The following is a 109,729-nucleotide window of genomic DNA, read 5'->3' as shown; positions in this document are numbered from 1 at the left end:
GATGGTGGCAATAGGAATTGGAGGCACGTACAACCTGAAAACATAATGCCTCTGGCCCAAAGCTACTGGCGGCACAGAGGCAGAAAAAAATAGCCACTAAGAGAGCGCACGCCTCCGCCAAGGCAAAATGCTCAGCATTCAACATGCTCCTAACTTAAAATGTGTCTGACTGTGGTAACAGGTCGTTTTCCAGGTTGCCTGTCTGTTCTGATGTTGTCACTTTTATCAAAAGATAACACTGATAGCTTAAACTGTGTGTACACACACAATGTTGTGATATAGAACATTTAGCAATTCAGACAAAAAAAAAACAAACAAAAAAACAAATGCAGTTCATTTCAAAATCTCTGGACATTTAATCCATCATCAGGAGGTGTTGACAGATTAATGACTAACAAACCCACCAGGTGTACTCATGCCAGCAGAATTTGTGAATGTCGACATTATTCCTGGTCAGCGTTGGTATGTTAGCATGCTAGCACCAGCATCTACTCCAGCCTCAAAAATTCTAAATAATTCAATGAGTGAACTTCCTTCAGATGCTTTTAATCCAAGATTTCTGGAGCTGCAAACCCCTTTTCACAGTCACATCTCTGAACGTCTGAGAATGTTGTTCAGTTTATCATGGATGAAGCTGGAGGCTAATTCTTCACACTGACTGCTGTCAGTCTTAAGTATTGCCTACACTTATTCTAGCACGGGACGTGTCAAAGATGCAGCCCGGTGCTACAACTAATTCTTAAATTACAGCACAGCGCCGCCAGGCTGACTCACACCTCCAGGTCTCATTATCCTCACTTCTCTGCCTTTGCTGTGTTTTACCTTGTCATCTCATTTATCTGCCATTGTTTGTCTGTTATATTTTCCTTGCAGCTACAACTGACTCCAGTTCACCTATGCTAAACTAGCTGACTGTTCAGATTCAGGCGTGTTTGTCCTGAGTTAGCAAAGGGAGAAGTGGTCGCCGGTTCAACAGTTGAAGGACCTCAGCGGCGGCATGTACTGCCTTGAAAGACAAATACCTCAAGACTAGCAAACAGTCGCCTGCAACGAAGGCAAAATGCAGTCATTTCCATCAGAAGCTGAGGAATCAAGAGAGGGCGGAGACTCCTGAAGTCTCTGGAGGAAACCTGAGCAGGGTCGGCACCGCACTGGAATTTACTGCACTGGCATCTGCCAGAGCCAAAACCTCATTCTGGAAGTTTGGAGAGCCGAGTGGAGTGACAGCATTTCCTGCATCCATTTAGAGTCCCACAATATGGAAAACATTTCAACCTCTTCAAAAAGAAAAGCCAGTCACACATTGGTTGCTCTGAGATTTTTTTCCTGGTGGTATTTTGGGTTAATGCAAGTTTTGTAAAGGAAACCTTTTATCTGTGAACAATAACAAATTGAAAACTGAAGGGGAGTTGGTTTTACTCTTGATTGTGTGGTCTGGGGGCAGAATTGTTCTCTGTTATGTATTTTGTAAAATGAATTACATTAAAGTCTATGAAAGTATTCAAACATCCTGTGTGTCTCTGGAAACGGGCCTCGGCTATTGTCTGGATGTTGCGGCCCTGCCCAGGAGGCATGTTATTTACACTGACCACTATTGAAACACAAGTTGTACACTTTGTCTTACTTGTCATTGTTTTCAAAAATGTATCATTTCAAAAATATGTATAAAGCATGAAAATGACATGTTGGTCTGGACTGCAGGAACCACAAAGACGAAGCATTCCCACATGACACTACACAAAACACAATCAGTCTTTGGGAACTTTGAACAAAACAAATGTTTGCAGTGTCTGGCAAAGCGCGTCTAGATCCGTGCCCATGATCGGACGGATAAAGTTGAACATTCTCTGTTCGTGTCCAGAGTTTTCTCTGCGCTTTTTCTCATCGTGCTCACAAATGAAGAACACAAGATTCTCCTCCGCGGTGACGTTCTGCCCTTGTTCTCACACGCTGAAGCTGGCAACCGCAGCGAAGCATCGTCTGTTGCACCGTCATTTATTCTTGTCTGTCGCAAAAATAGCAAAGCCAGAGCCAACAGTGAGAGGTATGATGTGGAAATGAGACTTGCAAATCACGCAAAGCTGCAGTTTACTGTTAAAAAGATAAACATTCTATTTGTAGCAGGGCATGTTGTGTTCATTTTGCATTTGCTCTGAATTTCATTTGCTTCCTCTTTGTATCTCGCTAAAGCATGATCGCAGTTTTCACTGACCCCAGGGGGCGAATCAAAGAAGACACAGTAAGATGATAGACTTGATATATTTCATTATTTTGTTGGAGGGGTTTCAGCTGACTCACTGTGCTGGCCTCAAGGTTTTGGAGGCCAGATATTATCATTTTCTTCTTCAAATGAATATTAAAAGTTGTGGAACTGATTTTGTATATCAAAGGGTGTTTGTAGGTTTCAAGGCGTGCGAAAAGGTTGCGTGGAGCTTTTTGTGGTCACTGATGTCACTCGATGGAGAAGAGAGGAAAAGAGGCTCCTCGTCTCAGCTCCAGGCTGATTAGTATCTCCGATTGAAGAAAACTGCAATACCCGTTCCAATTCTACAAGAATAATAGTATCTATGAAGTTAATCAGTGCGGTTTGTACAACCTGTGTCAGTGCCTGCAACCGTCGGACAGTGAATGAGCCAGAATCAGAGAAATGACAGATTTTCAGTCAGCAGCAACCTTCAATTTGGCCAAAAAAAAAAATAAAAAAATCCTGTAGTCAAATATAACTCAGGAAGTACTGCAAAAATGATGACGATACTGGCACTCGATATTCAGTTGCAGGGAAAATTCCCAACAAACCCCAACACAAGGCTGCCTTAGAATTAACGATAGTTAATTTATATATGTATGTATATATATATATATATATATATATATATATATATATATATATATATATATATAGCATGTTTCCACTCAACTGAATGCAAAACATAAAATTGCTTGTTAAATTTTGCAGATGTCACTCAGACAAATGTTGACGTGACAACATTTTTTTTTTTACATTACTGAGTAAAGAATGCAGTAAACATGTAGATGACAAGCTTTGAAGCTGATCAGACCGATAACGAGCCAACCTTTAACCAGTTAGGTGTGCCATTCTTATAATTAAAAAGTTCCAACATGCACGATTTCAGAAACAAACAGAGGGAGACACCGGGTGAACTGCGTGGCGGAGCTCTTCGGGTGATCTAAGGGGTTAAATGGGAGTTGAAGAGTCTCTTGGCTGCTGTTCAAGGGGCGAGCAGCTTCAGGCTGTACTGGTCGTGGCTCACAGCAGCTGAAAGAGAAGGCTGTCTCCAGCGCCTCCCCCCTCCTGTGTCTCTGTCTCCATATAATTACACTATGGCTGACAGACATGGTGCTTAAAGTTACAAAACAAAGACTGGCTGGAAAATAAACAGCACCTCAGTCATTCATTGAAAAGGCCAGCTTGTGATGTGTAGGTTGCCAGGTTTTATACTAATAGTTTTGTGGAAGGGGGGAATAGTTTATAGTAAAAACAAAGCAATGTCACAGGAAACCATGAAGGTGCCAGTCATCCCGTTACTCATTTCCGTGTATTAGTGATGCAACATCAGGCCTTGCGCGCAAGACTTTTATCTCTGTTGAAATGAGTGATTCATGTTTCCTTCATTCTGTCTTTAGTTGGCTGTGATTTCTCGCTTTGGATTTTAAATATGATGTTGAGACTGAGTGTGTGTGTGTGTGTGTGTGTGTGTGTGTGTGTGTGTGTGTGTGTGTGTGTGTGTGTGTGTCTGCATCAGTCATGTTTGCTGGAGACACTCAGAAACAAAGCAAACAAAGGAAGAAGGTTTCACACATTTACATCCTAAATGAAATGTATCCAGTTCAATTAGACTTCACACAGAAGCGCATTTATATGGACAAACATTCTAGAGATGTGGAAAATAACAATATTTATTCATATCATGTTGATCCCACATTACCATGTGAGACGTGAGACAAATTTAATGAATGTAATTTTCATTTAGTAAACTACCATTTTAGAAAACATTCTAGGGACACTAAGAACTCAACAATCAGGCACCTTAATATCTGACAGCTCATAGTCCCTTGCTGCCCTGCTAGAACCCCCTGCTCCCAGGATGCTGTTGGTCCCTAGAGGCTCAGTCTTCTGCTATCAGGCTCCCCTCCTGTGGAACCGTGTCCCAGTGTGGTCCCAGACGCCGGCTGCCTCTCTACATTTAAGAGGAGACGCACAATTTTCCTTTTTGATAAAGCTTACAGTTAGGGCTGGCTTAGGTTAACCCAGATCATGCTGCTGCAGGCCTAGACTGAAGGGGGATTTCCCATGATGCACTGGGCTGCTCTCTCTCTCTCTCTCCTCTCCTCTCCTCTCCTCTGTCTTTCTCCCTGTCCTTGTCTGTCTCCTTCTGTCTGTCTCCTTCATGCTCATCTATCTGTCTGTTAATCGCTCTGTCCTTCCCTCTCTCCCTTGTCTCTCTTCATCCCAGTTCCTCTTTCCTCTTCTGTCTCCGTCTCTCTTTTCCTCCAAAGGATCAAAGATGGCCGCCCCCGTAGAGCCTGTACTTCTCCATGTTTTCATCGGCGCTGTCACAGATGTGCTGGTTCATGGAGAATTGTTGGGTGGAATTAATTGAAGGAGGGAGGTTTCAGACCTGCTCTGACTGTGTCTCCCCCAAAAAAGTCTTGCAAGTGTTTTATTTTAAGTCATTTCTGTTAAATCAAGCAAAAATGACAACTTCAAGATTAACAAAAAACAAACCAAAGCAGCTTCATCTGGTCATGAGTGTAGCTAACCTCTGAAACACTTCCAGTGAACAGCTGACATGCAGGCTTGTGCCGTGGTGGAGCCATGACTCAAGACACTTTAGATGGAAACTTAGGTCATAATCTCATCACATCATCATCATTTCTCAGAATAAATATTTAATAAAAATCCTCTTCAAACACATTTCAACAACAACAACAACAACAAAATAACTGTCAATATCTTTCTCTCCACATTAGCAGCTGTTACAGACTCCACTTTTTTCCCCCTCCATTATTTCTAAATTGAAGAACTGAAGTTCAGCTTGTACCAACACTCAATGATCTGGCAGCAGTATTTGGACTCGTCATTGGAGTCGTTGCATGTTTACTCTTCACCTCCTGATGACCTCCAGGCACCTCGCATGTTGACATGAAAGCAGGTCAGCCTGAGTTTTAGTTTTTTTCCAGGAGCCACACCAACAATCCCACTTTTAAACAGTCAACAGAGATCAATACTGCCTCTGTTGTTGGTTTCCAAGGCTACTCAGAAAAATGACGACAGTCAGCATTCTTTGGTTGCAAAGATGACGTTAATAAACGTGCAATTACTGTAGCTATGAGACAAGGAAGAGCTGCCTGTGGTTTCACACAGGCAGGCTCAGTGTCAGAGAAGATATTGATCCGAGTAGCAAAGAGACAAAACACTGTCGAGGCGACGACGACGATGATGATGATGATGTGTGGGGTTTGAGGCTTGAGGGTTTCCCTCTTGCGATCGCTTCAGCTGCTCCAGATTCCTGCCACTCATACGTTCTTGCAGGCGAAACAAAGGTGATAGGATTTATTTTGGCTCTGCTCCACTGAGGTGGGCCAGGACCCTGGTAGAGCACTTGCTGGCTGTGAGACCATCATTAATTTGATCATTTCCACCTGTGCCGCCCGCTACGACATGTCAGAATAGCCTATTATGAGTTGTCCCGAGACGGATGATCACTGGAAAAACTGAGGAAAACACTTTAAAATATGATTAACGCTGTTAGGTGATATGATTTCTGCTCCTGACATGTTTGGATGTTGAAACCAAGCCAATACATTTTCAAAACTGAGAACTTTTCCCTTCGTCCAGACTAATGTGAGAGTCATCCAGGTGGTCTTTACCTGGAACGTTAACTGGAACCATACATGGCATTTTGATAAGAGTGGCATCAGCCACAAAAAAACCAAGAATGCAAATAACGTCTGCAACCGAATGTTTTTATCTATTTTATGAATTGATTTGTAATTCCACAGCAGCATGGTGGTGCAGTGGTCAGCACTGTGGCCTCACAGCAAGAAGGTTCCAGGTTCAAGTCCCGGCTCCATCACAGGATCTTTCTGTGTGAGTCTCCATGTTCTCCCTGTTCCTGTGTGGGTTCTCTCTGGTACTCCAGCTTCCTCCCACAGTCCAAAGACATCAAGAGAGGACGAGGCTGATTGATACTCTAAATTGACCGTAGGTGTGGCTGTGAGTGTGAATGGTTGTCTGTCTCTATGTGTTGGTCCTGTGATGGACTGGTGACCTGTCCAGGGTGAACCCCGCCTCTCGCCCGTAGATGCTGGGATAGGATCCACCCCCCATGACTCTTAACGGGAATAAGTGGTAGAACAAGGATGGATGGATGGAATTTAGAATCCCTCGATGGTTTTTTTAAAAAAATTTGTTTCCGCAGTTTTGTTTCACATTATTATCATCAAATTATTGTAGTTTATCAAATACAAAAAAACCCCACAAAACAATCGTGTGATATTGACATTATGGCCGACCTGCTGTCTTAATATCAGCACAGGTCATTAAAAGAAACACTGTTATTTATAGTCGACCACTAATAAGTTACGAGTTGTGTGAACTCATTTGAGGTTTCTCAACCCTGAGATGCCTGGAGTCAAATTAACATGTATATCGTTGGCGTTGACCTGAAATCAACGTGAATTGAATTACAGAGGAATTTTATTTTTGTCTGACAAGATAAAGCCTGTTTTCTTTAATTAATCATGTACCATTGTTGTATTAACTTAGAGAATGTCAAGTTTGAACAACAAATAATTAGCAGTTCAAGAATTTCCTGTCACCTTCCTGTAACAGGGAGATTGTGATCGTGGAAATGATGTTTTCAGTGGTGTTTGTCCTTCTGTAAGCTATGAGACCAGTTTTCACCAAACATGGTGGAAGAGTAAATTATGGGTGCATTGGAAGAACCACTGAATTTGTGAGCAGATCCTTTTAATGTGAGCAGAAATGGCGTTTCTTTAAAACTGAGTTTGGACTGGCAGAGGTGTGGGCTCTCCTGGTCCTTCCGCTGAATGGGAGGCAGCAGGTGGACTGCAGATTTGAAGCCCGTGGATTCACGATGCGTCTTGATTTGTGTTGGTCCCTTGATACACACAAAGTGAAACAGAACGCAATCCTGCTGGTTGCTGTTCTCATGTAATGTCTTTAAAATAAAGTTATCAATTGATATAGCACCTGTCCACCTTCATGCCACTGAAAGCACATTCCAGCTTTGCCTCACGCCGTTCACACTCTCTTTCACACACGCTCACACACGGATGGGGGAGGCTTTGTACCCAGCAGCTCATCAAGAGCAACTGAGGCTTCAGTGTCTTGCTCAAGGACGCTTGAACACAGACGTTGTGATTGTGCTTATCATCCTGTTAGGTTTGTAGCAGGATTCAATTTTCAGGGGTTTTGTTTGTGGGTTTTTTTGGCAAGAAAGGAGACCAGACTGTAATTTCACCAAATGTTACATCCTGACAGAAGCACCGCTACAGTTGACGAGCAAAACTAAAAAGTAGAACTGTCAATTTCCAAATTACACAGCTGCAACACTGAATTATGTGACAAATGGCATAAAATGGGAAGTAAAAATACACTGATGTGTCACGAGCATCCTTGGAGGGACCTCATACTGTCTCAGCTACACTAAAACATATCTGGGAGCGGCGGGGTAGAGCTTCCCCTCGTGTATGAGGTAGCGGAACTCTCTGTAATGAGTTCCTTTTAGCAGATGCTGTTATTAAGTTATAGGTCAACATAATTTGCTTAAGCTGATAAGGTTAGAAAGAAAGAAAGAAAGAAAGAAAGAAAGAAAGATCCCCTCTAGTTGTGAGATCTAGCTGGGATCAAAATGCTGGAGACATCAAGCTCCTTCTGAGTGTTTGTGCACTGGAGGCTCCCAGTTTCCACAGAGAGGAAAAAACATCTTACCCAATAACAGCTGGCAAGCAAAGAAAGTAATCACAAGCATTTAAGGTCTAAAACAACCAAAGAAAATTAATCAAACCTGCAAATCAAATGACTGAATGGAGTATTGGCTCTTCTGGCATTTTGTTACATATCTGTGCAGCATGGAGGCTAAATTCAGCCACACCACTGGACCAGGATTAGCTTCCAAGTTATGATGCTGTCAATCATGCACTCGGGGCCCACACCTTAATCTCACAAATTCATTGAGCATTGAGAAATGTTCCTCTTTTAGCAGATGAATGTGAAAATGGAATTCTGGTGTCAAAACTCCGCTGCACATACACACACACACACACACACACACACACACACACACACACACACACACACACACACACACACACACGGCTCGCACAGCGAAGCTCAAACACTCAACAGTAGAAAAAAATACGCAAAGCACATTTTTGAGTGAAGGGAACTTGAAGTTGACGTGCCATGTTAATGTTGAACGGAGTGGGCATTTAAGACAACTCACCAAGACCTGAAGTAAACCTCAAAAACACACCTTTACATCTGACCACCTTTCTCGTGGCAATTCGCCCCCTCAGTATTTTTAAATTAAATCATCTTGTCAAATATACACGTTTGTCTGCAATTAATAAAGTTTGACTGGCCAAATAAACAAATGCGACAGGGCAAAACAACGGGCCGCTTAATTTGCTCTTCTCCTCCGTGCTTACTGTTTACAATTCCGCCATTGCAGCCCAGAAGTGTAATTACTCACAGTGAGATGTCTTGAATTTATAAAGTTCTACCTCATGTAATTTACAAATAATTACTGTTTATTTATAGAGCAATTTTTAAAATCAGATACAGAACTGTCTTCACATGCAGCAAAATAAAACAAACGAATCATAAAATCAGCAAAAGGAGGAAGTTTAGGTTTGTCAAAATAATTTGTGGTTAAATATGTGCAAAACCTGGGGCCGACCACAGGAAGAGGGAACGCTGACAGGTTCCATATCCTCCAAGAAATGAATCACATAATTCTTGAGTATCATTGACCCGCACAGCTAAAATGTGTAAATGATCGCTGTACTTGTGATTTTTGTCACCTTTGTTTCCGTGTAGAATCAAAATCTATAGTTTTTAAAGATGAGGAGTTGTTTTGTTTTTTTTAACAAGAATAACTTTTCAGTATAAAATGCAAAAGTCTGACTGTCAAAAACTGGATGTAATCAGCCCTTAGGTTTGATCCGAATATGATTTCTCACCGCCCCTAACAGAGAAAAAATCTTTTCATTGAGGAATGGAAAAGGAAAATCCTGAACATTTGATGTTTGTGTGTCACATAAACTCACTTGGAATAAATCCCTTCACATGAGAAAGGTTTGAAATCACAACAATTCTGTCTGACGGTTTGCTGGCGGCGTCTTGTTCATCATGGCGAGTCGTGCATCTTGCTTGTATAAAAAAGCAAATGTCCTCCATTAATTACATAACCTGGATGTATTCATTACAGTAATTATAACATCATGATGTGGAGAGACATAATAAAATGTTGGGGAGGAGCTTGAGAGCTGCGGCAGAGCGAGCCTGTTTTCCTTCAGTTCACCGTGAGGTCAACACACACCGCAGCCCTGAAGACGAAGGCTAAAGCCTCGTCCACCGCCGCCTGGATCCATTTCATCCTCCCCCTGACTTTGAGTTCAGTCATAGGAAAACAATGAAGACAGGAGATTGGGCTGATATGACAACTGAGATGGAAATGGAAGTGTAACATGGGAGGTTTTGTTCAACTCCCGCCAGGGGCAGCGCTCCCACCTCAACTCCTCCTCTGAATCCTTCCATTGTATCCTGACCACAAATCCAAAACTTGGACTGGTGGAGCTGAGAAGACACTTAACTGTAATATGCGCTGGATATTTGGGGGGAGAGGGATTGAATGTGGCTTCTCAGAGCTTTTATAAAGGGGTCATTAGCTTTCTGTAAATTAATACACGACAGCAGAACTCATATGGAGATTATATGGCGTTTCTACGTGAACTATAAGCTCAGACAGCAAGTTTCCTGTAACTGTAGAAAGACCTGTCCTTCAGTCTTCTTCAGGGGTGTTGCTACTTTGTAATCAAAGCTCCTTTACTTGTCAAACTAAAGTTAATTACAGGTTCCAGCAAGCAGCCTGCAGAGGTTCAAGGTCACAACAAAAATGTCTGCCTGCCTGAGCGAAGTGCTGTTGCTTCCTCGACAGACGTCTCCAGAAGTTATTTTTTTGACTGCTGCTGCTTCTGACATTGCACTTTGTTCTTGCTCTTCAACCTCTTCCTCAAAAATAGGTCTCCATAAATACTTGTGTTTCTGATGGACTCGAACTGGAAGCCTTGACACTGTAACTACAGCTCAGAGTGTCCTGCTGTGGTTTGTTGTGTAATCTCTCAGTTACGCATTTTATTTTTCATACGACCGGCACTGAGACGCCTTTCACTGGTTTCATTCGCCGCTGGTTCCTTATGATGCCATAAAAGATAGTCAATTATATCTGTACAGCTTGAACACACTTTCTGCAACACCAAACAAACAAACAGCGAGACGCTTGAGCGTTGAAGCTCGTTCTTGACCTTTGTAAACAGTACGTGCATTATCACATGACCTGCTTTATAGATGCCACAAGGGCATCTGGCATGATTTTTGTACTCAAGTGTCAGATTTTACCTCTTGATAGCAATGATGGGGCTGTTTTCACATTTCCTAACAGGCTCTGTTTACATCATTTTAGCAACTTTGTAAAGTAACGCTTCTATCATCATCAGCCTCCATATTTGGTGGACTTGTTGATCAAATACTGTCAGGATTTGGGGGTTGAGGATGGTGAGGGAATGATGGAGACCCAATTGCAGACAGTGTAGGGCACAAAAGAGGTTTATTGAGAGACGGGGAAACTTGAGACGGGGGAACTTGAGACCTGACGACTGTAATCGGGGTGTGGTGTGAGAGCTGAGGGCGTGGCGCGGGGGCGAAGGCTTGACATGGCGAGAGGGCGAAGGCTGGAGACATGGCGTGAGGCTGGAGGTTTGATGTGAGGCTGGAGGCTTGACAACAAACGGCTTGACAACAAACAGCAACATCGACAATGACATCGACAGCAAACGACAACAACAATGACCCTACAACCAAACCGAGGAAAACACACAGGTTAAATACAAGAGGGGAAACAAGACACAGGTGGTGCAATCACCCAGGTGAGACACATGAGGTAATCACAGGATGGAGGTCAGGAAGACAGGACATGACTACAAAATAAAACAGGAAGCACGAGACAGGGACCGTGACAAATACGACAGCCTTTACAAAAAATCATCCATCTGTTTTGATTGACACTGTCAGAGAGGTTTAGTTTAACCACCCATTGAGTTTATTGCCTCCGAAAGTTAATCCCTCATTCTTCATAATATTAAGCCCTTTCACAGAAAATGTCCCGTCCTCTAAAACTAACAGACATGCTGTTGATCAGATGATTATCACATTCCTGACAGTGACGACAAAATGTGTGCCGTTGATAAGGAGAGAAGATATGGGGGGTTTAGATGGATGAGGTCTCACGACCTCGCAAACACGCAGCCCAGCCGGCCAATCGCAGATCTCCACATAGTATCTTTCTAGCACCATGAGCATCATTGAGGAGCTGCATAGCTGTGTCACCTGCTTTCTGAATCTATACTCTAATGTCATGAAACCCACATTGGGAAACTGATGTTACATCACTGGTGATTTTTTTTTTTACATAACAAAAATCTGTCAATCAAAGTCTCCCATCAGAAAATGAGTCAGCGGTTAATGGTTTTTCCCACCTGCTCCTTCTCCTTCTCTGACCGGAAAAGTAGGCACCAACTACTAGCCCGTCGGAAGAGGAGGGTTGCAGGCGGGTCTGACGGGGATGCACTCCCAGTATGTCCAGTTCCTACTGGGTTGGAACATATCAGACCATTTGGCACCCAACATATTGGCTAAATTGTTCAAATATGGAGAAATGGTTGAGACAGCCTCACCCATGCCCCTGGGTGCTGCTGCTGCTGCTGCTGCAGTGGAACAGCCGGAGACAAAGTGGATATTGAATGTTCCTGGGGAGCAGTAGCGAAGAGCTCTGGAACCACAGCTCTCATGGGCTCACACAACTATACGCCTGCTCACGATTGACTTCGGCACAATTGCATCCCAACTTGAAAGCCATGAAGGACGTCAATGACATCCATGAACGCACACAAGGGAAGCTAATGTACCTCCCTCCTTTTGGGACATGAGTGTGGCAGCAAAACATCCTGCGCTGAGGAAGATCACGCATGAGATGAAACTGCTGAACGTCAACAGAACCCTCATCGTTCACACGGTAGAACGTGGCTCTGAGAGGCCAGAGCAGTGCTTTACCGACGCCAAGGAGCGTGCATGCCATCAGAAATCCTTTGATAATTAGAAACGACCACAGAGAAAATCACTTAGAACCAGCAAAGCAATCTTCATTTAATACAAATGCTTTATTGAGTGTGTATGGCATATTGTTTGATGGAATTGATAAATCATGAGAACATGAATCAAGTTCATTTTAATTACAGTTTATATTTGCAAAATGACACTGAGAAACTCTGTAATGCATATATAGAATCAAAAGTGCATATTCTTGTTCCTTTTTATCTTGTCCATATACACATTACACTATACATAAATAATTGCATTGTAAAATGACTCAAATATTTACATGTATAATATATTTTATAAAATATATAAATTTTATATTAAATCTAGGTAGATTACAATTGGGATAGTGGGTCAGGAAACCTCCTGTGTGTCTGCAAGTGTGTGTGTGTGCTTTCTGTGGTTGTTGAGCAGCACCTCCAGCCAGCAGGGGCAGGAGGTGATGAACTGTCTGGAGTAGCAGGGGCCCCACCCCTTAGCAAAACTGATGCGAACACTGTGAGGGTCCCAGGGCCCTTCCTGGCTGTCGGGCTTCATGCCATGCTCCTCCATCCAGCTGGAGCTCTCATAGTCAAAAACCTTTAGGGAGAAACCCGGCATCACCCTCTTCACGCTCAGCCCTCGAGCACTGAGGAGGTCCAGCGTGGGGGAGTGGACAAACACCGGGTGCTGGCTGCGGTTGTACACCCACACACCGTCCGGTTCCTGGCTCAGCACAATGCCAAAGCCGATTTTACTGCGGATCTGCTGTACACTGCTGCCGCTTGTCCCTCCATGGCGGCCGTGATGTCCTGATGTGCCGTGGCTGCCTGTGTCATCACGGCGACTGTGGTTGGCGTTGGCATTGAGCTGGCCGAGGCAGAGGCCTGTGCCCTGAGGTAGGTCGTAGAAGATGCTAAGCGAGGGCTCGTAGGCTGGATAAAGGCGCCCCACGCGTGTGCGCTGTTCCCAGTAGGCGACACTGCACCAGTGAGAGCGGTGTCCGCCGGACGTGGAGGAGCCGAGGGAAGTACCGGTCTCTGGGGCCAGAAAGAAACAGAAGAGTTTGTTACTGCAAATTATGGATCCTCAGTAAAATTCTCTTCAGCAAAGCTGGCGAACGAGGGGAGGATGGAGGAGTAAGTCATGGATATGATACAATCACGATACAGTACTTTTCCTACGATAACAACAATGGCACAACACAGTGATTCAGCAATAATCGAGAATGCACATTCTGTGTCAAATTATTTCACATATGCAAAATGCATAGATGCGTCAGTAAGAAGCTGTTTAAACAGGCAAAAACAACCATAAGGTGAAAATAAGAAGTTTCTGTAAATGGCAAAATAAAAGTCATGTATAATTGAAGGAGGAGCTGCATGGTTTAGCTCAGAGACCAGAATGAGCACCGGGAGACTGAACACCAAGTGGTGCATCACAGCTGGTAGGAGGTGATGGTGCAAGGGAACTTGTGCGACTTGCCGGAACTCATGTTTACGACTGATTCAAAAATGTTAGCTTCCAACAGCAACGGCTAAGGGTGTGGGAGTTTCAAACTTTCATACTGAAAGACAAACTAAACAAATCTCTCCCACTGTTTGATGACAATGTAACCGTCTGACCTATGAGAATTAAAATTAAAAGGTGAAACAACATTCGGTGATGCTGTGCCACAAGCAACTTGTATGACATTTCTATTCTTTGTGTTAAGCCTTTCAGTTGAATGGACCAGCCTTGCACTGACAACATTCAGATGGGGGGGTCCAGTGTGTTGGAGCGCCTCTGTGACACACACAGTTATGTGTGTCTTTGCACAGGCGTAATTGCAGGTTTGCCCACAAGCTCTGCAAAGGCCACATCACATTCATACTCATCAAACAATCCAGTGACCCCTCATGCACTGTGCGGAAGTGTGCATTTGTTCCATTTCTCTTCTCATTTATTCAAACTTGTCCTTTAATTTGCCCCCCAATCTGTACATTGAAAAGGGGGTTAAAACTGTCAACACTTCCTGAGATGACATCCCTGAGCATTTTTTTCCCCATAACACTCCTTGATGGTTAAAGAGGTGCAGGGCCACAGAGAGGGGTTGAGGGGTGGAAAGCATTCAGCTCTCTGTCAACCTAGTGCAAGCCCGTGAACCCTTGACCCCCCAGCCCTCATGCTATCAGCTCACATTAACTCCCACACAGAGTGATGCCATTATTTTTCTCCAGAGACTCTATTGACACAGAAGATTTAAAGACCCATGTGCCTGTGGCCCCATTCCTTTCATATTCTATTGAGCACCCCCTCTTCATCCAGCAGGGGCCAGGATGGCTGCCCTTCTCCCATTAACAAGCTGTGTTTGGGTGAAACCAAGACTGAGATTAGGCTAGGTGTGCTATGTTTGCACAGCGGCCATTTTCATTTCAGGGGTTTGGGAGAAAGGGGGTGATTTGGGAGGGGGAGGAGGAGGAGGAGGAGGAGGAGGGAAGTGTGTATGTGTTTGTACACAAATACAAGCACACACACTAGATGATGAGATAGGGCCTCACACATGCACAGTTGCACACAAAAACTGAGCCTTTCTGATCCAAACAGTATGAGTGTTGAACACACACACACACACACACACACACACACACACACACACACACACACACACACACAAAATGCATGCACGTGCATGCACACAAACACATGCACGCATGCGCACACGCACACAAACACACACACACACACACACACACACACACACACACAAATGAAATTGCACTTCTCATCTGAGGCCCACGTGTGTCATTAGTGAATTCCAGGCTGGCAACTCCTGCGGTCTGGAGTTTTTACAGCTCTCCAATAAGAGACCTTGCAGTCTCTCTCTCTCTCTCTCTCTCTCTCTCTCTCTCTCTCTCTCTCTCTCTCATACACACACACACACTAACACACACACTTTTACAAGCCATGCTCTTCCCTGTAATAAGGCAACACAAACATGTCTGGGGAAACAGAAAGACTTAATGAGCTCACGATCAAATTAATTCCCACAAAAGACATAAAACAAACTGGGACTTTTTAAGGGTGTTTTAGACATAGTACACTTTAATTTCTGTCATATAATCAAGAGTGCAACCTCATATTAAATCTCAGCTTTTAAGTTTCTAACACTTTAAGTATACAAGAGTATAAACACATAGACAGAATGCTCATTTGCTTAAGTCTGTATTATTTTTTCTTTATTTGAAAGTATTTTTGCTTCAATTACTGGGCAACATATGATTATACTACATCTTATGAAAATAAAATGCCATTATTTCATAAAGAAAAAAAGAGGGAAAGTATGTTGAAAAATTAAAAAAGCAAACATAAATGACGACTGCATTTAACATGAACCATACGAGCTGCACAGTAGTGCACCAGAAGGCAACCCACAAAAGAATACAGCTTTACGGGATAAATCTTTACTTCCAGATATGTTAGACAGCCCAAGCTGTGCAGCATGTCATGTTTAATGTTTCTGGCATGGCCCTTAGTGTCATCAAGCTCAGCCTGGCCATCGTCCAACTAAAGGTATAATGAGCTTGTGTGAGAACAAGGGAGGAGGAAGGAGCTGGTGGGCGACCGACTTCTTCAATGGAATTTTTAAAGACGGGTTCAAACTGGAGGTTATCAGTATGTTTATGTTTGAGCCGAGGAAGTCGATAGATGGTGTGTGTGTGTGTGTCTGTCTGAGAGAGAGAGAGAGAGAGAGAGAGAGAGAGAGAGAGAGAGAGAGAGAGAGGAGAAAAGGAGAGGGAGAGAGAGCGTGTGTGCGTGCCAGCATGAATTCATCTGTGTGAGGGCTGGCAGCAATTACAGCGCCCTGCAAGTATTTAAGCCAACCACCATTTAACAGCACTGTTTACCAATTAGATAAGTAGCCTTTGTTATTTCATTTCAGAAACACTGTCTCTTAGTGCCAATCTCATCGAAACATCACACTTACTTCACTGTTGCTTTTGTCCAATGCCTGGACAACAGAGCGATAGGTACACAGAGATAAAAATAATAAGTAACCGTGAAAAATATTAAAATCCACACTTCAGTTTAGTTTTACAACTCCAGTGGTGAGTGTCAAAGGTCAGATGCACCCTTCTCATCTGTCGGTACCTTCTATCGTACGTGTAGAGTTTCAGGAATCATTAACATTCTGGCGTGATGAAGATTACCACCATGTTCACGTCTGACCGGTGAATATGAAGCTGCAGTCACCAGCCTGTTAGCTTACCTTAGCATAACAAAAAAAATATAGACTCGTATAACAAATCTGCAACCGTGCATTAAGCTCACTGCTTAGCATCAGGGTGCTAAATTGACTTTTTTTTGCTGAAAGTTGAAATTTGACCAGTCACTCAACAGATAACCACAGTTATTGAGGCTAATCTACCAGACACATGCTTTCGCCAGCATTTGGCTGGAGGCTGGTGCTAGTTTTGTTCCTTTCTGAGTAAACCGCAGTTTGGTTGTAATAAATGAACATAATTCCAAAAACAAGTAACAACAATTTAAATCAAAGCGATACAGTGCATGATGATGTTTCGTCTTTTGTTTTCCTTGAGAACCAGCTTAGCTTAAAGCTAATGGGGCCACACAGCCACCAACAACAAACAACAGTAAAATTAACCAAAAATGTGCTTTTACAAACGCTAAAGCGAATCATCTGGTGTAATCCTCATCTCAAATATCCAGCTGTATAGACACAGTAATCCAAAAATACTTCGATTTGAGCTGAAAACCATAATACTTTTGGTTTAGCATTGCCACGAACAAGTACTGACAAGCAAGAGCGTGTTGGTTTAACTGAATGCGCAACGCTGATCACAACCTGCACAATCACGAATACGCTGAAATGGACAGTTTGGGTGAGCTGTCGCTTTGAGGTATCACAAAAACGTTTTACGCAATTTCATGGCAGCGAGCAGCCACTTGCCTGGCGTCTACAAACTATTTCTATTTCCATTTCAGGATCTTTATCAGAAGACGGCGGTATAGTCAACGTTCCACATGGCTGTAACAAGGAGAGTAGAAGAAGAAGACAAAGACAAGACACTTGGCCATCTACAAACAATGACCATCAAAAACAGAAAGAGGTCTTGAGGAATTACTAAAATTGTAATGTTTTAGGATGTCAGCTAATATTGGCTATGCTGCATGCAGTCTGGAGACGGCCATTAAGTTTGGGAATTTCTGAATATCTGAAGATGAGTCATCTGAGTTCAAGATTCGCTGGAGTCTGTTGGAAAAAGGTGTTTCCATCCATCGTTGTGCACTTTTAAACCACCTCAAGTGAATATAGACAGGTTGTTATTTTTATTAATATCATGCCAATGTGCATTGAAATATGATAGAAAACTGGAGGAGTGGTGTTGACACACCTGAGCGTTACAGTCGGCTACTTGCTCAGACATGGATTCTCCCCACTAACACTGAACTAGACCCTTTAAACCCTCAACTTTCTTCCTTCCAGGTCAGAGAGAAGTAGAGGCTTCCTCCTGCCAACCTGAAGCTACAGGGGAGAGGAAGAAAGTTGGGGAGAAAAGGGGGAAATGAAAAAGAGAGACCAAGTAAAAGAGTGAACAGGAAAAATAGAGGAAGGGAGAGAGTGAGAGAGAGAGAACCTGCCAAGCATAACCAGCATCCGCGGAAAAAATGAAGAGAGAGAAAGAGACTGTGAGAAAGGGAGGGAGGGAGACCCTCATCTTTCATCCAGTGCCAAGGATTAGATTCCCCTCCAGTTATTAGACTCTTCCACTGTGCTGAAAGAAGTGGGTGGTTTTGGGAGAGGGAGGCGGGGGCTGTGGAGGGACAGAGGGACGAGAAGGGAGGATAGAATTCGGCTACTGACTATTGTCAGTCGCCTCGAAGATGCTTTGTTTTGATTCAGTGTTCTCAAATTTCCTCCAAAAGCTTTAAAAAGGCAGAAATTTAAAAAAAAATAGGGGAAAAAGGAAAACACCCCTCACAGGCTACAAATGGTAGGTCCTGTGTTGTTTGAGACAACTATCATTACAGGGCAAGTTCAATCCAGAAAGCCACTTTTAAGATGGCGTCTGGGCTATCTCTGCCATCAGAGGGCTGCCTTATCGCCAGACAGAGGCTTTACAGTCCAACACAACAGAGGCTCTTGCTCACAAACACACACATTCTTGTACACATACACACACACACACACACACACACGCTATTTCCTTCTCCTTGTTTTTCTTTTGTGAAGTGGATCTTATGATGTCGCCTGGCGCTGCGCACAACTAAGCATCATTCTCTGCTTCTTGTTTAGCAACGTAAATGGATTCAGTTCTCGACCACCAATCTAGATTACTTCATACAAACAGCAGACCTCATCCCTTGAACCTGCAGGCCAGAGGAAAGATCCTGAGCGTCCTTGTAAAATTCCTCAGAAGAAGCGTTTAGGGGCTTTTGAGAGAGCTTCTCTGAGAGGAAGAGCGAATGTTAGCAGTTTCCTGCATTTCTGCGGCTACTTCAAAGTAACAGATGAGTCAGATTCTCAGGTTCTGAGTACATCGTTGCATCCTGGATAACTGAGCTGTCTTCTATCATCCACCAAGAGACAATGGGAAGTGAACTCCTGAAGAGTTCATGGAAATCTCCTTTCTGAAAACTGCTAAACGCGATGACTAAAAACATGACGTTCAAGAAACACAGAAACGCAAATAAACTTGAAAGGTGACAGGAAATGCAGGTGATTGTGCTGCCATCACGGACCACATATATGTCGCTGAAACAGTTCTCTTTCTAGAATCATATAATAATACATGTGTTTCAGAAGACGGCAATTATGTGCTATTTTTGGCGAAAAGTCTCATTCCCAGATTCATGAGGTTGGGTAGAAGAACAGAACAGCAGTACATCTCAAACGCTGGAAGCAAACAGAGAAATAAACCCGGACCTCTGATCACTCCTCACCAGGGCAACGATGCTTGGAAAAAATGTTCCTGCAGAGTGAAATATCACTTTACTTGCCATAAATCTCCTCTTTCAGAATGTGCACAAAGATAAAATTGCCAAGCAGAACTGGGTCAGTAATTCCTGTTCAAGAAATAAGTAACTGCAAAGAACTGACCTGACTTATACGCGGTAGCTCTGCGTGTCTGGGAAAATGTAGCTGTTGAACGATGACGGCGCTGTGGAGATCTCCATCTTCTCAGTGTGATGGTTTCTTTGAGTTGATGCATGTTTTATGCGCTTTCTAAAATATGATGCACTTTTCTCTTATAATGATAAAGTACAACTTCTGTGACACTGACGCCGCCTCCTTTTGGTTGATTGGTCAAGCTTTTTAGCTCACAAGGATATTACAGATGCAGAAACGTGAATGACTATCAGGATTTGTCCTCATTTTGATGTCCTGTGGTTCAAAAAGAGAGTCCATTATTATGTGATCTTGTTGGGTGTAGCCTTCCTCTCCGTCTTGCTCAAGGTCAGATTCAGGCCTTCGCTCGTTCCTCGGTCGTGCAGCTCGCCATGCGTGCAGCACATGTCATCATCAGGGAGACCGACACGAACCAACAGCCAGAGGCAGATGTGCGCAGTGCAGAATGGGAAAGTCAGATTCATGCAAGCATTCGACAGACTGACTTTGTACCTGTCAGATACTAAAAAGATTTATTCAATTTCCCACGAAGGTCAAATGTAAAAGCATTAGTCCCTGAATGATTTTTTTTTAAATGACTGCTGGAAAGTTCTTAGCAGTATGTGTGTGTGTGTGTGTGTGTGTGTGTGTGTGTGTGTGTGTGTGTGTGTGTGTGTGTGTGTGTGTGTGTGTGTGTGTGTGTGTGTGTGTTGTGGAGGGAGTCTCAAACACCAACAGATTCCTCATCGCATCTTTGGTTTCCGCAGCTTTTTTACCTGCAACCGAACTGAGCAAGGGGCGGGTGGGACTGATGCCTTGAATACACCTCCACCCAAGCAGCAGCATAAAGGGGCTTGTTACTCTAAAATGTCTGTTGCTGTTGGATCGCCAGCACAAAAGGAGATTGTTTGACAGATTGTTCCCTCCAGACCTGGCGGAATCACTTTTGTTCACGCTCAAAAGCGAGCATTTGCTCTGGAAATGTCTCCGCTGGAGGAGGGTGAGCTAATCAGCCTCTCTTCAGCCTGCTCCCTGGTGACTTGGGCACCAACAAAAACTACCAGCAGCTCAAACAAAGGTCATGTGCACCGCCTTCGCACAAGTGGTTAGTTTGAGTCGGTGCACTTGTATGACTCATGCTTCACAGACGTCCTATGCCACTTTAACATATCACTCTCTCGTTTATGTACACAAAATTGAAATTAAGTTGTTGTTGTTGTTGTTTTTTAAAGGGAATCGACAGAGAGTAGAAGAGAGAGAAAGGCAGAGCTCGCAAGTTGACAGGCTTCCCCTCCCAACACATTCCTGGACAGGCCCTCTTCCTCGACACTTCCTCCCCCGCTCCGCCAGTCACAGAGGTCAAGTTGACAAGTGTCTCATTAAGGCTCACATGGTCAGACTATATGGCCTTCACTCCTCACAACATCATTACAGACATTTATTGGTGGAAGCCATCCATTTGTTCCACCAGGGACAAGAAATTCTTACTAAAACCTGATTAGGGTGAATTCTGTGGATTAGAAATTCCAGCAGCGAGGATATTCTGATTCACAGCGACAAGAGTCAGACACTGCTGCACATCCTGGACACGGAGAGGAGGAACGATTGGCAGTAATGGAGGCAGGAACACATTTGAGCGTTACTGCATCTTCTGAGGGCTTTAAGTATAAAATCATCTGTTCACATGAATATGCAGCTAAGTGCCCCTGCAGATTAAAAGTGTAAACATGTCCTCTATGTTTAGGCCTTACAGTTCAGATACTCTCACAGTATGTTACACATGGGTGAATAAACCTGGATTAATGTTTCAGAGAGCAGAGAGAGTTTATTCCTTTAGGTTCTACACCACTTTTCCCAAAAAAATGCCTTTTCCAAAAAGAAAAAAGAAAAAAAAAACTAGAACCATACATCATGTCTTATATAACACAGCAATAAATATAAAAAATATATATTTTAGTGGAACCACAAGTTTTCCTTGATTAGGACCCACTCTGGTGGATCGAGAAGACATTTATCTTCAGTGGATAAAAAATCTTAACAACAATAAAAATTCATTTTCGTGCATTCTGTGCACCGCGGGATCCTGCGGCAACTTTGACCTATTTTTTCTCTTTTAAATGCAAATGCTACGTCACCGCCACTGTTGAAACTACCTTGTCCTTTGAATAGCATTCCAGTAGCAAATGGTCATGTGATACATGATGCAAAATACTCGATGAATTACAAGAATAACTGAGCAACAAACCAAACAACAATCTTATCAACACTGTGAACTCTTCAGAACTGAGTGTTGCTTTTCATCCAGTGTTACCCATCATTTCTGGATAAATGGAAATATTTTTTGGATAAAAATTCTGAATGGGCTTAAGAGCCATGATCTTGTTTTGAAGTATATTAATTATACTTAAATATAGGAGCCAACTTGTATTTCTAGTCAGCGTGGAGGCGTGTAGTTCAAAAAATTAAAATAGACGGAGGGAAGTTTAACATCAAAAAGCATCAAGTAGCTCTTCCTCACCCTGAGCTGGCAGGGACTTGGTCGAAAATGAAAATCAGGTGGATGTTGCAATTCAGTGTTGGTCTGATCTCAAACTCACTAAAACCAACAAAATATCAGTGTCCGCCTGCGCGAGCGTTAACATCACTTTTACCCGTGATTCTGCAAAGCTGCAGTAATAACAACCCCAGAATTATGTCACTTTTCTTGATGACACATCTCCAGCGGAGGAATGTGTGAGCTGCTCCCCCTTCCTGCTGTTACTGATGATGTTGTGACTTCTGGTGAGGCGTAGTAGCGGCACAATGTTCCCAACTCGCTGAGTAAAAGGGACAATAAATCTACATCATCATGGCAATGATGACATGAGGGGTTTGGACGACAGAGCTGTATCAACATCAGCTTTCATCGGCGCTCTACATCAACCTGCATTTAGCATTGGACGGTTTTAGTCACCTGACCTCACCATTTGAAGCACAACATTGGTGGCCACTTGAGAATGTTGCACATCTACAGTATATCAGCTTGTCAGTGTGGAGTTCACTGAGCTTCAATAACATGGGTGAGTGATTGTGAACACACGCATGCACGCGCGCACGCGCGCGCACACACACACACATCTAAAAACAGGCAGCCACAACTTTTTCAGCGAGGTGAAACTTGCTCTCCACAAATAAACAATTAAAGTCTTAGCTCCCTCGGTGTTGTGCTCACTACGCACAGCCCAGGCGACAGCGTCCTACATTTGACTGAGTCGGAGCCTGTCGACATCTGCAAAGAATCTTTAGGTTCAGCAGCATGGCAGGATTCCATTAAAAGCCAAATTGCGAGTTGGCAAAAACTCTGAGGGAACAACGGAAAGCCACAGCCAGTCCTGTAATTTAAACCTTATTTTAAATTGTGATGGTCTGAAAACATGGACTAAAAGAAAGTTAGAAAGACAGAGAGAAGGAGGAAGAGAGAGAGCAAAAGAGAGAGCGCAATAAACAACAGAGGCAGAAGAAGACGGACAAAGATGAGCTCGTTGGCTAAAAGGAGGAAGGAAATAAGATAAAGAGACATCCAAAGAACATCATTAATGCAACAAAAGACATTTTCTACATCAAAGTCATGATTTCATCTGATGCTTGGATATACATCCGCTTGGAGAGGTCCAGGAACTTTACAGCAGTTACGGTATAAATGCCAAAAATTCCTTTCTGCATCTGCAAAACTGCAAACTGCAAATGTACATGACAATGAGAGGAACACAAAACTACAGCGCACAGCATCAAAACAGGCGATAAATACAGCAATTCTTCTTTGCTCCTTAAATTTCATGTATCTGCAATGGTGGCAGATATTTATGATCATTTGTTTGAGGCAAGAGGACCGAGACACCTTCCAGGTAGTAAGTATGAAATCTAGCAGAACGTTAGACGTGACTAGATTTTCACATCAGCTTAATGTGTGTGCAAAGATACTGCAGTGTCACAGCTGCTTTGGTAACTGTTGGTTGCCCGCGCACACACACACACACACACACACACACACACACACACACACACACACACACACACACACACACACACACACACACATTTCTGTGACAACATTCACACAAACGCATCTGTAAGACTTCATCTGCTCATCTTTAGCTTGCTAAAGGACGGCGTCTTCGAAGAATCTCATATGCAAGTTAAAGACCTCTTTTGGTCACTCGATAATTCAATTTGATAGGCCGAGTTTTCATGATGTTAGCTGATTGTTACTCGAAAATGAGGAAAACTACATACTAGAGTCTATAATTCCACTGAGGTGATGTGACATCATCAGATCTTGATCCAGTCAAATGTTTAACTGATTGTTCATCAAACTCAGGTCAACTATTTTATCAAATTTGTTCCAAATCTTCCAGCCCCATTTTGAGTTATACTGCAAACAGTCAAACCACCGATGGTGATCACTGTGAGTGAGAATGGTTGTCTGTCTCTATGTGTTGGCCCTGTGATGGACTGGTGACCTGTCCAGGGTGAACCCTGCCTCTCGCCTGAAGGCTGCTGGGATAGGCTCCACCCCCCTGCAACCCTTAACAGGATAAGTGGAAGAAAATGGATGGATGGATGGATGGACTGATTGATTGGGTCAAGGTAAAATAGAATACTGATAAAATGTCATAGATTTCACTTTTTGGTTGTCTTTTTTTCGAAAATCAGGAATCTAACTTTGCTCCTCTCCTGCCTGCTGTGACTGTAGTTTACTGGCAAGTAACAAGGTACCCATTTACCATAAAATATGAAAAACATTAAAGATAAAAAAGGAGGAGACGTAAAATGCAAGGAGGGCACATGTGGTGTGTTGTGTTGCAAGTATCACTTCCTGTGTCCACTAGGTGGTGCTAGAGAACACACACACACACACACACACACACACACACACACACACACACACACACATACACACACACACACACACACACGCTTTCTACAAATTGTGTTGTTGCATATGAGAAGAAAACACATTGCTATTTTGATTTTGATGACAATAAATATTTACATCAAGCTTAATTCCTGCCACCACTAGATGGCACTATGATTATGAATGGCTATTATCTGGGCGGGATCTGGGCGGGGCACCAGGAGGACTACATTGAAGTGCTAAAATAACAAGTCACTCCTTCTGGCCACTGGGTGGAGTGATGATTAATCCATCCATCCATTTTCTACCTCTTATCCTGTTAAGGGTCACGGCGGGGGGGGCTGAAGCCTATCCCAGCAGCCTTCAGGTGAGAGGCAGGGTTCACCCTGGAACCCACACAGGAACATGGAGAACATGCAGACTCCACACAGAAAGATCCTGTGATGGAGCTGGGACTGGAACCTGGAACCTTCTTGCTGTGAGAAGACCACTGCACCACCGTGCCACCAGTGATGATTAATCCGCCCAAAAATTGAACGAGTTCTTTACTCATAGTACTTATAATAAACTGCCCCCTCACCAAATTTTGAGAAATCCTGCCACATATTTTTTGCATAACCCTGTTGACAGAGGAACAAACAAACAAAACAAATGCCACTGACCCAAACATCCTTGGGGGAGGAAAGAATTAGACCACATCAGAAAAAAGAGGCCTAACCAACATAACAGTCTCAGATTGAGTCATGCTCGGCGTGCTCTGCGCCCTCAGCTGCCTACCCTACTTGTAGTGAAAAAGAGCCGTGATGGAAAATATTTGAGGAAATGGCAAACGGTTAATGGGCCGGCACTTGATGTTGAATTCCATAGTCTAATGTGTCTCGGTCAGGCATAAGAGCAAGTGTTGTACGCGTGCCAGCAAATACGCCAAAGGTTCAGGTCACTGAGAGGACCCATCCAGACACAGTCAGACTCGCACTGGTCGATGCAGAGTTTGGATGTTTTCTTTTGTATTTGCACCATCTCCGGACTGGAATCTGCAAAGGTATCTGGTGTAATATCCCTGCTTGTCTGAGCCTCTAAAGCCTCAGTAGATCGTTTACAATCCTCGTGCGACTGTTTAAACCTAAACAGACTTGGAACACACTTACTCTCTTAAAACTGTCCTCCAAACTTCCAAGAATGTCGCTCCGCTCTGTGTCTTAACTATTAAGGGCGATATGTTCAAACATGTATCAGATGTCACTCTCCAGAGTCAGACCCCGCCACCCCCCTCCCACCTCTTTCCCTCTGACACCCTTACTCCCCTTCACCTTTCCAATTTCCCAACATTCCTGGGCCGTGCCCCATCAGTCAAAGGGCCGATTCATGGGGTTAATGCTGCAGCAGCGAGAGCAGACAGGGCTTTGAGACAGGATGTTTGGCTGATACCTCGCTCTGCATAGGCAAATAAGCCCACAAAATATGATGACCGAGGGCAGCGAGCGAGCAGTCTGCTTGTCTTCCTTCACTACCTTTACTCCATCACTTTTCCTTTAGTCAAACAAAGATGGAGACAACTGTATCCTCAAGAAGAGATAAACAGGCACAAATATGTATGCGGCGCTGGGAGTAGATCCCCTCCTGCAAGAGCTTTCTGAAATTAAAAAAAAAACAAAAACCCACATATGATACTACACAATAAAGGCCTTGTGTTGAAGTGCTGAAGGTTCTTGTGTGATCACAACATTGATGAATCAAACAGAAAAATGGGTGGGGAAATTATGCACTTTTTTTTTCCATTTCAGGCAGTTGGATCCTCCAAATGTGAAGACATTTCACACTGGAGGTCAACAGTAGAGGTCCCACCTCCACCGAGGTGAACTGATCCCCTAAGGTGGGGGTCTGGATCAATTCCACAATCGAATTGATTCTTCGAAACTAGTTGGGACAGTTTCAGTGGCCGCAGATTTAGGCGATATTGGCAAGATTAGGTTTTTAGTTAATTTAGTTATTTGCAGTGAAAGTACAGTTTTTTTGTCCCACAGCGCCTTCAGTCAGAGTGTCGTAGTTTGTTCCGGTCACATTTTCACCAGCTGTGACATGCACAGTTCAGGCAGGCCTTTTGGACAGTTGCATGAACCCAACACGAAGGATCCACAGATCCAAAGGAGCATGTGCAGAAAGCCTTCTTTGGACCAATTCAAAATATATAAACCTCCATAAATCAAGCCTCAGCCACTTTATCTAGGTAGGTTAGTCCAAGTCCAGTTTTAGTCGGACTAAAAGAACAACGTTAAATTTAGAAACATGGTAATGTGGCAGCGTAATAGCCTGTAATTTCCTCATCTTTTAATGTTTGTTTATATTTTAACATCACAGTTTACTGAACATGGAGCTTGAACCTGAGGTGAAGTTTACTTTCTGCTGTTTTAAATGTCATGTTATAATCTGAATCCAGCATAGGTACTCAAAATAACACCTACATAAGAACGTTTTTTAGTCAGAACCAGTGTATCACCAGCGATTCGTGTCACGTGAGCGAGCCAATGAATGCAGACGGAACTTGGCCATTTATATGAGGAAATTTTCTTTTTGTCTGTCTGACTTCATGAAACAATTATGAAGGAAAAACATGCAACTTTCTTCCATGTAACAAAGATTGTGTGTGTGTGTGTGTGTGTGTGTTTGTCCTGATAGAACCCCTATGTGAGCACACTGAGACGATCTTATCACTGAGTCATGACAGACATTCCTCCCTGTCTGTCGCTGTCGCTTGCGCGCGCACGTGCGCACACACACACACACACACACACACACACACGCACACACGAGCCTTCTTAACTTCCAGTAGACATTTCCTTTTTCAAAGCCGGGCTGGTCGCTGTGGTTTAAAGGGAACGTTAACTGATTGAATGATAAAAGAGGCCGGGGCAAAGGTATGCAGTGTCCACGCCCTGCTGCTGTTGCTTGTTTTTAATCTCGGGTACATAGCTTTTTAAAAAGAAATAATAAAAAGATGCTATAATACCACGACACACATTCAATGCCTGTATTTGTTCTATAGAAAACATCAGAGGCTTTAGATGATGCCAGAGGATCAACCTATACAAAAGAGATGAACCGACATCAAGAGCTTTGAAGTCCTCTCTTTGATACAAGCTTCAAGTTCAGCTTGTTTCCTCTGATTAAAGCAGCTGCAGGTAAGAGGAAGAGCAGCCCTTAGAAAAGCTGCATGCACATTTCTTCATCACTTCAGCTTAGACGAGTCTCGCTGTTACTCCTGCCCTTGGCCTGAGCTCCAGCCCTCGCCTCTGGTGCTCTGGCAAGGGGGGGGGGGGGGGGGGGGTCTGAGACCACCCACACACACACACACACACACACACACACACACTATGTCTTGTAAAACAACTGATCTATTCCTACATTCTCTTATTATAAGAGGTACGTCCCTTCACTGCTCATCTTAAACACAAAGAAAACACGGCTTTGTTTTGTTCGTGAAACAGGCTTTAGGACACTGATGTGTTTTCATTTCAAACATGCAATAAGGAATATAAAGCATGGCGGTTATTTGTTTCAATTATGCAGTCTACTTATATCCTCTGATAGAGCTGTAGCTGCACACGCGGAGGGGGCCCAGGGGGTTCGGTCCTACAGATAAACAGATTCACATGGCAGGTTTTTATAAGAGGATTCCAGACCGTTCAGACTCATTATGTTTGTAAAGTAAATGAATGAATAAATAAAAAGATAACACTCAGGGGTGGCAGGAATGAAATAGAGATACTTTGTTACTTAAATATCTCGAACAAAATTTGATTAACTCCAGCATGGATGAAGGGCTTTAACTGGTGTCTCTGTCTGTTAAGCTCGACGGAGGGGGAGGTCACGGGGCAACGTGTTACCTCAAAAGTAGAATGTTGCTCTTCAAGAGGCCAGAGGGAAGCCATTTCATCGACAGAGAGGGTACAAAGTGAACTGAAGGCTTCATAAACGGGGACTCCTTCAGCAACGAGCACTGACAGCTCTTCTTGTGAGTGTGTAGCAGTTGTGCGTTATAGAATTCTTGCGAGCACATCTGCCTCCTCGGGTCGTGAGGTCGAGCCTGGCAGGGAGAGCTTGAAATACTTTTTGTGCTCAAAGACGTTTGATTGGTCCGACTTACCAACGCTACCTCGTGTAAATTCCGTGACTGGAAACCGATGCTTTAAGTGCTGTATTGTTAACTAAACAGGGTATAATGTGAAAAAAAATCAAGCTCATATGATCGTTTCTTATTGCATTCATCATCTGTAAGAACTATTTGAGATTCCGGCCCTCTGACAGTAAAGAGGTGTGTTGACGATGCAGCTACCACGAACCTCTAAACATGAGAAACAACACAACACAACAGCAGCCTGACGAGTGAATCAACTTCAGCAAAACGGCTCGTCGGTGGGGCGATGTCTCCTCAGACTGCCGTGACTTCCCTACTTCGGAGGTGCCCGTTCCCCTTTCAACACCACCCTCAGCCGAGTCCGGGGAGGTTTGATCGAGAGGGTTTGTGGGTTTCTTCTAACGCTACGAGGACCTCTCCAACCGACCCCAGCACTTAAACAAATAAAGCTCCAGTTTCATCATCTAGAGGGGGCTGTTTCCTGTCCAAACGCAGCCCACCTCCCACCCCCCCCCCACACACACACATATACACACTCCCTCACACACACACACACAAGTCTACACCTCAGCCTCATCAGAACCGCTCAGCTCCCCCGCCCCCAAAATGCAAGCCTCTTTCCACTGCTCAATTGCCGAGAGGAATGGAGGGATTTGAGGGAAGAAAGAGGGAAAGAGGGGGATGGGTGCTTCCAGAGGCAGAGGGGATTGGGTGTATGCGTGGGGATCTTATTGCAGCTTCATCCCAGTGAAATATTTTACTGTGGAGAAAGTGTATAGAGGGACAGACAGAGACAGGGAACAGGGACAGATAGTGAGACCCACCACCACCACCACCCTTTTCTGACAATAGAAGCTTTATGCCGGCAGGTTTTTGATTATCCTCACAGCCTTTGAAAATACACAACATAATAATGCCAGTAAAAGTCATTTGTGTGTTGCCTGTCATGCAAATCAAATAAACACTTTCTCCCAGCAAAATGTCCAAACTTGTTCGTAGGGAAACTTTATTCTTCCGGAGAACTAGAAACTTTAAAGCTCATGACAAGAGGAAACAACCATCTGCCTGGTGGCAGTGTTGCTTTACCTCTGCACTCAGAAACAATGCAAGCTACTCACCTGTGTAGTCTCTTGGCGTAATGTGAGGCGGGTTGGAGTAGAGAGGGAGCACGGTTTCAGTGTAAGACAGAGTAGAGTCTGGAGAGACAAACAAATCAGAGAGCGAGAAAGTTCTGAAGTTATTTGCCATCAACCAATTAGCAGACTTCTATTCAAAGAAATGTCAATCGGCCTCTACGTCCTGTTGTGTAAAGCTATTCGGATGAACAAGGCCATCTGCACTTGTTGCTTCTGTCTTAAAAATCTTTGTTGAAAGAGAATCCAACCAATCATCAGATATCATGGGAAAGATGACGAGTTCTAGTTTGAACCCAGTTTCTCAAACCGTAGAACAGACAACCTGTTATCACCTCCAGGCGTCTCACTCCCGACAGACTCCAGATAATGAGTCTTCAGCCAGACGCTGGGACATGGTAAGTGTCATTCACGGTAACGTGTCTCTGTCCAACTCACCCAGTGGCTTGTGTTCATCTGAGCGGTACGGAGGAGGAGGTGATTCTGGGGACAGACAATCAGAAATTAGAGCTGCTTCACAAAATGTTGTTATGCTTCGTTGAACATTTCTGCTTCGTAACTTTTGACAGCAGTGCTGTCGCTTACATGTGGAGGCTGCCGCTGTAGCTGTTGCTGCTTTAATAAAGCAACACTCCCCCCCCCAAAAAAAGTATGCTTTGCTTTCAGTAGCTCTTTTGTCTTCACACAGACATTTCCCCCTCATCTATCACTTTGTTGTGACTCCAGACTACAGAAAGAGCCAGTCACGTATATCTAGCTTGTAGCTAATGGAGGCCAATGACAGGAATACTGCTCAGAAAGGTCTGTTTACATAATCTCATGAGCCTCGTCCAGTATAATACACATCGTGTCCATCCAGCCGTATGCTCAGTACTCCACAAACACTTTGATTTAAACTAAACACAAACCATATCCACCGTAGCGCTGAGCGCCGCCCTGGAAGAGTCATTACTGAGCATACGGCTGGATGGATTAAACCAGACCAAGTGCTTGAGAGTTTGTAAACAAACCATTTTTGGCTGGGTTTTTTTTTTTTTGGTTGTTTAGTTGCTGCAGCTGTTGTTCGCTGTCAGCCGCCGTCAGCCTCAAACTAAATGATGGTGGCCGGCTCTACATTCTGAAGTGAAAAAGAACGAATGCAGTAGAGAAAGAGTGTCTTGGTGAGTTCGAGGCACCTATTTGTGAGTACTTTCAAGACAAAATACACATTTTGGGTGAGGTGCCACTTTAATACTCAACCAACAATGAAAACTCAGACCCCAGACACTGCATCCAGGGACTGCTTTGAGAGTCTGATCATCCTAAACGCCCTAAATGATTATTAAGATTCTGTGCATGCAGTTTAACTCAAACACACAGGACGAGTTCTCAGAGCCAGCAGTACTGGGATAGTCCCCTCTGCAGAGTCAACACGCGCTTGTGGCCGCGGCCCCTTTAAGAGCGGAGCCAGTAATTGCTGGAGTCCTCAGTCAGTCAGATACCCAGCGAGTCAGTCTGGCGCCAGCACTATGCAAACTGTATATTATCGGCACTCCTTCACCTAAATAACAAGAGGAGGACCTCCTTGTCGGAGAAAAAAAAGGAGCCTAAGTGCAACTTGAGAGCAACCTTCAATTGGACGATGTGGGAAACAAGGTTTTGCGCAGATTTAAATGAGTGTGTAATGTGTTTGGAATGTGAAGAAGACGTTTAAGTAAAAGCTGATTTGTGGGAAGATGATAAAAGTGTTGGGCCAGCGATAAAGCGCGGTGTGCAAATGCAGTTCAGTGACATTCTCGGGGGTGATGCTTTAGAATCACTCGACGTGTCAAATTGGTGGCGGGGAAAGCGCTGAAGAGGGAAGCTCTGGAGCTGCGGGCCCATGAGAACTTTAAACTGTTATTGGAGATTCCGCTGATTTCATGCTGTCTTGTGGGTCACTGATCTTCATATTGCTTAAAGCCAACCCTAAACCATGACGTCTGTCCTCTCAGATAGGCATCTTGCAAATTCCCAAACGAGGTCTTGAAATGTGATGGCTTAATTTTAGTGACGCTCGTGTGCTCTTTAGAGCTCAACCTAATGGTTTCATCCGGGCACTCCCCGCCCACCCGCGGTGTCCTTACCTGGCCCGCACAGGCGGCTGTAGTGATAGGGGTTGCAGCACACCTTAGCTCCGTCCTCCCCCCCGAAGCTCTGGCAGTGGCTCAGCGCCTTGAGTCGGCCTGAGGGCGGCAGGTCGCTCCAGCGGTACAACCTGCACAGGAGATACTGAGGGGAGATGTGATGGGCGCCGAGCCGCAGATCAGTGCTCGGCACCATCACGCACTCGCTCGGTATCCCTTCTTTGGTCTCCACAGCCTTCACTAAGGCGTCCAGACATCTCTCCGTAAGTCTCTTCAGAAAAGCATGAACAGTACTCGCAAGCTCTTCCTCCAGGCCCGCGTGCCTCGGTGCGCACTGACACGGGCCCCCTCCGTCTTTTCTCGGGGCCCAATGAGGGTTGCGAGGTCTCAGATCCCATTCCCCAAACAAACAACACGTCACCGTCCTACCGTCGCCCTCCTGTCCACGCCGAGAGCCCCTGTGCTCCGGAACGCACATGGCACCCCGGTCATCGTCAGGTTGTTCCTCCTCCTCCCTCTCCGCACTTTCCGTCAGGTCTCCAGCCTCCCCCGTCAGTCCAGGAGCCGGGTCAGCGCGTGTCACCGACCGCTGCTCAGTCCTGTGGATCTTTCCTGAGTGTCTGCCGTACGCACCGAGCCGTCCCCCCTCACCTCGCCTGCCTCCATCGCTCTCGGTGACCAGACGGCTTCTCCAGAGTCGCCGTACAAGACCTGAGCGTCTCGACTTGAACATACGACAATTTAGACCGTTTTGGATGCGCGGTGCCAGGCCCGTTCGGGTCCTGAGAAATGCCACATCGATTTAGACTAGTCGCGCAAAACCTTGGGATTGTGCACGGAGCGCACAACTTGCGCAGCCGGTGCTCTCCGTGTTCTGGCTCTCCCGCAGCATCAGAAGGTTGCTGGTGTTCACTCAAACATCCCTAAGCGCCAGAGGCGGAGGCTCCACGCCGCCACCGGGCAGTGACCTGCTGTCGCCAACTCAATTAAAACACAACTTCTGTCTTACTTACTAAACCTTCAGCTCCACAAACGCGTGGACCTCCAGCGCACAATCCCTGAACCATAGTTGGACCATAATCCGGGAGCGGGATCAGTTTACATCAACCAAACAAACATGTGCATCACACAGCATACATCCAGAGTTTCTGCTTCAGCCTCGGGGATCCCTCGATCCTTCAAATCCTTCAACATCCACCCGAAACAAAATCCCAAATGTCCCGAGGTTTGCTTTCGCTGTCAGAGAAGTTATAATCCGGCTACAGAGCCCCGCGAGGACGCAGAGATGGTCGGGGACTCCGGAGCCAAACTCCGGGTCGGCTTCCGTTCAGAGAAGTTGATTTAAAGAGAGCTGGAATTACTCCACTCTCCACTCCCCTGCTGGAAGTTCTCTCTCTCTCTCTCTCTCTCTCTTTCTCTGTCTCTCTCTCTCTCACACTCACACACACACGCGCGCGCGCACACACACACACACACACACACACACAGAACGAAAGCCAGTGTAATAGAACTAGTCTATTTGGCCTGGTCTTTTCAAAATAAAAGCCGTAATAGCGACTACCGTGAGGGAAGTGGAAGTAAATGTCAGAGCAAATGTTTGTTTTGAAGTGCAAGAGCGCTTTATTACACAATAGGTAGGGTATAGTTTATCGATTCGAGTACAATCAATAATTGTACTCGATACATGTTAATTTGGCCATAAATACTTACTGTAAAAGACCATGATTATAATAATCCAACTAATTTGTGAGAAAGAAAAACTAGGAATTCAGTGCACACACCTCGCCCTGAGAAGAACATTTGTCTCAAATAAATGGCTTTGAAAACATGAAATATGAATATTTATAAGGGCTGTAAGTGAGATATGAAAATATTAATGGAAGCTTAATTGCTCCTACATGCAAGTTTTTGCTTACTTGTTGGAAGTCTTCTGTTGTTCACTCGCTGAAGGACTCAGTATTATTACATGACATGTTTTCTTTTTTCCCCTAATTAGTAGGTCGTGTCCGTGGCACGTATAGAGCAGCGTTTTTACGCCGAGTCTTTCAGGCTTTTATTTTGGAACACAAAATCATTCACTTTTCCGTTGTAATCGCGGCCACCTTGACTCTCTCTCTCGCTCTCTCTCTCTCGCTCTCTCGCTCTCTCTCTCTCGCTCTCTCTCTCTCTCTCTCTCTCTCTCTCTCTCTCTCTCTCTCTCTCCTCGGGCCCCAGAGGAAAGCTCTGGAGCCATTGGTTGATTCCCGCCATCATATGCCAGTCTAGACACTTTGGCGGCTGGGAGCCGCACTGATTGTTGCGCAAACACAGTTTCAAGTTTCTTAACTCTTAAAGACGCAACATCCTGCTGGAACTTGATATGTTCGGCAGAGGTGATCAAAGTGAAAGTCACTGTGATGGATGTTTGCTGATAATAACAATAATAATAATAATAATAATAATAATAATAATAATAATAATAATAATAATAATAATAATAACTACTACTACCACTACTACTACTAATAATAATAATAATTCTGAGTCTAAATAATCCAGAGATCATTTCAGATAAATGCTCTACGTATGCGACATACAGTTCAGTCTCTTTCCTACTTTAGATTCGTTGAAACCTTCCTGATGTTTTTTCAATTTGGGGCCAGAAGTTGTCAAACTTTCCAACATAACTCTTGAGATCTGCGTCACTCACAGATACTAAAAGCTTTTGTCATGAGACCTTTTTATCTCAGGAAACACTCCCGGTCATATTGGTCTGTATTGTTAGCTGCTAATACTTTTAACCACACAGAAAAATCCCTCTTCTTCTTTGTTCTATTCTATATTCGAACAGTATTTTGCCTTCAGCACGTTCAGCAGTTGTTTGTATGGATCTCTATGCACACGTTTTTTTTCTTTTTAAATTGTCACTATTTATTTCTTTTTTTTGTTGTTGTTCAATTGATGTTCATCTTCAGAAATAACTTTTCCTATTTGATACGGAGTTAAAAGGAAGTGCAGTGCTTAAAGATACATATTAAGATAGATGCAGAACTTTAGAATAAGACATTTCTATAATAAGTTACAATATTTTTTCAATGCATGTCTGAACAGCCACCTCAGGGTGTGATGTCATGAGGTGAAAACGGGCCTTTTTTTTTTTTTTTTTTGCAGATATCCGAACACTAACTGCTAAAATCCGAATGCACACAATAGCTGGACATTCTAAAGCCTGTCTGGGGTAGAGGGGGGTAATATGGGCTTGAGTGTTTCCCAGTAGCATCATACCAGTCCTCCCAGTGTACATCCCTGTGCCTCCGCCACTGAATAATAACTTGTCATGGTTCCAGTGGAAGATATTGCAGCGCCTCATTTCATTCGCGTTAATCCTGTGTGTTGGTGGTATGTCCAGTTATTTGTGCTTCACGCAGCAGACCTGAACTCTGCCGGGTGCGTGAGGGATGACATGGCTGGCTGAAGACGTGGGAGTCACTTGGGGAGTCATGTTGCAATGACAGGAGGAGAAAGTCAATGAAGAGGGAGAGGAGGAGAGCAGCGGGGTTCACTGGGCACCTGTTCAAAAAGTTTCCCCTGTGTAACTCAATCAGATGTCGATGCAGACAGAGGAGAGAGAGAGACGTTTGGAGGAACTTTGTCCAGACTTGAATGTTTCAGTCGCCACATAAACACCAAGGAGACTTACAGCTATGGTAAATTGGATCTATAACTGCTTCAGGACCTTTTTTAAATAGATCACACACATACACACACACACACACACACACACACACACACACACACACACACACACACACACTTGTACTTATATCTTTGTGAGGACTTTCATTGACATAATACATTCCCTAGCCCCTCACCCTAAACCTACCATCTCCACTGACTCCTAACCTTGACCCTAAACCTAACCTGAACCTGATTCTAACCTTGACCCTAAAACCAAGTCTCGACCCTCAAACGGCCCTTTGAAGAAGTGAGGACTGGCTAAAATGTCCTCTTTCCAAAAATGTCCTCACTCTGTTGGTTAAATATGTATTCTAGTCCTCAATATGTAGCAAGTACAAGAACACACACACACACACACACACACACACACACACACACACACACACTTCAGACATGACAGACTGATCTAATACCACTTTCTTATGAGTCACTATCTTCGTACTAAAATGAAAAAAACAAAAAACAAGATGATGGTTACTGAATTGGCTTGACCAGCAGTGTAGATGGAGGTGGGTGCACCGTACATCACTGGTAGCCAACGCTCAGTCGGTCCATCAAGTCACTGTGAAAGTTTAACAGAGACTGATCACCAGGCAGGAGTGGTTCCAGAGCAAGATGCATTCACATGAGTTTTATTTATAATAAGGTCCTGATACACTGTACAGACACGACAACCCCATAAAGTAAGCAAGATGTTGGTTTATCAGAGAAATAGAGGAATTATTGTTTGGGACTCATAAAAGTGGGACATTTAAACAAAAAAATCTCAACCCAACATCCAGTAAAGTCAAATTAATGAGACAGAATGTAGCTGATGTTCCCTCCCTATCTCACTTGTTCCTCTGGAAAATCCTGTATGCATTCATGCGCAAATTCTGTTCACACAGTTTGCAATATCACAACTGTGTGCATAGTGAGTGGCTAATGTGTGCAAAGGCCAAGGGCAATACGTTTACATAATTCCCAGATTGTGCAATACAAGAATTAAGAGCAATAAATCAATTACGCATTTTAAGTCTGGAGACTTTTGGAGAGTGCCTAGGGAGTATGGAGTACGGGGGTTGTTGCTAAGCACCTTCAGGTCTCTATATAACTACAGTGAGACCGTATCCGTAAATCAAACACACTCCCACTGGGTGCAGGGCTCCGCCAGGGTTGTCTCTCATCACAAATTGTGTTTGTAATATTGGTGCAGGATCTGAAGGTGCAGCCAAGAGGAGGAGAGAGTTAGGATGTCACTTCCCTGCTGTGTGCAAATCATGTGGTTTTGTTGGCTTCATCGTACTGCGGGACCACCAGCAGGCCCTGGGGTGCGGTTGTCTCCCTGCTCCCATCGGGTTGGGAGTGAGTTGCTACCCCAAGTGACAAAGTTCAAGTATTTCAAGGTCTCATTAACAAACGAGGGAAGGACGGAGCCTGAATCTAGGCCAGTTCTCAGAGTGACGAATCCACGCCTTAGGCCACAGTTGAGTTACAGCAGCTCAGCTGTGCACCTCCCTGCAACGACACGATCGCACAGCTTTGACTGGTCAGCTTTGACTGGTCAGCTTTGACTGGTGATCTTTGACTGGTCAGCTTTGACTGGTCAGCTTTGACTGATCAGCTTCAATCTCCTCCTACGCAGCTCCACACTCGCGTTCACACCATCTCCTCCTCTGGCCCGAGCTCTTTTCAGCATTTCATTTATTTCAGTAAATGTGAATGTTGTACAACTTTTATCACCTCAAGAATGATTTTCTCCATTTCAACCGCAGCATAGAAGCCAATTTTGTGTCAAAAATGCTGCAAGGTTTAAATTGAGAAATTATGATTGGATGACGCCTCTATCCATCCACCTACTGCGGCCAATGTGACGTAGCAAATTCAGAGGTGGCGATGCTTTCAATGTCATCATATAATCTGACTTCACTAGCCTAGCGTGTCGCAAAATGGCATCTGAGAAAGTGATGCTGTGCGTCAGCGCAACCTCTGACAGGTGAAGACCATTAAAATGCTGGTTGGGTTTGAACATTTTAGACACACAACAATATAATTAGCACCTTATATGAACAGACCTCGTAATTTTAGGCATTTTGATGCGGAAATGTTGAAAATAATACTTTTATTTCACAGTTGTCTTTTCTTGATCTTTTTTCTTGATTCGGAGAGAGGCCGCTGCGATCAACTCTGTCCCTCACTTTTCTTTAATTTTTGCAAGAGTTTCCAAACACATCAGTTTGGAAAGCAGCAGAACTGTGGCACAGATGAGGCCCAGAGAAAACAGTTAAGAGATCATAAACCTGGGAATCACATGCATGGAATAACTCAGGCAGGAATGTCAAACAGGGGAAATACACTCGAGACTAAATACAGTACATTATGAGGGGAAGGATAATGAGAAATACCAGGTAAATCACATGGGGGCGGGCAACAGGTGATAAAGGCTGGTATACACGAGGACAGGGACTGGATGAGCAGACACATTCCAGGGAGCCTACTTGAGCTGTTTCAATGTTGTGAGCACCACACATAAAATGTTGTATCACTCACTTATATTGTTTCACTTCTACAAAAATATCTGTTTTCTTTTTTGATTTGGGTGAACTGGGTTTACAGAATCTGTGTCATTCCAGCCGCCAAATAAAAACATTGTGCCCCGTGTGTGTTGGTGATAAGGTGTGTGTGTGTGTGTGTGTGTGTGTGTGTATGTGTGTGTGTGTGTGTGTGTGTGTGTGTGTGTGTTTGTGTGTTTTCAGTGTGGGAAGAAGGGGGTGGGGGTGTATGGAGGTTGGAGGGAGAGTAGACAGGGTGTCCGGCACCAAACCACCTCCCAAAATAAACGCCGTCCGCGCGTCTCTGTGTCTGTCCAGTGGCAGACCTGCGGGCTCCCACAGCTCCAGCAGCTCCAGCAGCAGCAGCAGCAGAGACGAGTCTGGGGCCAGCCGGCCTGTCCCAGGAAAAGCATGTCATCAGCTTCATCATTCCTCTAATGGCTCTCCTCAAGACCAGAGACATGGCAGACAGTGTGTTGCCCCACCAAGGCGACAGTTTACCCAGCACTCACACACACACACACACACACACACACACACACACACACACACACACACACACACACACACACACACACACACACACACACAAAGCATACATAAACAGTCATGAACACACAAACAGTCCTGCTGCCCACTCCCAGCCACTTAAAGGCCAGCACTGGAGAGACGAGGAGGCCCCCTTATGAAAACATGCAGGGGTGCTGGAGATAATGTCTCACCAGACCTCTGGACTCACGCCAGGCTGCCCTCTTAATCTGACGTCTGCAAGATTCACTGCAGAAACGCTGCCAAGGGTTTGAAACACTGGCCAGCTAAAATATTTATCTGTTTTGGAGCTGGTCCCGAAAAGAATAGTTTGACATTGGGAAAACACTCCCTTTATTTTTTAGAGTTGGACCGAGAGATCAATAGGACCCTTGTGATTTAAAGCAGCTAAAATCGATACTTTTAATAATAACATTATTTCAAATGACCGTGTGTTCTCATCAGAAATGTTCCTTACAATATGAATTATTAGATCACTCTGCTGCATCTGTCAGCTTGAAACAGCTTTGTAACGCTTTCAGGTCATTTTCCACAAAAAAAAAGAAAGCTAAAGAAAACCAGCTTTGCAGTAACAACAGATTTTAGGATCTAAATGGTGAACGTAGTGGAGCGTTTAGCAGCTTAGGAGCCAATTGTTGCTGTGAGGTGTTGATTGACATCATGGAGAGTAAACAGATGGACAGAAACACCACACAAAACTGCTTTAAAACTCCTTGATATGTAAGCTGCTCAAAGTATCAACAGAAATACTGCCCCCGTGTGGCCAAACAAACCCAGACGCGCAAATTCACATAAGAATATACAACTAGCAAGAGGCCAGCACTGCTTAACATGCAAAAAGCAAAAATAATGAACCAAATTAACCTGTTAAATCATCATGTTCTGACTGAAAGGACCAGTAGGAAGGACATTTATCAGTAAAGCTGAAACCCCACGCTCCTCCCTCCCTTTTCAAGCATGAAGGAGAAGCTGCGGTAGCCTGCAACAACTTAGCCGTACGATCTGATGTTTGTCACGATTTTTAAGCACAGCATAGTTTGCTAGGAACTGCAACCAATCATTCAGAATCAACATCTGAAAAATGATCGACTGTAGGCAAATTCCCTTGTAGCCTACAATTGCTCAAAGCTAAGCTAACTCAGTGATTCTTTGTTGCAAATGGATGTGCAGTAGTTATGTTACACACAATTTCTGCCAAAAATCTAAATTAGTTGATAGATTTGTTCATTCTCAACATTCTAAGGGCACTGTTTTAGCTGTTTTCAGCTACTCACTGGTGAAACAAGTTTTCTTCTGGAATTTAGCGCTAATGTTGCTGCTCTGTATCGGTTTGGTGTGTAAATGCATTTTTTTTTCCTGTTTCCCAGACGTGGTCAAAATAACAGTCATTCGGTTTGTATGTCTCTTAAAGGAGGTTTAGGCACCGCCAGATTTGTTTTTTTTCTCTTTTTTGATGTATTCTTTTATTTTCTTTTTTAATTTTACAGAAGAAACATGATATACAAACAATATGGCATAAATCTGTCTAAATCAATCATTTTTTGAATCATACTCTGATCATGAACTCTCCCACTCACCCTCCCCGGTAAATTGTGTCACTACGTAGATCAGTGACCGTTCACAACCTACGTTGACAAAAAAATTAACGCAAATATAGCCTCTCTAGCTCGCTAGCCAAGTCAAAGCAAACGGGTTTCTTACCAGTCCAAAAGAAAGGCTGCTACTCGCGCGTCAGTAGCTAAACCTTTTGATTCTTTTAGACTCCTCCAGCGAGCAAACGAATCCCCAAGAATCACTCGCGTTGCACTGAGCCTTTTATCCTTCTCCCTCTTATTATTGATTGTTCTATAAAAGACCTTTTTCTTTTTGAAGAGTTTTCCTCTGGATCCATGCTCGTCCTCCCTTGAAACTGCTCATTAAACACCGACCTGACAAGGTGTTGATACTCGCTTTAGGCTTCCGGGTCTCAGCATTTTGATGGACAGCTAAGCTGCCCAATCAGTGCAGTGTGGTTTCAACTGTTGATGGAAAGCAAAACGGGCCAACCAATCTAACTGGTAGCGGTTTTTGATTGGGTGGAGGTAAATTTGGTCCTGCATCCCTTATGTATTATGGATTTTGATGCTTCCTTTTTTAAACGTGATAATTTATTGATTGCCATCGAAACATCACGACAAATTTAGGGCTTATAAAAAAAGTACATAGAAATCTGGGAGCCTACCACTCCTTTAAGGAGGCGGTGTTTTTGGGGGCTGTTTCTGTTTGCAGGGGCACACAAAAATAAAAAGGTGGCCAATTTTCACCAGTCTTTGCGACATCTGTAACATGAGCCAAGGGGGAATCTGTTGAATTTGGATCCATTTAACACAGCAACATTTTTTCTTTACATTGTTTGGCTGAAGTTGCTTTGATGAGGTATGTACAAAAAAATGGACTTAGCTATTGTGAGCAATTATTTTTTTTGATGATCCAGTTTCATAATATTACCAAACTTTTCCATCTACGTGTCCCTCAGTGCAAAATATACTGCAATATTTCTTCCAAAAGTTCCGCAGAATTAAACTCAGAGCTCAAGAGAGCAAACGACGTCAAGAAACTGCTTTCTTGTTAGCAGGTCTCAGTCGAGCACACGCCCATCCTCGTCTGCTGGACCTCTGGCACCAGAGAGGGCGTCATCCAGCCTCGCTCTGCCCTCTCACTCACAGTTCAGCTCTAATGCTCCTCCATCCCTTTGAAACTACACTCAACTACCCTTTCAATGAATTTCCATGCAGGTTTTTTTTTTTTCTCTTCAGGGGCCACATATTTATTTTTCTTCCTCTCTCTTTGTGGGTCTGACTCTCACGCTTGCCGCTGGGGCTAAGCGAGCTGCTGGCTGCACTATTTTGCTCATTAATCACTCTTCTCCTCTAGCCCTCCGCTCTGGAAAACATAGTCACTAATTAATGGAAAGCACTTTATGACAGAACGCAGGGCTTTCCCGGAAATTAACCATTAATCGAGACTTCCATTATATGTTTAATAGCACAAGGTGGGCGTGGATGAAATGGCGGACAATGGCGATTGCAGCAACATGAGCTGTGTAAAAAAGTGTGTCATTAATGTTAATGCATTAGCCAAGTACACAGCTGCGCAGGATGATGGATGAGATTGTTTATGGGAAGAAATGTTGAGGAATATTTGGATGTAATATCTCCAGCCACTGGATGTGTCTTATGTGCAGTTTCAGGCTCACGTGTTGACTGTTTTTTTTTTTGTTTTGTTTTTTTAAGTTTTACTGACGAAAAGCAGGGATGACAGATCCGACTCAGAACATCGTAATTACATGGTATATTGGTGCTAGAGACCATTAGACCGTCAGGACATGATTATTATCATTGGATCCATCTAATTTCTCCATGCCTGACAGACTCACTGTTTGTTTAGGAGAAATTCCTCTCCATTTAATATCCTGTAATGGGCCTTTGAAGTACAAGTCCATCCCTCCCTACCAACCAATTCATTGGACACACTGTTGCTAGAAAACACAAGGAACACAATTGCACTCAAGACCATATTTTGGTTGCACAAACAACTGTTTTGGTAGAGTTTAAACAGCTTTGAGATCGGGTTTAGCCAATGCAAAGGACTGTTCCGGGATGAAGAATGAGATAAATGCCCACCAGTCCTAAGCTGGTGTGGGCAGAACAGCAGACACTTGTACTTTCCTCTGGTCAACACTCAACCCGTCACCCAGTGGGCAGTTTACTTATTTAATGATAAAACCATTGATAGATACTAAATGCTTGTGACTTTACTCCGGCAAACTGCCAGCCGAGCCACACTGTAGTTTGGCTGCTCTGACACCAAAATCCTGTTTGGTATCCCCAGACCTGCATTTGGTAAACGCCAAGGCTCTCGGACATGATATTTGTGCATTTGTTTACTTTCACAGTATTGTATTTTGTTTAGACTTCCATTGGGGGGAAGAGTATCTGAAAACGAGGAAGGAAACAGGATGAAAACAAAGGAAGAGGAAGGGAACCCAGTGTGATGGAGCCTGACGTCTTTCACTGATCCTGCTTTAGTCATGCGGACAGTGGCGCCACTGCTGCAACTAATGGCTGCAGTCGCTCACGGAGGACCTTTATTTATTCATTTTACAGTAAGCACAAACAACCAAACAAAAATAATGAATGGCTGAGGATTGATGTGATCCCCGTCAGTTGTTATCACCAGCTGACATCAGCCCCTGGTACTCATGGGGTCTAAGGACTACTGGAATATTTGGAATCGTGCTGCTCAACAGATGCATGGCTCTCACTCTTTCCTTCAAAATCACCAAATAGTTAAACAACAAGGTTTTTTATTATAGGTTTTTTTATGTTTTAATGGTTAATTTATTGTCACCGAAACATTCTCAACATCACAGGATTCAAAGAAAGAACCAAGGAACCTACAAAAGTAAATACCTGAAGAGCTTTGGATGACGTGAGGATGTTTGGGTGCAACTGTTACTGAGCAAAAATACGCTGTTTTTCTGCAACGTTATGAAAAGCACAATGCTTGTTTGTGGATGCAGCACAAATAGAGTCGTGAACACTACCGTGCATGACAGCCAGGTCACCACAGGGTCAGCGGCTCCAGCCCTGGGCTGAGCTCTGATATTAAAGCAAACCTTATGAATTAGATTCAGATTCAGATGGATGGATGGATGGATGGATGGATTGATTGACCATAAACTAATGGATGGAATTTAAAGAGTGATTCACTTTTGGGAGCCGATCTTGATCAAGTTGAAGATCCTGGACCCTGAGCTGTGTTCTAGGCCACAAGCAGGATGCTAGCAACACTCATGGGATCATGTTTTCATGTGAAATGTTTTGGTGTTTCAGTTTCTGGAAATCATCCCGTCATTTTTCAGCACAAAGCCTTTTTACAGCCTCACAGTGGCGGGAGAACAAATGGCTTAATCTTCCCTGTTCTGTTTGTAATGTGACACGGTCTACAACTTCATGGCTCCATGACAAAGCTTGTCTGCATTAACTTCTATCTATTATTACATGTGTACAACTGTATGAGCTTGCTAATTCAGGCAGATTCCTGTCAGGCAGCCTGGGTCTTCCTGCTTGAATGTTTTTACTCACTAGTCAGCAACTACTAGGCAGACAAGGTTTAATCAGAATATTAAACTGATAAAGTAAAAGCTCTAGAATGTGTGTATGAGAAGTGCGTGTGAGCTAGCATCTATGATTTGCTCGATCACGATGTTCATAGACCTGAATACCATCCATCCATCCATCCATCCGTCCATCCATCCATCATCCATCTTCTGCTGTTTATCCTGTAAAGGGTCACGGGGGGCTGGAGCCTATCCCAGCTTCCCAGAGCTGAATACATTCATTGAATTTTGTGTGAGTCATCGTACAAGTTGAGCAATGAATTTCAATCACTAAAAAAAAGTACTTACATAACACCATGATAAAGTTAAAATATGTATTTGCTGCTCATGTGCAAAACATGCAAAACACTCCATTTGGCTCAGCTGTTTTTTTGTTTAGAGCAGAAAAACAAATATGGTAAAACAAACACACGCACGCACACACACATACACACACACACACACACACACACACACACACACACACACACACACACACACGCGATGGTGAATAATGGTAAACATTACACCAGGAGTGTGTATGTGACTCCTGTGAGACATCGAATCTACATTATTGAGACGTACTGATTTCACTATCTCAGACTGTGTGTACTACAAGTTATTACTCACTCTGAGAGTGTAAGGATGTAAAATAAGCTTGGGCGTGAATTATTTATGACTGATTTAGCTCCAGAACAGGACATTCATCATCAACCGCTCTGCTGATTCGTTAGTTTGTCCTTGAAAGACCTCACGAGTCCACAAACGATGCACAGCCCTGATGATATTTGTCTAAATCAAGAAAAAAACACGAGGGGGTTCTTTACATATTTCATTACAAAATGGCGGTCACGTCATCTCGCATTCACCAGAGATTTAAACGTGCGCCTCAACCCTCATTCCTTTGAGGTTAGGAGATTGTCTGGGTGGATTTTTGCAGCCAGCAGCTGAGGCTGGTGAACGAAACAAACCTGGAGATCCTCAGGATGTTTGATGGTGTTGACTGAGTCCACGTTGACATCAAGAACAAATCATTTCTGTACTGATGCCAGAGTTCTGGAACCATCCGGGCTCTACTGATGTCTTCATCACTCTCCTCACACTTATTTCTATAAAGCTGCTTCCCCGGCGTCAGAGACTAATTCACTGACACGACAGATCACATTAAAGAATACAATTTAGTTTTTTTTCAGTGGCCATACATGATTGTTCTATACTTTACACTACAGGTATAGTTCTTATTTACTGGTTGATCTGTGTTTGGCGAAGAGTGGTGTGTTTTCGTCGACATTCCTGTTGAAAGCATTTTGTGCCACTTTACACAAAAGGAGTCATAAATATAATTTATTAAACTAATATAATTATTTACACATTTCCGCATCGTTAAGTCGGATTATATGATCAGTAACCAAAACACCTCTAACAAAATATTTATCAAATTCAGAGTTTTGACACGCAACATACATGAGATGATTTCCAGAAATAAAATCTAACAGGTAAAGACAATTCCTCAATGTCTAACCACAGTTGTTGCAACAGCTACAAATTCAAGGTTGGATCTCTGGATACTGGTCGCCAGTGCCTGGCAACGTTAATTTGGAGCCCCTAGCTTCAAGCTAAAGATGCGGCTGTTTTTTTGGCTTGATAACTATTTGTGAGTACTTGAAAACACGCTTTTTGGGTGAAGTATTGTTTAATAAAGGCATGTGTTATTTCCGCATCTGACACACATGATACATAAGTCACAAGAGTGCAGAAGAAGCTTATTTTGGAGCAGAGAAGTTTAGGAATCCCTGGGCTATGGGATGCTGCACCTCCAGTCATCGCATCAATTTGGTGGAGAAGGAATTAACAACAGCATAATGTTGCACTGCAATATTTTTGAAATATGTTGCAGGCAGTCAACAGGATCTCTCATTTTCAGGGAGGTGTTTATGTGCAGACAACTAATCCATCAGTGGATGTCGCGTCTCAGACCTCTTGTTTATAAACTGGAGGGGATGGTCGACATCGTTAACTGCTACAAAATGTTTAGACTGCTGATTTCTGGGGCCAAGACAAGAGATCACATCAATGATTTATACCGATAACTCAGATCAAGAGGCGACGATCACTGAGGACACACACACACACACACACACACACACACACACACACACACACACACACACACACACACACACACACACACACAGGTGTCCAAAGCAGCAGGAATTTTTTACAGCTTCCATTTAAGGCAATGGTGCGAGCAGTGAACTCAGATTGGCTGCATTATCTAAGCTACGGGACGGTAATGATGATTTTATTCATGACGAGCAAGAGAACAAATGTGACTGAAACCACCAGTTTGCTTCGCATCTGCTTTTTTTAGAAAAATACATTTGAAGCAATTGAGAGTCATGTACCGATACTGGCCACTCCTCCAACGCGCATTATCTGCAGTCAACAGTGTTTGGGTCACTTGGCTCCCAAGTCAAAACAAGGTTGAGGCGGAGCAGAGATGATGAACTTGGAGAAGTCGACACCCACAGCTATGCCAAACACACCCTCAGCTCTGATTCTGTTTACACAGCAGAGGTTGAATGTTCAAGGGAACACACTCAGCATCGCTTGTAATTACTTGTGATTCTCTCTCCTGACTTCAAAGACAGAGAGCGCTGGAGTTCAAAGGTCAAAGGCTCGATTGGTGCCCAAGTGCCCCCCAGTTTCCTGTTTTGTCTAGCTCTGCTGGTCTAAAGGGATCTAACATGTGAAGGCCTCTGCTGGAGCCAGCAGGACAAAGGGCTGTCTGCTTATCAGCCTTCTTTCTCCTGCTTTCAATCACAGATTATGTTATTTTTATTTGACTTTTTTTTTCCAAGTGAAAATTATTGTTTGTTCATGACAGGCAAAACAACAGCAGCACGCTTGGAAAATGGAACACAGCTCGAACTCCTCTTTTCATCTTGTCTGGATGAGCCTGTTTTTTTCAGCCATCCGTGGAAAAATAAATCTCTCCCACTCCGGAGCTCTCTCTCCCACTCCGGAGCTCTCTCTCCCACTCCGGAGCTCTCTCTCCCACTCCAGAGCTCTCTCTCCATCCTAAATCAGCAGCCCAGATGAGGGCCCTCGCCTCCTGCACGTTATTTTAGGCCTCACATTTCAAGTTGCACAGTCAGTGAACCATTGTTTAAATTGTCATTAACAAAAGGGAAAGCAGAAAAGCCACCACGGGGAAAAGCCCTTTCTGTTGAAACACAAACATATAAAATCTCCATTTCTGCACTTCCTAATGCATAATAGTGAGGAAACACAGAGTGTGTGTGTCTGTGTGTCTGTGTGTGTGTGGGAGTATGTTTTTGAGGGGGGGGAAGGTGACATGCGAATGAGTGGCCCCTGTGCTAAATTACACTGAAACATGGTCTCTCTCAAAGCCCACGTCTGGGATTGGCCCTGACAACTGGATGCCGTGCTGCTCTAATTTTGGTTACTTTGTTTACAACCCTATAATAGAGACAGTATAGGACCACAGGGCTGGAATGAAGCAGGGCAGGACACAGCCAAAGTAGAAGCAGTCATTTTGAAGAAGCTTGTGGGATTACTGATGTTTCAGCGAAAGAAGAAAGCTTTGTAATATTTGCTTTTTGAATTCCTGTCTGTATCGGATTATAGCTAACGTGCTCGTTCTTCTGTCGGAGGTTTGATCCACACCATCACAGCATTTCTCTTTAAAAGGACTGCAGGTTGCAGCTCTTTGACTTAACGGGACTGTGAATCAGTAAGAAATCTCTAATTCTACCATCCGCAGCAGCCCAGCACGAGGACCGGCGAGGGAGAATTAAACCATGATCGATTTATTCATGTTTGCTATGATTTCATTCTTTTGACACAAGATTGAGGAATGGGAATGATTTTTATCCAAATAAATTCCTTCAAAAAAAAATTCCAGCAAGCTATTGTTTGTTTGTCATGAATTTCCAGGTTAGTTGTCTCACACAGCAACGCAAAGTTCCCCTCTGTCGTTGGGATGTTAAACCAGAGCTCTGGAAGCAGCTAAACTTTGAGCGGACATTTCATCTTACCTGGATTACAAAGTATGAGATTAACAGGATCCTCTGGAATATGTTCAGAGATTCCTCTTAGCTGTATGTGCAACAACCATGCACAAGTTGTTGTTGTAGAATGTCTTTGATTTGCACGACATTAGAGCACAACTCGCGTCCATACAGGATCTGTTTGTTTGAAGTGATGGGAGCTGATGTGCTTCGTGTCAAGGGGGTTTCTCCTGTTAAACGAATGTCTCATATTAGCAACAAGACAACAGGAGAGGCCACAGTGAGAGACGCAGCAGGTAAAGAGGAGAGCCAGAATGCAGAGCGCTGGCTTCTTCTGGAAGGCAACAAGCAGAAGCACTCCCATAAATTATTTCGTCCTGTGTAAAAACTCTCCCCGTCAGTGAAGGTGAAACTTTAAAAACAGGTGTAACAAGACTTTCCGACAACTCGGGACAAGGAAACACTAAGTACAGACTCCGAATACTGGAGGAGGGTTTTATTGCAAAACAGTCCTTGTAAACTTGAATTCCGTCAAGTTGATTTTAAGACTTTGTAGCTCCAACAAAATAACTCTGATTTTGTTACATCGAGAAACATTCCTCACAAACAAAATTGGACAGAAGTGAAAAGACGACATGATTTAAGCAGCAGAATAAGGTGGCGCGTCTCTGGGTGTACTGGATGCGGCATGGAGGGGCTGGATGTTCATCTGCGGGTGGCAGCTGGACAGGATTATGCTGCTCTGACTTCCCCACATGAGGATGAATGCTATTTGGATTGTGACATTTTCTTAAAAAAAAGGAACATTTCATTTCATTAAATTGCATTACAGCAGAAGGCAGAGAGAAAACAAACACTGAAAACAAAATTCCACATGATGAGATCTGAGTTGAATTCAAATTAATAAGAAAATTTATTCCAGAATAATTTAGGAGTCCCACGTTGTCTGTCTATTAGATTCTGTGTACAAAAATACTGCTCCGTCTGCTCCCAGCATCAGAATCTCTTCATCTGTCTGCGCTCTTGTCTTCTCTGCTTCTTCTCATTCACTTCTTCTGGAGCCGTCGGGCTCTCTGCTGTAAACCACGGGCCCAGGAAGTTCACCCACAGCAACTGCAGGGCACGAGCCGGCGCCTAACACACACACACACACGCGCAATATAACTGTTAAAAAAAAAAAGAGAGAGAGAGAGAAGGGACAAGGAGAGTCCCAGCAACACATGACGGGACATATGGGAATGTTGCTCTCACCAGCAGCCAGAGGTACCAGAAATACGAGGAGATGGTGCTGAGTACTTGAACTATGGCTGTGAGTAGGATGACGTCCTTCAGGTGCCTGCAAGAGAAAAAAAACAATATTCAATTGTTGACTTGATGAACTGAAACTTCTGATGTGCAGTAACAACGGAGGTTTAGCTTTAGAGGAGCAGTCCAGGTCTCTATGGGATGTTAACGTAAAGGAACAACAAGAGAGGCAAACAAGAGGACGGACAGAAATGGTTTTTAGCTCACATTAGAGGAACCAGGGTTGTGCAGAACACTTGTTATTATTTAACAATTCACTACCTGAGAAGGTAATTTTAGAAGCTGACAATCTGGACTATTTTCCTGAGTTGGTGTCGTGACTTGACGCAGCTCCCGCAAGTCCCAACTTCAACCAACATAACAAAACACAAGGAGACAACTAGAAGAGCGCCTGCTCCGACTAAACATGGCTGACTTTAGAGGAGAGGATGAGGAGGACTACCTCTACACAGACCAAGCTCCTGAACCTTGTCACCCGAATGACTGGAGCATGCTATCACTTCCCACCCACTACCATTCACTACGCTAAGCTAACTAGCAGTCCTCCTTTTTCTGCAGAGGACAGGACAGTATCCGCCTCCTTGTCTGGCTCTATGAGGACGGAAAATAAACGTCTTTACAAAGATCGACCCGGCTGTGCTTGAACCTCGTCCAGTTACAGTTTCCATCTATGTTTGTTCACACTCATCATGAACTTCCTGCAGCCCAGGCTAAGAAAAATCCGAAACCCTGCAATACGGCCGGAGTGTTTTAGTAGAACATTCTGTCACACTGAATTTTACCTTAGTTTTTGGACTTAATTCTGATCAATTCAGCGTTTCAGCTACGAACACTTGTGTGCAAGTTTCATCAAAATTAGCATGTGAACGAGCTTTAACCAAGAACATTTCAAGAGTTCCTCCTAGGGTTCAAGTGAACGTTTGTGCCATATTTGATAGACTGTTCCTCCGAGCGCTGCTGGGATCGTATTGAAAGCTTTTTTTTTTTGATGCCGTACAGTTACTTACTCTGCCATCCCCTGCTCCATATTTAAGTCTATTCCTCCATCGAGGAGACTTCCATCTTCAGCAAACACTGGTTTGGCCATGGCAGACATGGAGCGGTAACTCCCAACATAGACTGCCAGAGCAAACATAAGTAGCAGCTACAGGAGGACAAAGGGAACAACAGGGAATTAAAACAGAAATACGGGGTTGGAGCTTTGTGAAGAGGTTGCACTCAGAGTTGGCGGTGTCACACTCACCCACGTCCAAAACGTAGACGAACTGTAGAAAGCCAAAAGATTTATAACAGCATATATTGCCTGTGGAGGAAGATCAGGGCATTTTATTCTTTAAAGAACCGACGTTAACCTTCATCATGGACTTTGGTTGCTACGACAACATACAACAATGTGAAGAAATTACACAAATGTTACACAATGAACGATAGAGCAGATGGATGACATGAATCACTGCATTCATGTGACAGTCAGGCTGCAGGTTAATAAGCCAAGTAAAGTCCAGAGAGGGGAAGGACCAACATGATGACGTCACGGGAGTGACCAGGTTCTCACATTAGCTCCCAGAATGACTCGGGTGTAGAACTTCAGCGTCGCCTCATTCTCCTCATAGATCTGCTTCTTTCCCTTGGTGCCAACTTTACCTTTGGGCTGCAAAGAGGGAAACATCCATGTCACCCATCTTTGGAGTATTTTTGAGCCAAATCAAGCATGGGTCTTGACTCCAGCGCTGGTGTTCAGTCCCCCCGCCTGCTTGCATGAGTCCTGACATCTCAGCACACAACTGGAGCCTCAGAGTTCACATGCACAATCTTACAGATAACAGACATGTTAGCACAAGCAAAACGTAACTCTGAACTGAATCTTGCCTGTTTGTTACAGGGCAGCATAGCAAAGAAAAAAAAAAAGAGAGTAGTCAACTTACATTTTACAAATTACCAATTAAAAGAGCATGTGGATTTATCATTGGTTACATTTACAAGCGCCTGTCTGAAACAACCGTGCGGTGCTGTTCTATTCATTTCTTTTAACATCTCTGATTTTAAGTGTTTTAAAGTGCAGCAACTAGTATATTTACACATTGATATAATTATACTTAGTTTGTTAGTAAAATTATTAAATACATACATAATTAAACAAAATACGAATGAGTTATACATAAATACGTATGATATAGTGATTTAATTCTTTGGTCAGGTGTCATCAGGTAAGGTGCACAGACACATTTGCTTCCTGTTTTGTATTTACTAAGTTGCATTTTTGTTCATTTACTCTCTGTATCTGCCAGGTCTGGTGGGTGTGAGAGTTACAGAGGGGTTCAAAGATCCGAAATGTAAAAACGGCCAACGTGACAAATGCATTTTTGATTGGTCTTGGAGATGAAAAATGACTTTTTACAATGGTGTTATTTTTCAAAAGAAAGAAAATAAGAGAATCATTAAATCCATTTTCCGGTACAAATGTCTAAGATGGCAAATGATGTCATGGAACAGTTGACAATTGTGATTCTGGAAATAATTCAAGCTAGATTGAACACTTTTAAATGCATGAATATTATGACCCGGTGTGTGAGGGTTCACACGTCTAGAGAGGCGTTGGATGATGAGTGTTATCCACCCTGTCAACAGCTAATGCTAACGCTATCGCTCCGGTGCTGGTAGACCAGGTAGTCATGAGCCCGCCCGCCTCACCGCCATTCGCTCTCAGACACGCTGCTGCTCCTGCTCGCTCCCTCGGCGTCTTCCTGGACATCAAACCTTCGCTCGTCTCCCTTCTTTTCTTATTGCATCAAAAAAAAAAAAAAAAAAACCACGTTGACCACAGTCACTGGAGTGAAATTTCTTCTAACACATCAGCATTTGGTGGCTGAGGTCAACATATCCGGCGCACTGAGTTAACGTCATCAGTGGCTGCGACGCCTGATATTTAGTACATGGGCGGCATCTGGTGGGTGTCCGCGGTGTCTTCCACGCAGTGGCGGAGCCAAGACGGTGAGGTGATCACTTTGGGGTGGCAATGTCCATCCATCGTCATCTTCCGTTTATTCCTTACTAGTAAGGGTTGCGGGGGGGGGGGGGGGGGGGCTGGAGCGTACCCCAGCATCTACGGGCGAGAGGCGGGGTTCACCCTGGACACGCCGGGACTCGAATCCCTAACCTTCTTGCTGTGACGCCACAGTGCTGACCACTGCACCACCGTGCAGCCTTGAGATGGCAATGTGTCACTGGAAAATCACGGGGCATTTATTTGATTTAGGGCACCTGTACTCCACATCTCCACAATATTTGGAATGCAGCTAATGCTGGAAAAGATCAAATCATAACCAGTGTATCGAACTTTTTTCCTTATTCCTGCAAGTAAGGTAAAGTTGGACACTTTACCTCCACAGTCACCTCCCCCCACAGTAGTCACTTACGCACACACTGTGCACCCCCACGCACATATTTATAGTACATATACACACACATCTACAGCTGATGTACACATATTTATTTATTTATATATTATTTATCTAAATACCTCCAAACCTCCACCCATAGTTGCAGCCAGTAGTGATCACTATGAGCTCATTCTCTTGGTCTATCAGGAATAAACTGACATAAATTTAAAAAAAAAAATTTGATTGATTGGTTGATTTTATGATGGTTATATTACTTTTATGTAGTTAAGATGACTTCACCAAAGCATAAAGAAGTTAGACAATGCTAATACTTGAGTCTATCTTTTCTTGTTCGTGAACTTGCTAAGGTGGAAACGCGAACGCCCCCGTTGACGTCATAACTTACCTGGTATGAGCCACGACCACCCCCGGCCTCCGCCATTGCTTACATGCGGAACAGTCCAGTGGTACAGACACTGGGAAATATTCACGGACAGAAATACATTTACACTAAATGGAATAACAAAAGTACAAATTTAGAAAAAAAATAAATAAATGGCAGCTTCGGCAAAAAAGCGACATATTTCAGTTCAGTTGTACACAGCAAAAGAAACTTATTCCTGGGAGTTTATTACCCTAAAACCATTTAGGCATGCTTTGACGATGGACCACGTTATCGTTTACTCCAACTCTTCGCGATAACAAGCAAACGGTCCCGTTTCTCATGTTTGGTCGTTCTCGGCCACCGTAGCAGGGCCAAAACAACTCCGCTGCAGTCGTCGTTGCCTCAGTGTTCAACTGTTGTGGTGCGGTGCTGTCTGGCGAACCTCAACTTTCCTCTTCACCTGTCTGATGACATCGTTTATCAGTCACCAACGGCGCATTTAGCCCTGAGCTGACACGGTCCGGTACTCCATGGAGTACCTGCTTCAGGTGAAGATAGGCGCCCTGGTCGGGTTGCTGCTGCTAACTCTTCTTTTCGGATTCATTCCTGCACGAATCAGATGGTTCAGACAGTCAAACGGCACAGGTAGGTGACGCTGCGGCGCCAACCCTCAAGTCAGAGTTTAATAGTGGTGTTCATCGAGCAGTGAAAACAAACCACAGGAACATTTCCACTCTCATTGATTTGCCTTTTCTTTTCATCTTTGCCTTTTGTTTGGCAGTTGCCCACAGACACCGCAGCTACATTTGCTGTTTCCCGGTGTGTTAACGGTGCAGACATCGATGCTTCATTGCTGAAACGATGAATATCATTCGTCCTCGTCCCTCCTGTGGTCTGACTGTAGTCAGTCACTTGTTTCAGCTGTAAAGAGTTCCAGAATCAATTCACCGCCACTGATGTTCATCAACTGTGACTTTATCTCATTTGGAAATGGCTGAGATTAGATTAGAACCGATGAAATAGGGCGGATACCTGCAGTCACTGATCACAACGAACGCCAGTAGGAAAAAAACTGCTTGATCACTGTGGGATTTGTACGAAAGAAGTCTGCAAACGTGTATTATATGTAGATGTGGTCGTTGCATCATCAAGTAGTAGATGAGTAATGTATAGAGTCATTACTGCATTAATAAATCCTCCTCTCAACCGGACCTGGAGTCACATGATAAGGATGAAGCCTGGAATCACAGGACTTCCCCTTACTGGTCACATTCTATTTAGTCAGAACAGGACTTCAAGGCTGCGCCCCCCTCTCACATGGAAGTGAAAGCAGCTTGTCTCATGTTTGTTTGATTTCAATTCTCTCTTGAGTATTCTTTACTCCCACTGACAGGTCACATGGTCCGACGGTGTTTATGAAGTCACTTCTTGTCCCCAAAATATAAAATGTAGACGAGATGATTCTATAGCGGGGTAACACTGTGTTTGCATCCCAGCCAACAGTGATGTGCCCTTTCGTTGTGTAACCTTGTGCATCAGTTCACCTTCAAATAAGATGTTTTCCATTCCATTTCCCAGAAACTCACCGAACAGTTCTGAGTCTGATCAGCTGTTTTGCGGGTGGCGTTTTCCTGGCAGCATGTTTACTCGACATTATTCCAGATTACCTGTCAGATATTACCGCCGAGCTGGAGGCTCAGGAGCTGGAGGTAAGTCTGAGTTTGGAAAGATTCTACCCGGTAACAACAAACGACTGTCGTATTTATTAAGGATGAAAGGCCAAACCATTTTTTTAAAAAAAGAACTGAAATTTTTCAGTTCCATAAGTAAACAAAAGTCAGGTTAGACTGTGTGTATCCACTGTGTGTATCTGCTCTGTGTGTGTGTGGTGTGGTGCGGTGCACAGTTTGTCCATCAGCTCTGCCCACGGCTACAGAGACGATTAAAGGCAGTAGCATGACTATAAGGAACCATATAACGGCGTGCTAGCGACTGTGGTTAATGGCGTTTTTTTATTCATTTGCTGTGGACTTTTTTCTTCTCATTAATATACAAACCAAACTGAAACCATGACCCCCAAAGCCAGGCTAGTAACCGAACCATGGGCTTGCTGAACCATTGTCCCCTAATATAGTTATAATTCCATGTTTACCTGAGAGCTGGATGAGTCCAGCAATGGGAAACACCATCCTTGACAGACTGAACCAACCATACATCACCTTTGACACTTAACACTGAATTACAAGTGTGTGAAAACTGGTTAACTGCTCACCAGATTAGTCAAAAAAAAGGTCAGAGTAATGTGAACACGGGTGCAACGTCCAGCTTCTCTTTAGGTCATAATTAAAGCCTCTGTATAGCTTATATCTCTGTCTCTATCACTTGGATGTAATCAACCGTAAAAAAAAAAACAGATTCTAAATCAGTTCAAAAGATCGCATCCACACAAAGTTTGGGAGTGACTAGTTTATATGTGTAGAGTACTTGCCCCCCTTTTCCTTCCTCACATTCTTCAGGATGTAGTAACCCCTCAGAACACTTAAGTCTGTCACTTACATCAACCAAGAACGTTTGCTGCCCCGTTACCAAGACGTCTACCAGCCATCGTCTCCTGTTCACCCTGACCCAGGGACTCGTAATTCCAGTCAGGAGGTTTAGCCAACGGGGGTTCACACCTCTCTGTAACCTCTACCCTCCACAGAACACTGTAAACATTCGCCTGGTGGGAAAACCCGTGACCATGAAACTGAGGAAGCATTGTCTGATCTTGATAAGAGTCTTATCTCTCAGGATGTACTGTATGTGTGCTTAAACATTCCGATATTCCAACTGTTTAAGTCAATGCGACTGTTCATGTGATTGAAGGGTTCTGTGTCACTGCTAAATGAAGTACAAGAGTAGGAATCTGAACTCTGAGCAATCTGATTCTTTAGGTGATCTGTCTGTGTAATGTATGATTGCTATCCATTCAACCAGCTTATGATGTTGATATCTGAGAAGTATTGAACAATGGCAAAGTGAGCTGATTGGCCAGCTACCCCACACAGGTCAAAGGTCACTCACTATAATAGTCGCGCTTCTTGTTCCTTCCCTTTGGCACGAGCTCCTAGAGCGGCCGGTCCGCCTTCTCTTCTTTTGTGACCATCTACTACCTCATGAGTTTTAGTCTTTGTTCTTTAAACAAAGCCTTTTGTCTACTTCAATAATTCCTCCAGTAGCAAAGTTTTTTGGTACGCGGAGTCGAACGTGCCTCTCTTTCATCTAAGTTCGTGGAGGCATCGTTCCGTGTAACACCGACACTACTTGATTTTTTTTCTATTTTTATAACTCGTCATCGATCCCGGCTCACGGTCGTTATACCATTGACCTTCCATGAGCCTTGAATCTCCATCCTGGCCAGCGGAGAGACGTCACCGTGCGCCTGAGAAGAGCAGCGTAGAGGCAGCTAGCAGCCTGAGGCCAGACGGTAGCAAATCAACGCGCTTCCCTTCTTCATCGAGCGAATCCCAGCAGGAGCCATGGTCGACCAGGAGGAGGCTTTGGAGGCCGTCCTCCCACCAGTTCGTATGGAGCTTGGTCAGCCCTCCATTCAGTAGTTTTCATTTTTTTAATTGGTCGCTATAATCTCCTTTTACACACCTTCTTCCCCTCCCCTTTGCCGTTCACTTGAAGCTCAGATAAATGTAGGCTAATACATATCTGCTACTCCATATGTGCCTTCATTGCTTTGCTGGAATTATTACTCTGTCTAAAGTGTTCTCTTAATTGTATTAAATCCCCTTCTATTTCCAAGAAATGTTCCAACTTGTTTATACACGCATGCAAGCCACTGATCCTTCTCGTTGGATGAGACAAAAATACGAGTGGCGCTCCGGGTAACAACTGTGTAAGACATTCTAAAGATACGCTGTCATCATCAGCTTATCAAGTCCCTACATATGGTAGGTGACTGAATCAAGGATGATGAACTAGAAGGCAACCGGAGGGTCAGATGGGTTTCTCAGGAACAGATGCACAGCTACTTTAGGTTCTAGACATCAACTCTGAGAGGCTGTAAGTTCAGAATGTGCTTCAGTGGTTTGTTGTGTTTGTTTGTGTCGCACAGATCAGCTTCCCTCTGCCGGAGTTCATCATAGCTGCCGGCTTCTTCATGGTCCTCATATTGGAGAGGATCGTCCTGAGCTATCAGGAGACGAGCGGGGCTCAGGAGGAGAGGGCGCCCCTCATACAGGACGGTAGAAACGACCACAGCCACGGGACGGGCCCTGATCTGGAGAGCAGCGGCCACCACGTCCATGTTGACTTCCAGGCCCATTCCCCCTTCCGCTCCTTTATGCTCTTCTTGTCTCTGTCACTGCACTCGGTCTTTGAGGGTCTGGCTATCGGCCTGCAGAACACCGACTCAAAGGTAAGACAAGAGAAAGTACCTGAGCTGAATTTCATTTCGGTTCCAGAGAGTAAAAGTGAAAGCATCTCACAGCCTCAGGACCTGTTGAGAAATTCCCAGCCAGGGAAACTGAATCCTGTCATGAGACGTTTTCTGACAGTGTTACCTCAAGACATGCAGTCTAATACATGTGATTCTGTCTCGTGTTTGTGCAGCTGGATTTGTGATTGACAGCTGGTTGCTACCTTGCTTAGGTGAGCTGATGTGTACTCAAGGTGTGCCCAGTGACAGCACCAGCGTGAGTGTGCTTGCTGGCGCTTGTCAGAGAAAACAGCGGCAACACATACGAGTTCCCAACCAGATTTTAAAGTTGGTGTAAACAAAACCAACAAACAGCCTCTCAGACAGGACGTTGAGGATGTTTAGCTCATGATTTAGTTACCTCTGTAACTTTATATAGCAACGTTGTGCATTCTCAGGAAAATCAACTGTTTATAGAGAACATACACAACACATCCGAATATTTATTGTTACACCATTCAAAAAAAATCATAGAAATCCAAGTGTGTGAATCAGTCCTGCCCCTGTGGCCCTCTACAGTTACTGATGCCACTGCAATCATGTCTTGCCTGGCGTAGCTTTGCCAGCCTTCTTATCAGGGTCCAGATCAACTTTCCTGTTGGTACTTTGACCTTCACGGGGACTTTGACTCTTTTGTCACTCACACTTATGATGCAAATACAGGCACCACAAAACAAAACAGTCAAGATACATGTAGACAGGAAGAAGCACAGGCAGGAGTTCTTGATAGATACACAGGTTTATGAAGCTATGCAAGAGCAGGTCTCAGTTAAAACATCACCTGCTGGATCATTGGATGAGCAATAAAGCATGATCAGATCTGACACCGGGAGCTAGTCTGGCTCACAGCGGGTCCAGTCTCACAGTAGGTAGGTGTACATGTACCGATGGGATCCGCTAACTCTGCCAAAACCACTTAACTATCCACCAATCAGAAGCCAGAGACTAAAGAACCTCGTTGCCGGAGCCATTCATCTGGAAACAGGATGCTGGCGCCCTGTTCCAACATCCCCATCATGAAGACGTTTCTAAAAGAAACACAAGCTGATCTGGCCCTTGCTAAATGTACAGCCCTCCTTACCACCGTCTCTGACTCATGCCAGTTCTCCTGATCTCAGTGAGGATGGTTTATGATCCTCGTAACGAGTCCAGATTTGTCTCTTTGTATGATTCGTCCTCAGGAGATCTGCATTCACACTTGTTTGTACAAAGAAATTAACAGATACCATGTCCCAACCTCTCTCTCTCTCTCTCTCTCTCACACACACACACACGCCACTCATATAGGTGGAGCTTTATGACAGTGTTATTCCTAGATGGCTCAGGAAAAGCTGATATGGTCATAACCTCCTCCTTTTCTCCAGGTACTGGAGATCTGCATCGCTATACTGGTCCACAAGAGCATCATCGTGTTCAGCCTGTCAGTGAAACTGGTCCAGAGTGCAGTCCGTCCTCTGTGGGTGGCCGCTTACATCGGAGTGTTTGCTTTGATGTCACCTTTAGGTATCGCCATTGGCATCAGCGTGATCGAGGCCAAGCTCGCCGCCGGAGCTCTGCTCCAAGCTGTCCTGGAGGGGCTCGCCGCAGGGACGTTTGTTTACATCACCTTCCTGGAGATCCTCCCACATGAGCTCAACTCCCCTGGGAAGCAGCTCCTCAAGGTGCTCTTCATCCTGCTGGGATTCAGCGTCATGGCAGCCCTCACGTTTCTGGGTTGACGCGGAGGACGGTTCTTATTTCAGCTGGTTTGTTTGTCAGCGCGTTCGCTGGATGCTTTGTGACCTTGTACTTCCTGGAGCTCTGCAGGTGTGTGGGTGATTGTTCTCATCTGAGAAAGAGGTTTCATTTCTGACCTTTTCAGCCGACGCTTTTGTGTCAAAGGGGGTACCACAACAGTAAGGGTTTTGTTTTGGGTTTTTTTCATTTCTTTTAATATAATTTTTAAATCTTTTTTAAATAAGGCTGCTTTGAAAATATATTTTATGTTTTAAGAGGATTTAATGTAAGCTTGACAGTACATGCGAGCAGAGGGAAGAAGAGAGGAAACTCAGCAGCCCCTCATTGATCACCGGCCTCTTTTTGAACTTGTGGAACAAACTCAGCCTCTTTGAACTTCAACACTATTGACGAAACTACTGGAGTCACTGGCCCCCAGTTGTGTGTGTACAACAACTTGGAGTAATTCCACCTCGTCAGGGTTTCAGCCACTGAATATCTTATGTTTACATTTGATTACTGATGGTTCGAATGGGAAGTTTCCCAGCGTTTTGTCACCTAAACGGCGAGGTGTACGTGTGTTGACGCGCTTCCTGCTACGGTAGTTCAGGCTCAGCTGGAGGTTTAGCCTCAGTGAGGTGTCACTGACCTAAATGTATTTGAAGAAAACTGTCATTTTATTTCAGCCTTTTCAGATGTAGGTTTCAAGTTAGGTTGCTTTTATGGCTTACTGAAAATTGCAAATCGACTGTTTTGCATTTGCCAAGTGAAATAGTTTCAATGTAAACTGACGCCTTTATGTTTTATTACCAAAAAAAAAACGGCAATCAAGAGAAAAGATGTGGGATTTATTTTTATACTTTTTGCACTTTTCCAGTAAATATCTTTTAAGTGATTGTCTGTGAGAGGATTCAATGCAATGACCTGTTAACACTGTATGAAAGTGTCACGTGTATTTACTGGTCTGGTTTAGTACATTATGTCCAAGATGAGACCTCCCCCCTGTGTGTTCACTGTACATACAGAAATATTGTGCCTTATTAAACAATATTTCTAAATGAAATCATCTTGTATTTTAGTTGTAGACGAATGCAGGATCCTAAAACATCAGCGCGTCATCTCAGGCGAGCCGTGAATGGACACATGAAAATATGATACCAAAGCAAACATGCCTGTTAAGGAAAACTGTTCTTGCACATCCGGAAGTCCTGTTCCTGGGTCACGTCAAGTTGCTTTGGTACAAAGCTTCATGTTGCGCGCTGAAAACATCTCTGTTTAAATCTCGATAAAGTTATTTCCAGTCTTCTTTTTTTTTCCATCCGATCATGTTGCAACAACTTGAACCGGACGTGTGGGTTGACGTCGTGAAGAAGCGCTGCTGTCAGCAGAAACAAAGGTACATGACTAATCAGTGGCTGGGCAACGTTGGGTGAAGCCACCAGACCAGGGCTGATAGAATAAAATATAAAATAGAACTGGAATATCGCAGTGCTTTGACCGACAGATGTCTCTTTACAAGCTTGCCTGCGTGGATTAATGTGTTTGTAATGATAATCCTAGAAAGAGGCGACTGTCAAAGTAAAGTCATGATTCTGCCAACTTGTTTATGAGAGAATTGATGTGGAAGCTGTGCTGCAAGGGGCTTGCTGTTCAGAGGTATTTTAGAAATGTTTACATAGAAATTTGTATATTCAGAGTGCATTGAACACATTTACAGTATAATGTACTGTACAGGAACCTTTATTTCAAGTTTTCACAAATGTAAACTCCAAGTGGTATTTGAAACAGGCTGAAAGTATGAGTTCTACTGCTAATAGAAGTAATAAAGGATCCTGAGCGTGTCTCTGATGTGCTTACAACAACTTCCGTGTTATTCCAGCAACAGTTGTTCTTCAACGGTTTACAAATGAAGGTCCGGAGGTACAGACAGAGGTCTGGGTTTCAGTTGTTAAGAGGTATGTAAATGATTTAATCAAGCCATTGGCCTCGTATCGCACTGCTCTCACATGACAATACAGCACAGGTAGAACTAGTCGGGCCTGTTAGGTCGTTGGAGGGGCGATGGGCTTTGTGACATCACAAAGCCTCCCCTTCAACCTCTGGTTTTGATATCAGCTCTCCCTTGACCTCTGGTCTCTGGCCTGTGACTCTGACTTTGAAAAAAAGTGTTGTTGTTGTTGTTGTTGTTGTTGTTGTTTTTAATAAAAGAATAGTCTGCATGAGTGCGACCCGAACTGAGGGTCTGAGACGATGAATAGGGTTCTGGACGGCCTTCATGCAGCCTGCCTGTCTGTCTGTGGTGATCAAAGCAGTCAGCAGTCGCCAAGGTAACACCAGGCAACACAACCAGATGTCTCTATCCCACCAGGTCCCTCATGTCTAATATCCTTATTCAGTCCCTCCTCCTCGACTTCTTTCACAGGACAGCTATTACAACTGAAACACAATTCTTACTCTACTTTCTGACATGACTTTTAGAGGCTCTGGTACTTCTGGTTGGTGTAGCAGAATATCACCACTAGGTGGGAGTGTTGTTCATATGACTGGTGTCAGTTGGGATGGTGTTTCTTACAGGCACCAGAAGATTAGGAAGGCACAAACTCACCTTTTCTCAATCCCGTCGGCTGGTCTTAAACTGTCCTCTCTCAGTTTCTCAAGCATTACGTGTGTCTCAAATGTTTTATGGGATGTCTGAAGAGTAACAGTGCTGACAGATTACTGTCCGAGGATGTCACTGTTGTGAAGAAGAGGCAAGCCATGTTAGTAGCTTAGTAGCACTGTAGTGGTGACGTGGTGACATCCAGTCCATCAGTGTAACTCATGATGTGGTCAGTGATTAGTGTGTGTGTGTGTGTGTGTGTGTGATTTCAAAGAAAAATCCTCTGATAAATAGTCAGCTGTTGCTGTTGTTGAAAGGACGTAGTGAGGTGAAGTAATGTTATATTTCCTTTTAAAATATAATGTAGTACAATTGAAAGTAACATCAATTAGTAGCAACCAAAAAAACAAATATCCCAGGGTTCAATTTTTGGGAGCTTTGTACTTCAGTTGCTGTAAAAGAATGTACTCCACTCATGCATTCATAAATATATCAAGTTATTAAACATCAACCTGTCAGAAATATGCAGCAGAGCAAGTTATTATATATTTTTTTAATTATGCAGTTTTTTTTGTTGATCACCAAAGACCTGAGCTGAGAAAAAACACCCGTATGGCCGTGCCCGATGTGATACATTGTTAACCCCTTTGTCTCTGACGGGAGAGAACGGGAGGCCATTCATGATCGCCCACTAATGAGAAGTGCTGATAGAAGAACAATAGCAGCGCACAGTAAGTCTGCCAGCTCCTGACCACAGAGGCCTCAATGTGTGGAGGCTGGAGATCCAGCAGTGAGAGAAGGACATCTCCTCCATTTACCCTCAGCTCATTAGGCTCCTCTCTCAGCTCAGGAGAAATTGTTCTCATTTCTGTAATAAACATACTTTCATGCCCATATGTACAATGCAGTCCTGGATATTGGCTGTGTTATTGTTGATAAATCCTCAACATGAAAGGTGGAGTACAACCAGAGGCTGTTGCTGTCGGAATGAGGCTGGCTCCTTCTGGAGTTACCGTCTTATAGCACGAGTTATTTTTGCTGCTGCAGTGAATTGACGCCAACAAAGGGGAACATTTTGTCGACCATACTTTCTTATTGATAAATTCATTTATTGCACCTCCAAAACCAGACAAGAAGCTAGGTACCCTTCTCTCTGTGTATTAATTAGATGGGTGAGAACTACAGGGACCCGCGGACCGCTAGTTAGCTTAGCACAATAAATTGTAGCGAATGGGAAGTGTCTGCATACTTCTGGCCACATCATCATCAGCTACACTTCTCCAAAATAGCCTGTGTCTGGTTTTATGTAACCACGGTTGCACATTTCTTCTGAAATGACCATTTAAAATTAGAATAAATCGCAATCTTAACATCAGTCATGCAGCCGGAACCAACGCTGTGGGAGCAGGAAGTTGATGAAGCTTCTACTCGACCAGAGGAGCGACTGCTGCTTCTAATCATGGCCAACTTTGTAAGAGAGGATGAGAAGGATTATTTCTAGATAAACCAGGATCCTGAACCTGACCTCTCCGACTTTGACAGAGGAATGCTAACGCTTCCCGTCCTCTACCATTCTTTGTGTTCAGCTAACCAGCGGTCATCTGCTCTCTGAAGGTCTCAGCTCCCCAGAGAGGCTCTTGATTCATCCAGAGGGGATCAAGAGTGCGTGAATGGCATGGGAGTTCCTCGAATGGTTGCTGAGGTGTTTCACTCGAATCCACAAATATCAATTTGATGGTTTTCAGGAAATGTCAACATGGTTTATTTATTCAGATTTCAGGATTGAGGTAAGCAAAATGGAAATAGCTATGCAGCAAACTATCATCACTCTAAAAAATATGTAGACTAGAGGTACAACATCATTTGATCAATCGAGAGCTATTGTTTCCTGGTCGCGTCAAAGTCATGGATGTTATTCAGTCATGGATGAATAATCTATAATCTGTTCCAAAACAAGAGGTTGCCTCTCTCTGATGAGGATTTCCAAGAATGTGCAAAGAGGAATGCGCAATGTGAGGCTCATATGACAACTCCACGGGAATAAAGAGGCCAAATCCCACCTTTCATGTGTGTGTGTGTGTGTGTGTGTGTGTGTGTGTGTGTGTGCATGCGTGTGTGTGTGATAGAGTGACAGAAGGAATGCAAGGCAGCACACTGGAGAAACTCTGCAAAATTCAACGTGTTCTGGAATTGTCTTGTTGTTCTGTTTTCCTGCTCCTCTACAGCCTGACAGCACAGCCGTCCTCATCAGAGGTGTTCACGATGACAATGACCTCAGTGAAATGGTGTCATATTTACGGAAGTGTTCATGTGTTTATGTACAAAAGTTTGTTTTGTTTTTCTTAAATGGACTGTGTTGCGTTGTCTCTAATTTTCTTGTGTTTTGCCCCCAAGGGCACTTCACAGTTTGTATAATGTAGATTAGCCACTTGCTGTAATCTCCCGTCTCATTTTAATCCTACTTTGAGTGACGTTTTCCAAACTCCTCCCCTCGCAGTCCTCTCTCCTCCTGCTGTCTCCTCCGTCCTCTACAGTTCTCTCATCCCGTCAATTTAAGGTAAGACTGCTCTGCTCTTTAGTGTGATTATGGTGAATGGATACTGGCTGATTCTTTCATACATCCTGGACTTTGTCCTAATGTTTGTTCATTTTGAATACAATCAAACCTACCTAGAAACATTTCTGCTTTCATGTAATTCCTAAAGGTCTTTTAGCGGCTTTTCCGGGGAGAATATTTCGGTCCCTGTGATGAAGATGAGAAGCTGTCTTAGTCAGCACTCTTGTTACATACATGCATATTTGGTTTTATGCTAAATGGACAGTATGTGTCCCCAAAGAAAAGACACTAGCTGTAATCTGAGAATGCCACCGCTTGCTCAGTCGCTCCTGAGAGTGTTTATTTTGTGTGTACTCTGTAAATGAGTGTGAATAACTGAGTTTTAGGTGAAAGCAGCAGTCAGTTAATACCTGCCCCTCTTGTGTCAGAGGTTGTCCGCCTCTCTTCATCTACTGACATCTACAGATGACGTTATACAGCCAGTGATATGACAGATGAAGGAGAATGAAAGATTTGATCTTCTCGTGTTTTGTTTGTGCCAATTCCTCAACAGTGCTGGTGAAGCTGCGGTGAGACGCTGTAATCATGGCTGCTGTAAGTTGAAACACTTGGCAGCACTTTAAGAGAGCAGTCCGGTGCCACTTTGCTGTGCCAGCCCCTGGCCCCCGGTCTGACTTAACACCACTGTTTACCCAGTAGATGCTGGCTCTGGGATGGACCCTTAAGCAGTTCTTTAGAGGTCCTTTCTATAATCATGTGAAGCAGATTAACTGGCCTCTCAGTGGCGTGCATCCTCGGGGGTCTGCGCCGGCTCAGGTGCATGTCTGAGCTTTTCTCTTGAATAACGAATGTCACTGTAATGAGCTGTGAAGCAGATATGCTAAAAAAAAATGGTGGCACGGAACAAGAACATGTCTGCACCCACAACTGTAACCCTCACCTCCAAAGTATAATGTGGGTCATCGAGAGGACAGCAGTGCATCTTTTGACTAACAGAGAAAGGGGAAGGGGACAGAAATGTTTTTTTTTAAGAAATGTACCACCCCAGTGAAAAGTATTTGTACACCTTTAAGTGCACGCTGGTACCTTTAATACAACAAACACAAAGGAGTATTTGAAGGTGTTATAGAGTGGGAAACCTTAACCAAGGATGTGGTCAGAGATTGTGAGCTAAAAATCAACAGACCTGTTTTTGCAGACCGGATCTTTCCGTATGGTGTCTGAGGAGGAGCAGGCCATGAGGTCCAAGCTGGAGCATTTGACCGTGAAGGATCATGGGCCAGTATTTGGGCCATGCCATAAAATGCCTGGCCACACTGCGCAAAAGGTGAAAGAACAATTAGACATTGTTATTAAAGCACATAACCGTCGTGGTATTGTGCACCTCCAGACCCTGACACCGGTCCCCTCCAGGTGAGCTCGTCTGCTTTTCTTCGCTCACGCAGGCGAAGGATGAGCTGAACGAGACAGAGGAGAGGCGAGCGTCGTCGCTGAAGGAGCTTCGGGCTCTGATGAAGGAGAAGGCGGCGGACGGAGACGAGCTTGCCAAACTGGTGCTGGAGCGCTTTGGAGACAAACCCGACGCTCTGCTGCTGCGGTTTCTCAGAGCCCGCAAGTTTGATGTCGTCAGGGCCCACGAGCTCCTCAGAGGTAAATATCAGAGAACACCATTTATCATCCGCTGGTGAAGTCTCTGATATTTTATTTGAGTGTCTTTATGTTTTGGTTGAGACATTTTGGACATGGACATTTTGCTTCAGTAATTGAGGGTGAGACCTCTTTTGTGCTGCTGCTTTGCATGAATCCTGCCCATCAGCGAGACAGGGAGCATGTGTTCATTAATTGGGGCTTTGAGATTCTTCTGCGTCCCCCCTGACAAAGACCTCCTTTGTGTCCAACTGGGACAGCAAGTTTACTTTACTTGTGAACTCTCTGTGTTCTGCTGGGAACCTCACTGATTGTGTGGGAGAAGAGCTTAAAAAGCAGAGCAGTTTGACACTGACGTGAAGACACTCGTGCGCGCAACCATTCTTCTTTGATGAGCCTTATTGATGAACCTCTTCCAGTCCCCGTGTGTTGTCTCACCTGTTACCTGCAATCAGACAAGCTGAACAAAAGGAATGTGTGTGTAACAGCACGCAAACATTCATTTATCCCTCGACGGCGGCATCGAAGAATCCATGTCACCGTGAGGGGATTTAGTGATTCCGAATCAATCAAAAGTTATACCATTTTGGTTTTGTCTCATCTTGTCTCACACACACACACACACACACACACACACTTGTATGAATATGAGCAGGAATATAGAGGAAGAGCTCGTCTGTATAAAAGAGGAATGTGATGTGACCATGAACTTGTTGTGTGGGGTTAATTGATGGTCGTGAGTAAAACACTGAACACATGCATACACACTCAAATGATGTGCAGATAAACACACACACACACACACACACACAAAAACACACTTTGGGTTAATTGGGGCCTTTTTATAAGGAAGCATAGAGCAGTACTGTAGATGCCCACAGACAATAGTGTTATTGTGGTTGGCACATCACGCACACACACACACAGACACACACACACACACACACACACACACACACTTCATGGTGAACCATTCAAACCAGTGAGAACCTGCAATAATGTGTCGGGTCCTCCAGGTTACGTGCGCTTCAGGAAGGAGTATCCTGAGCTCTTTGAGAACTTGACCCCGGAGGCGGTCCGCAGCACCATCGAGGCGGGCTACCCAGTGGTCCTGCCCAGCAGGGACAAGTACGGCCGCGCAGTCCTGCTCTTCAACATTGAGAACTGGGACCTGGAGGAGATCACCTTTGATGAGGTACTCATCTCACAAACCATTTATGACACAAACCTGCTGAAGTTTGAAAAAAGATAGAGATATGAATTAAAACCCACCCAAACAAAAAAGAAAAGAAAAACAAACCCTGAATGATGTAATGTGCATCAGACGTGCATACACAGTTTACTTTATACACCAATGAGACAGAAAAAGTAATGGTTTACTGTTCTGGGAGGGATCTAAGTATCACTTACCAGGGTGCTTACTCAGAAATGAGAGCTACTCGGACTTTACTTCACTTAATTAACTTTGACTGAGATGCCAAAGGAAAAACAGACGATTTTTCTTCTTTATTAACGAGATCAATTCTCGTGAAAAAAACAATGAGCCCCGTTTTTTCGAAATTATCGAGGTACCTCGAAATAGCAAGAGGAGGTTCCTATTCCTGCTTGAGAGCATAGAAGCCATAGAATAGAACATTCCAGTTTTATTTTTCTTTTGGTTTGAAAAATTGGGGCGCACGTTCGTGACCAGCCCGTTTACAGCTGCAGGATGTTACCGAGGCTGATTATCCATTTACTTTGGAGTGGAAACATTTTGTTTTCCAACATGTCATTTGTTTTTGTTTTTGTTTTTTTTGGGGGGGGGGGGGTATTTGGTGACAGCTGAAATGTTGTTGAGTTTTCGCCCTCAGAGCCACCGTACAGCAACGCGACAAAAACATGAGGATCTTATAGAATGGGATGCATTGCTGTACACTGAAGCAATGTTTCTCCTAAAACTACACTTATGCTTTCAAGTACTCACAAATAAACATCTTCAACTCACAGACATTTTCTGCCTCCTGCATTACTTGTGGTGACTCCGCAACGCAGGAAGAGACACCCAACATTTAGCTTGAAGCTAATGGCAATTGACAGCTAACAACAGTAAATCTGACCATAAACATCAATTTTTAAAAACTCCCAAAGAGATGATGGTATGCAAGGATACCCTAACACTTAGATTCGAGGTAAAAACCAGCTAGTTAGCGCCAGCTAGTTGCATTTGACACTACAGTGAATTAGCCACAAACCTGAGGTGTTGGTTTGTTCATTTTTAGCTCAAAACAAAGTAGCTGTGCATTACTGAGCTCAGGTGGATGGAGAAGATGTGGCTTATACCAGACGATGTGACTGAGAGTTGAAACCAGATGTTTTTATGCAGTTTTGATGTTGTTTTGTTGCTGTTGTTAGCTATCAGTCGCCTTTAGCTTCACACATAATATACGTGGCTGGCTCTGCATTCTGGAGTAACAGACAAGTGACGGAGCAGGAGCGAATGTCTTTGTGAGCTTAAAATAACATAAGAAGAAGAAGAAGGTAATGAAAGTATCACTACTGCAATAAGTGATACTCCATCCATCGTCATCTTCCGCTTATTCCTACATTAAGGGTCACGGGGGGGCTGGAGCCTATCCCAGCGTCAACGGACGAGAGGCGGGGTTCACCCTGGACAGGTCGCCAGTCCATCGCAGGGCCAACATAGAGAGACGATCAACCATTCACACTCACATTCATACCTACGGTCAATTTAGAGTATCAATCAGCCTAGTCCCCAATTGCATGTTTTTGGACTGTGGGAGGAAGCCGGAGTACCTGGAGAGAACCCACGCAGACACGGGGAGAACATGCAAACTCCACGCAGACACGGGGAGAACATGCAAACTCCACACAGAAAGATCCCGTGCCCGAGCCGGGACTCGAACCCGGAACCTTCTTGCTGTGAGGCCACAGTGCTAACCACTGCACCACCGTGCAGCCAATAAGTGATATTTTGCAAGACAATTCATCTACAATTAATTAACGATAAACTTGGCCAAAAAGCGACAGGAATCTGCTTCAATGCTGACCAGTAAAAAAACTCCATACTGGGCACCAGTGTATTGCTGGTGGGTTTAAAAAAAAAAAAGGTCGGTAGGTATCATTTGCTTTATAAATATTTTCCCACCCCTACTTTTCCCAGTGTGGTATGAGTACTTTTATGTAAACAAAGGGAGTATGTAATTGTGCAGCAGTATCACTGTGTGTGTGTGTGTGTGTGTGTGTGTGTGTGTGTGTGTGTGTGTGTGTGTGTGTGTGTGTGTGATAGATCTTGAGAGCCTACTGTGTGATCCTCGAGAAGTTGCTTGAGAATGAAGAGACCCAGATAAATGGCTTTGTCCTGATTGAGAACTTCAAGGGCTTCACCATGCAGCACGCCTCGGGAATCAAACCGGCGGAGCTGAAGAAGATGGTGGACATGCTGCAGGTCAGATGCAGAACCAACAGAGCAACACACTCCAGTGACTCACTGAGACTTTGCTAATCGTGCAGGTTTTGTGTCTATAGGATTCCTTCCCGGCCCGGTTCAAGGCAGTCCACGTTACTCACCAGCCCTGGTACTTCACCACCACATACAACGTGGTCAAGCCCTTCATGAAGAGCAAGCTGCTGGAGAGGGTACGTAGAGACAGGCTTTCATCCCGGTGCTGCCAGCTTCACTCATCATCTGACTGGTGTCCTTCACTTCCCTCAGGTCTTTGTCCACGGGGACGAGCTGGACAATTACTTCAAGGAATTTGATGCAGACATCCTGCCATCAGATTTTGACGGGAAAGGCTCTGTAGCAGACTGCCAGGCCATCGCCACCAAGCTTTTCGGCTCTGAAGACACTGCTCTCTGAAACCAAGCGCTCCTTTTAAGATCAGATCAGAAACGTGGTCTGTGTTGAAGCTAGGTTCATATTTTTTACTAAAATTCAGCCAGTTCCTATGAAGAAAGAGACGTATCTAGCGTTAGGAGCAGAGGATTGTTTGTGAGAAATATGTACGCTCACATAGATCGGAAAGAAAATGAATGTTTAGATATTACAGAAAGAATACTTGATGTTGTGGATTTTGAAACAGATATTTCTTGTTACTGTTCAAGCAGAGGTTTTAATGTGTAGCTCAAAACTAGAATAATGTGCGTGCGTTTGCCTTAAAAATCAATTTCACAACGTAAAGAGCAGACACGTGCCTACGAGTTGCAGCAGTTCAGACGGACTGTGTTCCAGTCTGGGGGAGGGGAGCGGACCGGGTCAGCCTGCATTACATGAATGTTTGAGGAGCAGGTGCCTCCTAATGCAGTGCCATCAACATGGGTTTCATTTCTCCACAGCCTTGTGTCAGCCTCTTCAAATGTTGCCTGAACCACAAATGTCATTTTTACAAAATTGCATTGATTTGGAATGTTGTAATAAAAGAGGGTTTTTCTGACTGTGGTTTTATGTCATTTGAGGTTATGTAAACGGTGCCATTGGTTTGTCGGTTCGCTGATTTCCACCAAACTTGTCGATCCAACAAAAACAAACATCATTTACTTTGGCTGAAGTCTCTGGTCTCCAAGCACTAAAACAGTACACTAAGTATTCAACAGAACTGGGTCAAGCATATCACATGAAATGTCCCAAAAGGACCTTTACTATGCTGCTTTTTGCTTGTCAGTTTGACAATAAGTGAAAATATTGAAAGAAAATATCAAATTTCTCTCAAATTTAATGACGGAGCCCCTCCTGCAACTGTCTGGAGCCCCCTGGAGAGCCCCGCTTCACACTTTGTAGACCTGCTCTTACCCATTTTTAGTCGAGGAGTAAGACGTCATCAAATCTTATAAATGAAAAGATAAAAGAAAACTGATTTTCTTGGGAGAAAATAATTTATTTTGGAATACAATAACCATATTTCCTCACACAATTAGATCACACACCCCAATGGTTTTCTTAAAAATAAAAATTATTTAAAAAAAAAACAAACAAAAAAACCCCATCCAGTGCTCAAAATCGGAGTACAGTATGTTGTGTGTGCCGTCCCTCGTCATCGTCCTCCAACCACCTTCCTGCATCAAAATTAAAGCTGTGTAATATCTGCTGAAAGTTGACGCGACTGTTGCTCTTGCTTGCTTGGATGTGTAAGATTAGACAATAATGCTGCGTAACATGAGGAGTATTTTTTTTTGGTTTACACAGGTTTGAGATGTTTATCATGGAGTGTCACGAGCCCACGCTCTCCAACAACAGGACGCTTGAAGCACTGGAGGTAAATACAGAGGAGCACATTCTCATACAACCCAGTAGAAAACCCTCCTCAATAAAACGATCGTGATGCATATGGAATGTTTTAGTCCACAATACGATTTCCTCTCACATTGAAACGATTAAAGAATCCCTCCCGGTTGAGTATTGCCTTTATTTTTCATCCCTGCTCCCTCAAATATACTAAATCTTTATATATTTATCTGATTTACATTTGCTCAGGTGAACGCGTTTCTGGTCGATCAGAGGTGATGATATGACACAGCATATACACCGGCCCCGCACCAACACTCACACTCTGATGCATTTGCACAAGCAATAAACAAGTCATACAACAACACTAGTACAAAAAGAAAATACAAAAAATAAAACCAAAACAAAACAGACTTGGAAATAAAAATACATCCAAATCTGCATTTCTGTGCAAAGTTGGAGGAGGCAAAAATCGTACAGAACACAAACGGCTCTTGTGGTTCTAGAAACGGTTAAACCATAGTAAATCCTGGCATGGTTGGTGGTTCTCAGTAGAAGGTCCCGCAGGGAGACGCTTGCATTGAGTGACCTGCAGATGCAGCTTAGTTTCCTGACAATAGATGGCAGCAGAGATCTAGGTTTTGAAAAACTGCAGAAGGAGGGTGGCAGACTCTCACTTTAGTTGAGATGTACTGGCTGAACACACTAGAGGGCACCAGTGTCCATACTGACGACAGTGGATCTGCCATGGTGTGACCAGTCTACATTAAACTCACTTCTTATATCATAATTATTTTTTAGAAAGAAAGAAAGAAAGAAAGAAAAAGGAAAATCAGCTTTTGAAAGAGCAATCTCTGGTTTTATGATCTTACAGTGCACTAAAAAAAAACATTCCAAGCAGTGAGGGGTGCAGATTTGAACTGAGGGAAAAAGAATGGTACTTTATGGCAGGTACCAGGAATTGAGGCAAAACGCTGGACCGGTACATTCTTGATTTCAACATCAGCCAAGATCTCTAGGAATTCCACCTGGACTTTATAGTATTAGCACAAAAACTGTAGGGAATCCTCCATAAACTACTGTATAGCTGGAAATGGAATCTGGCGTACAGAAATCTTACCTCGCTACAGTTACTGCAGTATTACTAACAGTACCCAACCTTGCTGAGGTCAGGAATATTATTATAGGATAATACTGCCCCCAAAACGTGCTGCATTTGATGTTAAAAGGAAACTGGAGGATTTTTAGCTCTTAAACACTGCGACATGTGTACATACTATTGAAGCCAGGTGTCATCGCACAACAAGCCGTGGCCTCAACAGTCGAACTCCCACCACCACCACCACCACCCGTCTCATCACAGTGATTATTAGCTGTTTTGTAGACTACAGATTACCTGGCTGGACAGCGTCCTTAGCCCTTAGCACAAGCTTTGCAAGTTCTCAGTTAAAGCGACATTGAACACAGAGAGTTTCATTTGTCCATTATTCACCGTTAGATGCCTGGAAATCATTACGTCTTTTCTCCCTGTGTAAGTTCCTGGTGAATCCAGAATTCAGAAGCTGGGAGGTGGCAATGCAAGACTCCACTTCAGAAAAGTGTGTGTGCAGTATTGAGCATACTGCTGATTAAAGGGGACTAGGATTATACAGGGAATACATTTGAGTTCTTTTAGCTTTGATGTTGTTAATCAATGGTGTCCATTAGCTCCCAGCAACAAAGCAGATGTTTCCAGAATTCTGGATTTCCTGATACATCATGCAGGGGGAAAGAGAGTTCTTCATGAATCCAAGACATCTAACCGTAAGTAACTGATTGACACTTCATAAATGACACTTTTTGGGTGAAATATCACTTTAAATTCAAGTTTTTGTAAGTCTGCAGGTCACTGGCCAAGATAAACTTGTGATAGACTTCAGTACTTTCAGGTCACGTGACTGCATTTGTCTAACCACCAGTCAAAAAGAAAAACAAAAGGAAAAATTTTCGATTCAAAGAAAAATATTCCCTTATATTCTCTCACCTTTTTTTTATGCATGCAATGTTCTCCATCCAGTTATACAATATAACAATCACCAGTATTTCACAAACAATCCACTGAAATAAACATTTGGTTTAGCGTTGGTAGACTTGACCCTCCTACTCATGGACCTCACAGCTGAGGTGATCAAGCTAGAGTCTGCTTCACACTGCTGAACTCTCCCTTTAACAGAGCCTCAGGTGCCCACCAGCAAGAACTCCCCAAACACACAAGTGTGCTGAGGTGTTTCACGCAATGACCTGACCGGTAAGAGAAGGATATCAGCATCTCGGCTGGACCTGCAGCTGATCAAAGGCAGAGTAAGAGGGCTCCAAGAAACCGACAGCACAGGAAAAAAACAGGATGTGTCACCCTACATCTTTTCATCGTCACTCGCTCCATTTTTCCTCTCACTCACAAAGAAAGTAAAGTCCCCTATAATTTCCACATCTGCTCTTCAGCTAATGAGGAAAACAGGAAAAAGATTGTAGCAAACCGGGTATAAAGTGCTCACCATCAAAGTGATAGAATGTGACTGTGGGAATGTGCATTGATCCCATCAAAGTTTGATCCCCGGTCGCCATCATTGCTGCTCTCTGGGTAACACTTGGTTTCAAGTGCCATGATGATGTTGTGATCTGGACATCATGGGAACAACCCAACCATATTACTTCCTTTAGAGTGTTCATTTTATACAAATAACCAAGAAATGCCTCACCCAAAAGAACATAAAAGGGCTAACAGATGAGGAACAGAGAATTTGGATCACATGCTCCATCATGGATCTGTAACGCTCAGTCTGCACTGGCACACACCGACAAACACACACACACACACACACACACACACACACACACACACACACACACACACACACACACACATCCACACTACAAAGACTATGTGTAGGCTAGGCTATACGCCTCGGCGGTGATAAGCAGTCGTTGTTTACTTGTGCGCTCTTGCTTTTCACTGGACTACTCTGAAGTGGTGCTCTCACTTTCCTTTCCAGGCTACAAAAACAACTTCGCTCTAGCGTTTGTCGTATTGGGTGAATGCCTCCTTTAGCCCACAATCACTGTTGAGCGTGACAAAACTACATGTTCCTGCTTTGAATCAAAGTCCTTGCAACAGAGAAGAGCACAAAGGCAGTTAGTAGTTTTCTTCCTTCACACACTGTGAGGTGATTGGGGCTCAGAATGGGAACTGTGCTGAAGGCATGGAGATGTGTGTGTGTGTGAGTGTGTGTGTGACTGGGAAGGGTGGAGGCCCAAGGGGTCTGCAGCAGTGAGTAGCACCAGAGGAGAAGGCAAGAGGTTTGGTTCAGGTGTCTCCTCAGCGCTGGGACAGCAGTGTGTTGTGGTGAGAGTGAAGAGAAGGAGTGAGAGGGACAGAGAGATCAGAGGTTTTAGGCTTTCTCCTTGGCGCAGGAGCTCTCACTCAGATGCCCACTTTGGCACGGCGGCTTCTGTTTCTCCCACTGGCAAATGGCATTGGCGTAGCCCACGATCACTTGGTCCATCCAGGTGAGGGGCTGCGGGAAGAGCACAGCGCCCTTGAAGAAGCCCAGGTGGCCTCCGTGGAGCGTCAAGGCAAAGATCACGTTGGGCTTTTTTGCTAAAGGACGAGATAAAGAGTCATCAGGCCTTGGTACTCTGAAAATGTTCACACGTCAGATGCAGATGGAGTGAATGTGGTTCCACAAAAAATAGCATGAACCAGCTGAAGGGTTGAGTTCCGTTCCGCAAACCAGGCCAATTAGCCTGGCGGTGCCAAATTGATTTAAAATCCAACTGCTATTTTTATACTAGTTATGATGTCAGCTTGAAATCTTTGAAAACAACAGAGGAACTCAAAATAACTGTTTAATTATATTTTCATGCATTTTTGCAATCAAAATCTAAAGATTTTCACGAGCTAAAGCTTCCACCCCCATGATACTACCTGAGGGTTTGTCTGATGACATCTTTCTCTGCTAATACTAATAAATGAACAGGTCCAATTCCTCCATGCATCTCCCAAGCTACAACTCTGACTCCCATGTCAGCCATAAAATTAAAATGGGCCTTTTCTTATTTAATAGTAGATGGCTGAACTACTCTCCTCCCTGTTTATTGCACATCTGAACGGAAATTCACACAAATGCATGTGCAATGAAGTCAGTGGCAAAACGGACAAAATCCTCCTCAGTTGCCTTTCCAATGATCATTTTGATTGTGGCGCTCAAGTAAATTCCGACAGTAGTTCCTGTAAAACCAAAAAGAGCATTTGTGTGGGCCCCTTTCCACCGAACACCAGTTTCTGACTTCATTTATGCTCTTGTAGCTGTGCAGGTTAGTCATCCCTGCAGCAAAATCTTACAGGAAGCATTCCCAGTGGTGTGAGGAACAAACACCTTTGGATTAAGATATGCAACAATCAATACTGAGTGTAACTTTGGTGTTTGGCTGCATACGTTTGCCCACGTAGTGTCACTGTGTGTTAACCAGGCATCAAAACATCCCTTCAAATATGTACGGGCGATCACAGATGGTATACACATCTCAATGATAGAATAAACCCATTCAGTTCCAGTAGAAACCTCAGTAGGTCACCTCACTCGACAGACAAATCTATAAAATAAACCCATAGAGACGAGCACAGCTGTAAACAACTGGGCTGAGGATTGGCCTGGATCTCTTTATGTGCCTGCTCTGATCTGGGTTACTGGGAGAGCCTGTCGTGGCAGCCTGCGACGAGTGATTAAGACCCCGCAGGGCTTTCGCCAGCATGCGCTGGTCATGACAGCTGTTCAGCCTCCATCTAGCCAGGTACTGAGTGACATGAGGGAACATTAAAGTCCAGACGAAGCCTTGTACTAAAAAAAGAAGACATTTGTGCTAAGTTGATTCACCTCAACATAACTGGCACAATGATAAAGGTACACGCCTCATCTGACCCTTGAACCTGAGACAATTACGTGACCAGTGAGTCATTTCCTGGTAGTATGGCTGAGTCACCGTATCACACTTTAGGCCAAAGGGCAGCTGATCCTCTTTTCAGTAAGTGTTGCAGTCTGGAGACACATTGGAGCCTCATCCAATCACACAAACACACGAGGGATTTTCCTTTTCCAAAATAGTTACAATGGCCAGAGAGGTTAAATATAGTGCAGGCCTGAGAGAAACAAAGGCTGACAGGCTGTGTCTCATGTACTGGTGGTCGAAGAATAGAAGGTCTCTTTATGTTTTGTAGATGAGACTCAATCAGCCCAAGATCAAATCTTTAAGGAAGCCTTCCATCCTTTGAAGTCGAGGGAAAGAAGACACAGGTTTATGTCCTAGTGAATGTTACAGCTAATATCCAAGGACATTCACGTCTTAATCTGTCCTATAGCTGGTTTAGAGCTATTCTAATGGTGACCAGACAAGGACCAGCAAGAGACTGCACCATTCACATCGTCATACTGGTTGCTGGTCAGACACAACAAGCTTGTCGTGAGCTGCCACTGACTCAAGTTAAACAGGAAAAGGTTCCAACCTTCCCACATTTTGTAGCACTGTAATATTGTAGTACGTCATTTAATAATCTGAATCAGTTATTTCGACTGTGTGTTATTCAGGATCAGATTATAAAAAAGTGCTAAATACACGCTTTAAAATATCATGTGGAGTATTTTCGATCTTGATTTTTAAACAACTTTGAGCACAAGTGAATTCAGCAGCATTTTCTCACTTGTGTGTCTTAATCGTTTCATGGTTATGAGCCCATTATCTACTGTTAGTGTCACGGGAGAGTTCTGTGTAATTATTGTCGCCAATACTTTTTTGCTGGTTTCAATCGAAGACTTGATTGAGTTTCTCCTTCGAGGCTTTTATACTTTGCACAGAGAGGCAACCGTCTCCTTCATTTGACAGAAAGGTGAGCAGAAGTAATCATGGCGAAATGGCTACACGATGGCTGCTCAAATGAACATGATTGTGGGAACTTGTTTTGAGATTTACCTGCTAGTGTGCGCGGGATGTTGAGCAGCGTGTCGTGAACCAGAGGATCGTCTGCAGCGTTCACCAGCAGCAACGGAACATTTACCTACAAAACCAGGATTTTTAATACAAAAATCAAATAAATACTCAAACAGAACAGTCAGATGATATGAGATAAATACAAAAAAAAAATCATTCTTACGTTGTGAATATAATGTACACAGCTCTCTTTCTCATAGTACTCTTTGAGAGAACTATGGCCATGGAATTTCCTGTTGAAATAACAAAAAAAAAAGAGTCTTTGATTCATCAGGCAGTAGGATTTTCTACATCTTAAATGTTTCAGAATCTAACCAGAGTAATGAAACACTAATGTACGCGACAGGTTAAAAAATAGAAAAAAGAAAAAAGAAAAAAAGAAAAGCTCATTGAACAGCAGCAACTTCCACAGACAACCTGACGGAATGGTCACACGCACCTCATGACGTTGTCATCGATCTGCATGAGGGACGTTGCTGTGTACAGCCGACTGAGATCTGCATCTATCAATTTACCTGAGTGGCCTGCAAATAAACTGTGTCTGCAACATGGAGAGAAAAATGTGCAGATACATTAATCACAGAACATGTAAAAATCAATGACTCAATGAAGAGCGCAATTAATCAACCATCAGTGAATGCCATGGAGAAAGAACAATATTTCCCTGTGACACGAACTTCAGTGGCTAAATAAAATGGACCTCCATTAACTGATACTTCACCCGTTGAATTCAAATACTCACTAATAGTGCTCGAGCCCTCAAACATTTTTTTGTCACTCCTGCGTCACTACTTTGTGACTCCAGAATGCAGAAAGAGCCAGCCACGTATATTTAGCTTGACACTAATGGTGCTCTATGGCCACCACAACCAAACCCCCCCCCTCCCAAAAAAAACAGCTAAACTGTCCTCTCAAGCAAATCATTTGAATCTTTCTGCATTCTGAAGTCTCAAATAAGTGCTGCAGGTGGGGAAAAAAAAGTCTCTGTGAGCTCATGACACCATCATTTGTGAGTACTTGAAAGGCAAATCACGTTTTTGGAAGTATTGCGTTTAGTATTCAAATGGACTCACTGTGCCCTGAAAACTGCTGTGCAGTCAAGGTGAGCTGCATTTCTATGAGGCAACGTCAGCACTGACTTTGGCAAATAGTCAAAAAAACAATATATGTTGAAGCTTGCATGCTTCATACTCAGAAAGGTCATGATACCTGTGGGAGAGGATTATTTTCTTCATGTTGTCAGCCATGAGAAAGTTATAGAAGCGCCTGAACTGATCCCACTGTAGGAATGTTTCCTGGGCCCTAGTGGATAAAGACAAATACACAGGAAGTTAGCTTTATGCAGCCTGTCTACATTCCAAACAACACACTGAATGTCCTGCGTAATCCACAGGACAAAGAGTCATGCTGGTGGAGAGTAGAAGCAGTGTCAGGCACAAATACATCCGGCTGTTACTGACAGAGGAAGGTCAAACCTACACAGCAACTTTAGGTATCGATACGATTATGAAAAGATCCAATAGGGAGCATTGATCCTGCATTATCAGTGTAAAAGAGGAATCACTTCAGTTCTCGGGGAACACTGGCAGAAAGGCCTGTTTACTGAATTAAAAGTGGTATTCATGCAGTTTAGTCACATGCTGCACTCTCACCGCCGACGTGTCAACTTTAACAGACCCAGTCGGTCAGGTTTGCCAGGAGACACTGGCAGCATTTAACACACAGATGATGCGACTCTCTCCAACATGTAGAGTTGGTTCTGACACCCACACACGCGAATGCTTTCAATCACCAGCTTCTTTGGTTTGTCCCAAAATGCACGTTCCACTAATATGTATAAATGTGCATGTTGTTTATCCTGGAAACACCAGACTGTCCAGGTCAATCACCTTCCAATCAAATATTTAGGAATTCAGGCAATAACACACACACACCCAGACAGACAAGCTGGAACAGACTTTCCAGGTAAACATTACTGGGCAGAGCAGCATCAATATGAGGCTGCTGCCCTTCAGGGTACGTTTGCACAGCAAGTCTTTCTTGCTGTTGACATTTTTTTGTGAGAAAGGATCGACTTGCTTTAATAAAAGAATGCTAGAACCCCTGCCATAAATTCTTCATTTACTAAAGAAAACTGTAGAGTTTGTTTCTTAGTGAGGTTGAGGTGAGGTTCCAGAGACGTTGAACTGGAGTGCTTTGTATTCAGAGCTGTTTCTGGCAGCTTTATTATGATCGGGGCAGAAGACCAGCTCACTGCCACACCCCAGGACAAAATAAAAATTTAAAAAAGCAGAATGATCAACTTTCCAACTGGGTCCAGCTGGCGACAGAAAAATGTTTAAACGCCATACATCCCTGGTAGAATTGATGGCAGAGCTGTTAGCCTGGACTGCACAGGTTAAACTAATGGCTGGGAGAGTGAGTGCGTTATGTAGGAAAAACCTGTATGTAGAAAGTGTGTTCGTTATTGTTGTGAAAGGTGCTACACAAATAAAGTTGGACTGACGTGTTGACACAGGAGAGGAGGGTCGAGACAAACCAAATAAAGAGCCAGTCACACAGTGTGACCCTCCTCTGTCAGCATACGTTTTTTTTTACAAAATTGTTACATTATTTTGAGAACTTATATCTGTGTGTACATTCTTTTATAACAGAATTAGAAGAAATTCAGAGATTAAGAGACGTCAACCCACCTGAGAGCACTGTAGCCCTGACAGACGCTGACACAACACAGCACTCTCTCCTGGTTGGTCATGTTCTCACCCAGGAACTTGCACACGATGTTTCCCCCCAGACTGAAGCCCACTACAATCAGCTGGGTCTGAGGATACATACGCTTAATGTACCCAACCATGGCAGCAAACTCCCATGTGCACCCTGGAAGATCAGAGGTAGCTTTTATGGATCAGTACATCAGGGAGCTGAGCGTTTCTCTCTGCTCAGCTGTTCTTGGTGAAGGAACCTTGAGTTTGGGGTATGACATCTCTGTCCATCTAACCTTCATCTTAATCTGTATTAGAATGCTCATGCAGCTTCATTAAATGCTGCGCGAAAATGTGTCTGAATTGAGGGAGGTTATCTAAATCAGCTTGGATATTGATGTGGTTATGGTGCCACTATAAGAGATCATTCTTCCAGATTGGCTTTGAACTCAGATGTGTTCAACTGCACAAGACAACTGGATCAGAGCAGAAAAGAGAAAAAAAAGAGATCCCTCGTAACAGATGACATGAACCCGGGCAAGGTTTGTGGGAAGTATTACGACAAGGACTCTAAGGTAATTTGTCTTACCATAAGTGAACATGCGCGGGGAGGTCAGCTCAATGTTGGGGAGAGCTCCCAGGTGGTTCAGCACAGCACAGCGGTACCCGTCCTTCTGGGCATAATCCACAAAAGTTCGGATGTAGTGCTTCTCACTATGGTTACCGATACCAGGACATATCACCATGGTGATGTCATCTGGTGAGAAAGGCACATGAAGCGGTGGATATTTGCATCGAGTTGTATTCAGTCACTGATAAGTCAGAGAGTGTGTCACATCACGTTTAGGCTGAGGTAGAGCACCACAGCTGATGTGGATCTGCTCTACCAACTCGTTATCTCTCATTAAACCCTCAGTCACCGTGCATTTATTTCACCTGTAATAAAACCTATTCTGGATTACATTTCTGATGGTCTCAAATTTATTTTGCTTGATTCCACAGTATCAGCTGAGACGTATTTAAATCTTATTTAGAGGGGAGTGAAAGCAAGAATGTAAAGAAGTGAGGAAAACCCATGAAGAAAGTTGATTAAGAACATTACCTCCTGTTCGATGGTCCCCAATTGGTTCAAAGAGGTCAAAGGTTGCAGTGGCCCCATCCTGCATGGGTAAGTACTTCCTGATTCCACTGGGATGAGGCGAGCTCACCCGGCCAAGTTTCCCATACAAGGCCGTCTGGAGGTGGCCACTCTTACCCCACAGCAAGGGAGGAATGTACCTGGGTGACACACAGGTGCAACTGAGTTTGACCAGAAACTTGGTTTATTTTACATTTGATGAAAGCCGGAGGTTAGTGCCCTGCACCGACTTCAGCTGTCAGAAGCACAAACATTTTGCATCACTGGTTCATGACCCAGACCCATTCATAGTTCACATACAAAGCTCAATTTTTGTTGAAGGAAGATCAACAAGCCCCCGAACACACATTAACGTGTCCTATCAGTTATTCAGGGTATGTGCACATGCATTCCAGTGATGCCTCTGGAGGAGTCAAGTCTTACCATTCCTTCAAACTACTGTGACTGTTGTTGCACATTTTAATTGCTTCAAAAACATGAAAAGGTGAAGGGACCAAGTACAAATACTTCATCAGTGTAATGAAATATATTTTCCAGTTATCTGAACTTGACTATTTCTTTATCTGCTCTTTTGCCACTTCTGACTATCTTCCAATGTCTCCTTTTTTGTTAGGTCTGGTGACAGCGAAGTGGCTGGTGGCCTATCTTGGTGGCAATAAAGGTGAGATAAACAAGTTCAGCGTGACTGTGGCTGGCTACAGGACTGTGTATACAGAAGACGTTGTTGTGTCGAGCAAAGGGCTGGATTACATCAACAGTTACACAAGCCCTTCAAACGTGTCCTTGAGTTTTCTCATCTCTTACTCAGCCTCCAACAACTACCACTCCTAGAAAATACACTCTTATATAAGAGAACAGTCAGGCAAAAGGTATACTTCCATTTGGAAATGTAATCACCTATAACATTCGCCGTGAGCAGAGCTGGAGCTTAACCGCACCTTTCTAGAAGCTACTCTGAAGGGTTAATCTCCTACTGAGGGAAGAGGATAAACTCATCGTTGTTGTGGAGTAGACCAGGAGATCAGCACTTGGCCATGCTATGTCCTCTGAACAATACAGAATGGAAACAAATCTGAAAGACTCTCATTCAAATTTAAATCAAAAAAGGTACATACACTTATAACAGAGAATATGAATTTTGTGCTTCTCAGATGATCTTTTTTGAGTGTGTGTGTGTGTGTGTGTGTGTGTGTGTGTGTGCAATTGAAATTTAGAAATCCCTTTCAGTTCTGATCCACGGCCATGTCACCTTTTCAAGAATGTCTAAGAGAAATCTAGGGCTGTGTGAGAACTTCAGCACGTCATCGGTGTTGGTAGGTTTGGTCTTGTCTTCAAGTGTCGTATCAGAATTGATGGCTGATATTCTTAGCAGCCTAGTTGGTCTCTTTTTCTTTGCTCATCATCTTGAGGAAACAATGTGATAAATATAGGATTTACATAATTTTCCAAATCAAACAAAGACAAAAATTATGCAAATTCATATTATTTACATGTTTTCTAGTATGTGCAAATGTGAGTATTATACTTTGACATCTTTAAACATCGGCTATGAGCAAAAACTTTTTGTAAAATACTGGTTTATTGGATATCAACAAAAGGAAAAAAAAAAAAAAACAATATTGTGCATCTCTACAAATGCTGACACAACCGTGAACCAGACGGGCTGAGACTTTACTTAGCTAGCATACGTAGTACGTTGGTGTCTTTGACCGTCACCACTTCAAACCCTGTTTCTGTTCCCTTAAATAACAGCTAAAAGCTGCTGGCTTGAACGTCAGCCATTTTACTGCTTCAGCAACTACATAGAGCACAAGGTGAGCTCCTCCCTCTGACTGACACTGTTCCCCATCTGTGTACACCATCGAGGTCTCCTCTGACATTAAGTTACGGCACACTCAGAACACACCCACAATTTTAGTGTTCTAATCAATTTCTTGCCTTTCTAACCCGTTTCACCGAGGAATCCATCACCATACAGCAGTTAGACCTTCGTGATACATTTGCATCCTTCATTGCTATTGAGTAACAGAAGAAGGAAACAGATGTGTCGGTGTAGTTTGACAAAGCCGAAATGTCAAATCCAGATAAAAAGCCGTCCACCCAAAGGTAAACTCAAGCACACAAGCTGCTGATGTGAGCAAGCTGAGAAAACACCGAACGCTACCGTTGATGACTAAAAGGATTCACCAAGCTGTCTGCCCTGAACGTTAGAGGGAAGACTGGCAGCTCTCTCTCTCTCACACACACACACACACACACACACACACACACACACACACACACACAAATAACAAGCAAAGAATGCTACATTTAATGCAAGTAACATTCTTTGCTCTCTCGTGTCACAGTCAGCTGTACTTGGCTCCTGCATAAAAACTATGAAACCACTTGTTTGGGTCGGTCCTGGAACACAAACTCTCATCTCATCTCTGTTTTCTTACACCTGCACAATATAGCAACAAATATGTACTGCCCTGTAATCTACTTATTTTCAAACTAAACTGAAGCCATGAAAGCAAAAAAACAAAACAAAACAAAAACAACAACAACAAAAATGGGTTCGCCAATCAAACATCAAGGTGCACTCCAGCTCACTGTGGTGCTCTCTGTGTGCATGTTCCCAAACACAACCAAACAAAAATGACCCCGTCGAGCTCCCAACACCCCTCCAATGCTTCCTGCTGCGCAATTGATCTCTGTTACACAACACCACCGGGAGTCATTATGGGTTCCAAACGTGACTTCTCAACCATACAGAGACAATTGATGCAAAAATCAACAATACCGGCAGGTTCTAGTCCTTCAATAACCTTTCACACATTTCACAAACGAGATTCCTTTGAGTGAAACGCGCCCGTTAAGCAGGGACACAAGACACAAATGTAAACATCCGTGTGGTCTTATGTTTCCCTCAGACTGCAGCTGAAAGGCAAAGGTCTCCGTTACAATTGGTTATATAAGCAGACACTCGTGATGAAGAGTCACCCTGCAGAGATGAAGGGTTCTCGGGTGTGTTACAACACCAGACAAGGACAGTGACACTCGCCATCGGTTACACTGCTCTAAAGCAAGAGTTGCCATGTTTTCAACAACAGCTGGGTGGTTCAATCCTGCTTCTAGCAGATCAGGGAAGAACTGCCTCCAGCTAAGCCCTTGCAGCAACCACTGGTTTGCATGAGCTGTAAACACAGATAAAGGATTCAAATATATATTTCACAAGAAGAGGGAAACATGCCCTGATTCCTATATTTGCAATGCAAGTGTGATAAATCCTGTCAAATTTGAGGATGAACCCATCAATGTGTCCTGGAGTTGAATTATTGCTAGACAGTGAAGCTAAAGACGTGTTGCAATACAAAGACTCGCTGATGACAGATGGGATCCTTGCCAGACACCTTCACCACATTCCCAGATTGGTCGACAGCAGCCACATTTCCATGGCAACACAGTCATGAGTGACAGACACATAGCTGAGAAAGCAACTCACTCTTTGGTCAGCTGGGGACAGGACTTGAGCAGGAAGCGGTTGAGAGGCGTGTCCTGGTAGGTGAGGTCTGGGGGTGCAGTGGGGCTCTTAAGGTTCAGGCAGCGCACGATGATGTAGAGCACCGTCGCCACTGCCGCCAACTTCATGCCATCAAACATGGCCGGCAGCTCCGGGGAGATGGTGTGCACGTCTGACTTGTGGGCGTTCATGATTATTCTGGAAAATAAAACAGTGGAGCAGGTCATTTTACACGCTTCCCCTGCTATGTAATATTTCAGTATCACATTACATAGGCAATTACAGAATTAAACAACTTTTACCAGATTTTGATGAATAAAAGTATGAATTTTGTAGAGAATGGAATACTAGTTTCAACTCTAACTGAGTCTGAGATGATATAGAAGTAAAAGAATGATGGATATGATGATGTCTGACTGACCTGATTATTCCCCTTGATGCCCAAGGCTCTGCTGCAACAGATCTGGGAATGAAGAGAGCAGGCAAATCAGTCCGATAAAGCTCAAGCAGTTATTTAATACTCTCACATTAATTACATTACTCTTTAAGCAGAGCCAATAGCAAGGCTTGCTACACGGAGGGCAGAGGTGCCTACATCACATTAGATTACATTAAGCGGACTAAATCTTCAGTGAATTACATCACAATGCACTGCTGCTATGACGAATGTAATATAAAGTTAACCTTTTAGAAAAATAATGTTAGTGGTCAGCTTGAAGCTGTGATATCGCAGTAAAAACAGGAACTGTTCAGCACACATAAAAGGCCACAGCATCTGCTGATGACACAGAACAGGGAAGTTGTTGGAGAGAATGATACAAAAGTCAATGCCAGTCATAATAATTGTTAGCATGTTAAAAGCGACCCCGACAGTCAGAATGTGGCTATTACTTACACTTTGAGTGAAAAATGTCCAGTAACTTGTTCTGAAAAGTCTGAAAATGTGAAGGTTGAAGTCACAGTGATGCGGTCAAACCTACAGAACAGAAGAAAAAGGCACAGGAAACGCAGAAGTTACTAGTGGTTTCTTTTCTAAATATTCTTAAGGAGCCTGCTCCGGGGGCCTGGGTCACAATCAAACACACTAGTATTTAACAGTAAAGCAGGATGTTATCAAACCCATCTAAATCAGACAGTGAGGATTCCTCAAATAAGACACATTTTCAAAGAACTTACCAAAAAACAGTTACAATTAAAAACGCAAAAGAATATCGTTGAATGCCTCACTTTTGTGATAATGTTCTGTTTTGGGACATGAGAATAGTTTGGGCACAAATTAACCTGAAAATGCTCAACAGCAGTGTAGAGGCATGAGCAAAAATACTGCCCACCTTAGCTTGCACGATCTTACTCATAAAAAATGTTGCTAAGTGAAAGAACTCTGACCCTGCACACAATCAGAGTCGGAAGAACAACGGGTTCTACCTCAACACATCACCTGTAAACTCAACTTACAACTCCAGACAGATGTGCTGGCTGCTGCAGCTAGCTAGCTAGCTAGCCGGCTAACATCCGAACCACTGCTGGCAGCCCCGGTAAGAAACGATACACCCGACGTTAGTGTCTCCTTAATGTCCCGAGGAAAGACAATGAGTATAAATATAAACCACAATAATGGGAGTCTTCCAGCGCTTCCTTCTTTGTCACGACTCACACAGCAAGAGACGTTCACGGCCACAAGGACGCAGGATTGACGTTTGCTAGAAACGAGGCAAAAACACTTCAGGACGGAAACGGAGGACGGGAAACTGACTGTTGTCAGTTGGTCACCCAGCAGGACTACAATCCAGCCCATCATCTTCACCGGCCCTGCTGGTCCAGAGAATGAAAAAAACATCTCGTCTTTACGACGACTTCGGACAACGCTGGAATTCTACAGTCGCAAATTCCCAAGCAAGCTAAACGCGGAGATTCCTCTTTACTTCGATCCTAGGTTAAAATGCAGAGATTCGGAGGGTCTATCAAGGACCCGTATTTATAGTGGAAGCAGCGTAATGAAGCCCGGACTACAGGTCGAGCAGCAGCAGCATCTTTAGCATACTTACCACGACTGAACGCGAAGACTCTGCTCCTATTTCCTTAAAATTGACCGGCCTTAAATACACCCATGACGTTTGCTTGGCTTGTTTGTTTATTTGACGTCCGTCTAAACCATGGCTGCGTGCTGTGAGTGTGAGTGAGGGTGTCTGTCTGTGTGTGTGTCTGTGTATGTGTATGTGTGTATGTGTGTGTGACGCCCTCCCATTCACAGACCCCAGAAAGCCAGTCGAGCTGCGCAGCTGACAGACTCGATGCCACTTCCGAGAAGAAGCGCTCATTTGCATAGCGGGCTCCTCATTGGCTGAAACGGCCGTGACGTAGTTAGGAAAAGGCAGTTGCCAGTGCCCGTGACTTTCAGCTGCAGCGTCCTCGTGGATCGCGGGTGGACCGTCTTCTCGGGGACATACTTTGTGTATATATTTATTTTTACTTGATTTTTTTTTACTTTTACCACGTGACATACACTGTAAAACAACTGCAAATTGACAATTCTCAACGGTTTCTTTTTAAATTTTCAAAAAGTGAGCAAAAAATGTTTGTGACGTGTTGACAAAAACGTGAAAATGACGTGTTATTACACTGGCATATCACAATTTTCCTTTTTTTTTACTTGAAGTCAATCATGATATCAGCTCTTAATGCATTTTACGTGCATGTTGAAAGCTAATAGTAAGCTGCTTGTATTTTCTGTACTTAAACACGTTAGAGTCCGTCTTTACTTTGTTTGTGAGACACTCCGAAAGCCACTGTCTTATCAGGAAACTCTACTTCACTTATTAGAATGAACAATATTCGTCACCTCTCTAGTCGCACATCTCTATTCCTCTAAATGCGTATTTCACCAGCATGCATGCACCATATAATGAGCATCTCTCTGTTACGTTATGTGTCAAAGCGCAATCTTGTAATCAACCAGTAAAACCTTTTAATACTAATATCACATTAATAATAGAACATGCGCAGATATCGTAAGTATTTTCTCTTTGTTTACATTCGTATTTTGGCTCGAACAGCTGAGATCCTTCCAGAATGTGACGCGGCTGAAACCTGTTTAAAAAAACAACAACAACATAACAGCTGGTAGTGTTTTAGTGTAAATAAAATAGTTTTTGTTCAAGTTATTTATCCACGACCAGTTAAAGACAAACGTACACGAAGACAAAAGCTTAAGCACTGGTAATTTACATGGCGTTTACAACTTTGGCACGAAATAATTGATAGTCATTTTATTTATCGGGTGGCGACGTGTTGTTGAAATGTCCACCTGATGGCGGCAGAGTTTAAGAGACGCTGAATCCCAAGCGCAACTGTCACTGGCAATTCAATGCCAGTGTTTTTAACTACTGACTTGTTTGAAATGAGACGCGTCTTTGCACTTGTACAGCTTCAAATCCTCGAGCAGCCGAGCAACTCTGGCTTTTCAAATCAAGAGTTTTTCTGTCTCTAAATGTGCAAAGCTGGTAGGGACCAACCTCAAAGGACTTGCAGCTGTAATTGCAGCAAATTATTGAGTCAGGGAGGCCGAATAGTTTTGCACACTGCACTTGGCAATTTTTTTCTTTGTTAAAAAAATGTTAAACTCATGTATAGTTTTCTTTGTACTTCACAATTGTGTGCCACTTTGTGTTGGTCTTTCACATAAAATTCCAATAAAATATATTTGTGTTTAGGGTCATAACTTGACAAAATGTGGAGAAGTTCAAGGGGTATGAATAGTTTTGCAAGCTGCTGTATATGTAGAGTACAGTGTATGCATACATGCATAATCAAAAGTTTGGACATTTAATGTCTTTCTTTATTTTCACAACTGTTTACATAGTAGATTCTCACTGAAGGCATCAAAACGATTAAAGAAGACATATGGGATGATGTAGTAAACAACAATGGGTGAAATAATTCAAAGCGCCACCAAAGAATCAAATCGTGGGAACAAGTTGGCCACAAAATCATTAATTGGGGAGGGAGCAAGTCAAGGCCTGAGGCAACAAAAAAAAACTTTTATATCAACAAAAAAAATACATCACAGCGGGGCTGCACAGTGGTGCAGTGGTCAGCACTGTCTCCTCACAGCAAGAAGGTTCCAGGTTCCAGTCCCGGCTCCAGCACAGGATCTTTCTGTGTGGAGTCTGCATGTTCTCCCTGTTCCTGTGTGGGTTCTCTCTGGTACTCCAGCTTCCTCCCACAGTCCAAAGACATCAAGAGGGGACGAGGCTGATTGATACTCTAAATTGACCGTAGGTGTGACTGTGAGTGTGAATGGTTGTCTGTCTCTATGTGTTGGTCCTGTGATGGACTGGTGACCTGTCCAGGGTGAACCCTGCTGCTCGCCCATAAACGCCGGGATAGGCTCCACCCCCACGACCCTTAATGTAGGAATAAGCGGAAGAAGATGAATATGTGTGTGTATATATATATATATATATGACAAAAGGTATTTGAGGTACAGCTCAAGCAAGAAGGCTCAGGGTTGTCTTCTTCGATGTCTTGGTAAGTTACCAACAAGTTTGGAATGTGTTAAATGATCACTTGTACGGTTCTCATATATATATATATATATATATATATATATATATATATATATATATATATATATATATATACATATATATATATATACATATACACATATATACATATATATATATACATACAGAGTTAACATATATAACATATATATAACATTAACGTTAACATTATATATAATGTTATATATATAATTATATATAATAATCTGTTAACATATATAACATATATATAACATTAACGTTAACATTAACATATATATATAACATTAACGTTAACATATATATATACATACATACATATATATACATATATACATATATATGTATATATATATACGCCTTCCGCGTATATATATATATATATATATATATATATATATATATATATATATGCCTTCCCAAAGTTCTGTTTTTGATCTCAGAATAAAGGATTCTGAGATCAAAGAATAGTTGCAAAGAAGAGATTGAAGAAAGGACTCCCTAAAATCACAGTCAGAACTGTAAGACCAAAATACACACACACACAGACATACACTCACACAAACACACACACACCATCACCAACAACAACAACAAATATCAGAAAGCATGGTTGCAGCCTGCTTTGCTAAGCTCTTCTTCGCTGATGTCTTTTAATGTGCTAGTCGAACATCAATCTGTGTCTCTGTTGCCATTCTGTGGACTGTGGAAGCAGTTTTGAAGATTCTCCTACTTTTTCTTTTTTTAACTGTTTCTTTAATTTTTCTATTGTCTTTTTAATCCGTTTTATTATGAAATCCACTCCTTCATGTGCCTGGTTCTTCCTATCTTTGTCTGTTCCCCCCATCATCTGACCATCAGTTGAGTTCCAGGGTTTCTCCTCCCATCAACTCCTTCTCTGTCCTCATGTCTTCCCACTGGGATGAGCTCAGTCTCTATTCTAGTTTGGTTTTCTCTGTCTGTCCTTGTCTGTTTCTCTGTTTTCCCGGTCAGTGTTTTTCGGTCAACCTGCACCTTTATTATTTTGTAAGGTTTTTTCTTGTTTTTCCATTTATAAGTTATTTTCTTGCTCCGCCCTCCTTGCCTCTGCATTGGATCCTCTAAAACCTGACCCCTCTCAGGCACAAACAACCTGACGGTCACTGTTTGACCGCCACTGTGAGCAGACAGACACAGGAAACTCCACCGATTGCTTGAGTCTGGCAGCCTTTGCACTTCAGGTTGAGGAAGGCATCCTGATGTCGCCCACAAAAGCTCCTGACGCTTCTTCTCTCTTTTTCTTTTTCCTTTCCACCTCTAGTATAAAATGGGTTCTGCATTTTAAAAAAAGTAAAAAAATAAATACAATAACTAAATAAATGAAAATATCTGTTTTTGTTTTGGAGTCTAAAATATTGATGTGAAGTAGGAGGCGTGACTTTTTCTGGAAAGTGGTGTGTCTTGTTTATTACTCTGTTATAAATTGTTGGTGTTGACTTGGAGTCACTGGGCCATTTGATACAGAAACTACAGTACAGGTGGAGAAATAACCTCTGTCTCATTCTTAAACATGATATCACACAGACGATGCATTTTGCATATTAAAATAGAAGAAACAGGAAAAAAAACACAAAAGAAATATGGTTCTTAAAAAAAAACACAAAGCAAAAAACAACAACACACACACAAAGAAACCAAGGAAAACATTAATTTTCATTCCTCACAAGGTAGCGTCGTATGTTTTGGTAAACTCCCTATTTTATCCCCTGCTCCCCGCCCCATCGATTACGTCACATGACGTCAACTCAAGTCCCAGCTTGCACCTTCAACAAGTCCCCGATCTCCTCGCACGGAGTTGCGGGATTTCCAACGGCTCTTTAAGGCAGCATTGCAGCGATTCAGCGCGTCGGCGTCGCTCCCAGCAAGCTTGCAGGACAAAGAAGTAAACAAACATGACACGTCCAGGAAACGTTATAACAGCGTTCTTAACAACTTCTACTCTTCTGCTCTGCCTCTCTTCAGCTAGAGGTAAGTCACTTTTAACCAAACCGCTTATAAGTTTTAACCTAGTTAGATGCAGTTATGTTAGTTTTCTACTTCCAACATCCAACACACATACATTCACACAACTTCATCCACAAAGAAACTGGACTCTGGCAATGAACTAAGCAACCTAGATTTAATTTTCCACCCTGAAGAAAAAAATTCACTTCATTGGCCCGTTTTCTTCCTCTGACTCATGAAGAGTGACTCAGTTTTATGTTTCTGTCAAAGTCGCTTATGATGGGAGAATATTCTGACTTAACGAATGACAGACGTGGTGATTTCTCACTCTATTCGACATTTTTCTTTTCATTAATAAAGTTATTGTTTATGCTGCACGCTGAGGTCAGTCAGTTAGACGTCATCTTAAATCCTGTATCTCTCCAGTGCGGTTTATTACCTCATGGTAGGATGAGCTGTTGGGTAGGAGGGGTTTATATCACAGGTGAGACGGTGAAGGAGGGAGGTTTGAAAAGATAAACAGCAACATAAAGATATGAACTGCAGCTGCAGTTTTTACAGAAACCAACAGTGCGGGAGAGGCCGTAAGGTCGAGGGGTTCTTGGATCCTCCGATATTCACTCCCAGTTACTTTCTGTGTAAACTGCTCTGGATTTTTATCCCAGCGGACACCTGATCAGACTGAACACAGGTACAGATGGGGTGGAAAATAACACCATATGTGCCTTCGTCTGGAGTCCACATGAGGCAGCTGTCTGCTCGCCTAACTTTAATTCTACCTATAAAAGCCCTGCCAACTAGGAGCAGAAGGAGCAACATCTCGAACCTGAGGAGACAACAAGTCTTTGGGCTGTCTGAAATGTATGTGGCTGCTATTCTCATTCTGCCAGGATTTTTATGTCCATCCAGGAACCTGCTGCCCAGTCAGGTGGGCTGTGTGTCCTGTGCCACTCGCTGCACTGTCATGTTGTGTAACTGCTCATTCCTGAAAGAGCTGAATGCTTCTGTTCCACCTGGCTAATCCTGCAATCTCTTAATCCCAACGGGCCACCGGCACACAGGCACGTTCTGCTGTCAGCTGCTCAGAATATGATCACCTGAAATGTGTTTGCTCATTTTATTCCTGTCACAAAAACTGGAATTGTCTACAGAGTTTTCTCAACGTCTCGGCAAACTAGCTTAAATTGATTTACGCCCTCATGGTTCTGTTGTAGTTTAGCGGTGCCTTGTCATAGGTTGTGTTGTCACTTTTCAGACGATTAATCTGCAACCAAACTGATGTTATTATGGGAGGGATTTGCTTTACGTTTGTCTACCTTAAAGAGGTCTGACAACAAATAGCGGATGGTTTGTAGAAACCAGTGTGGATATGGCGTCGCTTGTACGCCTTCTTTACCAAGGATGTCAACTGTAGACTATCTGTGGGTTTTAACTCCACATGCCAAGCTATTTCAGCTGAGGTTGCAGAATCACGACTCTGTCACGGCATCTGATGAGCAATAGTGAACCCACAGATTATGAGTTAAAGGGTTTGTCGAACCCTCGGATGACTCATAAATCTGTGCCCTGCCTCTCTTACTGCCGCCGTTGTCTTGATCCACCCAGGAAGTGTGACTCAGCTCGCCGCTCCTCACACCTTAAGCCGCAGGACCTTTATTACAAACACACAGACGAGACACAGCAGCCGCAGAGGAAACAGCTGAATTAGGGATCCTCCATTTTTCCTCTCAGCACACACTCTGGCATACAGCTCCAACAAGTATGCAATGATGTCACCGCTCTATCTGATACCCAGTGTGTGCTATAGTATGACAGTGGTGACTAAAGGGAGCGAGTGACTGGAAGGCCGCCTGTTCCATCCCCAGACTGACAAGATAAATCTGAGTGAGGAAAGTAAAGAAACAGCATTGACTTTATTGAATTATTTTTCCAGTCAGTGTTAGACTGCTAGACTGGTGTCAGCTTAGACTTAAAATTGAAGGTTCAGAGAGAGAGAGAATGAGAGCAGTATTAGGACCAGCACAAGAAGGAAAAGTTTCCCAGAGTGACCATGCTTAATAGAAAGCAAACAACTGACAACATCTGATAGCCACACAACAGAATGTGCCAACTTTGTGAGGTAGTGGCAGTAGATGAACTGTTCTCCTCCGTCTACCCTCGTCAGGCGACTACTGTGAGGTCAACCTTTGCCATAATGGAGGAACGTGTGTGACGGGGGTAGGAGAGGATCCCTTCATCTGTATCTGTGCGGACGGTTTCAGCGGAGACACCTGCAACCTGACAGAGACAGGTAGGGAAGCTTTTTCAAGAAAATCACAGTTCATAGACACAACATACAACATATATGCATCTTCCCTCTACCAGGACCTTGCAGCCTAAACCCTTGTAAGAATGATGGATCATGCGAGGTCATCTCTCCAACTAGACGTGGGGACGTTTTCAGCGAGTACATCTGCAAGTGCCAGCCGGGCTTCGAGGGAGTGCACTGTCAGACGAGTGAGTGACTGTCAATCACGACTGTGGCTGCCACCTCTGAGCCATCACATCCACACAGTGGCTACAGAACACTCCATCTGACCAACATGTCAATTTGTCCAGTCATATCTGTCAGTTTATAGCATAAATATTTGTCTAGAAAGGTCAAGGTGTTTCTGTGTCGCTCAGATTGAAGCTCAGCACGTATGGAATACATCCAGAGAGAGAATAGATAAAGGAAGCAATTTTGATTAGTTGCCGATGAGTGAAAAGTTTGCAGGAACGTGTCAGCGTTTTGGGAAATACATTTATTTGCCAGCCTCTTCGGACAGGAAGACAGATACCCTTCTCTCCTCTGCATGTGCATGAGGGAGAGACCCATGCTAGTTAGCTTAGCATGGCAGTGGGTTGGAAGTGTTAGCATACCTCAGTTAAAAGTCATCAAAATGGTCCTTGCCTGCTTTAAAATATGCAGAATGTGTGAAACATTGGTGGTAACACTGCTACTTAAAATTTAAAAAAAAAAATTTTGTCATGTAATTTCGCAATCAGACACAGTTGGAGCTCGTTTCCTGACTGGACGCAGTCATTTGGCAGAGCACCTCAAACTTAAGCCACCAAAACAAAACATTTGTTGACATCCAGAAGAGCGACTGCTGCTACAAATCATTGCTGACTTTGTGCGAGAGGATGAGGAGGTTTATATCTGGACAAAGCAAGATCCTGAACCTGATGGTTCAGGCCATTTTAAGATTTTTGCAGTGGCAGCTTCCTATCCAGCAGAGGGCGCTCTAAATATTGACCTGTAGCTGTTGCATGACCGTAACTCCTCGCAGATGGAGGAAAATAGTAACCGGAGCCATCTTGAGAGGACAATCATAGCACTAAAATATCTCAGAAGCCTTGTTAAGAAGTATTTTGGGTTGTAAACCCAAGAAGTCACAGACAAAGATGCAGTTAATTGTTGTTACTCCTCAACTTTAACAATTCTGTAATGGAGGCCAGTGGGTAGTGCTGTGCAGTGGGTAAACCTCCCTAACCAAAACCTGATAAGCTGCAGCTAGCGCCTATGAGTTTTAGCCCCCTTGCTAGTGCATTAGCCTCCATGCCAGTGGCTAAGGGTTTGAGCCCAGTGAGACGGTGCTCACACAGTGCAGGTTACACTGGCTCAGCTGCGAGCTGACCACCAGTACTGAGCGGAGCAGCACCAAGTGTGCAGCCTTGTTTTGAATGTTGCTCTGATGTTTTGAATGCATCCTTTTTAATGATGACTTTTAGAGATTCTTCCCACCAACTTTCATTCATTGCGCTTAGCTCATAATTGTCACACTGGTGTATCTTCATAGGTATGGATATTTACGTTACGGGTCACTCCATTAAGTCAGTGGCGCCCTCTCAAAATCCTCCATCAAAAATAAAATAGTGTTTTAAGATATTTTCAACCCTCATTCTACAAAGGCCTGCTGCTTCTCTTCCCTGATTGGCTCTGATCCTGCTCTGTGTCACTCCACATGCTTAAAGGCTCAAACATTAAAATGCCATCAGGGTCTTGTGTGGGTTTGCAACCTGTAAGTCTACGACTTTTTGCTCAGATAACACAAGCTAGTGGTCAGCTGGTCTGTGGGGGTCTCAGCTCCCTACACAGGTATCTATCCTCTTGTCTGGCTCTGGTGAGGAACCAAATAAGCACATTTATCAAAAGGTTAAAGTTCCTTTAAGGGTGAAGAAGAGTAAAGCACTTTAAAGATTCCCTTTAGACATGTTTAAAGATTAAAGAATGTGGTAAAACTAGCAGGATATTATGTCATACATAATAAGCTTGTCCTAATGCATTTAAGTGTGAACGACTGAGGTTTTTCCATCTTATCATAGCAGTGGGTGTGTGTATGTGTGTGTGTGTGTGGGGGGGGGGGCGTGTTTCAAGCCTAGCTGTCTCGTGAAAGAGCTTCATTCAGTGGGCTCAGTGCTCATTCTGTGCAGCTAATTAGTAAAAAGACCAAGTCTCTTAGCATGCAGCCGCCTTCCACACAGCTTCAACACTGCTTGTCCTCCTGTCTCTCTCTCTCTCTCTCTCTCTCGCTCTCTCTCTCTCTCTCTCTCACACACACACACACACACACACACACATTCTTCACAGTCAGTTCCATCATCTTAGTATTAAGCCAGCTTGTAAACATTGCAGGGGTTTTTGGTAGGAAAATGAACAAAATACCACAATTATTTTCACAGGGATAATGGGTGTTGTAACCAGTATGTTGCAGTAAACATTGTGTTTATTAACTGATATGGACTTTAAACAACTATGTAATGTGTGTGTGTGTGTGTGTGTGTGTGTGTGTGTGTGTGTTTTTGACTGCATAACCAGGTAGAATAACAGTTGACGATGGCACAACTTAAACTCTCAGGATTTTCATGCAACTAGAGGCATTTGTTGTGAATGAAGAGCTCCCCCTCCCGTAGCCCACAGGCTGACCACCAATTGTAGCGTCTGTGGAGTCTACTCCCAAACATTTTCTAATTTTGTTTCAGCGACGTCATCGGCTGGACTGGTGCAGAGGTACAGTAGCGGGGTGGAGCCCACACAGTAAATTAATAGATACAGACGTGCAGAGTCCTGCGTATTTAAAGTTTTAACTATAATGAGAACTCTGTAGTTAAATGGTATTTCCGAGGTCAACAAGATGTGTTTTGTTTGTCAGAAATGAGCCGTGAAGGACACGGCTGGATTTTCATAGTCAGAGTTGTATTTAACCCCAAAAAAGAAAGAAGTGCTTCGCCCTCACCTGGGATTCTGTGGCTTTTAGCTTCACTTGTGCAACTCGGATGTTTTAGAAAACGTGGAGGTTGGTGGTTTGGGGTTAAAATAGAACCTCATGTTTTACAACAGTTTTTCTGTCAAAAGGCCTTGAGGGCAAACTTCTCTCGAAATGTAAATCCTAAACACTAAATGGATCTGCCCCAAAGTTTTAATAATGTTGATGAAAATCGGGGCTCATAGTTTGATGCGCATCAGCCTGCCAACAGACGGACAGATAAATCCTAGTAAACAAAAACAACCCGCGTGGTGCTGACCAGATTTATATAGCAACTCAGCTGGAGGCTCTTGGTAGGATCACTTGTTTCTCAGGGTTATTAGATGTGTTGTCGGAGTCGTACAAGCGTTCGTTTCTAAGTTTTGACCAATCCTCTTAGTGGTAACGGGAATGAGAATTAAACAGACCCGCGTGGCCTCACACCAACCTGCCGCCTGCTCTAGAGTCCTCAGGGTCACTGAGGCAAGTGAACTCAGGCAGTTGGTAAGGTGAGCTGATTCACGACGTTCAACGGGACAAAAAATTAAGTCTGGCAAAATGAAGTCAACATTTTGTCTTTGATTAGTTTGATCTGGTGAAAAAAAGCAAATCAATTTAGATTTGAATTATGATCCAGCAGTTTTTTTTGGACTTTCGCGTGTCTCATCAGTTGATTAGTTCTTGTGTATTGACTGTGACTGTTGGGAGAAGTTAGCTCTTCTCTTAGAAGTTCCATCAGCACCTTGATGACTTTGAATCCCAAATTAGTTTTTAGGCTAACATTTTGGAATTCTTCTCATTAAAAAAAAGAAAACACAGCATGATTTTCTTTTTTCTTTTCTTTTTTTACTTTCGGAGATATTTTCAGCTTATTTTTCTTCCCTCCTAAATCGAGGAAGTATTGATGTTCATGGTTGTTCTTGTGTTTGAATAATCAATGATGCAGACCGTTCCCAGTGAAACGGTGCCACCCTGTGGGGGTTGAAGACTGTTACATGGGCGGTGCTCAGAGGGAGTACAGGAAGTGACCACAGATTTCTAATCGTTACTGTGAAGAAAACCTGTCTAGCTTTTAACTGTGAGAATAATATTCATTTAATTGTGCATCTGTACAACAGCTCTCTGCATTGTACAAAGAAATCTGCTTTGACCTTTGAACCCTAACATGCTGTGCCCTTGGAGATGGTTACAAGTGAGTTCTGTGTCCCCAGCTTTGCCCTTTGAGGTCATTTCTCTTGTCAACTAGCCCTAAAAGAACGTTTTTACTGTCTGTATATTAAAGGACAGATAGTCTTTTGTGGTCGTTGGCCTGCCTCTGTTCTCTCTGCGAGTCATTTGAGGGCAGGCCTGCGCCTCATCCTAAACTGTCAACAGCACATCTCACTCATTCAGAACTACACTAAATTTGAAGGTGATGAAATTGTATTTTCCAGATGTGAACGACTGTGTCAACCAGCCGTGTAGTAATGGGGGGAAGTGCAGAGATCTGGACGGAGACTACAACTGCCAGTGCCCGTCGCCGTATGTTGGGAAGCAGTGCCAGCTACGTATGTGCTTCGTTCACTTCACTTTGTCACCGACTTTTCAGAAAATCAAAGTGTTTCTTGAAGTCAGGAAAATGTCTGCCAAGAGCAAGTATCAAAAAGTAGTACCACTCAAATGAAGTAGAATTTCCATTGTATACGATATATATACATACATATATACATACATACACACATACATACATACATATATACATATATGTATATATTTATGTATATATGTATGTGTGTGTATGTATATATATATATATATATATTTTTATATATATATATATATATATATATATATATATATATGTATATAGTTCAAGGTTTGTTCACAGTTAGTGATTTAAATGAGGTAGAGCATTATTAAGTGTGACAAATGCTGAGAAGCATAAACAAATCAGAGCAGAATTTGTTTGCTTTGGTCGCAGCGTTGATGATGTAACAGGAAGCGGTGCAGTTATCACGCTTGTTAATATTTGAATGTCCGTGGCTCAGGTTGCACTTCTCTGCTGGGGATGGAAGGGGGAGCAATCGTGGAATCCCAGATTACAGCTTCCTCCGTGCACTTCGGTATTCTGGGTCTTCAGCGTTGGGGTCCTGAGTTGGCACGGCTCAATAATCAAGGCATCGTCAACGCCTGGACGTCAGCTGCCCATGACAGGAACCCCTGGATTGAGGTGAGAGAACATCCACATCTCAGTCATTGCCAGAGTTGATCAGTGGGGGCTGACAATACTCAAACGCTTGCTTTTGTCACCAGATCAACATGCAAAAGAAGATGCGTCTGACAGGAATCATCACTCAGGGTGCCAGCCGCATGGGCACGGCTGAGTACATCAAGGCCTTCAAAGTGGCAAGCAGCTTCGATGGAAACACCTACACCACGTACAGAGTGGATGGGCAGCGGAGGGACAAGGTCTGACCTCCCTATGCTTTCAACATATGCGACAGAACAGGGGTCACGATCAGCTCGTATTCTTTGCACAGTTGGGTTTTACTCACTGGGGGTCATTTTAAGCCCTCAGTTTAGTCTCTCAGACAGGCAACAAAGCCTGAGGGCTGTTTGTAACTCTTATTGTGAACATCTTCTCAGATTCTAGTCTTAAAACAAAATTAAGGGGTAAAAATGTTCTCAATTTCTTCACAAATGTTGACCTCCACCCGTATGCTTGTGTGCGGTGCAGGTTTTTGTGGGCAACACTGATAACGACAGCACCAACACCAACCTTTTTGACCCTCCCATTGTGGCCCAGTACGTCCGAATCATCCCTGTGGTTTGCCGCAGAGCGTGCACACTCCGCATGGAGCTTGTGGGATGCGAACTCAACGGTAATTAAAGCACAATGCGAGTTCACATTTTAAGTGCAGTTATGGTGTTTGTGAACTTAACATCATAAATCAAGTTTAAAAGCACATTTAGGACACAATGCAAAACTTGTCTCTCTTTAGTTTCATTGTGTTTATCTCTTGTTGCCGTGTTTGCGTAGACGAACATATTGGCAGCGTATTTGTTCTGTGATTTCAAACGTGGTACACGTCTACACACTGCAGAGCTCTAAGCACTTTTTGTAAGCGTTCTTTGACTCTTCGCTCCTTTTTCTTTCCCCTCTGGCATTAGTGGGTCTGACGATTTGTTTTAATTGGTCACATTATTCCTGAGTCTTCCTGGTTTTTGTCAAACAATGCATGAAGTTGATTGGTCTTTTGGGTTTATTCACTGGTGTTTTCCTCTTTCTCTCTCTGTTGCTGTGGCTTCCTCTCCGTCCGTCTTTCTTTATGTTTTTTTTTTATTCACAGTTTATTCAAACACGGCAGGTTGCTCCGAGCCGCTGGGAATGAAGTCTCGCTTGATCTCCGACAGCCAACTCTCAGCTTCCAGCACTTTCCGCACTTGGGGCATTGATACCTTCACGTGGCACCCTCAGTTTGCCCGTCTGGATAAGCAGGGGAAAACGAATGCGTGGTCTCCTGCCCACAACAACCGATCAGAGTGGATCCAGGTGAGGGAGTTTTTCCTGATATTAGTAGAGTGGACAAATCCAGAGAGGCTACGACAACATTGCCACATTCCCCACATTTAGTCATCTCTGTCAAATATCAGTTAATTCTTGCACATCCCAAATTGCTGTGCTGACTACTGTTTTAGAGCATGAAGAAGAACTGATTTCCTGCGTGTAACTGTAGTCCGAGATAGCTGAGCTCGCTGGGAGAGTGGCAGGGTCCCATTTTAATGCCAATAAATGAGGTGGTATCGGCTTACATACTTGTTGACTAGCAACTTGAACGTGCTGTTTATGTTGCTTCTTAGCAGAAAGAGGTTTCTGAGTGTATCTGCGTTTCTCTCCTGTCCATCAGGTGGATCTAGAGAAGACGAAACGCCTCACAGGCATCATCACTCAGGGCGCCAAGGACTTCGGGGTGGTGCAGTTTGTGTCGGTGTTTAAAGTTGCGTACAGTAACGATGGAGAGTCATGGAGCACGGTGAAGGACGTGGACACCGACAATGATAAGGTCAGACAGAAGACTGCATTTCTCTCATTTACAGTGTATTGAGTGCATGAATCTTCTTCTGGAAGGAAGTTTCCTGGGCATTTTTGAATGATTCATGTTGTTTGTAAACTTTATTTATGCTCTAAGATCATTGAGAGCACGCTTCAAAAATATAACATACCACATGTAATGAATAGCGCTTATACCAATGCAGAAACAAAATAATGCAGGACGTTCCACGTGTTGAGGTGCTACAACGAAGCAAGTTTGATTTTAGTGTCTAGAGCCAGACGATCGAGTACAATGGTTAAAAAAGCTCCTAATGATTTATAGAAGAAGAAGATTCCGCATGTATGATGTCACAATGCTTTCTCTGAATGCTCTGAACCTCCCATGACAGTCACTGAGGATTTTATTCTTCGCAGAGATTGCAGGTCGAGGATGTTTGGGTCTAGCATAAACAACTGCTGCATTGTTATTTTCTCTTCCCTCATCCCCTCTTTCCTCTTCCTGTGGAAAAGTGTGTGATAGAATCAATGCACAGAGACTCCAGATGCACATTCATTTTTAAAACTTTTTAACTTGCAGCTTTTCCAAGGCAACATTGACAACAACACTCACATGAAGAATCTATTTGAGCCGCCGTTCTACGCCCGCTACGTCAGAGTGGTTCCCTGGGAGTGGCACGAGCGCATCACTCTGCGCATGGAACTTCTGGGGTGCGATGACTAGAAACGTCTCTCCTGTCAGTGCTCCGTCCTCATCCAGCCTCCCCACCTGCTCACAACAACAGAATCGTCAGTCTGGTGCTGCGTTGTCTCTCTGGATGAAGACCTGTCAGCTCAACAGCTGGGACTAAGACACTCGTAGCACTTTCTAAATAGTGATATTTTTATAATGTTCATTTGATAACATTGCTTGAGACTGAATGTCTTCAGTATGCTTTCACTTGTACTAGCTTGTTGTCTCGACAGGAATCATAGATTTGTTCTTAATCCTTATTATTTTAACCCATTTTTGTCCTGTGTTTGACACCTCGCTGTCCTGCTCATTGTAGAAGTTAAAGGTCTGCTAAAGTCAGCAAACACTAACTATGCCCTACTCCCGTTTCACGAAGCGCTCACAGGCACCATGAAGCAAACTGTGCAATATGTATTTGGGGATATTCAGTCAGTTCAAGATAATTCATGAAAGGCCGGTGTAGAAAAAAATGAAATGTTCACATTTGAACTCCAGTACACTACTCTGTTATAACTCGACTGTAGCGTTTACTGTATTTTAATATTTCATGCGATAAATGTGTTTTTTTTACACGTCATGTAATTTTTACAAATTATTTCATTTTAATTTAATAGATCTACAACAAATGTGAAATACTTACGAAGATGTGTAGAAAAGAAACAAGGGTTTACATTTTTCTATGAATTGCGGGTCTTGAAATTGGGTCATTAATTAAAACATTGAAAATACATTTTGACTCGTGTTTCTTCTCAAACAAGAAGTACATGATAGCATCTCCTGAGGTTGGCGTTCATGTCAGAGAGGGTGTTGGTGGCCGTTGTCCTGCGTGTGCAGACTTGTTGAGGGACTTGTTGTCTGTGACTGGGGATGCAAAGGAAGCAACTTGAAGCAGAGGGACATCAAAAGACTCCAACGTTTTGTTAAAAAGACTCGAGGCATCTCCTCACTGTCCAGATGCTCATGTGATCCAAAAAGGAGTCCCTCCCTGGTGAGAGGGTTGTGAAGGAAGGGTGCAGCCATGTCTGTCCAAGACCACTTCCAACTAGTGCTCTTGTCACCAGCGTTCCTGACGGTTTCGGTCCTCTGCTCCTTGTCCTGCTATTTATGGGTGTAATTACACCCTGGTGGCCCTTCATCTCCCTGCTTGGCTCTCAGTCCCAGCATGTTTGGCCCTTGGCAATAGCTTTCATCTTTAAAATGAATGTGACGGAGACTGAGCATCTCGGACACATCTGTCCCCCCAGTGTGTGTTTACTGTATGAGAATGCATGTTCCCTGTGTGTTTCTCACAACATGCTTAACAAAAATAGACTGCAGTGCTTCCAGGAAGTGATGTGAATTAAAGTGTCAGCTGATATTTGAAACCATACATTTTTATCACATTTATTACATCGACTGTGCTCAACGTTGACCTGCTGCCGGGGATCTTGATTACAAACTTCATATTCACCTAAAAGCGAATTCAGCAAATGGTGGCATATAATAATAATAATCATCATTTTCTATCTTCACCCACAAATATTCCTGACTTACCAAGATTAGTTCTAACTGTCCTGGTATTTGTTTAAAGGCTGGGAACGTGAACGGATGATCTGCGTGGATGAAACCACTGGACGTCTGCGCTCCTCTCACACAGGTGGTTCTTCCCATCCAGGTGTGTTTTCCCTTCATAGAAGCAGCTGCAGCAGAGAAAAGCTGAACTTTGTCGCACCTGCTTAACTGTTGCTGACCTTTTCTACATAACCAACGACACGGAATTTCCTTCTTTTTTAAGTTTGTCCTGAAAAATTTCCTGGGCGTCTGAGGTTACCACTTCCCTCGACCTCAGTTGTTTTGCGGTAAGTGGCGAGCGACAAATGCAACTGTGTTGTTTCATCTCAATAACATTTATCGCCGTTTGCAGGTCACACATTTGATTTACAAGTCAGGGAGGATATTTGTCTTGTTATTTTACTTTTTTTTTTTACTGCCGTTTGAGTGTCAGGCCCCTGATACTGAGGAATAATTTCCCAGGTGAATGTTTGTACGAATGCTGTTAGGACGCAAATAAGTCATGAAAAATCAACATAATAACACAGAATGTACATGACAGCAATTGAAACTTAGTTTGTCTTCCTACTAGATATTCTGTTCATGTATTCGGATTATCAGCGTCGCGTCTGACATACCTGAATCAAATGGCACCACACCGCCCTCTACTGGCAGCCTGCAGACGCACCACACCACAGTTAAAGAAATTGCTCACTCAAAAAGGAAGGTTCAGTCATCACCTACTCACCTTCGTGCTGATAGAAGGCCGGGTGAAGTTTAAATTCCAAAGAAAACAAAAAAAACACAGCTGGAGTTTTACAAGAAAAGGTACCTAAAGGGATTGAATCAGATTTAACTCGATATAGTCGCAGTATATGTCTGGAAGTTGTTTCAGCTCCTTAGATACCTGTGACCTGGACGAATGAGAATATGCACAGACGTACAGGAAAAGGGGTATGAAATAAATCATTCATATTATATATAATAAAAAACATAATAAAATGCCTGCATACAGCATGTCTGAGGTATCCCAAATGTCTCGAACCCCTGACATTCCAAGCTGTTTTGAAAAACCTCTTTGACCACTACCATTCACTTCAGTTGTTTGGAAGAATTGCAACACCAAAAACTTCCCCCGATCCTCTATCAGCATGAGGGTGAGTGAATGATGACAGAGTTTTCATTTCTTGGTGAACTATGCGTTTAGGAGATTAAAAAAAGTTGTGTATAGTTTGAAAAGTGTCAAATTCATTTGAAAACAGTCACATGACAGTTTTTCCCGCAGCTTCAGGGAACACTGAGGATGGCTTGCGTCCCGGTTCTTCTGCTGACCTGCGCTCAGCTGGCTCTCTCCAACTGGGCTCTGTCCGCCCCCAGTGCCTCAAACTTCTTCTACCATGACTTCCTGAAGGGGACAGATGACACAGAGAGTATGTTCCTTGTACACGCAACATTTCCTCGGCTGTTACATGGGTGTTTGTACTGGAGAGAGCGTTAATTTGTTATTGTTTTGTTCCTCCGTTCTTGTTCCTTCCAGTTCAATTGAGTGCTGTGAAGCTCCATGTGGATTCGGCTCAGTCGACTGTGTTTGCAGTCCGGGGGGGAAATGCTACCCTGCCGTGCAGTTTTTGGTATGAGCCTGACGTGAACTCTCCCAGGGAAGTCCGGGTCAAGTGGTCCTGGATCTCTGTTGCTGGGGGTCCTCAGATAGATGTGCTGGTGGCTATTGGGTCCCGAAGTCGAACTTTTGGAGAATTCAGGTTGTTAGAAAGTCCTTTCATGATAAATCCTCAGTGGCTATGACGTTTTGATTCTTTGAAAGGACCTTAAACTTGCAGCGTGTTTGTTGCTCAGAGGCCGTGTGCATCTGAGGCAGAACTTCCCAGGAGATGCAGCTCTTGTGGTGACTGAACTCCAGCTGAATGACACCGGCCGCTACATCTGCGGGGTGGTGGACAGACTGGAGGATGAGAGCGCCACCGTGGATCTGGAGCTGCGAGGTTCTCAAACCTAAAAACTTCCCCTGATAGCAAGACCTGCCAGTTTTCTACAAAATGTGCATGTGCAGAGATAGTAGGATTTGAGATACAAATTCTATAATGTTTAGTGGATATGGAGCATTGTTCATGGTAACACTTGTGGTAAAGTACACCGTAATCGTGAATAAGGAAGAATTCCTGTCAACAGGTGTGGTGTTTCCGTACCAGCACCCTCACGGACGTTACCACCTGAGCTTCCTGGGTGCTCAGCGGGCCTGTGAGGAGCAGGACTCCACATTGGCCACCTTCACTCAGCTCTTCCAAGCCTGGAGGGAAGGCCTGAACTGGTGCAACGCTGGCTGGCTGGCTGACAGGACGGTCCAGTACCCTATCACCCAACCCAGAGGACCTTGTGGAGGGCACGGCCTCACTCCAGGGGTGCGGAGCTACGGCCGGCGCCAGCTGCACCTCCATCGCTATGATGTCTTCTGTTTCTCCTCGTCACTGCAAGGTGAGTTTTTCACTTTTGACTCTGATTTGACCCACAAGTCAACAACAACATATGTGGAAGATTCTGTGAGTGTTTGCAACAGTCTGTTTGAAATCTGTGGTCCAATGTTCAGAGGGAAATGTTGGTAAGAACCCCATCTAGAAAAATTCTCCATATGTGTTTCCTCTACAGGGAAAGTCTACTATCTCCAGTCTTCTCCCAAGATCAACCTGACTGAGGCCCAGCAGGCGTGTCAGCATGACAAAGCACAGATCGCCAAAGTTGGACAGCTCTACGCCGCGTGGAAATTCACAGGGTTGGACCGCTGTGACGCTGGCTGGCTGGCCGACGGAAGCGTTCGGTACCCCACCACGAGGCCGCGGAGGAACTGTGGCCCCTCTGAGCCGGGGGTACGGAGCTTTGGCTTCCCTCCTCCAGATCACAAGCACGGTGTCTACTGCTACAAGGCCGAGGACTCATGAACGCTGAGGCATCGCGGAGGTCAAGCTGATGGGGAAGCTGTGTTATGAATACAGTCCGAACACCAGTTTCCTCATTGTTACAGACTCTCTAAATAGCAAATGCCTTCTGTGAATTACATTTGTGTGATTACTTTATAATACTTGATCATTTCCATGGAGACCTGGTTCGTTATCAGTGCAGCCTCTTTACAGTTATCAGGCTTCATATTCATTCATTTACCTTTCTACCTTGTGAGTACTGCCATGTTCGTGCTATGTAGTTGTGTATTATTGCTCCAATAAATAATCACTGATTTGTGCTCCTGGATCTTCATGCAGATTTAAGTGATCCAGAGCATTGAAAGCTTAAACTGAAGAAAATGAGGTGGATGACCTCAGTATGTTTATTTCTCTTCTGCTGTTGAGGAAAACTTGAGCAAATGAAGTCGTGAAGAAGAAGCTGCACTCCGCCCCGAATCCCAAATGATTTATTTACACTCAGACACCACAACAGGGAAGGAAACCGTATCACACATTTGAAATATTTCTGCACTACAAGGTAAATAATTCAAACGGCATGACACACAGGAAGAGTCTGACCATTTTAAAGTTGATTTATTTATTTCAGAGAATAATTAACATGATTACAGTTAGTAGTCAGTCATATCTAACGCTGACCTTCCTCCATCTGGAGGGAGGAGCCTAAGAGCTTATATAAGCAGCTAATAACAGCTATAAGCATATAATAATAATAATCATCATCATCATCATCATCCCTTTGTGGTGTGTATTTCACATGTGAGTTTAGAATCCATTGTAATGTTTGTGGTAGATTGTTTGCAGTGTTGGATATTAGAGTAATTATTTTGGAAGTGATTTACCTTTGATTATTATTTTATTATGGCAGCACGGTGGTGCAGTGGTCAGCACTGTGGCCTCACAGCAAGAAGGTTCCAGGTTCCAGTCCCGACTCCAGCACGGGATCTTTCTGTGTGAGTCTCCATGTTCTCCCTGTTCCTGTGTGGGTTCTCTCTGGTCCTGCAGGACCTTCAGGACAACGTCCATCAACAGTTCTCAAGGGCAAGGCCAGCAGTTTGGAGTAGGATGTGGCCCGTGAATCAGGATCCTAGAATCTTTTTGTTCTTCTTCGTCTTCTGTCTGGAGGATTCTGGGATGCCTGTGGATTACAGTGACTGAGACAATAGGTGAAGCTCTGGAGGTACAACCTCTGGGGGCGTGAGCAGCATCCAGTCTTAGAACTCAAGTGTCTCTAGATAAAGTAAGCATAATAACACTCTGACCTCAGTCCCTTGGTGACTCTGGTCGTACCAGTGTGAGCAGAGGCATGGCTGCAACCTCGTCAAAGTTGTTTCTCTCTACTTCATTAAGTTCAGGTGTGTCTTATGTTACTCAACTTCCGATCATTCAAAGCTGACCCCACGTTCAACGCCTGTAACCTCTTCACTTAAACTAACAAGCTGACTCAGGCTTTGAGGTGGATGATCTATTGTCATTGTGATCCTTTTTTTTTTTTTTTTGGATAGCTACAATGTTGTTGTTGTTGATGTTTTTAAGAGCCCATGCAGTTTCAAAAATGAGAAAATTCTTCAAAAAGGAGAAATTAAGAAAACAGCCGTACTCATGACTTCAGCATAGAGGGGGTTCACTGAGCAGGAGCAGAACTATCAGCTAAACCCCTGTTTTCATGTGTGTGCGTCAGCAGCAGAGACACAACACACACAACCACAACAGATAAGAGGAACTTGTTGTGTTGTCGTCTGCCCACCAGGGGTCAGTGTTTACTCTTATTTTGAGTGAATGAGCAGTTTGTGATCGATGTGACTCAGCAGGGTTCCTGTGAGTGTTCCTGCAGAGGGTCACAAAGGTCAAGTGTAGGCACTCACAAAGGTCAGGAAACCACAGTAGATGACACTAAACCTAGACAACAGTCTCTTTATTGGAATGTTTAATCCATCCTGATGAATGTTTACTACTTAATGACTTGTTATCCAAAATGTCTGGTTCTTAACTTAGTCTACACTTTTAAAACTGGCATTAAGGTACAAGAACCTTTGGCACCTTTAGGTAACGGAACACTTGTGTCAGTCACTGTTCACTTATTGCTCTAACTGAGCCATAATCAGTTTAAATTGGACTTGAGCTGAGCCTGACACCTCAAAGTCCCTGTTGTCGTTTTCAAGTTGTTGTTTTTGTTCCATAATTTATAAATTCATCAGAAGTACAATAAGGTCCAACTTCAACTTCTATGTAAACAGGTCTACATTGTGTCCTGGTACTATTCACATCTTGATGTGTGGAATAGACGAGTGTTTTTGTTGTGCACGGCTGTGACTCTTCCGCCAACGTTATCATTATCCCCCAGCAACGCTGCCAACCCTGCTATCTACTGCACAGAGTCTATCAACTGAAGATAGTTCAAATTGTTTGTTTGTGTGTGTGTGTGTGTGTGTGTGTGTGTGTGTGTGTGTGTGTGTGTGTGTGTGTGTGTGTAGTCAAATGTTGTATTTACTAGAAGTATCTTTACATTGTATTATTTCTACTTCTGTCAAATACTTTCTCATCACTGTGCTGGTATTACTGTTGTAGCAAAATAACCAAGAGGAAACATTAAAGAGTGTTGTCGGTGTTTTAGAGTCACTGGTCAAGTTGTGCTACTGGTGCTCCTGGTCGGAGTGTTGGAGTTCCCCAGTGCTGCTGTTCTTTTAAAGGAAAACTCCTTTTAGAAAATCGACAATTTTACTGCAGCAGCAGCAGCAGCAGCAGCAGCATCTCCCTGCCTCTCAGAGTTGTTCTGAGCTCCCATCCTCTCAGCCCAGCCTTACAGCCAGTGTGTTGGTACTGGCCCCCCAGAGGAGGCTGTTGATCTCATCCTGCAGTGTCTCTGTGTCCACCAGCAAGAAAAGTCAATGCACAGTGGACCAGCGTAGTACCAAGAGGAGGATCTCCTGGTCAGCCAAAGCAGATGTTTTCCTGATCTTGAGTTCATCTTCAAACTGAGAAATATTACGCTCTCAGTCCACTGGCACAATTATCTAAAGGGATTCCCAAAAATGAGAATTCAGTCAAAATCTACTCAGTAATTTAAAAACAAATACTAGTGTAACTGTGAAATGCCTGATTACTGCTTGTCTGTGGTGATCCAAGTGTCCTGAACAGGGGCGTAGCACCAAATTCTGGGCCCTGTACAATCTCTTTGTCAGTGGGCCCCTATCCATGCCAGTGCATGAGGCATGTGAGCAACAAAACAGAAGAGAGAAAAAGGGTTATTTATTTAAAATAAAAAAGGATAAATAGGGTTTTGAACTACAATTAGATCAGATTATATTGATGAGTGGTTATTTCACTTACCACCTGATTCTGATTCATTCGAAATAAAAACATCACCAAAACAAAGTCAGGATTTTCATGGGCCCCTCTCCCTACTCGGGCCCTGGGTTGTCAGGTCCACTTTTCCCCCCACTACCACGCCCATGGTCCTGAAGCCTGGACATGCCGCCATGATTTATGCTCACTGTTCACTGTAGCCTACAGCTCCCAGTGATGACCGCAAATGTTTAGTGGGGATTAAAAACAATGTCTTACCCATTTTTGATGCAAAAAAAAAAAAATCATGTAAAAATGAACAAATCAGTAAATAAAACAAATTTCCTGAAATGCTCTGATTGGTGGAGACCTCTCCAGCGACTGAAATATAGAAAACAGGTCTGCGTTATCATTCAATCATTGCTTGGGACTCGTTTGTTTGAGCTGTTTTCTAGTATTCTCAGTCTGCTGCCGTTGGCACTGTTTCGCAAATACAATGCCTTCCCCTGTCAGAAGATAACCCTTGTCCTTTAGCGCCATCATCAACAAAGGCGACTGAAAGTTGTCCACAGAGTTTCATTCATGTTTGTGCTGGTAAATCCTGACAGCAACTTAAATTTGTCTGTACTTCCGCCTCTAACAAGGAGTTGCCTCAGTAGAAAAAAAAAAAAACCCAAAACACTCCTCTGAGGTTTCTACCTCTTTTTCTTATCTGATCCAGTTGTACAAAGCCCTTTGAGTTAATTCTATATCACTGAATTTATATGAAGAATTAAAATGTTTCCAAGAGTGTGTATGTACATGTGTGTATGATTTGGGGTCTAAATGTGGATCTTAAACCGAGGTACCACAGAACCACAGCGTCTCAAAGGACGGATCAGTCAGGGCCAGCAGAGGGCATCGGATACTTTTCACTCAACTCTGGGAGCAGAACAAAATGTGCTGCGATTATTAAACTGACTCAATTACATAACTGACAAACAGGAGTTGAA

The 109,729-nt window shown here is 43.5% G+C and overlaps 7 protein-coding genes across 15 annotated transcripts; 4 read left to right on the top strand and 3 right to left on the bottom strand.

Annotated features, from left to right (window-relative positions):
- Positions 1–12,488: 12,488 nt before the first annotated feature.
- On the bottom strand, positions 12,489–33,167 carry LOC147268999 (SMAD family member 6-like). Its single transcript, XM_086226121.1, has 4 exons — positions 31,782–33,167; positions 30,115–30,159; positions 29,662–29,739; positions 12,489–13,443 (listed from the first exon to the last, which is right to left on the bottom strand). Exons 1-4 carry the CDS (start codon positions 32,512–32,514, stop codon positions 12,779–12,781), a joined length of 1,521 nt encoding a protein of 506 aa, XP_086082247.1. The 5' UTR covers positions 32,515–33,167; the 3' UTR covers positions 12,489–12,778.
- Positions 33,168–48,239: 15,072 nt separating this feature from the next.
- Positions 48,240–51,951, bottom strand: tmem208 (transmembrane protein 208). The gene is made up of 6 exons (XM_086226109.1): positions 51,749–51,951; positions 50,613–50,708; positions 50,301–50,360; positions 50,065–50,201; positions 49,004–49,088; positions 48,240–48,886 (listed from the first exon to the last, which is right to left on the bottom strand). The coding sequence occupies exons 1-6, from the start codon at positions 51,752–51,754 to the stop codon at positions 48,749–48,751; spliced, it is 522 nt and encodes a 173-aa protein (XP_086082235.1). The 5' UTR covers positions 51,755–51,951; the 3' UTR covers positions 48,240–48,748.
- Positions 51,952–51,957: 6 nt separating this feature from the next.
- Positions 51,958–62,028, top strand: slc39a1 (solute carrier family 39 member 1). 4 transcript variants are annotated; one of them, XM_086226097.1, is made up of 5 exons: positions 53,170–53,467; positions 54,401–54,531; positions 56,928–57,230; positions 58,655–58,710; positions 58,794–62,028. In XM_086226097.1, exons 1-5 carry the CDS (start codon positions 53,353–53,355, stop codon positions 58,918–58,920), a joined length of 732 nt encoding a protein of 243 aa, XP_086082223.1. In that variant the 5' UTR covers positions 53,170–53,352; the 3' UTR covers positions 58,921–62,028. The 4 variants fall into 4 exon arrangements, with proteins under 4 accessions (XP_086082214.1, XP_086082223.1, XP_086082195.1 ...); XM_086226088.1 differs by lacking the exon at positions 53,170–53,467 and adding an exon at positions 51,958–52,048 and having other exon boundaries at positions 58,655–62,028; XM_086226069.1 differs by having other exon boundaries at positions 53,173–53,467; positions 58,655–62,028.
- A 2,069-nt stretch (positions 62,029–64,097) lies between these two features.
- Positions 64,098–70,255, top strand: LOC147268996 (retinaldehyde-binding protein 1-like). 2 transcript variants are annotated; one of them, XM_086226056.1, is made up of 8 exons: positions 64,098–64,162; positions 64,716–64,756; positions 65,361–65,489; positions 65,608–65,812; positions 66,826–67,004; positions 69,096–69,254; positions 69,335–69,445; positions 69,522–70,255. In XM_086226056.1, exons 2-8 carry the CDS (start codon positions 64,748–64,750, stop codon positions 69,666–69,668), a joined length of 939 nt encoding a protein of 312 aa, XP_086082182.1. In that variant the 5' UTR covers positions 64,098–64,162; positions 64,716–64,747; the 3' UTR covers positions 69,669–70,255. The 2 variants fall into 2 exon arrangements, with proteins under 2 accessions (XP_086082182.1, XP_086082173.1); XM_086226047.1 differs by lacking the exons at positions 64,098–64,162; positions 64,716–64,756 and adding an exon at positions 64,837–64,978.
- A 407-nt stretch (positions 70,256–70,662) lies between these two features.
- Positions 70,663–86,689, bottom strand: LOC147268995 (monoacylglycerol lipase ABHD2). 4 transcript variants are annotated; one of them, XM_086226026.1, is made up of 13 exons: positions 86,442–86,689; positions 85,292–85,372; positions 85,081–85,174; positions 84,818–84,859; positions 84,379–84,594; positions 80,856–81,031; positions 80,343–80,510; positions 79,745–79,928; positions 78,261–78,353; positions 77,491–77,592; positions 77,215–77,284; positions 77,034–77,118; positions 70,663–74,667 (listed from the first exon to the last, which is right to left on the bottom strand). In XM_086226026.1, the coding sequence occupies exons 5-13, from the start codon at positions 84,585–84,587 to the stop codon at positions 74,459–74,461; spliced, it is 1,296 nt and encodes a 431-aa protein (XP_086082152.1). In that variant the 5' UTR covers positions 84,588–84,594; positions 84,818–84,859; positions 85,081–85,174; positions 85,292–85,372; positions 86,442–86,689; the 3' UTR covers positions 70,663–74,458. The 4 variants fall into 4 exon arrangements, with proteins under 4 accessions (XP_086082152.1, XP_086082161.1, XP_086082136.1 ...); XM_086226035.1 differs by having other exon boundaries at positions 85,081–85,171; XM_086226010.1 differs by lacking the exon at positions 85,081–85,174.
- Positions 86,690–90,737: 4,048 nt separating this feature from the next.
- On the top strand, positions 90,738–101,777 carry LOC147268994 (lactadherin-like). 2 transcript variants are annotated; one of them, XM_086225986.1, is made up of 10 exons: positions 90,738–90,947; positions 93,088–93,213; positions 93,288–93,419; positions 97,624–97,737; positions 98,218–98,399; positions 98,483–98,638; positions 98,907–99,051; positions 99,538–99,722; positions 100,078–100,233; positions 100,801–101,777. In XM_086225986.1, exons 1-10 carry the CDS (start codon positions 90,872–90,874, stop codon positions 100,942–100,944), a joined length of 1,416 nt encoding a protein of 471 aa, XP_086082112.1. In that variant the 5' UTR covers positions 90,738–90,871; the 3' UTR covers positions 100,945–101,777. The 2 variants fall into 2 exon arrangements, with proteins under 2 accessions (XP_086082112.1, XP_086082102.1); XM_086225976.1 differs by having other exon boundaries at positions 90,740–90,947; positions 99,520–99,722; positions 100,801–101,772.
- A 1,805-nt stretch (positions 101,778–103,582) lies between these two features.
- LOC147268993 (hyaluronan and proteoglycan link protein 3-like) lies at positions 103,583–105,671 on the top strand. The gene is made up of 6 exons (XM_086225998.1): positions 103,583–103,640; positions 103,769–103,913; positions 104,021–104,243; positions 104,338–104,483; positions 104,671–104,973; positions 105,145–105,671. Exons 1-6 carry the CDS (start codon positions 103,635–103,637, stop codon positions 105,432–105,434), a joined length of 1,113 nt encoding a protein of 370 aa, XP_086082124.1. The 5' UTR covers positions 103,583–103,634; the 3' UTR covers positions 105,435–105,671.
- The last annotated feature ends 4,058 nt before the right edge of the window (positions 105,672–109,729 follow it).

Source organism: Aulostomus chinensis, chromosome 2, assembly GCF_037954235.1.
Source record: "Aulostomus chinensis isolate RoL2024-O1b breed Wild chromosome 2, RoL_Achi_v1.0, whole genome shotgun sequence".
Lineage (NCBI taxonomy): Eukaryota > Metazoa > Chordata > Actinopteri > Syngnathiformes > Aulostomidae > Aulostomus > Aulostomus chinensis.
The sequence above is the reverse complement of the archived record's forward strand: the minus strand, read 5'-3'. Positions and strand labels throughout refer to the sequence as shown.

Excerpts from the sequence above, each read along its gene's own strand:
- LOC147268996 (XM_086226047.1), top strand. The coding sequence starts at position 64,862 with ATGCTGGCTCTGGGATGGACCCTTAAGCAGTTCTTTAGAGGTCCTTTC. Across the intron at positions 64,979-65,360 it reads GGGGGTCTGCGCCGGCTCAG|ACCGGATCTTTCCGTATGGT; the intron begins GTGCATGTCTGA and ends CTGTTTTTGCAG. Across the intron at positions 69,255-69,334 it reads AGATGGTGGACATGCTGCAG|GATTCCTTCCCGGCCCGGTT; the intron begins GTCAGATGCAGA and ends TTGTGTCTATAG.
- LOC147268993 (XM_086225998.1), top strand. Across the intron at positions 103,914-104,020 it reads GGGGACAGATGACACAGAGA|TTCAATTGAGTGCTGTGAAG; the intron begins GTATGTTCCTTG and ends TGTTCCTTCCAG. Across the intron at positions 104,244-104,337 it reads CGAACTTTTGGAGAATTCAG|AGGCCGTGTGCATCTGAGGC; the intron begins GTTGTTAGAAAG and ends TTTGTTGCTCAG.
- slc39a1 (XM_086226069.1), top strand. The coding sequence starts at position 53,353 with ATGGAGTACCTGCTTCAGGTGAAGATAGGCGCCCTGGTCGGGTTGCTG. Across the intron at positions 54,532-56,927 it reads TGGAGGCTCAGGAGCTGGAG|ATCAGCTTCCCTCTGCCGGA; the intron begins GTAAGTCTGAGT and ends TGTGTCGCACAG. Across the intron at positions 57,231-58,654 it reads TGCAGAACACCGACTCAAAG|GTACTGGAGATCTGCATCGC; the intron begins GTAAGACAAGAG and ends CCTTTTCTCCAG.
- tmem208 (XM_086226109.1), bottom strand. Across the intron at positions 50,361-50,612 it reads GAGTCATTCTGGGAGCTAAT|GCAATATATGCTGTTATAAA; the intron begins GTGAGAACCTGG and ends CTTCCTCCACAG. Across the intron at positions 48,887-49,003 it reads TCTGGTACCTCTGGCTGCTG|GCGCCGGCTCGTGCCCTGCA; the intron begins GTGAGAGCAACA and ends TGTGTGTGTTAG.
- LOC147268994 (XM_086225976.1), top strand. The coding sequence starts at position 90,872 with ATGACACGTCCAGGAAACGTTATAACAGCGTTCTTAACAACTTCTACT. Across the intron at positions 90,948-93,087 it reads CTGCCTCTCTTCAGCTAGAG|GCGACTACTGTGAGGTCAAC; the intron begins GTAAGTCACTTT and ends TACCCTCGTCAG. Across the intron at positions 97,738-98,217 it reads TGGGAAGCAGTGCCAGCTAC|GTTGCACTTCTCTGCTGGGG; the intron begins GTATGTGCTTCG and ends TCCGTGGCTCAG.
- LOC147268995 (XM_086226026.1), bottom strand. The coding sequence starts at position 84,587 with ATGAACGCCCACAAGTCAGACGTGCACACCATCTCCCCGGAGCTGCCG. Across the intron at positions 81,032-84,378 it reads TGTCCCCAGCTGACCAAAGA|GTACATTCCTCCCTTGCTGT; the intron begins GTGAGTTGCTTT and ends TGTGTCACCCAG. Across the intron at positions 74,668-77,033 it reads CATCCCGCGCACACTAGCAG|CAAAAAAGCCCAACGTGATC; the intron begins GTAAATCTCAAA and ends CTCGTCCTTTAG.
- LOC147268999 (XM_086226121.1), bottom strand. The coding sequence starts at position 32,514 with ATGTTCAAGTCGAGACGCTCAGGTCTTGTACGGCGACTCTGGAGAAGC. Across the intron at positions 30,160-31,781 it reads CAGCCGCCTGTGCGGGCCAG|AATCACCTCCTCCTCCGTAC; the intron begins GTAAGGACACCG and ends GTCTGTCCCCAG. Across the intron at positions 29,740-30,114 it reads AGATGAACACAAGCCACTGG|ACTCTACTCTGTCTTACACT; the intron begins GTGAGTTGGACA and ends TTGTCTCTCCAG.